The following is a 144,179-nucleotide window of genomic DNA, read 5'->3' as shown; positions in this document are numbered from 1 at the left end:
ATTGAAGAAACTTCTGCGGTTATCGAATCTACCAGCCGACTGATTGTAATTTCTATTTTCATCTATTCTTGGACCAAATTGAGAAGATTTTATCTGTGGCTGGTTCACCCTTAAGATGGATTGCCCTTGATAGTTTCTGTTTGTAATTCGTCCCTGCTTTACCTGATGATCTTCATTGTTCTTTTGCTCATTTCTTCTTGCTGCATCAAGATAACTCTTTGAGGTGGATGCTTGAGAGGTTTCTCCATTGTAGCCCAGACCTGTCTTGTTTAGAGGAGACCGCTGCACATTGATAATCTTATCCAAGGTTTCGGATCCTTTGACAAACTTAAGATTAATAGCTTTTGTTTTCTCAATCTCTTTTCTAAGACCAACAATTTCACCTTCTAATTTTTCAAGATGTTTTTCCTTTTCATCAATTTGAAATTGTAGAGTATCAATGATCATGTTCTTTTCTTCTATACATCTCTTGAGTCTAGTAATTTCATCATAAAGGTTATCCACATCTACAACATCCATATAATCATCATCTTCAAATGCCATTAACAACTTATATTCATTACCTTGTTCATCTTCATCACTGTTTGATAGACCATCACTATCTTCATGAGTGTAGTAGCTTTTCTTATTTGCGTTCTGTTTCTTGTTCCATCTAGCAGGTTCCTTTCCTTTATCCTTATAAGGGCATTTTGCAGCATAATGACCTACTCTTCCACAAGCAAAGCATTTAAAAGGTAACTTACCTCTGAACCTTCCAGAACCCCTTTGAAGATTTCTGACAAAATTTGATTCTTCTTCCTCTTCTTCTGGGACGTGGCTTGCTTCATAATAGTCTCCTTTGCCTGATGCCTTGAAAGCAGCTTCTCTTCTGTCTGAAGGACCTCCCTTTCTCATTTCATAAGCAGTTAGAATTCCATGTAGCTGAGACATAGTAAGAATTCGTAGATTTTCCTTTTCTTCTATAGCAGATACTTTAGATTCAAACTTGGGAGACAAAGATCTTAGAACCTTTTCAACCACTATAGCCTCTCTTATTTCTTCACCCAAATTTTTCATACAATTATCAATCTCATCTACCCGAAGAAAATAGTTAGCCACACTTTCATCATTATACATCTTGAGAGTCTCATACTGAATCCTGAGAGTTTGAAGTTTAGCACGCTTTACCTGTTCATCTCCTTCATAGCTTGCGACAATTTTGTCCCATATCTCTTTTGCGGATTTGTAGTGCATTACCTTCATGAATTCCGTTTGGGATATACATCCTAACAGAGTACTGACTGCTTTTGCATTTGTTTCATACTTCTTTTTCTCTGCTGGATCTGTAGGAGTAGCTGAAGGAAAAGCGTAGCCTGTTTCTACAATGTCCCAAACTTCTGTACCAAGAGATTGAAGATATGCAGTAACTCTTACCTTCCAATAATTGAAGTTTGTCCCATCAAAAACCGGTGGCCTGATTGATGCTTCTCTCTCATAGTTGCTCATGATGAACGATCTACCTTCAAGCGATCAAGCTTCTCTGAAGGACCTGCTCTGATACCAATTGTTGGAAATAATACTGAGAGGGGGGGTGAATCAGTATTATCTAGCAATTTAATAAATCTTCCTTATTTGATCTTTGAATTATTTTTGCATGTCAGTACCATAAAATAATGAGCATGAACAAAGAAAACAGATAGTCACACCAAAGAACACAAGATGTAAGGTGGAAACCCAATGTGGGTGAAAACCACCTGCTGCAATATGTCTCTATCTTCTTTCAAATTAGAAACTCCTTTTACAATGATTTTGTACTGGTGCAGTCCTTTACCAGTACGCAGGCTGCAACCTGCAGAGAGCTACAACTCTCTCTCTCGTTTTCCAGTCTTCTCCTGAAAGGGAGCTACAACCCCCTACTTCTTTTCATAAAGCATAAAATGATCATCAAGTACATAACAGTTACAGTCCACTACAATTATCAGATCAGTAATAACAGAACTAACCCAGAACACCTTATCAACAGAGAAATTCAATCAACAGAACATCTTAAGATAGAGACACAGTTTTCCCTTCTGTGGCCTGCGACCAGACGCAGCTAACCTTCTGCTCCCCTGCGACCACACGCAGAGATCCTTCTGCTGAGCTGCGTGCCCACGCACTGTTCCTTGAACTGCACTGCGTCCTGTTGTTGCAGGGACGCACCCAGAAACACTATCGCGCCGCGTACTTTGCTGCAGAGACGCACCCAGAAATGCTATCGCGCTGCGTCCTTTTGCTCCAGGGACGCACCTGAACCTTAGTCGCTCTGCGTCCCCAAGCAGATCTCCTGTTACTGCACTGCGTCCCGGACGCACCTGAAACCTTTCTGCGCCTGCGTCCCGGCGCACCTGAACCTTTCTGCGCCTGCGTCCCGGCGCACTTGCACCCTTACTGCACCTGCGTACCTCCGGGCATAGATGATTTCAAGACTTCAAGAGTAACCGAAACAGTTAGATCTACAGATCTGATCATGCGCCAAAGAGATCTCAGTCTTTCAGAAGATTCGCCTTTTTAGATCTAGACCAGATCTAGCCTCATAAGATATTCAACCAAAGACATGCTCAAACCAAATGATCTCCTTTGCTTTATATAGGCAAGCTCCTCCTCAAATCATGGAACAATACCACGAGCCGACACCATAGTAACACAATACCGTCGGCTAGATACCAAGAGTAAAACACAAGAAACCCCCACGTGTGCTTTTATCTGCCTTAAAATGTGTGCACTGGGTGGACGCACCTCCTGAACGGCTGGCCTGCGTCTCCGGACGCGGCTTCTGCATGGTGTACCTGCGGGTACGCATCTTTTGAATCTGATTTCCTACGTCCTTCTTTATTTTCAATAAAAAGAGAGCCTTGCCATGGGAGTTTCCATCAAGTACAACATTTGTAACATATATAGCCATTCCTGAAACATAATGCCAACACTTGCTCGAAATGCTCATTCACTACTGGAGTATCGAGGATGATTCATTCATGATTGATCAGATACCACGAAGGATAGAGATTGAGGATATCTATTTTATCACAGGCCTTTCACGGAGGGGAGAGGTAGTACATTCTACAGGCCGTTCACGAGGTAGCCTTTCTATAGAGGACTACGGGCATATATACTGCCCGAGTCATCCAGAGAAGATTGGAAGCCAAAATGAAATCAAGCACATAGAGAGTTTGTCATTGAGGATCATCCGGTTCACTATAGCCAGAGTGAATGGGTCAGCCTCCTTACACTAGGCTTCACGACTTGCCATGAGCTTGGCTATAGACTGTCTCACCACAGTATTTGATTGGTGTACACCTATCCTCACTAACTTGAAGAGCCAGCTATCATCTATCAAAAAGGGCCAGACCAAAAAATTTTGGTATGGGACTATTCTTTGCTCCTTCTATTTTGAGAAGGTCCCAGTGCTACGGCATAGAGTACCAGTTCCGATTAGCAGCCCGCGAGATCCACGGATGGGCAGGTGGGCCAATCTGATGAAACATCTAGGAGGTGGGGATGTACCGCAGACAGCTTTTGACGATGATTTCTTCTCCTGGTGGGAGCAACAAATCATCGCAGTGGATGATTACCCCTATGCCGACTTGGACTTCCGGGGAGATCCTGATCTAGAATTACCACCAGGTGCGACATGGGGAGATATAGGTAACAAATATTTTATTGATTTTATGATTTTTATGATTTTTCAAATATAAAAATGAACTTAAAAATATTTTTGATGGGATTCAAATGACTAATGTAATGATCATATTCCAGATATTGGACCAGTATGACCAGATGGTTTCCCACGGCATGGACGCCGCAGCTGAGGTGCCGAAGAGGCAGCTATCGATACAGAGCAGGTCCTATACACAGTTCAACGAAACTTGGTGAGATTAACTCACAGAGTACCGATGGATGCAGTAGAGGATCTCCCTATAGACATGCAGCATCGCATGGTTGGAATGCCACGGGACTGAGTTCGGACTCTTAGGCATGTGGCTAATGCTGTAGTCACATACGTGGCCGCTCATCCTGAGCCGGGTCATAGATAGTCTGGACATGATTATGGGCATTTTAGTCCCAATTTTTGTATATTATTTTGGACACACTTATGTACACACGAGTGATTTTATGATATATATATATATATATATATATATATACAGTTCTGACTTTTTGATGTTTGATTTTATCTTGATGAATGAATGATGTGCCAATCTAAAGCTTGATTAGTGATAGAATCTGCTAATGAATTATTAGATCATGGAATGTGCAAATAAGTAATATAAACAAATAATATTTGCAACACCCTCACTCTCAAATATTGGCGATATAAAGCAGGATCCCTAACCCAATAGATGTTCTGCAATTGTGACACTACCAGTTGTGACTCAAGATAGACTACCAACGAATCGATTTCATAAGAAATAGCTTCGGATAGTAAATTAATGATGGAAGTATACTCGGTCATATTATTTGACGCTGGACCAATACATACTCCCCTTGATGCCATCAACTAACCAGTTGGATAATAGATCACCCAAGCTGTGGAAGTGATGTTCCAAGTGTGTCGACTAGCACCATCGGTGAATCCAAAATAGACCAAATCATCCATCAACACCTGCCAAAGCAGATAAAAAAATGTTGATATCATGAAAACTCCCGATAAGATATGTACAATAATACAAAATATACAAAGAAGCCATTGCTCAACCGAAACCGAAGCAAAGTACTTCTCGAGGTAGAGCCCATCAGGGGGCTCCGGCAGCTTGCTCCTAGAGATGTTTATAGGTATAGTCATTGAGCCAATCAATATATTACCTTCAGTAGAAAACTGTGTTGGAGCCAAAGGAACTGTACAAACATCGCTAGTAGGCAGATTGGAGGACCTAGACTCGAATTCATGCAAAGGAGGACGGAAATATGAACAATGATGTAAATCTTCCAATGGTCGATCTACAGCTATCATTGCTTCGAATATCACTTCATTGGATGGAAAAACAATATCCAAGCAATCCAAAGAAGAAGTGGAATCAAGGGTCCAAGTATGAGCCACATCACCATCTAACTCTTTTTTTGAAGAAGGAGTAGGATGATCGTTTGCAGAGTTATTGATAGATTCATATCTAAGCTCTGTTGCAGACATAGGAGATTCTATTCCACCCACCTTCCCTTCATCTGATGTGGTCGCAGATGAAGGTAAGGTCCCAAGATCCAAAAAATAGTGAGTTCGAACAAACTCTTTCCATACAGGCTCCTTGGAGGATGAAATTGTATCTATTCTAGCTATAGGAAGGGGAAGATCAAATACACCCATCAAAGAAGAGTACATCCCGACTCCTAAATTCTTGATAGGTTGATGAGGATTATCTACCAAGAGAATAGTAGAATCTAACACTGCCCGGGGATCACCTGGAGAATAATCCAATTGATCGACTTTAACAATTCTCCCCTCGTGAGGAAAACAAAGGACACGAAACAGAGTCGAAACTACAGCTTCCATTTCATAAATCTAGTTCCGCCCTAAAAGGAGATTGTAATCAAGGTTGGCATCAATGATTTCTACTTCGACATTAATGACCTTTCCTCCAACACATATAGGAAAGGCCAGGATAATCCCGTGTGGCCTATGAGAATGACTGTCAAATGCTGTCAGGAGGGTGGGTGAAGGAACAGCCGAAGGCGATCCAATTGCCTTCCAACATGACATAGACATGACACACGTGGAAGCTCCCTCATCTATAACCATCCGAAAAATATTGGTTTTTCGGTAAGTAGACTTTATCTGAAAAGCCATATGATGAGGAAGTCTCTTTTTGAAATTATGCATATCAAAAGTGAGAGCTAAATAATTATTTGGATCCACTGCCCCCATTGCTGAAAGTAAGGCACTGCTTTGAGCAGGACATGATTGGAGTACCTCTAAAGCAGACATCGTGCATGGACTCTGAGCCAGATCTTCTACAATGGAGTAGTTCTAGGCTACCCTAGCATTAGGGTTGACATTTGTGTGTTTGGCAGAACCTTTCGGTATCCGAGGTATAGACTCGATAGAGGGTCGCTCAATATGAAGTGGGTCCATAGTTCCGAGAATAGATTTATCCTTGGATGTTTCAACTTCACCATAATCATGTGACTATGTGGCCACATTGATGTGAGAACTCATCATGAAAAAATTTGAGGAATTGTCTCCCTCCTGGTTGCCCCTTGCAGAGGTACTAGGATTTGAGTTTGTTCCAGCAAGCAACTGCTGCCCTTAGGGAAAAGGGTTGGTTAACATAGCTTGAGAGCTAGAAGACCCTTGTTGCACTAACAAGTGCTAAGCATCTTGAATTTTGGGGCAGAGATGAGTCAAATGGTCTCCATTGCATAACTTGCATGGAAACTTAACTTTCTTTTTGGACTGCTTTCCACCCTCACCAGCACTATTGCCGGGTTTGTTTGTGTCAACCTTCCCATCTTGATTCTTCTTCTTACCTTGTCCTTTCTTCTTCCCATTGGAATTTTGATTTTCTTTGGGGTTAGAAGATTGGACGATGTTAATGGAAGAGGGTTGGGCAGGCGAAGGGTTAGACGATGTGACCTGATTGGTAGGAGCAATTTGTAAAGACAACTGCTGCAATTGGCTCAACAGGTTCACTGCATTGGTGTCTATTGATCCAACAATACCATCCACATGGGGACCTAGCTTTGATTTGGCTATATCAACCTTAGTCCTAGGAGCATCAGGCAAGATTTTCTGAAGAATCCCAGACTGAGAGTAAATCAATTCTAACTGTTGGGCCCGAAAAATAGCTTGCTCTTCAGAATAGACTCCAGACAAAGAGACATCCTTGGAGATCTCAGGTTGTAACAATTTCAAAAACTATTTGAGATGGTATTCAGGAGGAATTTAGGCTTTAATGAGCCTCTTTCTTCATCTCCATTCTTGAATATGATCAAAGATGTGAGTTGCCGTATCGTAACGGAAATTGGCCAGAAGTTTAGCTCTGGCATCATAACAGACGGGCAACTAGAAATGGTTTAGGAAAATGTTAGTCAAATCGGTGAAAGATGTAAAGCTTCCCCCTGGCAATTCTATATACCACTTAGCTACATTTCCAGTTAAGGTGCGTTGAAAAAGTTTCAACCTAATCAAGTCATCAATGAGGGAGTTTGATGAGCACCACAAATGGAATGTGGTTACATGGTCGCCTGGGTCTTCACCGCCCTTCCCCTCAAACTTTGGAATATCCGATGGGAGTTTGGTTGGGACCAGAGGCCAAGTTGGGTTGTATTTGAATGGATCATTTGTCAATTTTGTGAGATCTGACAAATTCAACATTGCTAGAAAAGGAAGCCTGGGAGGACCTTGGGGATTCCACCCAGATTGGGCGGAGTTCCCAAATTTCTGAAAAGATTGGCCTGGATTTCGAAAGGCACCAGGCTACCCAAAGTAACTAGCAGAACCCGTTGAACCAAAAGGTGATCCTTGTGGTCCAACAAAACTTGGAGTTTGACCAACTCCAGCCAAAAAACCTCCATAACTAGCGAAGTTCCCTCCTACAGAATTATAAGGAGTCGACAACCCCTCATAAGGATTCCAAGTGGTAGCTAAGGGAGGAATACTTCAAAACGAACTAACTATGGAGTACAACCTATTCCCTTGTTGGCCGAAAAATGGATTCCCAGTTCCTATGCCACTAACTGTAGGGTTAGTCCAACCTTGAAAGGGATTACTGCCTTGACCTGTAGAAGAGAAAGGCATAGATCCTATTGTCAGGTTGGAATGTGGTATATAACCACTTCCAAAATGAAAACCCTAAAATGAAGCCGATCCACTCATCATGGATGTGGAGACACTAACCGACACTGATGGAATACCCTGAGAATGGGTGCCAAATGGGAAAAATCCAAAACTAGATGCATTGGCTTGGGAATTTCCACTCATAGATGGAATGGAGGTAGACCTAAGTAAGGCGGTGCTAGCAACAGACCCAAATAAGGATGCAGAGGGGATGGAAATAGTTCCTCCCCCTTGTACTGATGTTGGAGTCTGCATGGTTGTAGCACTCGTGGTAGATGCCATGCTTCCAGCTGTGGTCATCGAAGGTAAGTGCGTGAAATAACCTGGACTTGACGGTCTATGTGTCGAAGTCCCAACGTATAATAATACGTTTGGATGATCAGAAGGTAGAGGAGAATTCGGAGCCACTAACAACTCTGAGAGTTCTTCTACCTCAATGTTATCTTCCAACTGGAAGAGAACTCGAGAAAGAACTGGGGTGTTCCTCTCTAGCTCTATGGAAGTACCAGGCCTATCTTGAACACTAATGCCCCCGAGCGGAGGATCAATCTCCGATACGTCAGCTGCCATGGGGTGAAAACTACTAGCAGTATTGCCTCTACACATTCTGGGAGAAGACTCTGAACTTGGTGGTGAAAGACCACAAAGTCTTCGAGACCGTCTAGGCAATCGGTTAGCCACTTTGAATTTTTATTAATATCTAATTAAAGACTCAAGAAAAATGAAAGCTAGGCCAACTAGGAGCACAGAGCACACACTAAAAATGTCCCTAAAAGATATCATCCAGTCAAACAACTTTCAAGTATTTCTACTTCGGGTGATGAGGATAGACACCAAAATACAAGAAAGTGAAGTAGGGGCCTTCTAAAGATAGTCTGGGATAATGATGGCCCAGGCCTACCAGGGAAGGTATAAGAGGAAGTTACGCTAACCTCCAAACAATAGCCTGTGCCTGTGCAAGCCCCTGAGATTCACAAGGGTGCCCTCCAGATGTACTGCTGAGAGTGATACAACATTGACCTCAGGTGCCACGGGATTCCCCACAGCAACCACCTGTGTAGATCCCCAGGATAAGTAACTAAGGTTACCAATTTGCATCAGAAGCCAGGTGGAACAGTCTTGAGGTAAGATCCGACAAGTAGGAGAGTGGGTATCTCTCTTCCTTATCTTCAAAAACCTTCATGCTTAACTCCTAGATCTGGAGCTTTCCTGGTCTCCCTAACACTATTGGATTTGCACTCTTTATTCAGACTTATATGTTTGACAGTTTAAAGTGGCCTTGGAGAGTTTTCTCTCCACTCACCTAATCCAAGGCCATAAATATCCTAAAACTTGTTGGTGTGTCTAAATTGACAATATAAAAAAGTTCTAGTATATTTTATTTAGCACTTGTTTTTAAATGGGTTGTTCTTAAGTCAAGGGATAAATGGAAGTGAAACTGGTGGTGTTTGTCGACGCAAAAGAAATTAATAAAAACCAAACTATATGCAAATGCACTTGTTTCATTCTTCGATGAAAAGAAATTTCTACCAGGTTCTAAGGAACTTCTAATAAAGCAATAAATTTCTTTTCTCTTTTCTTTCAACAAGCTTCACACTCACAAAAACTAACAAAAACTATTGGATGCCCTAAAAAAAGCACAAACTACCCTAATGCAATGAGTATATGCTGATGCAAAAACTTAATATTACTCTAAAGCAAAGAATGAAAGAAAATTGTTTATCGCTTTTAATTAGCCACCTTAGATGTTTAGATAGAATATAAGTTCCTAATGCTCATTTTCGTCCAAGCACTAAAAGAAAATCTTAAGACAAACCAAATGCACTCTCACTCGCAAAAAGAAACCAAATGAAAAGAAGGCAAAAGAAAGCAAAAACCAAGTTTTTAAGAAGTTTTCTTTTTCACAAAAGCAAAAGAACACAACTTTTCAAAAGCGCTCCAAATGCAATTGAAGACTTTGAGACCGAAAAATAGGCAACAAAAACACTTTACAAGTTGTCAACTCAAAACAGCCAAAAACTCAACAAAATAGGTGTTTCAACATGCCATGAACGACCAAAAAGTAGCAAAAAGAGCTTGGTGACAATGATCAAAAGACCAAGAAAGACAACTTTCAAAAAGCGAGAAAAGAAAATGGCCACAAGACAAAGTTTTGACACAAAACAAGAAGTTCACAAAGATAAAATTTGTCACAAAGATTGAAATCAATCTTTCTACTCTGGAAGGCCAGAATAGCCAAGATTCTCAGAAAGAAATCTTGTGTGCTCAAACACAAATGATGACACTTGCAACAAAACAAAACAAGACCAAAACTTTCCACAACAAGAGATAATTCGAAATCGTTAACTTGCTGCAAAACCAAAAACTGACAACAAAAAATCACTGCTCAGGAAATACTCAGACTAGCAAACAAATCTTTTGAAACAAAAAGACTTGAAAAGATCTTGGAAAATTAAGGTATACGCGATTCAGCTCGAAGAAACCTAGGTATACGCAGGTTCATATGGGGAAACTTGCATACATATGCCACTGTAACCTGACAAAACTATGTATATAATAGTTCACAAGAAAAAACAAAAGAGGTCTGAAGAAACTACTCAGACTTAAATTCTGAGTTCTTATGGAAACAAACAAATTAGTTGCAGTAAGAAAAACAATGGCTGAGCCCTGATTGGCTTAAATTAACCCAAACTAGGAACAACAGTACTGTTGTCCCCAGCAGAGTCACCAATTCTGTTGAGGGACAAAGTCCCCTAGGGTTTTGGGTCAACACCCTAGCAGAGCGAGGGGTTATCTACAATAAAAGGCAAGCATTCCACATAGACATGATACTTAAATAAGCAAACTACGTGAAGAGAGGTGCACCTGGGGGTCCTTCATTCGGGTAGATCTAGCCAGGGTCCAAACTCTCTTGGAGTTCCTCTCAACCCTTGAACCTACAAAACAACCAATTCAAAGATGCACAACAATGTATGGAAAAAGTATCATATAGAAATCAACTTCATAACTTATTGAAAGATGGTTAATTATACATTGAAACAATTATTCATATGTAAACCATAACAATAACAACATATGCATGAAGAAGATTGATTTCAGGAACAAGACAAATGTTTCTTTTATTGCAGATAACTAAAACAAAGCAAGGAATGATATCACCTAAATCTTCCTTTTGCTGGCAAAAAGCGGAACCATCCTCTAGGTCCGTCCAATCCCAAGTCTTCAAAAGGCTCCTTCCATGACTCACAAAAGGATATCTCAACTAGTGAAATGACATCAAAACTCAAGGAAACAAGGGTTTCCTGTGTTGGGGGAAGTGCTGGAAGCACAGAGATCTTCAGACTTGATCAGGGATAATCTCAGTAGAGTAATTCTCTCTCTTCTCTTCTCCTTAAGGCCTTCCCATTGAAGCCTTTTTATACTTCTCCCAAAGTAGTTTTTTAGTTGGGAATTTGTTGGAAACAATTGGGGCCATGGACACTAATAGGTAATCAATAGGTAAAACCTGTGATCTCCACCTGAAATTAAGGAGATTTAATTTTTTTAAGTGTTTTAAGACATATACGCATGTTGGGTATACACAGACTCACATACACACGTGTTTAGCTCAGGGAAATGTCACATACAAGGAGTAAAACACTGTTTTTTGAGTATTTGGACCAAGTCTAGAAGGAGGGGTTGCCCTAGGCCATCAATGCAACATCACAAATATCAAGGGTGAGATTTGGAGCTATAACACTAAGGTGACTAGCCAGAGCAAGAAGATCTCACAGGTCGTGGAGGAGGCATGCAGAATGGTCCCAAAGTTGGCCATTCCAGAGGAGGAGCCAGTGGAGGTCTGCATCTGCAAATTGGCCACAGGGGTGCGTGAAAGTCAGATAGTGATGGTGTGGGTTCAGTTGGATATAAACCTATAGATTACATAGCTTTCGTTGAGGGTCCAACCTTCAACACTGCCAAAGGTAAAGTGACAGAGGGCAACTTCTGTCACTGAAGCAGTCACGATGATGGAGAGTGCAGTACAGTTGTTCGAGCAATCGTTTGAGGTCCTTACTAGCTTGCAGGAGGACCCAAACATCCAGAGGCTAGAGACGGAAGTGTGCGAACCCCAATAGAACTATGACGAAGTTAAGGGCACAACGCAAACCATCGTGCTGACATAGAGGTTAGCTAAGCTGCAGGAAGCCAAGCAGCTGAAGGAACAAGTGGATGCATTGTTGCACAAGGAAGCAGTGCTAAAGGCGTGACTAAAACCCTAGTTGGAGGAAGATTACATAGTCATAGGAAACATTGAAGGCAAGCTTGCGACTCTGCAAGCAACGCAACAATATCTTCAAGTTGACAGTGCAGGAGCAGTAACCAAGAACACAGTTGAAGATGCGAAGTAGGCAGCAGCTTAGTGCACAGCCGAAGTTGTGGTCATCTGGGTTGAGCTGGATAGTCTTCACGCAAATATCTCTGCACCTACCGAGTGACTTGAGGGTGAGTCATGATGTTTGTGTTGGGGGCCTATTGGGAGCGGGATCCCCCAAGGTCAGTTTTGGGTCTAAAAGCCCGTATTAAGTCAATTTTTTTAATATAATTGTAAAGACTCCGCATTTTTTGGTCACAGAGCATGAAGGTGTATGTGTCAAAAAGGATAGCCCACCCTTATTTTTGTAAATTAAATTCGGTTGTAAGAGATCTACCCATGGTGCATGAACCATGGGATTGTATAAAAAGAGCTAAGCTCTAAGTAGTTTAGGCAAGAATAGAATGGTAGATCATGTAATAGAGTGATAGCTCTGAAGAATAAGTCTATGCCTTGGGTCGTAGCATAGGTAGAGGCTCTGTAGCTAAGTGCACAAAGGCCTAGGGTAGAAGTCCGCATTAGAGTGCGCCGATCCTTGCAACTAGTGGACAGAGTCTATAAACACTTGGAGGATATTAATAAAAGGATTTATTCTGCAATTTATGTGTCTTTCTTTTGTTGATGCATTTGGATATTTTATGTATGAATTTCCTTTATTATGCTTATATGATGTGTGAATGACTACAATTACATTGAATAATCGAACGCAATTATGAATATCTACTTACACGGTGTTAACTTTAAGTATTTGACGAGATAAGATAATCACTTAGGATAATTGGGGAATCTGCACAGCATGCTGCCATAGCAGCGTGAAAGTACCTGAGCCACAGGTTAGGGCTGCGCGAAGGTTGATCGTATACTTTCGCGAAGGTATTGAAGGCTGGAATAGAGGGTTTGTCTTGCAATCCCTAGAGTGAAGCCACTTGTGCAAAGGCAGAGATAGAGGGAATCAAATGACATCACAACCATCTTAGGGTGTGGAAACTTGGTTCCATCATCCCCCAATACTGCTTCAGGTGAGACTTTGGTCTGCACTCCATGGGCTAATGCTGAAAGGTCTAGTAGTGTAGGCATTTTTTTGGCTAATTAATGCTGAACCTGGGTCAGGCCCCCCAAGCCAACAATGTGGTTGGGTTTCATATGGAAGTTTGTTCACAGTCTCTCGCTCACTCCACTGTCTTTGACCCGGACCCAACACTAGACACCATGCTTGACTCTCTGCAACAAACATTTGGAGCTTGTCGTCATCGTTCCCTAGTAGGATTCTTCATCCTGCCATCCATACCTGCAACTATGTTTTTCAACACATCTATTTTCTCAGTATTCACACCATTCATCTTCTTTGTGTTAATATTTGGCTTTTTGTGACATATATGGAGTATCTGTGTGATGAGTGCCAGTATTGCAGCAAGGATGTTGCAACTCCTGGGCTGCCAGCTTTACTTATCAACACGAGGTTCGTACAAACTTGGAGGTGACAGTGCTATATGCATAAGTAAAAGTGAAGGTCCTGCCTTTTGTCATTGTTCATCTGGTGAGAGACCCCAGGGGTTCCAAACCAGACTTCTATGGAGTCAGAAGAAGCTTGATTATTTGATGGAAGAAGAGCAAATCTATTCTAAAAGAGCTACTCTACTACAGTAATGAAGAAAACAACATGTAATGCTAAATCACACCATATCCTAATTAACCATTTAAACAGCTATACTAAGAAAAATGGTTAAATAAACACTAACCTAATGCTGCTATCTAAGTTATAGAAGTAAAGAGCATCAAACCATACTAATGTGTAAGCAAGGAAACTAAACTAAATCTGTTTTCACTTTTTTGGTTTTTTTGGTAAAATCAAGCATGCAATTTAATTGTTCTTGTGGATGTGACAGGTGGATGGGAGGTGGTTGAGGATGGCTAAAAGGTCTATGGAGTGTTTGGATGGCGTGGAAGGGTCCTAAGAGGCCTTTTGTGAAAGGAAAGGCCACTGATATAGAAGATCAGGCCGAGAACGAACTCATTGTGTAAATATTTATTTATTAATACAAAAGTGTGATTTCTGAGTTTGTGTGGTGTGTATTAAGTAATTGAATTATGAACTATGTGTGGATTAGAGTAATTTTGCATAACATAAGTGTGTATGGAATTTAAAAATAATTTGAGAGAGAGGACAATTCTTAGAGGAGTATTGCGATGATCGGATAGTGTTGGAGTATGATTGAATAACCAAATCAAATCTCAGGAGTGGCAACGTTTAAATAATACGCAGAACAAAGTTTAGGAAGGAGTCAAGCAGAAGAGAAATCGAAGATCGAAATCAGTGAAAGGAAGAAGTAATGAAGTAGTAGTGCACAGGAACCGTTGGATCAGTTGGATCAATGAACAAGATTAATGAAAGATGAGCAACAGAGATCTTATTGCAAGAGATTAAGTTAATAAATGGATGGATCACATCAAGTCACGTGTCCACAGAAGGGTGGAAAATGTGCAGAATGATGGAGCGGTCTTCGTAGGTGGTAAGCAGTATCTCGCATGCCCTAAGAGCTGTAAGAGGTATTCCTAAATTTCACGTGATTATCCTAAGTGGGTGACACGTAGCAGGGGAAAACAACTTTTCTCGCACGCTCTCGATCGGATATCGGTTGTGCAAGAATCCATGCGAGATTGCACGATAGCCATTGGATCATGTGGGATTGATCAATGGTCGAGATCAACCAAGCTAGTTGGCGAGCACGTGACATGATAGCCATTGGATCAAGCAAGACAGATCGACAGTGGAGATCATCCAAGGTAGTTGATGAGCAGGTGACATGATAGTCATTGGATCAAGCGAGAGAGATAAATGGTGGATATTTGGAGCGCCTGATCCAAATTTAAATAGGAATGCAACAAATTACAAAGATAACCATAAATACAGAGATGCAGTGGAAATAATACTTCATTTCATTATTATAAAATACTGAAATATGCTTACAAACAGAAATGGAAATAAACCAACTAGGGCGATGGTAGCTTATCTCTGAGAAGAGATGTGGTAGCTACATGCCTTTGAACTGTGTTACAATGAGGCTCGAAGGCCTATTTATTTTTGAGAAGCAATGGAAAACCCTTAACATCCCAAAACCTAACCCTAGAAGATGAAATGCCAAATTGTGGGCCCCGTTTTGGGTATGTTGGTACATCAACTTCTCGGGGTCATAACTTGGCACCAGATCTTCATTTGACACGTACGATAGCTCGTTAGAAAGATCTATCCAAGAACTAAAACTTTGGGAAGAGAAACATTAGTCCATGTACCCATGTTGCTCCCAGATTTCCCAAAAAATGTCATTTAGGGCCTCAAAACGGCTCTAGAAGTTCAGTACCTGAAAAACTGCTAAAAATAGTAAATTATGCTACAATTACAGAAACTGAAAAACTGAAAGAGACAACTGTGGGGGTCCAAGTGGGATAGGTGGGTGGCCACCAACATCCACCTGGATCATTCCTCCCCCCTTAGGAAGCAATGGTCCCCATTGCATTGAGTTCCTCCATCTGCTGAACTTGGTCCTTGGTGAGCTGTTCTGCTATCTCGGATGTGTCCAGTAATGGTGGGAAGCATGGTCGAGGGTGGTACACATTGAACACCTGGTGTAGGTGAAGGAATGGAGGAATGTTGTACTCCAAAGCATTATTTCCCACAGCCTTGGTAATGGTGTAAGGATCATTTCGACGTGGTCAGAGCTTCTAATGGGCTCTTGTAAAGCGTTCTTTTTGCAGATGCAACCAGACTTTGTTGCCCACCTTAAGCTTGTGTGGTACCCCTGTGGGTGAGGAGAAGTTGTTCCTGTTTTTTGTCATGACAGTATCCCTTTGCTATTGCTGCTGCATGGAGGAACCCTTCACGGGGGTTATGGATGTGGTGACAATCTTCCCCTTACGTTGGGAGTGAACCAGACAGAAAATGAATTTCCTAGTCTGGGAGATGAGCTTGCTGCCTTTCTTGGTAGCGATCAAAGAGGTGGTTGTAGGTGGCGCTACCTCCAGTATCCTATATAACGAATTACAAAAAGAAATAATGAAAACACGAGGCCTTGACTCATACATAGCATGTCACCTCCACAAGTATGGCTAGCCTAATAGTACATCACAAACATCCAAAGGCGTAACATCACACAATACCTCATCTATGAAGGGTTTTATGCTGTAAGGAAGGCGACACTGCTGGCGAACTCGAAGATCTCGACCTTGGTGAAGCCACCCGATACTATATAGCTGTGAGTGTGGTGTAGTTGGTAGGCCCAACTGCTTCATGACCTCTACTGAAATGAGGTTCTTTTGGCTCCCACTGTCAACAATGAATTGTAGCAGAAAACCCTTCACCCACATCTGTGAGTGGAAAAGACACTCCCCCTCCTCTGGATCTTCAGGCTCATTCTTCTGGATCTTGGCGGTGGCAATAGTGGCACTAGGCTCCACATCAATGATCTGCTTCCCTTTGCCATTCCCCTTGTCGGGTTCTGACTCAGGGTCAGAACATGCATTTGATTCTAAAGCCTTCAACTTGGCCACCAACGACTGCTTGGTCTGACACTCACTTGTGTTGTGAGTGGGGCTCTTGTGGAACTCACACCACTTTCCTATGTCCTTCTTCGACTTCGTGGTGTTGTTATTTTCTTGCGGCTTCGACGGGTTGTCTTGGGTCACCTCGCCTTGGCTTTGTCCTTTGGTCATTGGATTTGTAGATCCAAAGTCTTGCTTCTTCTGTCTGAACTTTTGCTCGATTTTGACAACGTATCGATACGTCGTGCTGAGTGAGGAGAGGTTCATGAACTCCATCTCTTCTTGGATGTACCTGTGTAGGAAGCTGTAGTATTTGAGTACCAAATGTAGCTCAGAATCCTTGATACCCAACTGTTTGTGAAGGGTATGAAAAATGTTTGTGAACTCTGGCACATCTTGGTCCCTTCCCTGCCGCAATGTGGTCCACTTTATGTATTTGTCCTCGTAGCTTTTGACAGGGTAGTACTGCTCCTTGATGGCATCCTGGAATGAATCCCAAGTGGATGTGGCTAAAAATAGTGAGCATGTGATTTCATCCTTCTACTCGCAGTAGGTTTCCCTCTAGTCCTTGATGTGGGGGGCTGCTTTGAGAAGAGCGAAAATAATCTTTTCCCGACTCGAAAATTCATTAACAGAAAAATACCCTTCTACCAGATTTAATCATTTATCTACGACATCTGTGTCTGTTTGACCCTCGAAGATGGGGATTCCAAAGTTAACTTGTACCTTAAAGGGCGTGGCATTTCTAGAGTAGCTACTAGAAGCTGATGCGTCGCCTTTGGGTAGCCGCTGAAGGATCTGCGCAAAGCTATCCATCATCACATTCCTTTTCCCCTCGAGGGCTTCTTCGAGCAAGATTTTAATAGGATCTCCTGCTCCCTCGTCTTTCTTTTCATCCGCCATGGGAGGTCGTCAAGATTTTCGTGGTTGGTCTTGCAAAGGTTCGACTAGTTCAAGCCCTAACTCTTTATATCCCGACCTAGTTGGGGACATGGAAAGAAAAACAGAGAAAAAGCAGATTGTTCTGATACCACTGATCTAGATTTAAATAGGAACACAACAAATTACAGAGATAACCATTAATACAGAGATGAGATAACCATAAATACAGAGATGCAATGGAAATAATACTTCATTTCATTACTGTAAAATACTAAAATATGCTTACAAACAGGAATGGAAATAAACTAGCTAGGGCAATGGTAGCTTATCTCTGAGAAGAGATGTGGTGGCTACATGCCTCTGAACTGTGTTACAATGAGGCTCTAAGGTCTATTTATTGTTGAGAAATAATTGAAAACCCTTAACATCCCAAAACTTAACCCTAGAAGATGAAACGCCAAATTGTGGGCCCCGTTTTGGGTATGTTGGTACATCAACTTCCCAGGGTCATAACTTTTGCACCCAATCTTCATTTGATGTGTACAATAGCTCGTTAGAAAGATATATTCGAGAACTACAACTTTGGGAAGAGAAAAATTAGTCCATGGACCCATGTTTCTCCCATATTTCCCAAAAAAACGTCATTTAGGGCCTCAAAACGGCTCCGGAAGTTCAAGACCCAAAAAACTGCTAAAAATAGTAAATTTTGCTATAAGTACAGAAACTGAAAAACTGAATGAGACAGTTGTGGGGGTCCAAGTGGGATATGTGGGTGACCACCAACATCCACCTGGATCAGTGCCTAAAGTCAAACATTGAAATGAATACATTAGCTATGCGACATGCAGTTGACAGCTATTGGTCAAGTTTGTCGTGGATTGGATAGTAAGGAAATCCAAAGCTATAATCTGATTAAGATGTGATTTATTAGCTTTCGCTTAAGCATTTCAATGTGTCTAGGGGAATTTCAATGAAAAAGGACAAAAAAACTAGTGAGGGTGAGGGTAAACCAAGAGATGGTTGAGGTGGATGAGGTGAAAGATGGATGCTGGTGATGAAGTCTAGACCTCCTCCTGAAGTACCTACAATGATTAAAACATGTGTGTGTTCCAAGAACTATGCAACAAGATACATTCTCATAAACTAGAAAAGCATGAATCTGTTGCCCATATTATGCATGAAGAAAGTGCTGAAGGAAATGAGAATATGAGTGAGATCTTCTTACAGACAGAGAGTAATGGAAAAATATGACAATGAAATGAACCAAGTACTAAATTAAGACAAAAAACTCCAAAGCTCATGCAAGAACTAGAAATCTGTGTATTTGGGGTTGTTGAAGGGTCTCTTCCTCAAGTCATGGTCCTAGAGGGAGGAGGTGAGGCTTAGACACCTGCTGACAACCTTATGGTGATGTTTTTATCCTTGCTAACCTAGTAATTAAAAGAAGGCACAAATGGAAGCAAACTAAAACACAACCAATCTACTCTACACTACTGTAATGGAAATGCAACTACTTAATAAAATGAACAATTAAACCATGAATCTATTCTAGCATACATGTACAATAAAGAGGAGCCTTGGTTACTAGGGTTGGGCCCTAACCCAAGAGCTTTAGCCTTCTGAGTTGACTCAATGTTGGCTCAAAACAAAACTCATTCTTATTATCAAAACCATGGATTACATCAAAAACTTCCACAAGTCTTGCAGATCAAAAATAGAGTAGAGTTTTACAATAAAAAAAACCCCAATCCTACTAAGGTCCTAGGCCTCTCTACTTATACATCTGAAGTTTCCAATGACTTCCTTAAAATTAGGGAGGCTCAGCTCCCAAACTCAAGATAAACTGGTGCTTTGACTTTCACTTGCTCGGCTGCCTTCTAGTCCTCATGATTTGGCTGTTTGCACTCTGAGCTGATGGAGGAATATTTGAATGTGGGGGTAGTAAATGAGGAGGATTTACCTCTTATAATTCCTTTCCCTTGTCCCATTCGAGTTTTTACCAAGGTCTTTGCCAAAATTCCTTGCTTTTATCCTTTAACCTTACATTAAATGCACATTAGAACACAAAGAAAAATATCCAACTCTAACTTATCTCATAAACAAAATATAATCAAAAGTATGCAATAAGTTGTGAGAATAGTTGGTTTGACTAAGCTAGGAGGTGAATTAAGGCCCATATAATTACCCAATGATGAGGCTCATCATCACCCCCTACTGAAAGTGTTGCTCATCCTCTGAGAAACTTAGTAAATGTCCATGTCCTTCATGGCTTTGGTAGCCTCTCTGACATCCCATACCTCTACTGTGGTCTCTTCTTCTTGTTCATAGAAGCCTGCTTTCCTTTCTACTTCTTCCCTCTACCTCTTATCCTCTTCTTCTTTTCTCCCTTCTAGCATCGCTATGAGTAGCTGTGGACTGATTTTTAGGCCTATACAATTGACCTTCAACCTTTGCATTGATTGCTTATACATAGGTGTCCTATTGAGTGCCTCTCTCAACCTTTGAGGTGAGTGATATTCTCTGATCTTCAAGCTATGTTGCAGTGTGTTCCATCTCCTTAAGCAAGCATGTATACTATCATCTCCTAGTAGCCTAAACATATCCTCAAAATGTGAAATTGCTTGCTCTTGGGCAGCAAGATATCTTGGTACCAGCCGAGGATAATTTGCAATCAGATTATGGGTGCTGATTAGGGCCATGGGATTTGATTGTTCAACTCTGATGAAAAGAGGTTCATTTTGCTCTCTGACCAATATTATTTTCATCTCTTCAACCCTTGAATCCTCATGGTTCATCCATGATGCCAAAGCCATTAATTGTAGATCTCCTAGATCAACATTAGGATCCCAAACATTTATGTCAGTGAGGGCCATGTTGTGCAAGTAAAACTCATCCATTTTGGCCCTATCCTCTAGTGTACTTTGATCACAAAGATCGATAAACTTCCTGTAGTCCTAAAATGGCATGGTTCCCCTTTGCGCTAGTGTTTTAATCTAAAATTGCAGCCATTGTTCTTTGAGGTAAAGAGCATAGGATTTAGCTGGCATCCTACACTGGATGACCTCCAAGGAGAGGCTGGCCATACATGCTAGTTTGTTTTCTCTTCCCTGCAGTTGTCCTCTCAACCATGCATTTTCCCTCTCAAGTTGATCTCTCATTATTGCTTCTTTGTCCCTTAAGCCACTTAGCTCTTTTCCCATTTCCTTGAACTTCTCTTCCATGTGCCCAATGTCTTCCACCCATTTTGACTTGGTGATTTGCATCCATCTGTGGGTTTTGGCCCTCTCCTTCTCAAGTTTGAAAAACAATGGGATGGAAAATTTTTGAGGTATCACCCTGCCTCCTTCAATAAACTGGTAGTAGGAGTCTAGGTTAGGTTGGGGACTTGGTTCCTTTATTTCAGGGTCTTCCTCTTTTGTTTCTTGCTTCTCCCCTACCTTGCTTTCCAATTTTTGTGCTTCCTATAGTTTTTGTTGTGGATCCTGTAGGATGGCCTTACCCTTTAAGGAAGTTGATATGGTACTAGGCCTCCTTACATAGGCGATTGGTGACTTAGGGGAAGGCGTTTTGTCTCTTGGTGTAGGTGAATCTTCAATCTCAATAGGGATTTTTGTTGATATTTGTGACTTCCCTTGTTTGATTCTTGTGCTCTTTCTTGTTCTGAAATATAGAGGGGTTTGCCTCCTTCTTTTCCCTTTTTGCTTGACTGGGGTGCTGAGAGTAGTGAGGGCAGCTGCTACCTCCCTCTTAGGGGCCTTTGGAGACACTGTAGATGACTCCTCCTTGTGTTTTTCCCCTTCTATTTCAATTCCTTCTTCCTCTCTGTTTTTCTTATCTTCTTCCTCTTGTTATTCTTTCTCATCTCCATTAGTTTCTTCCTCCGTTTCCTCCTCTGTTTTAGCATCATCCTCCTTCTCTTCTCCCCCTTCTTCTTCTACTTCATCATGTTCCTTCGTATTAGTTTCTTCTTCATCCATTTCATCCCCATATAGCTATGTATCTTCTTCTTGTCTTGCCTCCTCCTCACTGGCAGAAGGACTAACATCATAGGTGAGGGTTTTGATGTCATCCTCTGCTGGTAAGTCTCTGAAGACTGACCATGTTATAGGGATCCTGAGGTTTTGGAGGGCATCCTCAATGAGGATCCTAATCAACCCATGGTGAGCCAATTGTTGGGAATTCCCTTTACTTTGTTGCTGGAGTCTATGAGTGATTGCATCAAGAAATAGGATATGTTGGGTCTTTGGTGAACTGGTGTTTCTACCCCAAATCTTAATTCTTCAAGCATCCTAAAATGGTAGCCATAAGAAACACTGTATCTACCCTCACATGAGATATATTTGATGAGTTTGTAACCTACTCACTCCATGGGTATGGAATACTGTCCCTCCTTACTCCACTCTTATCCTCTGTGGGTTCTTCACCTTCTAAAAAGAATTTCCTTTTTGCCACCTAATTGTCTGCTTTGCCTTATTTTCTCCATGGAATTCCTAGGGGAAGTGTGGTGACCCTTCTGATGAGATCTGGGGTGAGATCTATAGTGAGCCCTCTAACTATAACAGTGGCATGGATTCTGTTATGTGGAGTGAGGGAATGAGAAAATTCTTGAGCCACCTCATCATCATACCTTGTGAATTTTTTGAAAAACCTCATCTGTTGGTGTCTTATAAAGACTTCAAGCCCTTGGGGGTGTTGTTGTATCCTCACAGTGTTTGTGGGTTCTCTCCTATTAAACCATCCTATCATCTTTCTTGTGAGTCTTGTGGAGGAAATGAGAGGTTTGACACAAGAATTTTAAATTCAGGAGAAAACAGAGTTTCCTGTGTATGTAATTCACCTCCCACAGTTGTTATATCCACTAGCTTTTAGAGCATTTCTACTTCATTTGCTTGTAAATGGGGATGGAGTTTTAGATCCTAACTCTTTAGAATGGTGGCAGTGGACAATTCTCGTGATATTCCCTCTTGAACCCCTCTCTGTCTATCCTATAGACTGCCTCTGTGTATCCTGTAGATTGCTCATGTAGATTGTTCTTGTAAGAATTCCTATGCCTGCTCCTGTAGAAATTCTCTTGCAGAATGATGGATCCTTGTTTCCAGTGGGTGGCTAGAGTTATGGGAGTGACTTCAGTGAGGGAGTTTCGAGGAGGTGGAATGCATGAATGCATGAAAACAATGTTTTGTTTCCCTTTATGACTTTTCAGGGTGAGGTGGTGTGCTGGTAGCAAAGGTGCGTTGCCATTTTTGGACCATTGGTCCCCACTACCACCTCATCATTCCCACTCCTCATAATCAGCTCCCACCTTGTAGATCCATAGTTAACCACTTCCTGTCTTACTCTTCCTCTGTCTGTGAGTTGACTATAGCCACGTGTGAGAGGACACCCGATTTTGTATGTGATGAATGAACGAAGGTGGTCAAGTTAACTGGCCACCTTTTCACTTATAAACCAACTACCTCATAACCCTTAAAACTTTTGATAAAATGTTGCATATGAGGGAGTGAGCAGGATACTTACTTGTGGTCTTGATGCCATGCTGCAATTGTCAAAGATTAGAGGTGTTGTGTTGTTTATTTGATGCATGGTCATTCTTCTTCCTCATCTGTTATCTGTTGATGGTTTCTTGGCTTTTTTAGGTGTCTGTGACTAAAGATTTGATGTTGTTGTTGCTTTGGAGCTCCTGGATCATCCTAGTGAAGACCTGTAGCTGATGATTGATATTCTGTGGGATAGGTTGCTACAAGATTTCTTATAGGATGTCCTGTAGCTACTTCTCCCTTATAATTTCTTAATCATGTTGCTGGCTGGGGCTGTGAGGATGTTGCAATGAATGGAAAGAGGGAGTAGGAGTGTGTTTAGAGCAAGGGACATTTAGGTAATGCTCTTACTCTCCTCTGTTTCCCCTTTTTTTCATAATTGATAGAAACTGATCTCTTTTTGTTTTGAATGGTGAGTGTAGGGATGATGGTAATGGATGAGGTGAGGGGTTAGATCATGTCTAGAATGAATTTTTGGGACCTAACCAACCTACCATTCACCCTCAGATTGATTCCTGTAGGTTTTTCAGGCCACTGTAATTCCTACAAGATCATCCTATAGATTTTCAGGGGATCTTGTAGGAATATAGGGGATACTTTAGAAAACAAAGTCTTTGCCTAAATTGAAGTAATGAAGTTAAAAGAAGAATGGAATTGATGGAGGGATGCATGCTAAGGAGTGGAGGAGATGAATATATGTGAGGCAGGGTTCCCTTTGGATCTTCTCTTTGCTCCTTGATTGTCTTTCTCGCCCACCTGCAAATAACAATTATGTCTTTTTTCACTTCTTCCTTCTTGAAAAACACCTAGGCTACCTCAGAGAGGTTTTCACCCTAGATGTTTGTCGTGGGTGCCTCAAGGAAGGTTTTCACCCAGGGATCTTCTTATTCTTTTTTTTTCCAATTTCTTTTTTCATCATTGGGTCACCTCACGAGGTTTTCAACACAAAGACGGGACTCAGGTGCCTCATGGAGGTTTTCACCTAGATCCTTATTCTTTTTTCTCTTTTTTAGTGACCTAATGAGGGAGGAGCTGGAACTTGCTCCACCATCATCACTGTCTTATTGATATTGTCAATGAACTCTTGTTTTGATAAAGGCCTCTTATACATTTTTAATCAGTGTCCATTAGCAAGCAATGGAATGGCTTCTTCATCTATAGTTTTGATTTGCACTGAACCAATATCATGGCATCTTTCCACCACATAAGGTCTGAGCCATCTTGTCCTTAGCTTGCCCTTGAAGTCTTTATACCTAGAATCATATAACAATACCCAATCACCCTCTTGAAATTGCTTCTCCTTAATATGTCTATCATGCCAGATCTTCCTCTCAAGCTGAATTATCTCTGTATGTAGGAGGGCCTGCATTCTGAATTCATCCAAGCCATTCAAATGGAACAATATTTTTTTCTGTGCATGACTGAGATCCAAATCTAGTTGGGTTTCCATCCTCAATTTGTTATATTCAAACTCAATGGACATCAAAGCCTTTTTCCCATAGACTAGCTCATACGGTGTAAATCCAGTGGTGGTCTTCCATGTTGTTTTATAGGCCTAGGTGGCCTCAACTAGTCTCTCTACCCAATCCTTTCTGCTGCTGCTCACTACCATGACTAAGATGCTCTCAAGTGCCCCGTTGGTCACCTCCACTTGCCCACTAGCTTGTGGATGATAAGGAGTGGAGGTCTTATGCTTGATTTTGTGATGACTGAGCAGTTCTTCAATCATGTTGGAGGCAAACATGCTACCTTGGTCTGTGGCTAGCTCTCTAGGGTACCCAAATTTGTAGAATACATTCTCCCTTAGGAACTCAGCCAACTTCTCTTATGTTGCTGCTTTAATCACCTTGGTTTCAACCCACTTAGTCAAATAATCAGTGCACACAATAATGTACTATTTTTTCTTTGAAGGAGGGTTGATAGACCCAATGAAGTCCATGCCCCACTTGTCAAATGGCTCGAAATTCACTTGAGGTTGTAGGGGAATTTCATCTATTGAAGTAGGCTTTCCCATCCTCTGGCACCAATCACACTGACTAATGTACTTTTTCACATCCTAATGAAGAGTGGGCCAATAATAGCCCGCTTGTAACACTTTGAATTTTGTCCTCTTTGCTGCAAAGTGACCTCCACAAGGCCCATCATGACAGGTCAGAAGGATGTCAAAAACTTCCTCTTCCCTTACACACCTTCTCAAGATTTGATTTGGGCCAAGTTTGAAAAGATTGTCCCCAATCCAGGTGAAGGGGACACTTTTGCTGACTATCTTGCTCTTTTCTTTGGAGGGCAAGTTTGGTGGGAACTGTGCTGATACCAAATAGTTTACTATATCAGCAAACCATGGGGAGAGAACTGAAATAGAAAAAAAATGCTCATCTGCTAACTAGTTATCCACCATTCCTTCTTCACCTATAGGTAGATTCATCCTAGATAGAAAGTTTACAACAATATTTTCCTTACCAGGCTTATTAACAATAGTTATATCAAACTGTTGTAATAAAAGAAACCATCTTATAATTCTAGCATTCACATTTGGTTTGTTCATTAAATATTTGATTGCAGCGTGGCCAGTATGCACAAATGTTTGGTAGCCTGTAATGTAATGCCTAAATTTGTTTAATGAATACACAAAAACTAGGAGTTCCTTTTCGGTCATAGTATAATTTAGCTCAGCCTTTGACAGGTTCTTACTGATGAAATAGATGGCATACGGAAATTTCTCCTCTACCTAACCTAAGGCTGCTCCTATGGCTTTGTGTGAGGCATCAACATGAATATGAAAAGGGAGGGCCTAGTTTGGGCCTCGAAGAACTGGTGCAGTGGTTAACTTACCCTTTAAAATGTCTAAGGCCTCTTGAAACCTTTTTTACCATATAAACTCAGAATCTTTGGCTGAAAACCCAAATAAAGGAGAGGCCAACTTGCTGAAGCCTTTATGAACCTTCAATAGTATCCAGCTAACCCTAAGAAACTCCTGACATCCCTCAGCTTTTGCGGAGGTGGGACCCTTTGGATGATTGCTATTTTTTCAGGTCCACCTGCAGTCCTTGCTGAGATATTGAATGACTTAGCACGGTCCCTTTAGTCATTAATAATTCACATTTTTCCAGATTGAGAGACAGGTTCATTTCAATGCATTTATGCAATACTTTTCTTAGGTTAGTTGAGGCTTCTCGAAAATCACAACCATAAGGTGTAAAATCATCCATATAAATTTCCACCGCATCATGTACTAATTTGGCGAAAATAATCAAGACTGCTCTCTCAAAAGTGGAGGGAGCATTATATAGGCCAAAAGGAAGGACCCTATAGGAAAAAGTACCCCAAGGATAGGTGAATGTGGTCTTATACTGGTCTTCTCGACAGATTTGGATTTGGTTGTACCCACTGAATCCATCTAGGAAAGGAAAAAACTTCTTCCCTACCAGGCCATCTAACACTTGGTCAATGAAGGGTAGGGGAAAATGAACCTTCTTTGTGGCTTTGTTCAACTCCCTGTAATCGACACAAATCCTCCACTTACCATTTTTCTTGGGAACTAAGGCTAAAGGAGAGACCCACTCACTGTCGGAGATAGGGTAAATGAATCCTGCATCTAGCAATTTTTGCAGTTCTTCTTTGACTTTATCTTTAATAGCTGGATTCATCCTCCTTTGTGGTTGCCGGATTGGCTTGAAACCTTCCTTGATGTATATGTGGTGAGTACACACTAAGGGGTGTACTCCCTTCATTTCCTTGTAACTCTAAGAGAAGGCATCTAGGTTTTCTCTCAACATGTTGCATAGCTTTTCCTATTTGAGAGCAGAAAGAGATGGATTAATTTTCAAAGTTTTCTCTAGGTCGAATTATATGGTTTTGACACAGAGTGGGTTGGAACCGGCCAAGCATAAGTCAATTGGATGTTTTTTCTAGGTTTCCCTTACTTATTCTTCTAATGGTAACGAACTAGGAGTTGGAATTTGGAGCAGGTGTTCAATTAAGTCCTCCTCATCTTGCTATCCTCCTCCTATGGTTGCTTCCAAGGAATAAACTTGGATGGAATAAACCTCATCTTCTTCCTCCTCCTCCAACCACAAAGGTAAATCATGCTCTAGAGAAGGTTGAGCAAGAGGGTATAGGACTAACTGTTTGGACATATGCCCATTCTTGATGGTCATATTCCCAACTCTGTAGCTAATGTATGAATCAGTTGTGGCCAACCATGGTCTCCAAGGATGAGAGGGTAACTAGTAAGCTTAACCTTAGGCTAGAGAACTATAAAATATGCAGGGTACTCCCAGTATTCAATGGAGACCATCACATCCTCCACAATTCCCTCGGGGGTGACTGTGGAATGGTCTGCAAGTTGTAGAACTGTTGTGGTCTTGCTCAATTACCCTTGGAGGTTGAGCTTAAGCATGGTGTCCTTGGTCATCACATTAATTGCAACCCTAAGATTGATCAGAGTGTGTGGGATGATGGTGCCATTGATGTGCACATCTACTATAGGGCTTCCAAGGTCCAAATATTTCAGACATATTACCTACCCCAACGTTAAGTCGGACAGCTGCCCAATGACATTAATGGTAGTGGAATCCCTTTTTCTTCTTCCTAGATTCTTGAAGAATTTCTCCTTAATCAACTTATTGTTAATGGGAACACCTTTTATTTCCTGGAGAAGGGGGATCTTTACACATAAATTTTTCAATTCTCCCAGAAGTTTAGTTTCTTCTAGGGTAGGATAGAGTGGTTGGGCTAGTCTCTTAGGAAAGGGTGGATTTACTTTAAGGTTTCTTTCCCCTCTTTCTTCCTCAATCTCCCTATGTGGAGAGGGAGGTTGGTTATCCAGGACAATTCTCCCAGATCTTAGGTTGATCTCCTGGATTTCTATAGCATAAGCTGGGTATGATGTCTCTCTATTGTATGTTGAGCCTACCTATTTTTTGGGTTCGGATTTGGCTGGGCAGACATCTGGGGTTGCTTGGGTGTAGTAGAGTGTAGGAGTTGTGGTTGGGTAGGTGGTGGAGGCAATAGAGCTAGAGCATTGTTGTATTGGGGCCCCCACCCCTGGAGTGGGGTATTCCATTGAGGTTGTGGCAGAACATAAGGTTGAAATGACTGGATGGCTGGTTGGGAATGATAATGAGATGCATAGGACCAAGAAGGGGGTGTAGACTAGGAAGGATGAGCAGGGGGTCCCCAAGAAGGTATAGCTGTGGTTTGGCTAGGGTTGTAATATGCAAGGGATGACCCTTGCATACCCTGCTGGTATGGTCTAGGCCCAGGAGGTCTCCTTTAGTTGATGTAGCAAAGCTGCTCAGTGACCCCTTTAGATCCTTGATATATAGCTTTGAGTCTGGGTAAAGAAGGGTACTTGTTTGTGGAGTGGTTTTCTTGACAGACCAAGCAAATCTCAATGCAATTCAATGGACATTCGTTCCTAGGATGCCTCCTAGTGCATCTAGGGAAAAATATGGCCAAGGATCTCTCTACTTCCTCTTGCTTCCTTTTGATGTTCATGGTGTCCAATTGCAAGTCAAGGGTTTGCAACATCTCACTTTTGAAATCTTCCAACATATTTCCAATTTCACCCTTGAGGGATGAGTTGGAAGATGATGTACTGGCCATAGGTTGACTACTCGTACCCTTTTTCCTGGCTGCCCTAGAATGGTTTCTAAAGACAGTATTGATATCCTCATAGGGTAATTGGTAGATATCGCCTCCTGCCAACAAATTTAAGGTATCCAGAAGATCTTCCCTTACTCCTCTGAGCAGGGCCAACTTTAGTGACTTGAGGTCAAGTGTGCACCTGGCCCTTTTGTAACTGAGCTGGAATATTTCTTCATAGTCTTCTAAGGATTCATCCTGGTCCATGGTCATCCTGAAAATCTCTTCTTTAGTATCTCTTCTTTGTTGTTAAAATCATGTTGCATCTAAGCCCAAGTTGTGATGCTATCTCCAAGCAAACCCATGAACCAGCGCAATGTTGCATCCTTGAGGGTAGATGGAAATGGTTTTAACTTTTTCTCATCATCTGTATAGTCGTAGGTTCAACATATAATGAAAAACTAAAATACGAAAGTGTCGGGGTCCTCTATGATCAAGCCATGGAAATGAGTTAGAGTAGAGGGCTTATATTCTTCATCTTAGTGTCCCCGTTGGTTTCCCTGATGGGGAAGGCACCCTCAACTCTCTCTCTATTCCCTCAGTCATTTCAATTTTCAGCCATTGGTTCAGTAGGAATGGGTTCTTCTTCTTCTTCTTCCCCTGTACACTCTTCAAATATGTCAGGTTTCTCACCTAAAGGTTCCTCCAATTCACAGCCACCGAAGAAGAGAGGAGGTTGGCGGTTGGATGCAGTGGGGGTATTTGGCAAGAATTTCCCTAAATTGTCCCTATTCGTACGAGGCATGAAAGGAAATGTTTTTGGGTTGGTTTTTGTAAGATTTTTTTGCTGGAAAGTACTTTGCATAAATGAAATTTCTGATTGAATGAAAACTACTGACAAAAAGAAAAGTTACTTGCTGAATTGAAATTATACTTGTAGAATGGAAAGGAAAGCAATTAATGACAATTGAAAGAAAGGAAGCTACTAGATTAATTTTGTAGAAATAAACTAATGGCAGAAAATTGAAGACTAGAAATAGAAGAAAAGAAAGCAGTAATCAAATTCTACTTAGACACCTCCCCGACAACAATGCCAAAAAGTGATGAGCGTCAGTATTACAGCAAGGATGCTACAACTCCTGGGCTACCATCTTTACTTATCAATCTGAGGTTCATACAAACTTGGATGTGACAGTGCTATATGCACAAGTAAAAGTGAAGGTCCTACCTATTGTCATTGTTCATCTAGCGAGAGACCCCAGGGGTTCCAAGCCAGACTTCTATGGAGTCAAAAGAAGCTTGATTCTTTGATGGAAGAAGAGAAAATCTATTCTAAGAGAGCTACTCTACTATAGTAATGAAGAAAACAACATGTAATTCTAAATCACACCATATCCTAATTAACCATTTAAACAGTGATGATAATCAGAATTGCTAAATCAACACTAACCTAATGTTGCTATCTAAGTTACAGAAGTAAAGAGCATCAAACCATACTAATGTGTAAGCAAGGAAACTAAACTAAATCTGTTTTCACTTTTTTGGTTTTTTTGGTAAAATCAAGCATGCAATTTAATTGTTCTTGTGGATGTGACAGGTGGATGGGAGGTGGTTGAGGATGGCTAGAAGGTATATGGAGTGTTTGGATGGTGTGGAAGGGTTATAGGAGGCCTTTTATGAAAGGAAAGGCCACTGATATAGAAGATCAGTTCGAGAATGAACTCATTGTGTAAATATTTATTCATTATTATAGAAGTGTGATTTCTAAGTTTGTGTGGTGTGTATTGAGTAATTGAATTATGAACTGTGTGTGGATTAGAGTAATTCTGCATAAAATAAGTGTGCAGGGAATTCAAAAAGAATCTGAGAGAGAGGATAGTGCTCAGAGGAGTATTGCGATGATCGGATAGTGTTGAAGTTTGATTGAATAACCAAATCAAAGCTCAAGAGTGGCAGCATTTAAATAATACGCAGAACAAAGCTTGGGAAGGAGTCAAGTGGAAGAGAAATTGAAGATTGGAATCAGTGAAAGGAAGAAGTAATGAAGCAGCAGTGCATAGGAACCGTTGGACTAGTGGAATTGTGACAGTTTTTGATGTAATCCATGGTTTTGATAATAAGAATGAGCTTTTTTTTTTAGACAACACTGAGTTAACTCAGAAGGTTGAAGCTCTTGGATTTTTTGGCTTGATTAGGAATTTATTTGACTTGGTTTGAATTTATGTGGCTATCATGGCTACCTTCATCTCTCTTTACACATTGAGTATTTCTTATTTAGTCGGAACACCAGGGTATTATGTGGATACTTGAGTTGCAACATTGTATTCTACAACTACAACTCTCATAATTGTAGTTTCTTTTGGGGTTTTTGTAGCTTCTAGAGTTGTAATTTCGTTGTATCATGGTGGAGTCATAGAAACTGTGGCTTCTCCAAATTGGGTTGTAACACATTCTAGTTTATATGACTCCATCAACCATGGTATTTCTGTGTGGTGGATAATTCCAATCATGGTGTTTCTAAGTGGTGGATAATGTTTTCTATCACTATATTTCCCCTCGTATCACTGCATTTTCCCCTAGGATCATTAAGATTAAAATTCGAGTGACAAAATAGATGTCGAAATTGAATTGGAGTACTTAAAGCCATCTCAAGTTCTCAGAAAGGATTGGATATGAAGTCCTTTGTTAAACCACATTCCATTTTTACAGTTTATTCAAAATATTCAAGTTCAGTTAGATATTTCCCGTAGGATCATTGATATTAGAATTCAAGTGACAAAAGAGATCTTGGAATTTATTTGGAGTACTTAAAGCCATCTCAAGTTTTGACAAAAGGATTGGATATGAATTCCTTTGTTAAATCGCATTGAATTTTTACATTTTATTCAATATATTCACGTTAAGTTGGATATTTCAGAGGTTTGATTTACATCACATTTTATCTATGATATGATACATTGACATAAGGATCACAACATTTTGGGCGTTATGTGGTACCTTCAATTAGAGTGCTACCTTTGATTAGTCTTAGTTTTATATGGAATTTATTTTGGAGACTAAGACTAGAGGAATGATTCCGTGTACTTTTGTCCACATGTAAGACATTCAAAAATATACCGAAAGATGCAACACATGGTGATCTGAATCTCTTGAATATTTTTTTTAGCTTTTGCATGTTTTCGATTTTATGAATGGTTATGCTTCATCTAAGATCATTGTTTTATACTTGAATGTTTATTTTCCATGTTTCCCTCGAGATCATGGATATTTGAATTTGATTGATGAAAGAGATATTTGAATTGATTTGGGTACATTAGGTAATCTCAACGTTTGTAGAAAAGATTGGATTTTAGGTCTTTTGTTGAGCCACTTTGAATAAAACTATTTTTTTCAATATTTTCATGTTAAGTTGATGTTTTTGAAATTTGATATCATATCACATTTAATGTATGATATAATATATTGGCACAAAGATAATGGTATCTTAGGAACCATATGTTGCTTCTAATTAGTCTTAATTCATAAGAAGAATGAATTTGTGCACTTTATTCACTCTTAAGACATTCTCAAAGATACCAAAAAATAGATTTGGTTACTTCTAATCTCTTGAACAAAGTTTTGGTTTTTGCTTATTTTGGGTTTCAATGAATTTCATAGTTATCCAAATACACATTGGAACTTACATTGCAATAGAACAAAAAGGGATGTTAACTTCATCCACATTGAAATTTGGTTACAAACAAAAAAGTCATGCCATCCCTATGCTTGATGGCCTCCATTTTTTGAATTTCACAAACTTGTTGAAGTGCTTTCTTGAGCCAAGCTTCTACCATATGCTTGAGTCTAGTTTACTCCCTGTAAACATGGATGGATTGAATAGCCAAACTTTCCACTTGTGATACTAACCCCAACACTAACTGGAGGTGGCCTATACTAAATAGGATTTACCCCTCCATTGGTAGGTGTATAGGGGGTGGGTACAACCCCTGGTTGATAGTGGGGGACTTGGATGTTAATCAGGTCTTGATATGATGGTGTATGATCTTCAGTGTGGTCCAAAGTGTTGGATATCATCCTTCTTGCCTCCAATTGACTTACACCATACTCTTGCATGTCTGTGACCCCTTCTTTTTCTAGCACTCGTTGAGCCTTTCTTGCCTCCCTCTCTTGTTTTGCCAACTTTTTTTGATGTTCCTTCTCTTCCCTTGTTTTTAGCCTTTGAAGCCTTTCCTTTGCCCAAGTTGTTGTTGCTACAATCCTTGAATATCTCTTTTCCTTGGCAAACTCCTTTCTCTATTTAGATTCCTAAATTAAATTTTTTCTACGCTCAGACTTGAACATTAGGCTCATAAATTATTCATAGGTGAGTAATTGTGAATTCCTCTCTAACCAAAGATAGTCTATTCTTGAATACATTGATGAGGCCTTCACTCTCTCTGCTGGTAGCTTTAGGAACCTAACAAGTATTGTTTGCTTCATTGTCACATTCTCCTAATGACTTGAAACTTGCCTTTCAACCTCAGGGGAACCTAATTGAACCCCATTGTTTTCCTCATTTGGTACTTCATTCTAAATAGACTTTTATTCCAGTGGTCCATTGTCCAAAAAATAATTAACAAGTTCAGTGCTCAACTTTGGTGGTTGAGGAGGCATTTCCATGCTTTCATCATTGGTGGATGACACATTATGTTTGTTGTTATTCATGATGGACTCTACCAAGCATGATGGTGGGGTTACTTGGGTTGGCATGCTCAATTGGTCATTATTGATTCTTGTTAAATTCTCATTTGAAACCACATTTACATTGTCATTTTCATGATCAACTACCTCATTTTGAATATCACATGCAAAATTAGTAGGTGATTTAATGGGTGTGGCAGCCTCCATGTCATTGAAAATTGGTTCATTATTTAGTTGTGTCTCACATACATGTTCATCATCATAGAGGTTCCCTTGAGAAAGGGATATCATACCTTCAGCAACAATAGCATCTTCCTTCAAATCCACATATTCTTGGGCATCAACCTAGCCATGTAAGTCCTTTGCTTTTGACCCTCCACAAAAAATGCCTGGCTGCAACTAGTATCATTAATAAGAGCATCAATATTCAGTGGCCAAATTCCAGTCCTCCTAAATCCAGCCTTGATATTAGAAGGTGTTAGAGCCCTTTTAAATTCTTTAATTGCAAGCTTAGCTAGTTCAAATATTTTTACCTCCACCCCTGGATTCTTTTCCATCCATGAAACTCACTCTTCCCTGAAATAGTTCTTGAAAGGCCCAAACATGCTGACATCAAGGGGTTGCAATCTGTGAGTGGTATGAGATGGAAGTGTTAATAGGCCAATGCCCAAATGGTTGGCCTCCTCAATTTTATGCACAACCATGTGGATTCCATGGCCATTTAAGATTAGTGGGTGTTTATTTTTAGGTGAGACACCACCTGGCATAGATGCAGCGAAGTGAAAATCCAATTCAGGAAGAGTTCCTTTGTCATCCATGCATGGGGATGTGCAACCATGCATGCACCTGGTTCACAATTTTGTATATAGTTTTTAAGTTGTGTTTTTCCTTTGAATAAATAAAAACCCGGGATTGAAGAACCAGTTGCATTGACACAACAAAGTATAGTGATCCAATCCTTGCTCATAGGAAAATTTTCTTGGCACATTTATGCTCCCTCTCTTGGAAATTACCCACATGCCATAATTCCTTCCATCTTGTAAGCCTATTTCATCACAATTCGATATATGGTTTAGGGCATAAGAGTTTTTCGCATATGCATGGGAAAGGCTGTCATATAACTTAGACACAAATGTAAGGTGTAAATTTAAAGCCTTGTCTTTGTCAAGACCCTCCATTTTTTGTAAGACAACGTCTGGATCCCTTTTCTTAAACCCACTCCACCAAGATTTTCCAGGAAACTGATATTTGAAAGGGTTTGGCCTCCCCTAATAGATTTGAGCTACTGTGGATTTGAGTTGTATAAACTCTAATCCATGTCCCATTTGGGTCATCTCCTTATACCACACAACCACCTTAACCTCCTCCTCTTCAGTAATAATAGTAACAAACCCTCTACATTTTGTATTACTGAGCCCATTAATCCAATAATGTATGCTTGAGGATGAAATTCCATGTTTTTTTGTAGATGCATGTACTAAATATCCCCTGAAAAATATTTCATCAATTTCACCTAGCATGTCTTCCTTTGTCCACCCTCTTATGGTAGTGATATTCTTAGTTGAGCTTGCACCTTGTATTATGGTTGAGGGTGGCTCTATGGTAGATGACTGGACAGTAGGATTTGCCACCACATGGGCATTCTCAACATGATTACATGGAGAATTAGCAGCATTGACATCATCGGCCGTTTCCTCTTCCAATTAAGTGCATCGCAATTGGACACCCTTGGTCCCTCACCTCCTCCTAAACTCTAATCCATGTCCCATTTGGGTCATATCCTTATACCACACAATCACCTCAACCTCCTCCTCTTCAGTCATAATAGTAACAGACCCTCTACATTTTGTATTACTGAGCCCATTAATCCAATAATGTATGCTTGAGGATGAAATTCCATGTTTTTTTGCAGATGCATGTACTAAATATCCCCTGAACAATATTTCATCAATTTCACCTAGCATGTCTTCCTTTGTCCACCCTCTTATGGTGGTGATATTCTTAGTTGAGCTTGCACCTTGTATTATGGTTGAGGGTGGCTCTATGGTAGATGATTGGACAGTAGGATCTGCCACCACATGGGCATTCTTGACATCATTACATGGAGAATTAGCAGCATTGACATCATCGGCCGTTTCCTCTTCCAATTAAGTGCATCACAATTGGACACCCTTGGTCCCTCACCTCCTCCTATTCCTTATACAGCCTACAACTGAAACTCGTGACATGGCTGCAACAACATGCATATTGTTAAAATTTATTTATGTCAGTGGAATTTGTTTCAACAATAGAAACTGAGTCTTATTTGAATAAGAAATTTAAATATGAAAAGGGTAATCAATAATTGTAACCTGCATAATAGAAACTCAGCCTTATTTATTTCCTGAAATTTAAATATGAACATGTTAATCAATACTTGCAACCTACATATATTTCAATAAGAAATTTATGTGTTTGCATCGACTTGAATCCCCATCCATAGATATCAGGACTTAGTTTGATAGAAATAGCAATCCTATGTGTTTGATAGAAATATCAGGCCTAAACTTAGCTTGAACATAATCATGTATCTTGAGAATGGAATCAAATCCATAATATCCCAATCAACCTCAGAAAAAAGGGAAGGGTACTGAAAATTGTCTCCTTACAAATGCTAGGAGTAGGTGTTGGTTAATTGAAATAAGTTTTAAATTCATTTGTTGTTAAGGTCACTGAAAAGGGTGACTAAAAGTTGCAATGTTTAACCGTATCTTAAAACACTCTAGTTATCTACATTGTTAGCTAGAATTGCTTCCAATTCTGCCATTCTTAGAGGCATGACAGTTATTGCATACAAGCTCCCAAATTGTTGTGATTAAGGAATGATCAAGACTATGTGTTTTGACTAAGTTGTTGGTATTAAGGAATGATCAGGCCTATGTGTTTTAACTCAGATGCTCTATTATTTTTCTCTTTGTTGTCTTTGTTTGGAATGATTAATTTTTTGTCATTGTTGACTCAGCTATATGCAAGTAGAAATTTCATATCTAGACAATGGTGACCAAAGCATACAGTTTCTTTAGGTACCTCATAATCCATCTACATTAACTTATTCCCTAGCCCAATAGAAAAATTATTTGTATGAAACTAGTAAATATTCACGATGATCTCTTTGTTTGCAATGTTCAGGTTAGAGAGCCTGAATCTATCAAATCTTTCAATTTAAAACTTTGGCCCTTGATCTTTATTTTTTATGAGGATGTGATACTTTTGACGTTGTATGGCAAGTATCCTCATTGCATTAAGTCCTTATATATGTTGAGTATCAAATATATTAATATTTGGATTTCCATTTTCATCAAAATCTTCCAATGGAGGTTGCATTTGTCCAAGTTGCCCGATTTGTTCTTTTAATTCATTTATCTCTTGTCTAGCCTAGAGATCTATCTAATTCTTTTGTTCTATCGTGCTAATTTTCACTCTTAGTACTACGACTTTTTTCTTTAGAATATTTATTTATTTGCCTAAATCACTCACTGTAAGGGTCTGTGTTCTCTCATTTCTCTTATGTCTTATGAATGATTCAATATTTCTTTCAAAGAGTGTATCAACAAAATTAGGCTTTCTACCAGTGAGGCTAGGAATTTCTGAGAACTTACAAGATTTCATCATTGTTTTAAGGAAGGAATACAAAAGAGTTGTATTCATATCTCCTTCAAGCAAAGGTTTTATTTGAGACATCATTTGTGCATCTCCATCTCCTCTTCCTTAAGCCATACAAACCTTTAATTTTTTTCCAACAACATTTGGTTATTCATGGTGAGCCTTGGTATTACAATAAGAATGTTGCAACTCCCAAGGCTACCAAATTTAAATATCAACCTAGGGTTCGTACAAACTTAAGAGGTATCGGCACTATATGTGCAGCGTACAATGTGTCCTTGCTTTATTGTCATGATGTAATGGAGTGCATGTACTGAAGTCAAATCCTAAACTAATTACATAAGATGAAATGCTTGAAATGGAACCTTAACCTATTGCAAGAAAGAAAGTACAAGGGAAGAGAATGAAAGCAAATGCTAAAACACACCATTTTCTAACTAACTCCTAAGAGGTTTTGCCGCAAAAGAATGCTAAGTTAACATGTATGCAATCCTACTGTCCTAAGCATGCAGATTCAAAACATCAAACCTTCTACTATTGTGCATGTAAATGAATGAAATAACTTTGTTTTTCTTTTTGTCGTTTTGTCTTAACGAAAATGAGGCGGTAGGCTATAATTTGACTATGATTTAGCTTTGTAACCAATCACTGCACACAAACAAACTTTGTACGTGAATTTTCACCTAGAGGGTCTCGCTTATCTGACTTTATCAAGTGCTTCAGTCCTCGTTGTTGATCTCATTTCACCAGATCCAACGGATATCACGTTTCTCAACTCTTTGACGTTATGACTGAATCCCAAATAAATTTAATCCTATTCAAAACTTTATCGTGTCTGAAATATAGATTAAATCGTTTGCATCTTCTGACGAGATGACTGTCAGATCTGACCCATTCGATCCAACGTCTATCGTGCAACCCGCTCACCAACTAGCAAGGCCGATCTCCACTGTCAATATGACCCGTCCAATCAAACGACTGTCATGCAATATCGCACGAAATATTGCACAACCATTAATACTCCGAAAGCACGCGAGAAAAGTTGTTTTCTTATGCTACATGTCGCCTGCTAAGGGCAATCGCGTGAAATTTCTGAATACTGCTTCCCACCTTTAGGGTGCGTGAGATACCACTTACCATCCTTGGAACACCGCCCACGTGCTCAATACAGAACTTAAGGAAAAGATGTTTAACTAAGGGTTTAGCACTTAATATCAGGGTTAACTCTTAACACTAATCGATGCGAAACTTAAAGGAAGATTCTTAACCAAGGGTTTAACACTAACTCTCAGTGTTAACTCTTAACGCTAATCAATATGGAACCTAAGGAAAGACGTTTAACCAAGGGTTTAGTGCTAAATTGTTGGAAATAATACTGAGAGGGGGGGTGAATCAGTATTATCAGATTAATCAAACTTTTCAAATGCCCAAAACATATACGCTACTTCAGTTAAGTGAACCAGCGTGTACACGCTACTGTGACGAAGTAAAACAGCGTATAAGCAGAAAACTCACAATTTAGTTGGCTTATTCTTCAATTAAGTGCATCAGGACATTATTCATCATATTAACAGTAAACATGTGCAGTATAACAGAACAGATAAAAAGCCACACACATGAACACCAAGATATAAGGTGGAAACCCAATGTGGGTGAAAACCACCTGCTGCAAGTTGTCTCTATCTTTCTTAATATGAAACTTCAGTTTACAATCTTTTGTACTGGTGCAGCCTTATACCAGTACGCAGGCTACAACCTGTAGAAGGCTTCAACCTTCTCTCGTTCTCCAAACTTCCTTGGAAGGGAGCTCCAACCCCCTTTTTCTTTTGTACTAGCCAAAATACTAGTACGTAGGTGCTGACCTACAATCTTCCTTCTTCCAGGTATCACTTTTCATACATTTTCAGACTTGGATATTCCTGAAGCACAACATTACAATCTGAAGACCACAATTCATTCAATTTTCACAACAGATCATTGAAGCATAAAACAACCAATTTTGAATTACTGAACCACTGAACCCTGTCAATCACCAGTTACCAGAACACAGAGCAGACTACAGAACTCTGTAATAACAGTCAGATCCCACTGTAAACCCAAATCAAGCTTCAAAAGATATACGCTACTTTAATGAGCAGAAACCGCGTATACACGCGCTTTTACCAAAGCCAACCTGCGTACAGATCTAAAAATAAACTTTCTCAACTTGCAGCTGTACCAGATATTAGTTAGACTCAGAACGTAACATTGCGACAATATGCAGATCTAGAAATACGCATAATCAACCATAACATGATAGTGCATTTCAAACCATTTGATCCCGATCTCTCCTTAGATCTAGTTCTCCATCAACCGATGAGATCTCTCCTTAGCTCAGATCAACCAACTCAGAACCTGCATATCAGATCTCTTTCTCTCTTAGATATTCATGCCTTGTCGAAAAGATGATCTTTGCCTAATGATCTTCTTCTCCTTATATAGCCTTAGGCCTTTCTCAATACCAAGAGCCAAAACCATAGTAACACAATACCATCAACTTTAAAACTAGGGATCGACACGCCCGTCGAGACATAATGGTCCGAAATCATAGGCACAACTTCCAAGGTCTAACCACCATGAACCAAAGGAACCTTTCCACATACACGCGCTTTTTCTGAATCTAACTTGCGTGTACACGCGACTTGGGCTTAACGAAAGAGCGTGTATGAGCTTTCTTGCCATGCTGTACTGAGATCTGTCTTCTGATTGAGTTGCCATCACCTGTACTAACCTTTGAGCACCTGTACCATCCACTGAGTGAGTTGCCATCAAGGACAACACTTGAACCATAATGCCAACAATCTCCCCCTTTGGACTTGATGGCAACCACCACACCAAGTCACTCTCCCCCTTTGACATCAAGGGCAAAGGGAGGACCAAGATATTCTCTTCCTTGGTAATCCATCTGCTGTCCATACTGCTGTCCATACTCCCCCTGAGTACATGCTGAAATCTCCAAGTGTGCTCCCCCTTTGTGAATGCCAAAGAGTACCAATCTATCCATCCTGCTCACCAAGTGCTGTTCATGCTCCCCTTGACTGTAGGCAAGATCTGCAAAAGATGTTCTTCAAGAAGAACATGACTCTATACATCATAAAAGACCTTCCTATCACCAAAGACTCATACATACATCCATTTCTCAACTAAGTGAGGATATAAAAAAAAATGACTCATCCACCCAACCAAGTGGGGATACATCAATATTGACTCATCCACCTAACCATGATAATACATGAACATTTCATCATTCATCCCAGGCATAGTGGGGAAACCAACAAAGGCCGTTACATGACCTTGACACCATAAAAGAGACAAGAGAGATACATGACATAGAGACAACAGATCTAGACCAAGACTTAGGAAAGACATCAGCAGCATCTGATAAACATCTTGTTAGATCAGCAACTAGAATTTCTTTCTGAGCTCCTTCTCCTGAAACCAACAACCAAAAACATCTGAATGCCAACAATGCTTTATGAGACTTTTGAGCTGCTCCCCCTGAACCTGTGCCTGTTGCACTCCCTGAAACTATGCCTGAATAATTCTGACATTCCTATTGCTGTTCAGAACTTCAGAGTTTTCCCTTGCTGTTCAGAACTTCATATACGCGTTTTCTCCTGTATAAAACAACGTATGTACGCGGATATTCTTTCTGCAACAAGCGTCCAGCATACACGCGACTTTCCCACCATGAATCCGCGTGTATACGCTCCTATTACTTCCGTAACCTGCGTATACCAACTTTTCTGTAGAACAAACAAATTTCAACAACAGGATGAAGCATTAACTACTCCCAGCTTTTGTCTGAGATATTCAAAAGTTTCCCTGGGCAGTGGTTTTGTGAGAATATCAGCAACTTGCTCCTTAGAAGGAACATACTCCAACTTGACCTTCTGTTCAAGCACTTGTTCCCGAAGAAAATGGTACTTGATTGGTATGTGCTTGGTCTTTGAGTGCATGACTGGATTCTTTGAAATGCTGATTGCACTTGTATTATCACATAAGATAGAGACAGGTGGAGTGCAAGTGATTTGAAAGTCCTGCAAGGTCTGCATCATCCAAAGAAGTTGTGTACAACAAGATGCTGCAGCTACATATTCTGCTTCAGCTGTAGATAAGGCAATCGAACTTTGTTTCTTGCTGAACCAAGATACTAATCTGGAACCCATGAAGAAAGCACCTCCACTTGTGCTTTTCCTATCATCCACACTTCCAGCCCAATCTGCATCTGTGTAAGCATGAAGAGTGAGATCAGTATTTCTAGGATACCATAAGCCATAGTTTTGGGTCCCTTGAAGATATTTGAAGATTCTTTTGACTGCCTGAAGATGAGTTTCCTTTGGGTTGGCTTGAAATCTTCCAACCATTCCTACTGCATGTGTAATATCTGGTCGAGTACCTGTCAAATAAAGCAAACTCCCAATCATGGATCTATAAGTGGGTTGGTGGACTGCTGCTGATTCATCATTTGCACTGAGGCTGCATCCTGTAACCATGGGTGTACATACTGGTTTTGACTCTTCCATGCCATACTTCTTCAAGATCTGCTTGAGGTATTTGGTTTGAGACAAGAAGATACCTCCTTCATTTTGTTGGATTTGCAATCCAAGAAAATATGTCAATTCTCCAAGAAGTGACATTTCGAATTCTTTCTGCATAACCAAGGCAAAGTTTTGACTCATAGTCTCTTCATTGCTGCCAAAAATAATATCATCTACATAAACAACAAGAATTAGCAATTTGTTATTTTCAACTTTTATATAGAGATTGCTATCTGCTGATCCTTTTGAAAAGCCTTGTTGGTGAAGATATTTGTCCAACCGATAGTACCAAGCCCTTGGGGCTTGTTTGAGCCCATAGAGAGCCTTTTTCAATCTGCATACAAGGTTTGGATCATTCCCAAGAATGAACCCATCTGGCTGCTCAATATATACTTCTTCTTCTAAGTCTCCATTCAGGAAGGCTGATTTCACGTCCATTTGAAATACCTTGAAGTTTTGAAAGCTTGAGAGAGCAAGGAACATTCGGATGGCCTCTAGTCTTGCCACAGGAGCAAAGGTCTCTTCAAAATCTATTCCTTCTTGCTGTGCATACCCTTTACAAACAAGTCTGGCCTTGTTTCTAATTACTTCTCCATTTTCATTTAACTTATTCTTGAAGACCCATTTTGTTCCTATTACATTCTTATCTTTTGGTCTAGGAACCAATTCCCAAGTGTTGTTCCTTTCGATTTGCTCAAGTTCTTCATCCATTGCTTTGACCCAACATTCATCTTTGCATGCTTCTTTCACATTTTGTGGTTCAATGGAGGAGAGTAGAGCCAAGTAGCTTGAAGCTTCTGCAAGTGTCCTTCTTGTTTGTACTCCTGCTTCTTTCTGCCCCACAATCTGAGTTTCTGGATGATTCTTTTGGACATATCTGGATGGAGTCTTCTCTTCTATTCTTGTCTGCTCCTCTGGTTCTTCTTGAGATTCTTCTTCTTCTTGAGGTTCTTCTTCTTCATCATTTCGCCTTTGAGAGTAACCTTCATCTTCTTCATGATGAACTTGCCTAGGAATATATCCCTTCTCATCAACCACTATATCAATACTGTCAACAATTCTGCCAAGTCTTTTATTGTAGCACTTGTATGCTTTGCTATGTGGAGAATAACCAAGAAGAATGCCCTCATCTGCTCTAGGTTCAAGTTTGCCAAGTTGCTCATCAGTGTTCTTAATATAACATTTGCTCCCAAAGATTTTGAAATGCTTCACGGAAGGAGTTTTACCACTCCAAAGCTCATGAGGTGTTTGAGTGCTGTTTACTCGGACATTTGTTTTGTTAAGAATGATAACAGCAGCATGTGCGGCTTCTCCCCAGAAGGTTGCAGGAGTACCTGATTCATCGAGCATAGCACGAGCCATTTGTTGGATAGTTCTGTTCATTCTTTCCACAACCCCATTTTGCTGAGGAGTTCTAGCTGTAGAGAATTCTCTTCTTATCCCATGTTCATCGCAGAAATCAAAAAATTCATTTGATGTGAACTCCCCACCTCTGTCAGATCTGAGGCACTTGATTTTGTGTCCTGATTCATTTTCGGCCAATGCTTTGAAGGATTTGAATTTTTCGAATGCTTCATCTTTGTGCTTCATAAGCCCTAACCAAACAAACCTTGAGAAATCATCAATGAATAATATCAGATATTCTTCTCCTCGAGGTGACCTTTTCCTAAATGGACCACATACATCTGTATGGACTAGCTCAAGAGGCAAGCTAGCTGACCCTTCCTTCTCTGGAAAGTTAGTTCTGGTCTGCTTTCCAAACTGACAAGATTTGCATATGGTGTTGTCTGGAATTTTGATATCTGGAAGATCGCGAACTGCCTGATATTTGCATGCTTTCCTTATTTGTGAGAAGCTTAGATGTCCCAACCTTCGATGCCATAACCAGTGCTCTTCATCCTTGCTAAGATAGCATTGTTGTTGTTCTTCTTCAAATATGTACAGATTATTTGGAGTTCTTTTGCCTTTGAGAACTGTTTTACCTGTATCAAGATCACGAACAAGACATCCATTCGATCTGAAAATAACCTCTGTTTTTTGATCACACATCTGGCTGACACTTAGAAGATTATGTTTCAATCCATCAACATACAAAACATTTCCAGCCTTGACCTTTTCTTTTAAAGGAGCAATACCTTTTCCTTTTATAGTAGCAGGAGTATCATTTCCAAAAGAGACTTTCTTTCCCTTTTCTAAAGTAGAATAAGATTCAAGTTTTTCTTTATCACCTGTCATATGTTTCGAACATCCACTGTCAATGTACCATAGATTTTCCTGTCCTTCTGCATAAAATGCTATCCCACATCTTTCTGTTTGAGGTTCCTTTATTCTCCATGTTTTGGTGCTTGTGGCTTGTTCCTTTTTCTCCTGAAACCTGCTCCTGCATTCAGAGTCTTTATGACCAAAATTATTGCAAATAGAACATTCAACTTCATTTTCAAGCACCGAAAAGTTGTTATAGGTCCTTTTTGTAATCCCTGTCATACTTCTTTGTTTTTGAGCTTCCCTAGTCATGATTGTTTTATATGCAACACATTGAGCTGCTCTGTGACCAAAGTTGTGGCAAGAAAAGCATTGTCCATTGAAGAAGCTTCTGCGGTTATTGAATCTACCAGCCAACTGATTGTAATTTCTATTTTCATCTATTCTTGAGCCAAACTGAGAAGATTTTACCTGTGGTTGGTTGTAGCTTTTGTTCATCCTTAAGGAGGATTGTCCCTGATAGTTTCTGTTTGTAACTCGTCCCTGCTTTACCTGATTATCTTCATTGTTCTTCCGCTCATTTCCTCTTGCTGCATCAAGATAACTTTTTGAGGTGGATGCTTGAGAGGTTTCTCCATTATAGCCCAAACCTGTTTTGTTTAGAGGAGACCGCTGCACACTAATAATCTCATCCAAGGTTTCAGATCCTTTGACAAATTTAAGATTAATAGTTTTTGTTTTCTCAATTTCTTTTCTGAGACCAACAATTTCACCTTCTAGTTTTTCAAGATGTTTTTCCTTTTCATCAATTTGAAATTGCAAAGTATCAATAATCACATTCCTTTCTTCTATGCTTCTCTTGAGTCTAGTGATTTCATTATAGAGATTATCCACATCTATAGCATCCTCATAATCATCATCTTCAAATGCCATTAACAGCTTATATTTATTACCTTGTTCATCTTCATCACTGTTTGATAAGCCATCACTATCTTCATGGGTGTAGTAGCTTTTCCTATTTGCACTTTGTTTCTTGTTCCATCTAGCAGGTTCTTTTCCTTTATCCTTATAAGGACATTTTGCAGCATAATGACCTACTTTCCCACAAGCAAAACATTTGAAAGGTAGCTTACCTCTGAACCTTCCAGAACCCCTTTGAAGATTTCTGACAAAATTTGATTCTTCTTCCTCTTCTTCTGGAACATGGCTTGCTTCATAGTAATCTTCTTTTCCTGATGCCTTAAAAGCAGCTTCCCTTCTGTCAGATGGACCTCCCTTTCTCATTTCATAAGCGGTTAGAATTCCATGTAGCTGAGACATAGTGAGAACACGGAGATTTTCTTTTTCTTCTATTGCAGATACTTTAGATTCAAACTTGGGGGATAAAGATCTTAGAACCTTTTGAACTACTATAGTTTCTCTTATTTCTTCACCCAAGTTTTTCATACAATTAACAATCTCATCTACCCGGAGAAAATAATTAGCCACACTTTCATCATTATACATCCTGAGAGTCTCATATTGAATCCTGAGTGTTTGAAGTTTAGCTTCCTTTACCTGTTCATCTCCTTCATAGCTAGTGATCATTTTGTCCCATATTTCTTTTGCTGATTTGAAGTGCATGACCTTCATGAATTCTGTTTGAGATATACTTCCTAATAGGGTAGCAACTGCTTTTGCATTTGTTTCATATGCCTTTTTTCCATCTGGATCTGTAGGAGTAACTGAAGGAAAAGCATAGCCTTTTTCTACAATGTCCCAAACTTCTGTACCAAGAGATTGAAGATATGCAGTAACTCTTACCTTCCAATAATTGAAATTTGTTCCATCAAAAACCGGTGGCTTGATTGATGCTTCTTTCTCGTAGTTGCTCATGATGAATGATCTTCCTTCAAGCGATCAAGCTTCTCTGAAGGACCTGCTCTGATACCAATTGTTGGAAATAATACTGAGAGGGGGGGTGAATCAGTATTATCAGATTAATCAAACTTTTCAAATGCCCAAAACATATACGCTACTTCAGTTAAGTGAACCAGCGTGTACACGCTACTGTGACGAAGTAAAACAGCGTATAAGCAGAAAACTCACAATTTAGTTGGCTTATTCTTCAATTAAGTGCATCAGGACATTATTCATCATATTAACAGTAAACATGTGCAGTATAACAGAACAGATAAAAAGCCACACACATGAACACCAAGATATAAGGTGGAAACCCAATGTGGGTGAAAACCACCTGCTGCAAGTTGTCTCTATCTTTCTTAATATGAAACTTCAGTTTACAATCTTTTGTACTGGTGCAGCCTTATACCAGTACGCAGGCTACAACCTGCAGAAGGCTTCAACCTTCTCTCGTTCTCCAAACTTCCTTGGAAGGGAGCTCCAACCCCCTTTTTCTTTTGTACTAGCCAAAATACTAGTACGTAGGTGCTGACCTACAATCTTCCTTCTTCCAGGTATCACTTTTCATACATTTTCAGACTTGGATATTCCTGAAGCACAACATTACAATCTGAAGACCACAATTCATTCAATTTTCACAACAGATCATTGAAGCATAAAACAACCAATTTTGAATTACTGAACCACTGAACCCTGTCAATCACCAGTTACCAGAACACAGAGCAGACTACAGAACTCTGTAATAACAGTCAGATCCCACTGTAAACCCAAATCAAGCTTCAAAAGATATACGCTACTTTAATGAGCAGAAACCGCGTATACACGCGCTTTTACCGAAGCCAACCTGCGTACAGATCTAAAAATAAACTTTCTCAACTTGTAGCTGTACCAGATATTAGTTAGACTCAGAACGTAACATTGCGACAATATGCAGATCTAGAAATACGCATAATCAACCATAACATGATAGTGCATTTCAAACCATTTGATCCCGATCTCTCCTTAGATCTAGTTCTCCATCAACCGATGAGATCTCTCCTTAGCTCAGATCAACCAACTCAGAACCTGCATATCAGATCTCTTTCTCTCTTAGATATTCATGCCTTGTCGAAAAGATGATCTTTGCCTAATGATCTTCTTCTCCTTATATAGCCTTAGGCCTTTCTCAATACCAAGAGCCAAAACCATAGTAACACAATACCATCAACTTTAAAACTAGGGATCGACACGCCCGTCGAGACATAATGGTCCGAAATCATAGGCACAACTTCCAAGGTCTAACCACCATGAACCAAAGGAACCTTTCCACATACACGCGCTTTTTCTGAATCTAACTTGCGTGTACACGCGACTTGGGCTTAACGAAAGAGCGTGTATGAGCTTTCTTGCCATGCTGTACTGAGATCTGTCTTCTGATTGAGTTGCCATCACCTGTACTAACCTTTGAGCACCTGTACCATCCACTGAGTGAGTTGCCATCAAGGACAACACTTGAACCATAATGCCAACATAAATCTCAATGTTAATTCTTAACGTTAATTGACTGTGATTTTACCAATAAAACATATAAATAGAGAAAAACACCCGATTAAGGTTCAGAATGTCGATACACAGAGACAAATGAATCCCTACACCAGAATAGTGTGTCCACACCACACTTCAATCAATTATTCAACAAAATGGAAATTACAGAGTCTTGGCCCTCTTGGCTCAATTACAATAGTTTGTCTGACCTCTATTTCAATCTCAAACCCTATCTCTGTCACACCTCTCGCTTACTCACTCTATTCTCGATCATCTAAGCTCTTTGTCATTACATTCTTTCCTCTTTTATGAATCAAATCCTATCCTAACTGCATTGACAACTCAATCTCTATTTTTATCACTTAACCATTAAATCAATCCTACAACAAGAAACTAAATGCAGAAATAGAAAGACATAAGAACTAGAGATGCATGTGAATAAGCAATAAAAAGAAGGAAAGACAATGATACAAAAAGGGCTCTGAGGTTCTTGGGATGGCCAAGCCCAAGGAAAATCAGAGACCTATGGAGGAGAACAAGATCTAGAAGCTGAACATGACACCAATATTCATTATTTTCATAAAAAAGAATTACATCTCTTCCAGAAAATACAATGGAGCTACAAAACTACAAGCTCTCTACATCATAACACTAATCAAAATCTAAGAGTCTGAAGATCCAAAAAAAGTTCCCTAGAGGAAAATTCGACTTGGTACTTATACAAAATGATTACGACTCATTCCCCATGAATGGAGGAATCTTTCCCCATCAAAATCCCTTGATTAGTGGATCTAGTCCCTTTGATTGGTGGATCTGCTCCCTTGTTTAGTGGAACACATTCCTAGATTTGCTCAATCATTAAAGTTCCACCATTTGTGCCATAATTCCATAATATCTTGTTGACTTATTGTTTATTATTGATCCTCCAGTAGTAGGGAACGAGTCCCTAGATGATCTCCTCCTCCAACTCTTCATCATCTACCCAATATTCTCATAATATTCCACAAAAAGAAGTAATACTAGGCACAAATATCGAATTATTCATAAACCTTCCTAATGAATATATTAAAGTTAAAAATAAATTATCTAATGCAAAAAGAGAGGTTTAATGTGCTGAAGGATGGTCATAGGCCTTAAGTTATTATTTAATTTAGAGACATGGGCCTTAATTTATGCCTAATTTAGAGTCCCATCACTTCATCTTAGATTTCTTCTTCACTACTGTAATTAATGCTTTCAATATTGCATTTACAAACATCAGGATATTTACAAGAACAATGATTAGTAATCAACATGGCTTCTTGTTGAATCATTTAGATATATCTTCGGAATCTATTTCAAAGTTTGAAGTTTATGTACTTGAAGAACAACATCCTTCATCTAGAACATGGAATTCTTCTCTTTTAATATGAAAAGGATGATGCAGACATTGATTTGTATTGTGTCTGTCTGAGCCACACCTATTACAGTGAGAAGAGAAGATCTGTTGTGAACTTTCTACCTTTTCATTGATCATTTTAAGTCTTTCTTGTGATGCTTTTCCTTTACCTCTTTTGGAGGCTTCTCCTTGTGGGCATCTATTTCTTAGATGCCTAATTTCCCACAAAACAAACAAGTAATACTTTGTCTAGAATTACTTTTTAGATTACATTTCATGGAGCAATGAGAAAAATCCACAGGGTCCTTGAATTTGTGTTTTTTGGGAAATAAAGTGCATAGGGCAACATCAAGAGCTTTCATGATGGTTTTCAATTTACTTGATTCATACATTCCTTGCTAGATATCATATTCGATTGTTGAATAGTAGGCCTGAAAAAACTAAGTAGTGAAAATGTTTTGTCTAGAAGGCTTGTTCTGGGGCATAGATTTACTATCTCTTCCACTTATTTGATAGAGATCCCTCTTCATAAAGCCTCGTTTTTCTCTTAGGTAACAAAAGATGAAATGTGATGGATTATTTTTTGTATAACATTTGAATGACACAGAAGTTGAATTTCATACACATAAGCTAAATTACATGTTGTGAATTATTAATTTGTTCTCCGTTGACTCAGATGCTATGGATTTTTGTCTGCGATTTCACACATAGAAGTTAAATTGCACACACAATTTTTGCATATGGTAAATTAATTGAATTTTTAGAAGATTAAAATAACATAAAGAAATAAAGGAAAAAATTGAAGTTTATACTATAAATTAATGGAAGACTTAAAAAAATAGAAAGAAAATACTAGAATTGTTCAAACTTAATTACAATTTGCACATTATCTGATGGAGTGAATCCAACTACGGATGAGTAGAATGAAAGTTTATGAAGCAATTTTAAGGTGGTTTTATAGATTTATATTGTTGAATTTGATTGGAAGGGAGGATTGACAAGGATTTCTTTTTTCCAAATTCAAATGTTCATTGTGGATTGATTTGGATGTCATCAAATGGTTGATAAACTATTATAATGTTTGATCCTTGTGCTGTCCTTTGCGTTTTCTTGTGTTTAATTCATGAATCTTGTGTGTTGGTTTCATTTATTGCTTTGAGCAGGTTGCATCGATGAACATATATGTAGTTATGGCTGACACATACATTCTCTATGCTTGTGTAGGTACCAATGAACTTTGGGCATAACTAATGTAGTTTATATTTGTTGGGGTTGGTCTGATGTGATATATGTCATGTTGGATGGTATGGGATGGAAGTTTTTCTTGATAATTTTGTCTTGTTTTCTAAATCAGATCTGGAGGTACTTGGGATAGGATGTCTTGTCAAATTGTGATAGTAAAGGCTAGTGTTGGACAATTGTAAGCCCAATCAATATATGGGCCCATTTTGGACATATTTGAATAACTTATATAACTTAATATTATCTATTTATGTTTTAATTATGAATTTTTTTTTGTCATGTTTTGATGGTTGTGTGGGACCAGTACTATAACAACTACTGGTCCCTGCACAACAATAGAAGTCTCTCCCCTACAAAAAATGGAACAATGTGAAGAAAATAATGGAGTTTATCAAATATTAATATTAATAGAGATTTAAGATATATATATATATATATATATATATATATATATATATATATATCTATATATATATATATATATATATATATATATATATATATATATATATTTCAGGAAAAAAATTCCTAATTTTATTCAACCTTAAAATAAAGAACAAAATTATATTCTGGAGATGTTGGCAAGCATTTCCCATATCAACCTTAGCTGATACATCAAATTTCTTTCCTTTTTTTTTACAAAATCTTACATGATTAAGTGTGATAGTAATCACTTAAGTTTCTTTTTTTCCTTTTTTTTTTCTCCACCTTTTTCCATACTCCATGATTTGGAACAAATGTTACTATTGTTAATTGATTATTGTTTCTCTGTGTGAAGGTATCTTTGTCTAAGTCTGAACACTTAGATACATGAGATCTCATCTGAACTTTTAGATACATGAGTTCTCTTAATGCCACCTGAGTCATTTTCCATTGGCATCACCATTTTCTGTTGTTTTGGTACCATGATTTTTGATGATTTTGTAACCTTATGAGTTGTGATCATTGATATGGAATTATCCCCTTCTTTAACATTTGATTTTTTGTGAGGAGGTTCTGGTTCATAGTTTGGTTGATTTTAGTTGTCCTCTTCTTTCTCATCTTTTGATCTATCATGGAATTGCCATCCCCTTGGCTTAGGGGCTTTCCTCCTCTTCTTTTTTGATGCATTCCTTGCTAGTGGGCATGAATTTTGTATATTACCTATTTGAAAGCAAGTTCGGCACAAGAATGTCATATTCTCATAGTATAACACTTGTGTCCACTGAAAATTCACATGGTTTAACAAAATAAGTTAGGGAGACCTTTGCTTAAGTCGATCTAAAATACCTTTCGAGGTTCTATCTATATCTATTTTTTTGAACTTCCCCATTGCATTTCCAAATAGTGCAAGAAATGGAAGGGAATATTTGGTAGCCTTACCCACACTGACATCAAACCATGGAAACTATGGGGTAACAAAGGGCCCAGCCTTGCCCTGCCTAGGTCGTCTTTTAGAACATTTTCCATATCTTGCTTGTTCTCAAATTTTATGATGAAAAGCCTTTTGGAATACAAAAAAATATCACATTTTGTAGTCCATGAAGAGTGTACCCACTCAAACAAATCTTTTGTTTTTGGCCAAAAACCACTAAAACTACATATTATTGTTGATGATTGTAGACAATCATGATTTGCTTTTACCTCAAGGGTTTTGATTCCCATTTTTGGAACTTTGTCCATTTTATCTACAATGTATACCCTAACATATTTTGAGATTGTTCTACTTGTGTGGCAACCTTCTCTTTGAGCGCTTCTTTGAATGGCGTGGCTCATTTTTTATTTGGGATTTTAGAACATCCTCGCATCCTTAGATTTAAAATGATTTTTGAATCTTTGTTAACACTGTAAAACTCCAACTGTTGATTGTCTTGGAATAATTTCCCTACATATTCCAAGACCTGGAATAAAACTAGTATACCCAAATTTTTCTAGATCACCTGCTTTAGATTTCTAACTAGATCCAAACCATGGATCCAAAAAACACACATTTGGATACTAAGATTTTTAATAAAAATATGAAATTGGTTATTTTTTCATGTGATCTCGCTTGATTTGGTGTAGATCCATCCATATTTCCTAGTCCATCTAGATCTAGAGTAGATTCGTCGATATATATTGTAGATTAGACCAAATCATAAAGTTTAGGCTGGCCTTTATTCCAAGCCCCTTCCATCACTACACATGCCAAAGAAAACCACCCCCCATCCTTATCTATGAGAGTAGGAGCAAGAAAGTACTGATGCATAAGTAAAAAAGCCCATGAGGAAATATCTACATAGAAAAAAACCTGATTGATACAAAAATCCTTGAAAGAGGATTGAAAACTCCAAATTTGGCTAGTGGAAAGGCATATCTATGTTTGGTAATTTCTCTGTCAACAACTTAACTTTCCCTCCAACTAGATCTACATTGCATGGGCACAGAGAAAACTCATTTTGGTTGCCATATTATGTGAGAGCTTACTGATGTTCAACAATGGTGATCTGGAACTCTTTATGGTCACAAACACCAAGTTCCTTCCTCTGTTATGTAATCACAACAACACAACTTACTCCTAGACTACGGTGCAACAACCAAACCTCGTGCAAAAAAACTTTAGAGACTCCAAAATCCTCCTTAGTCACACATTGGATACATTGATCTCTAGGGAGTAGACTCCACGTGCAACAAGATCGAGTTGAAACTTGACAATGATGACTCAACGAAGTTCCTAGAAGGAAACCCTAACCATCTTCCTCATCAGTTTTTTCAAGATTTAACATTAGTATTAATTATTAACCATAATATTATATTATATTATATTATATTATATTATATTGTAATAATAACATTAATATTAATATTATGATAATTATTAATCATATTAATACAAACCATAAAGGATGGTTCGAAACGTCGATTCCAAAAATATGAATGTGATGACACCGGAAGATAAAACCACACAAAACACAAATCACAAAAGCCTCAAATCAATAGTAATAATATTATGCTATAGTTTTATATTATTATCAAGGTCACATTAAAATTTTCAGTGTCATTTTAGTCTTCACTTGAGGAGGAAACATGTATTATAAGATTTCCACTGCATAACAATCTACTCATTGAACTACTAATTAAGCATAGTGGAAGATGAAGTAACACTTTTTCACAAGGTAAAAAAACGTAAATAATATTATATTATATTATATAAAATAAAGGTAAACAAATGTGTTTTATATTATATTAATAAATGTAAACAAAAGTCAAATAATTTTACCTAATAATGATATTTTCAAGTGATAATATAATATAATATTAATATAGATATTAACCATAATATAATATAATATAATGATATTAATATTAATACTATGATTAAATATTAATTATTAATCATATTAATATTAAATAATAATAATATTATGATATAGTTTCATATTATTATCAAGGGCACATTACAATTTTCACTGTCATTTTAGTCTTCACTTTAGGAAACATGTATGATAAGATTTCTACTACATAACAGTGTACTCATTAAGCCATTAATTAACCTCACTAAGCTATAAATTAACCATAGAAAAAGATGAAGTTTATTTTATATTATATAATATAAAATAAAAGTAAACAAAAGTATTTTATATTATATTAATAAATATAAAGAAACGTCAAACAATTTCACCTAATAATGTTGTTTTCACTTGATAATATAATATAATATTAATATTATGATTAAATATTAATTATTAATCATATTAATACTAAATAGTAATAATATTATGATATAGTTTCATATTGTTATCAATGTCACATTACTATTTTCACAGTCATTTTAGTCTTCAATTTAGGAAACAAGTATTATAGGATTTCTACTACTTAAAAGTCTACTCATTGAGCTACTAATTAACCATAGAGGAAGATAAAGTAAAGCTTTTGCACAAGGTAAACAAACGTAAATAATTTTATCAAGGTAAACAATGGTAAATATTTTTATATTACTTTTCACTGATAATATAATATAATATTAATATAATTATTACCATCATATAATATAATATAATATAATATAATATAATATAATATAATATTATATTATATTATATTAATATTAATACTCTGATCAAATATAAATTATTAATCATATTAATATTAAATAGTAATAATATTATGATATAGTTTCATAATGTTATGAAGGTCACATTACAATTTTCACTGTCATTTTAGTCTTCACTTTAGGAAACATGTATTATAGGATTTCTACTACATAACAATCTACTCATTGAGCTATTAATTAACCATAGAGGTAATTACAATTTTCACTCTCAGTTCAATCTTCATTTTTGGAAATAAATAAATAAACTTATATTATATTATATAAAATAAATCTACGGATTGGGATATTTAAACCTTGGATCTCTCAATTTTCACAAATTTCACCTTGGATCTCTAAATTTTCACAAATTTCACATTACTTCTATCACCAATTGAGCTACATTTCTTGGGAAATTATGCTATAGTTTCATATTGTTATCAAGATTACATTTCAATTTTCACTAACATTTTAGTCTTCACCTTAGGAAACATATATTATAGGATTTCCACTAGATAAAAATCTACTAATTGAACTACTAATCAACCATAGAGGAAGATGAAGTAAATCTTTTGCATGTAAGGTAAAAAAAATTAAATACTTTTATATTATATTATAAAGGTAAACAAAGATATTTTATATTATATTAATCAATATAAACAAAAGTCAAATAATTTGACCTAATAATGATATTTTCACCTTATAATGATGTATGTCGGCCATCATAGTTTATAAAACAAAATTTAACAAACAAAGTTTAATAAATTGGATAAACATAAAGTACAAAACCATGGGCTCTAACAAAATCATCGGAAAAAACTAATAAATTAAAAAGATATAAAGTACAAATCCATCCCCTATAACCAAACCATGGGTGATAACACTTTTCTAGAAAAGTACTTTAACACAATCAAATCCAACAACTAAAAATATAGACTCAAGTAATTTTTATATATAATATTTAATTTGATAGAAATTAAACTAGTATTTACACGAGATGTTGCAAAGGAAACATGATAAGTGGATAACATATGGAAGAAAAACATAGATGAATACAAATGTGATATGTTATTTGATATAACTATTGCCCACATGATAATCTGAAAATTGAACAAAATAAGAACCAAAATACTATGGATTGTCAACATTGCATATATTTTTATCAACCTTCGACAATTAGTTTCAAAATCCAAAAACCTACATATTCAACGATGAAAATGAATGATTAAAAGTACCTTAAATGATATGAGGTTGCGGGAATGGCATTAGACAAGTCATTAGATGTACATTCCTTTCACTCTACAAGGAAGGAGATATTATATCTATGAGGTTTTTACAATATATCCACAAAGGCTCATTAAATCTGAACCCCCTTCTCTTGCAAAGCTTGATGTGGTGAAAGTGGTTTGACCTTGTAGAACTGCTTCATTTCATGCTATTGACAAGGTGCCATTTGGAGATAGTCCATATGACAAGGCCAAGTAGATGCAAGAACAAATTATGATATTTTTTGGTAGTTTATTGTTTGTTTTTGCAATGAGTTTTGTTGGATATTGACTAACTAGAAATGGCTATGATTTGGGTTAGTTGAGAAAAGTAGTGTTGGAGGACCATATTAGTGTTTATTTAGATGATATTGCTCAGGAGAAAGAGAAATGGTATGTTTCTGATGCAATTTCCATGGATATTGTGAGGGATTGGACTTTAGCGAGAGAGCATAACATGTTTAATTTTCAAAATTTTAATGGCATGTCGATGATTAGAATTGGGAATTTTGGGAATTCTCTTCAAAGTTTCTATATGGTTAACCTTCTCTTGTTTTGAGTCAATTGACCTTGTTGGCCAAGTGCATTTGAAATGTGACTGGTAGAATGAATTGAAATATATTTTGGTGTTGTTATGTGTATTGTAGTTGATGAACAAGGATACATAAAGGGTAATTGCATTATTTTGGGTTGCAATCAATGTCATCGATAAAATAGATAGTGCTTTGAAAGATATGGCCAATGTCATGAAATAGTAAAACAAGGCCGAAGAAGCCATTGAAGCCATCATATAATTAAGGAATCGATGTTCCTTTCATGCTCAGGAAAGTCCTGAAAATATATAGTTGGATTTATACAAGGTAAATTGCATGGGCTAAATCTTTTAGACTAAAAATGTCAAGGTCAAGTTTCCCATTCATACTAATAAGGATTTGACACCTTTCTTAGGTCATTTGTATGACAAAATTTGGATTTTTATTTTTTATTTTAACATTGGTTAAGCTTGATTTCAAATGTAACATCCACATGATCATAATGCCTTGGAAATCTAGGCCAAACTCTTTACAATATAGATTGTATATACATATTTATTTTAAGGTGATTGTATGGAGCAATCCCTAGTTGAAACTTCTATGTCCACCTAAGTGGGTAAATGTGGTCTCCTTTGATCAAACTCTAGAGGAATATGGTTTCTTGGTTGTATTACAGGGTTGGCCATTTAATTTAAATATCTAACTTCAATTTTTGAATTATGCATGGTAGATTTGTTAGAAATAAATAATTTGTTTAATATAATCTTGTTTCATGTGCACACTACTCTAGTTAATGGAAATGGTGACTGACCTACTGACTTAATTCAAAGTTATGTGATTGTGTATTTATAGGTGAGATTTACAATGGATGAGGTTAGAAGGACAATGGAATTGAAGCATAATATTTGTAACATGTTTGTGATTTCCCATGCTAACCATAATATAATTCTTTGCTTCTCGAATAGTTTTATATTCTCTCCTATTCCATAACTCCCATATAAAATACTAGTGCATCATCACATTTGTGATGAAGAAATAAGGAAAGTACTGAAAATATTACAATTCCCAACCCCCAAAATCCTATATGCCAAATTATCATTACATCAAAATAGTCTTATCCCCTTATAAAGTATATGCTAAATCTTCATTGCCTCATATTATAGTTCTCCCTACTTACTTAATTCATCATTACATTTATCAATTTTGATAATTGTTATGGGTATTCGCAGGGAAGTCTAATTTGATAGATTCTTTGGTGGCAACAACTGGTATCATATCTCAAGAAGCTTCAGGGGATGTTAGGATGACTGATACTCAGGCATATGAAGATAAACATGGTATCACCATTAACACAACTGGGATGTACTTGTATTATCAGATGACAAAAGAATATCTGAAAAGCTTCAAGGGGAAAATAATGGGAAATGAGTATTTGATAAACTTTATTGATTCTCTGGGCACGTTGAATTCTCATTAGAAGTCACAACAACCCTCAGAATCATATATGGTGCATTAGTTGTGCTATATTTTATTGAGGGACTTTGTGTCTAGACTAAAATTATTTTGTGCCAAGCTCTTGGAGAAAGGATTAAACCCATTCTTACTTCAATAATATTTATTAGCTCTTCCTTGTGTTACAAGTTAATGGAGAGGAATCTTATCAGACCTTATGAAGGGTTATTGAGAATGTGAATGTGGTCATGTCTACTTAAGAGGATGCTATGCTTGGGGATGTTCACAATTATATAGAGAAAGGGACAATTGCATTCTTAGCCGGTCTTCATGGGTGGGATTTTACATTGACAAACTTCACCAAAATGTATGCTAAAAATTTTGGTTGCGATGAAATAAAGATGATGGAGAATCTCTGGGGAGAAAACTATTTTGACACTCATACAATAAGATGGTCATGCAGGAATTTAGGCTTACCTACCTACAAGAGAGGCTTTGTTCAGTTTTTATATAAACCCATAAGGCAGATCCTAAACATTTTCATGAAGGATGACAATGATCAACTATGGATTTTGTTGTAGAAGTTGGGCATTTATAAGAAGAATGAGGGAAAGGAGCTTGTTGGGAAGGCCTTGATGAAGTGTGGCATGCATAGTTGGATACCTGCAAGTAGTGCCCTACTTGAGATGATGATTTTCCATCTTCCTTCTCCTACCACTGCCCAGATATACCGTGTACATGATTTGCATGAAGGGTCTCTAAATGACATCTATGAAAAATCTATCGGGGATTGTGATCCATTTCCCATTTACTGTAATTCTAAAATTGTAGGAAATGTACTCCTTGTATGGGTTTGTAGCCTTTTCCAAGGTAAAACTATACAATAGGTTATAAACCCTGAGAGTATAATATTGTCAAATCCATGCAAGGTTTCTACAAACTATGAATAGGTTTTTATTATAAATAATAGAAGAGATGCATTCTCTCTTGTGGGTTTTGTTTTCTAGCTAGTTTTTTGTTATTAAACATGAGAGGAGGCAGTACTATGTAGGAAATTAGGTAACTGGCATTGTTTTAGTAGGAATCAAAATTAAATCAGGAGAAGGAGTGTCTATAAGAGGAATATTTAAATAAAAAATGAATGGGTTGGATAGGGGTCTTATAGGAGAAGCACCCCCCCACAGAAAGATTAATTGTAAACATATTGTCATTACAACATTTACTTCAAATAAATTTGGTATTATCTATAGTCCTTTCATTATGACATGTGTATGCCATTTTCAATCATAATGTTATCACAGAGGTGCAGTGAACTAGAGGACAAAATTAAGCGATTGAAACACAAGCTCAATATGATTCGTTCAGGCTTAGAATTCAATGGAAAGAGAAATAAAAAAGAAAAGGGTCTTAGGGAAAAAAATTCAAGTGACTCTAGAACATGAGGTCATGAGATTACTTAGAAACTTGATTTGGGATTACATGTTTGGTGTTTGAAATTTTTGATGGCCTGTAAGTGTTTATCTAGAGTATCTCTATTGTCAACCATCCTCTAGTTTGAGGCAATTGACCATGTCAAATAACTTGAAGTAGTTCTTGAGATTTTGAAATGGGTCTTATGGATTAAGATTTTTCTCTGTTTGAAATGTGATGTAGTGGTAGGACATTTGTGGGAAAAACGTCCATTTCCCATTCTAGTTCTCGGATTGCACTAGACAGGAAGGAATGGGTGAATAATTTGTTTTGGTTTGATTAGCTGGCCTTATCATTGAATAGTATTAGTTTGATAACAATGGAATTTAAAAAAAAAAATTGTTGCTTAAGAATAATTAGAATTTGTTTTGATTGAAATGAGCATAAGAAAAGAAATTATCCTATTTTCCATGCCAGTGTTTGCGCCTTCTATTTTATTGGAATATGGCCAGGAATTTGAGTTATTTGTGAACTATCAACTTCAATATTTTTTTTTCAATCTTTTTGTTTTAAACATAAAAGTGATTATGATCTAGTTGATAGCCTAATTAAAATAAATTTTATGAATAAAGAAGTTCTCTCTATTTGGATTTGGCATATTTGATTGGCTTTGCTATTCTCTTAGAATGAATTGAAATATATGTTGGTATTTTTATGTGTATTGAAATTGATGAACAAGGATCCATAAATGGAAATAACATTATTTTGGGTTGTAATCAATGCCAATGATAAAGTATACAATGCTTTGAAAGATATGGCCATTGTCATGAAGCAACAAAACAAGGCCGAAGAAGCCATTAAAGCCATCATATAATTGAGGAATCAATGTTCCTTTCATGGTTAGGAAAGTATGGAAAATATATTGCTAGATTTATACATGGTAAATTGCATGGCCTAAATTATTTTAGACTCAAAACTATCAAGTTCAAGTTTCCCATTCATACTAATAAGGATTTGATGTCTTTCTTAGGTCATTTGTATGGCAAAATTTGGATTTTTATTTCTTATTTTAACATTGGTTAAGCTTGATTTAAAATGTAACATCAAAATGTTTATAATGGTTTGGAAGTCTAGGAAAACCTCTTTACAATCTAGATTGTATATATATGTTTATTTTAAGGTGATTGTATGGAACAATCCCTAGTTAAAACTTTTTTGTCCCCCTCAGTGGGAAACTGTGGTCTCCTTTTATTAAAGTTGATTGGAATAGGGATACTTGGTTATATTACAACGTTGGTAATTTAATTTAACTATCTAACTTCAATTTTTTAATTATGGATGGTAGATTTGTCAAAAATAAATAATCTGCTTAATATAAGCTTGTTGCCTATGTGCACTGCTCTAATTAATGCAAATGATGGCTGGCCTATAATATGCCTAGGTTAAAGTTTTATGTAATAAAGTATAATAAAGGTAAAATAATACCAAGGTGATGAGACACTTATTCCAGGCTAAATGTTTTTCAAACACTACAGTGGGCTTCACTTTTAGTTTATTAATGGTTATGGAAATTGACAAAGGCATTGGCAAAGGCAAAGAGGCAATAACTGACATTTATTTATGAAAATAAAGGAAAATAGGAGAAAATAAAGGTGAAGGGACCCATATTTGCATGATATGGATTTTAGAGGAAAATGAAGAAAATAGAGACATCATTAATAGAAAGGAATCAGAGAACCAGTGCACAACTTTTTTCAATTTTTTCTTTGGAATTAGATTAAGAGAGAGAGAGAGATTCAATAGGAGAAATCAAGCAAACAAGAAGGAAAAGGAAGGAAAAGGAAAGAAAAGGAGAGAAAAGGAAAGTAAGGACAAGGTTGGATCAACAACTTTAACATGAGGATTTTGTAGGTGACAAGGTGAATGTGTGATTTCCTATATGAGGTGTGAATGCATGATACATGCATTTATTTATTTGGTTCATTTGTTGTCATTGGTATGGGTTTTTCCTGGTTCGATAGTGGTTTCAACCTTTCCTTTCCATTTCCTAGATAACCATGGTGTGATGGGATTCATTTCTTGGTTGAGCAATGGATTGATGGAAGGTTTTGAAACCAGGTGAGGTGGTCTCAGAAAAATTCCCAAGGGCTAGGGGTGGAGATGGTTTTATCTAGAAGCCCTTGATAGGTGCGCAGAGATAGGAAAATTTCTCAAGGTATGGTGAAAATATTCTAAGGCATCTAAGATTGGCTTGGTTTTGTGAGCTCAGGACCAGTTTAGGTGAAATCATGGTGGTTTGATGGTGGAGGCAGTTTAACCTCTGGATTCCCTTGATTGTTTATGTCTCCATTTATTCCATGAGATCCCAAATTTATGCTTGGAATATGGCATGGGGGTGATTGGATGAAAGAAATATTTGGTTCAACTTAATCTATGGTTGGGTGGTATGTGGAAGTCCCTGACTTGGCTGGCTTTTGCAGAAGTTAATAAGAGATATTTTCCTATTGTAATTTATGAGCACTTGTACTTGTTATTATGATGATTTGATGGTTGTTTTGTAATGGTTAATATTATGGTTATAAGCATGGTTTTATGGCGTTCTTTAGTTATGTCTCTTGTTATGCTTTGATAAGTTATTGAATGGTTAATGAATGCATGGAATAGCTAGTGTAGTTGCAACTAATTGAGAGGGCATTAGACCTTCTTGGTGATTTTCAGATGAAGTTCAGATATTTATACTCAGATATGCATTCATGATCTGTAGCTTACATGTTTACCATATGTTTAGTGAAATTCCTAGTGTTTTCTAGGCAATCTAGGTCAAGTTCTCATTGTAAGTTTGAACATTTGGATTTTTTGTCATGTAAATTATGATTTTGGAAAGTTACAGGAAATTATGGGTAGTGTTCTGAAGGCCAACCTAAAAAGGTGGCATAGATCTTGGAATCATATGCTTAGAAATAAAGATTTTAGGCAATAACTGCATGGAACTAGGCTTATGCATGTGGTTGGAGGCCTATAACCACACTCTTTCCTTGTCATGCATGTAGTTGGGGTGTTAAGTCAGTGAAAATGGTGTACAACGCAAGGATTGACAACTTGGTGTGGTTTGCATCCTTCTTAGTGGTTTGTAGTCTTTGAGGGATGTTAGTAAAGTTGTCGATTTATCGACCCCACTTCCATAACTGGAACTTGGAGCTCAGGTTATGTCATAGTAGCACTCCACTTCACATTTACCTGGAGGGCTCGTAAAAGTGGGTAAATGTGGGGAGGGGCATGCTACAGATTGCTATTAGAGATTCCAGGTTCAAACACTTGGACTAGATGGGAGGGATGTGATTGTTATGCATGCATGTCAGTCATGTGCATGCATTGGAGTGGCTATAATTGTAATTTATATAGTCGGTGTTATAGTTTGGCATCATGCCTGATGATTGAGATGATGTTGATATGTTAATATGTTGGTGTAATTATATATATATACATGTATATCATTCTAATATGGACTTATTTGTGTAGACGAGATAACCTCCGCTGAACTTCACTAAGATATGTTTTATTATGTTTATATTTAGTTATCTTACATGGTATGTTTGTAGGATGAAGAAGATCAGATATGATAAGTAGAATGGTGGATTATAGTTCACATGACTCTCCTTATAGATCAGCTAAGAAACAAGGAGAAGAGTACTCTCCTAACATAGTAGATACACTGAGAAGAATGAAGGAAGAAATCAAAAGTTGCAAGGAAGATATTGACAAGATAATTCAGTCACATGAAAGGCTTTCCAGAGCTCAGGGAAAGTAAGCCAAGGCTAATGTGGTCATCCTTCAAAGTTTATCAAATTTGCAGAGATAGGGACAACTGTGGATCAATTATGGATAGGAGGAAAGGACTAATGGGGAATATGGTAGCAGATCTCAATCAGGGAACAAGTTGGATGGGGATGAAGCTGTCAGAGGTGGCAGGTGTGTTATCACCAAAAAATTGATCATATAGCCCAATTTATTAGATGGATCGAAGTACACATGTAATTCCAATTTTACCATAGTAAAATTGCTTTCACTATGAGAAATTACCTAATAAACCACTTTTATTAAGTAATTTATAGTTAAACACATGAAGAATAATTAAATAAATCACTATTTATTTGATTTTATTCTAGGAATAATTAATTAAAGCATTCTTTTATTATTATTCCTTGTTAAATTTGACCCAATCATGAAAAATAAACAGATAAATCATTATTTATCTTATTTTTCTCTAAGAATAACTAATTAATCATTAATTAATTACTATTCTTTGTTAAGTTTGACTAAATCCCTTAGGAATAATTAAATAAATCATTATTTGTTTATTATTCCTTAACTAATTCCTTGAGATAATAAATAAATCATTTATTTAATTATTATTTATAAATAAAAGTTTAAATACTTTTTACCACCTAAACAAATATAATAAAATATTCCAAGTGGTAATTCCAAGAATGGGATCAATAATATTTTATTATTGCTCATTATTCGAGGATAACTCAATATTTTTTTTATAAATAGGAGGGTTTTCCATTCATTATTCACTTTTTATTATTTTCATTGTTGCACTCATTATTGTAACTCTGATTATTTTCTTTGTCGCACACCATATTTTTGTTGGGTTTGTGCATTATAGAGGAGAGAGACTCCACAGAAGCTAAAAGTGTTTGAGGATTGCCAAGAACCCATCCCATAGAGGGGCACTAGTAACATATATTTGTTCCCTTCACAGGTGTTATAATAAAATTATTCTTTAGAAATCTAGTTTCCATTGGATGTTTTGGGGTTATTACTCTTCATTTTACTGTTTAACTATGATTGCAACATAGATTAGAATTTTGGCAGGTTTTGTTTCTATCAATAGTTGCAGATCTACAATGTTTAGCAGTCATTTCTATTATTGAAGTCGTTTGTCATCCACAATATTAAGTGGGTTATTTTTGTACATCATTGAGAAGAAAACACTACAACACTATGTCTCATCCCGCTCAGGCCTTGATCAATTATGTTTTACTCGTTGAAGTTGAATTTAGCCTCCCTTAGGGCTTCTAGTACACTTCCACCTTTCTAAGGGGAGTTTAGCTGAGTGAGAAGTTTGAGTTTCTGCAGCACTTTCAGCCACATTTTCCAGATCTGTAATCTTTTATTTCAAATCTAATAAGATAGGTTGATACCATCCATAGTTTCACATTCAAACTTGTTTGGTCATTCCCGTAGGGTCGCCTTGGTTTCCCTAAGTGTTTCACCCATCTACCTATCCTCTTGCAGTGATCTTCCCCTCTGGTTTTTTGTTGTTGCTGAGCCACTTTCCAGCAGCTTAGAGTCACTTGATCCCAATCACATTGACATTTAGATCTCTTGACCGTTTTAGTGTATTTTCCATCGGTTTAGCCACCTAGCAGTACAGTGTTTGCAAACCCAATTTGGGTGGGGTTTAGTTAATTTCTTTGTTGCTTATTTTATGTTATTTATTTCAGTTTATTTGCAACAAGTTTTATTTTTATTTTTTTACAAACATGATCTGGGCTTAATCAATTAATACACTTGCACACACAAGCACACCTTAAGCGAAGGGCACCTGGTTTACACTACCAAGCCAAGACTTAACATAATAAATTTATCTCATTACATCAGAGACTGAAGATATATTGTTGATCTCCCTTTACCCTTTCCATGTTCCGTGTGTCCTTCCATCATTGTGCCACCAAGGCATCAGCCACAAAGACTATTAGGCCTTCACCCCCAGTTTTGGCTAGGGCCTATTACTCCTCCCCATCGGGTTCAAGTTCATAGCCCTCTGAGTCCCCATTCTAACTATGCTCTTGGTCCTTCAAATTCCTCATCTGATTTTGAAACTCCTTCAACACACCATTTCTGGACTCACAGCAGGTGTAGGACACCAATATGGTGGTGCCTCCAGTGCTATACCGATGGTCACATCAGGTGAAACAATATCAAGAACCATTTCGGTAGCCCCCATTCTCCCCTTTATGGTTGGGTTAAGTCTACCAGATCTTAACAAGTTGATAAACGATCCCATACACCATGGTGTTGATTGGCCCTCTATGCCGACTACGCTTCCCTTAGACATCCCAAAGTTTGAGGGTATTGCTGGAGAGGATCCTACTAACCATGTTCAATCCTTCCACATGTAGTGTTCGTCCAACTCCATAACCGATGACTCCATTTGTCTTCAACTCTTCCAATGCACGCTCACTGGAGATGCTGCAAAATTGTATGTAGACTAGCCTGCCGCCTCTCATTCCACTTTCATGATGCTTGCTAAAGTGTTATTGTCCTATTTCCATTTACCTCTTCGGTACGACACTGATAGTGAGCTTTTGACCACATTCTGTCAATCCTCTGCTACTCGCCTTTCTGACCATGTTCAAGGATGGCGTCGAAGGAGGAGCACATGGCATGCCCTTCCTTTCGAAGACCATGTTTATCTATATTGGTTTCTTAAGAACCTTTTATCCCCCATTGGGAAACATGTCATGTCTCATTTTCCTCAGATCGAGGAAGAAACTCTCTAGACTGCTGTTACCGGGAATAGTGTCTATGCAGAACTGCTAATCCCACTAAGGCTAGTGGCTACCTTAGAAACAAACAAAGTAAATACTACTTTTGTTTTCCTTTATGAGAGATAGATGAGAGAAGAATAAAGGAGACCAACCTCTGTCTTGCGCTTGGTTCCTTGCTCGATTCCTCTCTCTTCTAATAGTCCTTTGCTACTTGCTTCCTTGTATACCCAGCTTCACAGAGTACCTGTAGAATCAAAGCAACACAATACTATACGAGAACATAGATCTATTATCATAAACAATCTAGGATCATATGTAAATTGACCATACAAATGCATAAAACATAAATCACAAAAGAGTATGGAGGAAAACTTGAATAGCTTTATTGATAATCAAGAAAGAGCCAAGAGAGTTACAACCAAATGTTCTGACCCAGCATCGTCCTCTCAACAAGAAGAAGCCCTTCTTCACCTCATGACAAGCTTAGATCACCCAACACTATGATGTTGCACCAAGAAACCAGCAGCGCTTCCTCACAAGATACAAAATTCCAGCCTCCAAATCTCTGCGATGAGGGATCCATATAGAGATATCTGCAAGGGAGGTGAGTCAGCTTTTGAGAGTTGATTAGTGTCCTCTCTCTGATAGTTCTTGATTCCACTTGGAGATTGATGATCTCTTACTCATCCCTGGTCGAATTCAGAGAGGCAAGTGTCACAGGAGAAGTTTCTGGAAGATTCCATGCTCCTCCACCTTGCGGATTGACCCTGCCATTTGTCCCTTCTCGCCCATCGCACCCCATAGAAGGGCTTTTTGAAATGCATCGAACTCACTATGTGTAATTAGGTGGGATGTAGCGCACTTTGCCTATGGAGCAGGTGAAATGGTCCAGTTTTGACTAGTTCTGAGTAGTTTTTCATGGAGAACTTCTGGGAGAAGATGTAATCAGTTGACCTTGTTCCTTTAGGGGTCGGAACAACACTTTTAGGGACTTAAGAGCCCTTGGTTTATTGACATTTATGATTGGGGTTGTAGTGCCCAAAAATGTCTATAACAGTTGCCCCCTAAAGCATGAGGTCATAAATTTGTTGATGTCGGGTGAAATGCTTTATCATGAGGATCTAAAGTTCTTTCAAGTTGGAAGGAGACCTGTAATAAGATACAGTACAATACATTATCTTCATAATATTTTCATGATCTAGCTGAGGCGGGCATTCCCATGCTCAACTTTATAAATTCATTTTCATGTACATGAGACAGACAATCGTCTGAGTGTAGACTGATGATTCTGGTAGAGTCATCATCCCCTAGATTGGATGATTATCTGTGCAGCAATGATGTACATTTGATGTCTTTATTTTCCTGAATATATATCGCAGCCCGGATGGATGAAACTAGATCTGGGGTCTTCAATCTCGTTCGATCTTCACTCAAGTACAAGTCAATCCATGCGAGAGATGTTCTGGAGTCGAACATGGAAAGACATCACCTGATTACCAGCCAATGATGTAAGTTGTTAACAGGCGCAAGAGGAATCACCGATAATGATGATGACCCTCAAGGTACTATAGTACAATTCATGTGGCGTGAATAGAGGACTTGGTGTCGAACACCACGCAAAATCTTTCGGTCGAAGGCCATTGATGTAAACCTGTCACCGGAAGTGAGAAACTTGCCATTGAGGCATGCAAGTTTCAAAGTAGTGAAAGGGTTGTTCCTAGATCGACTTCTCGGATAATGAGCTGATGTCGACAAGAAGCGATCCGTCATAGGAGGGCCTTAGTGAATCCCACATCAATAACATGGAACGGAGCAAATTATTTTAATGGAGGTGAAAACGATCTGGTGATATATGGTTCAGGGTGGCGGTCATGAAAGAATGGAGCGAAGATGTATTATAGTGGGTGAGACACGGGTGAATTCTCTAAGTGACTTCTCTTGAACATATCGGCGACACTGACATGATGGATTGGTAGAATTAACCCCAAATGTGGATGGTGTGATGGAACCATGGTGATGTGACCAGTGAATGGAACAACCCAAGCCGACTTGGATGCGGAGTGAAAGTGTCATGTTCAAGAGCGACTTGCTACCAATAAAGTTTCTTCAAGTTTTCTTCCCAATTTTTCCCCAGTCATTGCTGACCAGTACCTCTTTATTTTTGTCAAGCTTGAGGAGGATAACACATGCTTGTTCTATAATTTTCCCTTCGAGCAAACCCATCGCTATGTTTTAACGAGCCTAGCGATAGTGAAACTCGTTCTTGTCTGCTATGGACAAGTTTGTTGCTATTAGGTTTTAACGAGTTTAACGACAAAGATAACTCAGTCCTTTTCAATTTTAGAGAGTTTGAAAAGGGACGTAAAGGAGACTCCAAAGATCCTTTTTCATCATCTAATCCCTTAAGTCCGAAAAAGTATAAAACAATACAGAAGGGATGAATTTTCGGTACTTTTAACGAGCCAAACAAAACAAGCACTCGATATTTTTGTGTAATAATCCCTTAGGTCCAAAAAGATTAAAATCTAAAGGAGGTATAACATTTTCGGTCACTTTAACGAGCTGGAGAGGCCAATGGCTCGGCAATCTTTTCATATTTTACGAGTCAGTTGAAAAGAGCTTAAAGGAGACTCGTCTTTGAGGAACGAGTGATCAATTCGGGTAGCAATTGATTCCAGGTAAGGTTTGGAATTTCCCAATCACGACAGTGTTACAAGGATGGCTAACAGGATCACTCTTCGCAGCTATTCCTCAAAAGGGGTAAACAATGAAGTGGAGGTGAATGATCGGCCAATACAGAGTGGAGGTGATGATGAGAACACGACCAAGGCTTTAAAGGCTGAAGTACTACATTCACGACGGTTATTTACCAGAAATTGGTTCATTTTTTAATGAGCTTAAACGCTGGGGGAAACATTTGCTCATGACTTATGTTTATTTTTTAACAAGCTTGAACTATGTGCTAAAACTGCTCGATATATCCAGTCGCATAATAAGGATGTCTCATAAAAATGGCATTGTTTCAAAGCTTTGCCCCACATCCTTTCTTTATGCAAGTTAGGAAACGACCAATCCTACGAGTTTAAGGGTTAGAGGACCTACAAATTTTAAAAAATAAATGGTCGCTCTTCGCTTGCATGCCAAAAGGTTTGCATGCCCCCAGGTATAGAGAAAAATTTCCAGGTTACCAAGAAAGTTTCATCCGCACCGCGGATAAAATTCTTTCTCGGCGATGCCTATCGAAATAGGCAAAGGGGAGTGGTGTCACCCGGCATAACATTTACGAAAGTATCTTATTCCAGTCTGTTCCCATTTTCCTGTCAGGACGGGTTCACCAGATTCATCATATATCCTTCGTGGAAATCAACCCTATACCCAAGGTTCTCCTGCCGAAGCAGACCAGGGTGCATGCCCCCTGGGTTTCAGTCATGTCCCCCGAATCACTCGTGCTCATCAGGCGAACAGACTGGGGATTGATGAGACATTCCTTGTGTGAAAAGACCATTTAGGGATGGTATATGACTATTTGCTATGTGTGAACCGGGGAATGAAAGCTGGTCTACGAGCTTGACCACTCTTCCTTCGTGCGGAAAACACATTACTCTAAAGAGTGAGGAGACAATTGCTCCCATGCAATAAATATAGTCTCATCCAAGGAGTAGATTATAATCCAGGGGTCCTTGGACTACCATTACGTTTATGTGAATGGTTTTCCCTCTTAATGTTATGGGCACATTGGGAAGGATCCCTAACGGTCGACTGGTTCCTTTGTCGAAGCCTGTTAGATTTCTCATCTCAGGCAAAAGCGATGGCGAACCAAGCGCTTTCCAAGCAGTTGAGGAAAGGATACTCACAGAAGCCCCTTCATCTATGATGGTACCGGCCATGACCATTCTATATACTTGAGCAATGATTCAGAATGGTACACTAGCCGGTAAGCGGGGTCTACCTAGTAGATTCCAGTCAAAGGAAACGACTAGGTTGCTTGGAGGTGGGACCGAATAGACGGCCGGGTATGACTCTGATGAACTTCCTTCCTGCGGTAAAGGAATGGGTAGACTACCCCCATGTTCATCGGAGTCTGTGCTTACGAAAAGAATTTGGACGGTGTCATCCTTATTCTCTTCGATGACTATATGATCTGAAGATGGAACCTCTGAAGGCAAGACCGAGTCAACTACCGCATCAACCTTTTGACTTTCGTCTAGTGTGGATTCAGATGGTTCATCTTCAATGATAGATGCTTCGGCCGACCACAAGGGCGTGTCAGCCGGATTCTCAACTAGTGACGAACTCGGCAAGAGTTTCTTATATCCAGGAGGAAGCCGTAACGGTGAAACCAAACGGTCATCCAAAACTCTTTTAGCCTCATCTAAGAAGGGACAACGGTGGACGGCATGATTGCCTTCACATAGTTTACAAGGAAATTTACATTTTCCCTTTTGTCCAGGGGCTTCACTTTCACTAGTTGGCGGTGTACTTTCAACATGATCACCAGAGGTTGACGACACCGGGTTGTGCAAACGAGGAGACCAGTCCTTTAAGATCCGAGGGATGCAAGGACAATCTCGATGATAGTGGTCTCCTTTGCAAATGACACATGGCGATTTAGGCCTGGTCAGTGCAGTGTGTGGATTTTCACTAGACGATACTTGGTTGCCCCTTTTCGCCTTTGGCTCCTTCTTCTTCTTCTCTTTCTTCTTCTTTTCCCTCTTCTTCTTAGGTACTTGATTTTAGGCTTTACCAGCTTCATCAAGCAAAGAGGAAGGAGGAGAGGAAGAATTGGACGAAGTAGAGGGTTGGGGGGTAACTCTGGAATCGTTTAGTTGCTGACTTGATTGTTCAGGAATCGCGGAGTTCTGAACAACAGAGGTTGAGAAGAGCCATACGGGCAAGCCGATTGTCAATCCTGGAAGCGACAATGTGGCCATATGGGATGCACCAACATCTCCCCAAGAGGAGAAGGGACTAGAATTTCCTCCAAGGGGAACTCCTTGGTTGGTGGACTCCATTTTCCTCAACCTAAGACCAATGTAGGAAAGGTGATAATTATTCCATCTAAAATAAATTTTAGACACTTTGACACAACTCTTTCTTTTCAATTTTTAAGAGTCGAGAAAAAACAAAAGATGACTCTAGTCGCCTTCGATTTTTAATGAGCCTGAAGTGACAAGTGCTCAGATGGACCTTTTCCGTTAAGGAGTCTGAAAAGGAACGAAAGGGACTACTTTGGAAATCTAGACAGAGGGATTACCAAACCAATCGCAAAACTGCAGAATACTTTTTACGGTACGGCAGTCAATCTTCTCGAATGCTGTGTTTAGTGCATTGCGATCGATAGGGTGGCAGACACGGCTTCCTATGGATAAAGGATTAAGCCTATTGTGGTCTCCCAAAATATACTCGACGGTACGTGGGAGCACAAGTCCATACTAGTGCTTATTGTCTCAAAGTGGAGGAATCACCCAACCAACAGTGAAAGCAACAGTTACCAGGCTTTACGACGCTGGAATACGTCTCTAGCCTAGACTTCTAGATGTTGTGCATTAGGTTCCAAAGCGTTTTTAGATTCATTAAATTTATTTTATAGTTGATCTTGCTTAAGAAATTTGCCTTTCAGGTTCACCGCGTGATGTAAATGTACAATTCCTAAAATGCAATCTAAGATGATAAACAGTCGTTTAATCTTCTTTTTTGGCAAATGAAAATCCTAGCTACTAAGGAAAGAGAGATGGCGTTCTTTCAGCAAAGAGCAAAGAGCACACACTATATGCACTGTCCTAAATCAAACCAACAAACAGTCTAAATGCAAATGCACATGCATGTATTTGTTTTCAGCCTTCTTAATATGTGAATGATAAAAAGAAAGCTAATGCGCAAATCTAAATTATTTTCAAAGCGACAATTACTAACAAGTTTCTTTTCAAAACAAAATGAGGACAATGACAACACTTTGCGATTTGGAATTGAAAACTTGCTTTCGACACTTAGAAAAACTACTAATTCAGACCAAATACAATAGTAACAAGATAATCGACTATCAAGAACAATCAGATTCTCTTCTATGACTGAAAACGACACTTGCGACACTTTCAAATCAAGAAACGATAGTACAATTATGCTACTTCTTTGTAAAGGAGAACTGAAAATGACTCAAAAAATACATAAAAACATTTACAGTTCTTTGCACAATGGAGGCAGAATAACAGCAAGGAAAGGGGTTTTAAACAGAGGTGTACTGACTACAGGCAGCAAAACTCCTAAATAGATCTGAAAAGAATGAGCACAGAAACCAAAATTTAGGAACAAGGCCTTGTCTGATCAGCGCACCTGTAACACAGTGAAACTGAAATGCAGTGCACCTACTACACTCGGGAAGTGCGCTGCATTTGAAGTTCATAGAACAGACAGTGCGTTGGACAAGGGATGAGACTTTAGTTGGGTTCCGGGTCACAGTTTGCAGTTCAGTTCAGGGATTTTGGCCGAGCAAGTGGTAATCAGTAAATCAATCATAGGGGTAGATCTAAGGAGGTTACTAGAGCCACCACAAGGGCAATTAGAGAGTTTGTAAATCAATTGTTTAATTCATAAACAAAACCCGTAGATTGACTGAAGCGGCATTTATCTACTTTGGATTTGCATAGCAAATGCAGTTCAAAGGCTACCTGGCTCAACTTCATGCTCCGTCTGTAAGTTTATAAAGTAAACAAATGTAGATAAACAAACAATCTACTTGCTCCCCAGTGGAGTCGCCATTTTGTTACCGGGAATAGTGTCTATGCAGAACTGCTAATCCCACTAAGGCTAGTGGCTACCTTAGAAACAAACAAAGTAAAGACTACTTTCATTTTCCTTTATGAGAGATAGATGAGAGAAGAATAAAGGAGACCAACCTCTGTCTTGCGCTTGGTTCCTTGCTCGATTCCTCTCTCTTCTGATAGTCCTTTGCTACTTGCTTCCTTGTATACCCAGCTTCACAGAGTACCTGTAGAATCAAAGCAGCACAATACTATACGAGAACATAGATCTATTATCATAAACAATCTAGGATCAGATGTAAATTGACCATACAAATGCATAAAACATAAATCATACAAGAGTATGGAGGAAAACTTGAATAGCTTTATTGATAATCAAGAAAGAGCCAAGAGAGTTACAACCAAATGTTCTGACCCAGCATCATCCTCTCAGCAAGAAGAAGCCCTTCTTCACCTCATGACAAGCTTAGATCACCCAACACTATGATGTTGCACCAAGAAACCAGCAGCACTTCCTCACAAGATACAAAATTCCAGCCTCTGGATCTCTGGGATGAGGGATCCATATATAGATATCTGCAAGGGAGGTGAGTCAGCTTTTGAGAGTTGATTAGTGTCCTCTCTCTGATAGTTCTTGATTCCACTTGGAGATTGATGATCTCTTACTCATTCCTGGTTGAATTCAAAGAGGCAAGTGTCACAGGAGAAGTTTCTGGAAGATTCCATGCTCCTCCACCTTGTGGATTGACCCTGCCATTTGTCCCTTCTCGCCCATCGCACCCCATAGAAGGGATTTTTGAAATGCATCGCACCCACTATGTGTATTTAGGTGGGATGCAGTGCACTTTGCCTATGGAGCAGGTGAAATGGTCTAGTTTTGACCAGTTCTGAGTAGTTTTTCATGGAGAACTTCTGGGAGAAGACATAATCAGTTGACCTTGTTCCTTTAGGGGTCGGAACAACACTTTTAGGGACTTAAGAGCACTTGGTTTATTGACATTTATGATTGGGGTTGCAGTGCCCAAAAATGTCTATAACAACTGCTTTGAGATATGATCTGATTATGCTCATTCAAGTTATGTCTATACTGTTATTCTAGACCTCCCTCATCTTGGCAGTGCTAATGCACCGAGGGAATCTCACACCATCGATGATATTGTTGGATCCATTTCACACTCTTTGCCATATTCTTAGTAGAGTTATGGCTACCCGCAGGGGGGCACTAGTTCCTCCAACATTCATGCCCCTCCTGATAGCAACATGTTTCCAGGGCCTCTACCCATTTAACAAATTGTTGCTCCTTCTTATGCATATCCTAACACTCCATCCCCTTAAGCATTAGCACTATAGCCTCCCATGGATCCTCATCCCCAGCAGCCACCACCCCCTCAGGGTCATGTGTTTTCACAACAGAGTGATACCAATCCCTAGAATTCAAAGAAAAAGAATAAGGGGAAGGGTAACAAGGGTAACCAGGGTAACCAAGATAACCAACCTAACACTAACAACCAACAATAGGGTGGCCAACCCAAGAAAAATAAGGTTATTCGTATGAATAATCCTTGTGCATAATTTGGTGTACATGGCCACTATACACATGAGTGTCCTCACTTAACCTAGATGAGTCAAATGTGGGAATCTCAAGTAGCTTTGCGAGGTCAACAATAGCCTCAAAATCCTATGCCACCTCAATCGGTCATGCTCACAAATCCTTTCCCTCAGCAAGGATTCGTTTCTGCTCAACCTCAACTTGATCAAGTAGCCCATTCCCCCCAACCTTCTGGTCCCTGTGACTACCAGATCCTCATGATGGATTCTGATGAGGTCAATACCTCTGATCAATAGCCAACTCCTCAGCACTCTATTGTTACCATCTCAACTGAGTCATCCGGATCCACCCACCCAGGACCTCCTTTGTTTGTGGGTGCCTCTCCTATGTTCCCACCAAGAACCACTCCTCTAGGTCTTAACCATCTAGGAGTTGTTCCACCGGGACATTATCCTATAGGATAGATACCTATTTTATTCCCCCCTCCGGGAGTATTTTATGTCCCCGTCATGGCTTCGCTGGTCCTTCCTAATGTGACTTTAAGGATCTAAGTATGGTAGATTGATCCCCCAGTAATCACTCTACCTAGTCATCTATAACCATATCATGCTTTGACCCTGGTTCAACTGGTCCCCATGACCCCTGCCACTGCTTCAGTTCCATCACAACCTCAACAGGAACCATCTCCTATTGCGAAAGCATCTAGTCAGGGGGGTAAAGATAAAAGGAAAGATTTGAAGGACAAGGCTCCCCAACCTCCTCCAGCCCCTAAGGCCCCAAAGTTGACACCCCCATGTGCTTTGTGTGACGTTGTTGGGCATGACGCCAACAATTGTCCTGAACTCCCTCAACTCAAACCTTTGGTTCAGGAAGCATTCCTTGAGTCGAATATTCTGGAATTCCATGTTGACATACTAGTCCCACCTAAGAAACTCAAAACGCTCCACACAAACCATCCTTGTGCCCTTTGTTATCCTCATGGTAACTATTCCCATTGTTGCCCTCGTCTCGATGAGTTTCGCGATTACATTGGGGAAATTCATGAATATGAGGCCACTCGTAATTGAGCTGCTACTCCTCTACCTGTGGATTCTATTACCACTAGTCAACCAGAACAAGGAAACTCTGGCTCCTCTATTGTGATCGTCTCCCCTGATGTCGAGATGACGTACAACATAGGCCCCATTCTTTACCTATCGTCATCCTTGATTTCCTCACAGGAAAACCTTCTTGAGGTTTCTGCGCGCATTTCTATTGCACCCTTTTCGATAGAATCTGAGGTCTCAACATCAGTAGACCCTCTATCTACCAGCCTGTTGTCTGCCATCCATGAGATGCGTATGCGAATCTTATTCCTCAGGTTGATGCTCCAAGTAATGCTACCGCATCATGTAGTCAGACTTCCTCCCGTCCACCCATCTCCTAGCCTGATGAGGACACCATGGAAGCTATTTCTACCCCTGGTTACCCCTACACTTGAGTAATAGGGCATTCCTTCATGAGTATTTCGAAGGCCATCTCCTTCCTAGTTCTCCCAATGCACTCTACCTCCAAAAATGTTGCTCACAACACATCCCTTTTATTTATGTGTCTTTGTTTTTGCCATGTAGTTAGGTAGATTGCAGCATCTCATCTGTTATCTTTTACACATTTTAGATGGATCCATCATGCACACCGTATATTGGCCATGCTGATGGTGTGAGTCGCTTCTCCTAGAATCTAGCCTTGGCAACCTGGTCTAGTTTTACCCCCTTGCATATGCTAGTCGTTTCAAATGTCATGTGCATTGGATCTGCCACCAATATTCAGGTTGAATATGATGCAGTGATAGGTTTGTTAGTCGATGCCCTCACTCATTGCATCTTTCATCTTCATGTTCATTTAGATTCCTTGCTACTTGTCATGCAATTGAATGGTGTGTATCATGTGCATAACCAAGTCCTATTTAGAAAATATCTACGAGTGAATCTATTAGTACGTGAATTTGAAACCATTACATTCAGTCATGTACCTAGAGACCAAAATCACTATGTAGACATGTAGATACCATTGCAAACAACATTCTAGATTGGCATTAATGGCAAGCCATCATCATCATATAAAATGCATAATCATATTATGTGTCATATAAGTATTTGAAGCCCTTAGCTCTAAATACATTTGGTACTCCTATAGCATACTAGGGGGCACATAGGCCCCTACATCTCCTTTGGATGATCTCATGCCAAGTTGGGATAAAATGCTTGAATCCCTTTTTCGAGCACTTGGAACACAATGGCACTCCACAAACTCCTCCTACTAGGGGGGCATCATTCCCACCTTTGCATACTAGATCAGCATCCCATGCTTGGGGGCATGATGGTTTCCCCTGGCCATCTTCTCAGTCGATTAACATAAGTCTCGACCTAGATCCCACTCGATCTAGTTATGGTTGATTATCCTCCCATTCCTTGGATAGTTTGTCCTACCAACCTCTCCGACATGCCATATGCACATCCCATATTGTAGACGTTTGATACCATATCTTCAAATATTCTACTCTATACCACCTAGTCCCCATGTTTAACTTAGTGGACGAGGATGATTCTAGACCACCTCTAGTAGTTCATTCTCATTTTCCTCTTCCCTTAATTCTTCACTAGGAACCATTGTTCCAAGAAGCATTAAGGCCATCCTTAGACAAGTAAGGCCACTTGCCTGAAAATCCTCGATCCCAATTCTAATGGTCAGTTTTTCTACTATACCATAGCTCAGTTTGACTAACCATCAGAACCATTGGAAATCTCTCATTAAGCTCTAAAATGGGTCTTCTTCAGTTTCATATGATTTGACACTTGACCCCGAAACTATTTTTCCAAGATGGTCACTTCATCACCCCTCAAAATAGACTTTCGTCATAAAGCGACACTTGTACTTTAAGTTCCACCTCATCTAAATATTTGTCTTACCATATGTTGATTTCCATCATGAGCAACCATCATTTACTCATATTTTCATGGTCCCCACTGGGCCTAGTCTGTGTGGCAGCGTCATTGAGTCACCCTTGATCAGAGCATCTGTGATGAGTCACCCTTGCATTCTTGGAGTCTATTTCATGTCCCATCATATCATGTCACAATTTTCCATCCATATTTACATATCGTTCTTCCTGTGTCACCCATTTTGGCCTCTAGACTTACTATCCCCATCCCCTCTGGAGTTGAATTAGTTATTGCCAGGTCAACCATGCACTTTATGCTCTAACAAGGGTAGTCGTCAGTTTGTCCCTCAGTCTCCGTTTCCCCATTATCCCTGGTGTCATTCCATGAATCACATTACTATTTTCCCTCATGCTTTATTTGAGGTTCCTCATTGCCTCATCTATCGCAGACCCTATTCTATCAACATCAGCTCATTTATTCCAAAAGAACAGCCTAGAGGGTAGTGTATTTTGGTTCCAGCTTCCACTCTTGTGTGGCACCTTAGATCGAGTAGAGAGTCTCATTATTTCCCTTTAAATTGGTCATTTCATTTTCGTGATCCATACACTTGATGGTCCAATGATACAACAGATTGTACTAGTGATTCTCGAGCATGTGTGAGATGTTTTATACCTCATGAGGGGGTGGCCCTTCAGGTAGCCCCCCACATGCCCGAATGCATACCTACTATGCTACAGCCTCAGATGCAGTTCCTCAGAGTTGATGGGTTCGATTCCTACTGATCACATTATTCATAGCATTCACATCTCCTCCAGATGATCCATTCAATTTTGCAGAGCCCCTCCTTGTTCAACAATGCTTCTTTGGTTGTTCTACCCTCCCTCCCACCCATTTTTTGAGGGAAGGGACTTTGTATCTCATGTACACATATATTATTGTATTCAGTCCTTGCTCATGTTTTTACTAGGTGCATTATGTATATGGGACACATTGTATTATTTTCTGGCTATGTTATGCCAGCCTATCATGTACCATTCAGCACGTACTTTATTGCTCAGTTTCATATTTCTGGGCTAACCATTATTTTTGTACTAAGTTATCTCAGCGGGTATGGGTATGCCTCCCCTGCCTCATTGAGGTCCATTACCACAACAAAAAAGGAGACTTGCATTAGTCTCACCCCCTATGTCATTATCCTCTCTTAGCTTCAGCTTCATTGGTCTCTCTCTCTCTCTCTCTCTCTCTCTCTCCTTGACTCCCTTGTGTTGTCTAAGTGATTGTGTCTTTAAAAAGTACTTCGGTCATACATTTTTCTCCTAACACTCATACGTTGGGGGGCAATCTATTATCACCAAAAATTGATCATCTAGCCTAATTTACTAGATGGATCGAAGTACACCATGTAAAGCCAATTTTACCATAGTAAAATTGTTTTCACTATGAGAAATTACCTAATAAACCACCTTTATTAAGTGATTTATAGTTAAACCCATGAAGAATAATTAAATAAATCACTATTTATTTGATTTTCTTCTAGAAATAATTAATTAAACCATTGTTTTATTATTATTCCTTGTTAAATTTTACCCAATCATGAAGAATAAACAGATAAATAATTATTTTTCTTATTTTTCTCTAAGAATAACTGATTTTTTACTATTCTTTGTCAAGTTTGACTAAATCCCTTAGGAATAATTAAATAAATCATTATTTGTTTATTATTCCTTAACTAATTCCTTGAGATAATAAATAAATCATTTATTTATTTATTATTTCTAAATAAAAGTTTAAATACTTTTTCCCTCCTAAACAAATATAATAAAATATTCCAAGTGGTAATTCTTGGAATGGGATCAATAATATTTTATTATTGCTCATTATTCAAGGATAACTCAATATTTTGTTATAAATTGGAGGGTTTTCGATTCATTATTCACTTTTGATTATTTTCATTGTTGCACTCACAGTTGTAACTCTGATTATTTTCATTGTCGCACACCATATTTTTGCTGGGTTTATGCATTATGGAGGAGAGAGACTCCATAAAAGCTAAAAGAATTTGAGGATTGCCAAGAACCCATCCCATAGAGGGGGACTGGTAACATATATTTGTTCCCTTCACAAGTGTTATAATAAAATTATTCTTTACAAATCTGGTTTCCATTGGATGTTTTGGGGTTATTATTCTTCATTTTACTTTTTAACTACGATTGCAACATAGTTCAAAATTTTGGTAGGTTTTGTTTCTATCAATAGCTGCATATCTACAATGTTTAGCAGTCATTTATATTATTAAGGTCATTTGTCATCCACGATCTTAAGTGGGTTCTTTTCGTACATCATTGAGAAGAAAACACTACAACAAGGTGGATGGATACACCTAACAGGAGAGGTAGTGGTTATGGGTTCTATTTTAGTTCTGCTCTAGATAGACATCATGGTCATCATCGCTATCATCCTTATAGGAGGAGCAAGAGGGTGTAATTTCCATATTAGTTCAAGAAAGTCAAGCCTCTTACCTTTGATAGAGAGTTGAAGAAACTGGAAAATGCAGAAGCATGACTATTGGAATGAAGAAGTTTTTTGAGCTACATAATCATACATACAATATGAAAGATTAGATAGCTATTTGCAGCCTCAAAGGAAAATCATATATCTGGTGGGAAGATGTAAAGCGTGTCAAAGGAATCATGACAAAGGAGTTGAGTTGGCATGAGTTTAAGAGACTCTTTAGGAAGAAGTACTTGTTTGAGATATATTATGATGGAAAGGCTAAGGAGTCTATGAGCTAAAGATGGGTTCTATAAAAAATGAAGAGTACACAACTAAGTTTATGGATTTGTTGAGGTATGTGCATTACCTCAAGGGTGAGAAGACGTAGGTTCAAATATTCATCAGTGGAATACCATTAGCATTCAAGGATCAGATTGAGTATGATGAGCCTCAGTCATTAGATGAGGTGATCAATAATTTGAAGCACTGTTATGAGTAGTCAAAGTGAAATACTGAGCCTAAGCATGATTGGAAAGGTAATGAAAATACCAAAGGAAAATGGCCTTCGAAGCGGGAAAGACCTCAAGATGTAGGTGAGAAAGAAAATGTGCCCCCTTACAAGAAGTTCAGTATAACAGAGAAGGGACATGGGAATCAACCTAGAGAGAAGTATAATAAGAGTAGTGGTAGAAAACCATTGCATTGTTGGATATGTGGAAAGGATCACCATAAGAAGGATTGTTCATTGTACTAGGGTGGAAGACCTTGGATCTACTATGCTAAGGAGGTGAAAATAGTTGGGGACATTGGGTAGAGCATTCCTTGGATCTATGAAACATTTGATAACAAGCATGCAGATCACTGGGAATCCATTATTGAGATGGAAGGGAAGCACTATTATAGAGTTATTTCAATTTTGATTGATCCTGGATCTACTTATAGTTATGTTAATTCTAACTAGTGGATAAGTTTGGCTTGAGTAAATAAGTGTATGTAGAGCCTTGGTTGGTGCAGTTGACTACAGAGACCAAGAAAAAGGTTTTTCATTGGGTGAGATCTTATGAAATTGAATTGAATGGTATGCCTACATCAACACATCTAAATGTTCTTCCATTTGGTTCATACAACATGTTTTTGGGCATGTATTAGTTGTACCTTCATAGGAATAAGGTATATTATTATGAGAAGGATATTGAGTGCCGGGATGATGATGGAGAAAAGAGAATCTTGTAGGGGAAGAAGAAGCCTACATCAATGAGAATGATTACAACTATGCAGGCTAAGAGTAGTTGTAGGAAAGGATTTATATTATTTGCAGTGCATGTTTCTAGTGACAAGAGAAAGGATGTTGGGGATGATGAAGCCTTGAAGAGGTATCATTCTTTGCAACAATTTCAGGATGTATTTACATAATATATTTTAGATTTATTGCCTCATAGGGAATTGGACATTTCTGTTGAGTTGGTAGTAGGAGTAGCACCATCGTCAAGGCACCTTATAAGATGATCACTCCATAGTTGGTCGAATTGAAGTTGCAGCTTAAGGAAATGCTAGATAAAATATACATAAGGCCTAGTGTGTTTCCTTGGGGTGCACCAACATTGTTTGTGAAGAAGAAGGATGGTAATCTTAGATTGTGGATTGACTACATGCAGTTGAATAAGGTGATGATCAAGAACATGTATCCTTTACCGTGGATTGATGATTTGTTTGATCAGTTGAAGGGAACAATAGTGATATCAAATATTGACTTGAGATCAAGATATCATCAGGTACACATCAAAGAAGAGGACATGTACAAGACTGCATTTTGTACCAAGTAAGGGCATTATGAGCTTGTAGTGGTTCTGTTTGGTCTTACTAATGCACTAATTATTTTCGTGTGTTTGATGAAAAGTGTGTTGCTTCCTTATCTGGACAAGTTTATGACAGTGTTCATTGATGATATATTGATATACTCTAAGAATGAGTAAGAACATGCAGAGCAGCTAGAAACCATGTTATGACTGCTGAGAGAGAATTAGTTGTATATGAATTTTAGCAAGTGTAGTTTCTTTCAGACTGAAGTTCATTACTTGGGACATGTTGTTTCCCAGGAAGGTATAGCAATGGACCAAGAAAAAATCAGAGCTATCATGGAGTTGCCAACACCTAGGAATGTGGATGAGGGAAGATCATTCATGGGACTAGCAGGTTACTACAGCAGGGTTCATCGGGAACTTCTCCTGAATTTCCTATGCTATTACATCTTTGTAGAGAAAAGGGAATAATTTTGAATGGACTAAGGAATGTGTAGCTATTTTTGAGGAGTTGAAGCATTTGCTTCCAAATCCTCTAGTATTGAAGATTGGAAATCCTCATAAGGAGTTCGTAGTATGTAAATATGATTGTAATAGAGGACTTGGTGATGTCTTGAGGTAGGAAGGAAAGGTGTTATGCTATGCGTCAAGGAAGGTGAATGAGCAGAAGAAAAAATATGTGACTCGTGATCTCAAGTTGGAAGCTATCATTCATGCCTTGAAGATTTGGAGGCAGTATCTTCTTGGCAAGAGTTTTATTATGATAAGTGATCATAGTGGAATGAGGTATTTGTTTGACCAACCCAATTTGAATGCTAGGCAAGCTAGATGGTTGGCTACCTATTGTAGCAGCTACAACCCCCTCCAAAATTTTGGCTTGCATCCAAATTTCAGAACCTTCCTTGATTTCTCCTTTGATGGTTGCAAACACTCGAGCTCACCCCATGAGTTCTTGTGAAGTATTTCCATGCTTGCGATCTAATTCTGGTGAGTTTGAAGGTCTATATTTGTGTGTTTGGGTTGTCTTTGCTATGTAAACATCCATCGTACTCACACAAAAAATTTTAAGCACTGTTGCAAAAGTGTTGTAATGGTCGTTTGAAGGTCCATCACAAGTCTCACATTTGTTACTCTCAACTCCAAGACAGTCTCACCAAGGGCATGTTTTGTCTTGTTGTCTCGATGGTCTATGTTGTCTTGTCATCAAGTATGCTAAGTGTATGTTCAAAATGTCAGTCTGCACAAGTTTGCATACTTTCGACACTTAGTCATTTTCCTGAAAATCTACCCAATCAGACAACCCTCTTTCACCAGACCTCGATTGAGATGCACTACATAGTCTCAACCCTTAGTGACCCTACTCTATTTCCCATAACTGTGTATTGCTTGAGGATATTCTACAGGCCAGCTACATTGTGCAATCTTGGCGGTGAGCAACCTGGCTGCCTCCCAGAATTGCGCATAAAATGCCTCCCTATCCAACTGAACTACAGATTCCTCAAGCACAGTCATCAAACCTCCTCCTTACCCGTCGGGAGACTCCACTTCTCTAAGAATTGGGTATGCACTATTCCCCAAAATTGTGCATACATGCTCAGCTGGTCATCTACTGCATTGCTCTGCATTGTTCCTCAAAATTGTGTAGAGCTGCCTAGATGACCCTTGATGCCTTGCTCTACCCTGCCTCCAGAAATTGCGCAGACATGTTTGGAAATTCCCCTGCTGACTATCCTGCATTGTTCCCAGAGATTGTGAAGTCATGTCCAGCAGGTCTCCCTGCATCCCTACTCTGTCTTCCCTCTGAAGATTATGCAGAACTGACTAGCAGTCCCCTTGTAGCCCGCTTTGTCTTCCCTCTGAAAAATGTGCAGAAGTTGCCTCCCTTAGGATCCCACCTTGAAGCTAACACTGGTGACTCTTACTCTACAATCCTAACTCCCAATGATCACTATGCATTTTTTTCTGATAGTGTAGGTTTTCCTCCTAGAATGCCTCATTCTAGCCTGAGCTGTGCTCTACAATGTCTCAATGAGTTGTCCTCCCTCCTTGTCACCCAGAACATGAGAAAAATGCATCATGCTAGACTAGGATATTTTTTATTTGATTTCGTCCTGTCATGAGTGAATTGCAGGAACAGGTACACTCATAGATCATGGCGAGATGATGAATGGGATGAAGAAGGATTGCACATGGTAGAAGACTTGCTTGCAGCTAGACAAATGTACCAAGCATATAAAAAAACAAGAAAAAGGAACACATGCATTGAACCATCAAGCAAGACTAAAACCATTGAAGGCCTTGTGGCATTATGCCATGTGGAGGAGAAGACAAAGAACACCAAGAGTACTTCCATCACTTAGCAGTGCAACAACTTGACATGCAAACCATAGTTAGCCAATACATTTCAGCAGTGTCATGTCAAGTTGTGTCATGAGCTATCTCGGCCACATCACCATTATGGGACATATCTGTTGTAATTGAATGTAATGTAAAGTGAAGTACAATGGATGCACACAAAAGTTGAAGAGTCATTTTAGTTGAAAATTCATGGGAAGTTGAACAATCATGAGCGTAGTCTAAGAGTCTATTGCAGTGGCTACAACTACCCTCCAAAATTTTTCCTTAGTTTAGTTTTGGAGCCTCCCTACCAACCTTCCTCAACAGCATGTATTACCTTGTTAAGTACACAAGTTTTAGTGATATTCTAGTAGATTTCAAGCCCATGCATCATGGCTTGTTGCACCCCCCTCACAAGTTGTTTCTCTAGACTTGCTCCAGCTGTAGGATGAACAACTCCCTCAATAAATTCCACAATTCTGGAGGGGAACCATGCTTCCCTCCAAAAATTGTATAATTCTATCTGGAAACCTGTTGGGCTCCAGAATTGTGCAAATCTGCCTAACACCCTTCACTAAGAAAATTGTGTAATTCCTCCCATCAAGGCTTCTCAGCCCAGAAATTGCATAATTATGGGCAGCGGTCAGCTGCTTAGACTAGAAATTGCACAATCCTTCTGGAAAGCCATCCCAGCTACCTCCTGGAAATGTGCAAATTTTCCCCTCAGCTGAGTAGGCTATTGCATGTGGCATTGAGTTGACGATTCCATCCGAGACTGAGAAAACTTGACTTGCATGCATGGGATTCCTTTTCCCAGAATAGCAAAAAGAAACATGCAAAAAACATCCATAAATTTTAGGGAGTTGTTTTTAGCAATTAGAGGTTACATGAAAAGATAATTTTAGAATCTTTCCTCCAAGTGTCGCTTTTTCCTAGATTTGTGGCATGCGCATCATGAGCCTCAAACTTATTTATTCGATGCTTCAGAGCTCACTTATTCACATTGATCTCGGAGCTCTGACGTCCCACAGTACATCTAGGAGTCTTCAACACATCCAACTCATCTATTCACAGGTAAGTCCTCTTAACTTGTCTTTTGGAACATTTCTATCGCTTTTTGTGTTTTCACTTGTGTGAGTGTTTTTTTCTTGATTTTTGTGAATGCTTGTTGTCATTTACATGCATGCTAGCTTGTACTAGCACCATTTTAGTGTTCATTAGCATCTCACTACTGTTGCATGCGTGAAACTATTTTGCATGAACAGTTGTCAATACGGTGACTCACTTCACCCACATGCATGTTGTTCCATTTTCTGAATCTTTCATTCATTGTTTCCATGCACGATCATTCACTCCTACTTACACTCAGTATCAATAATCACTCACATTCACATTTGATTTCAGTTTCTCGTCGGCGTGTCTGGACAACCTTGGCCGGGACTCTGCCTCACCAAGACAACATTGTGCAATCCTGAAAGGGAAGGCTCTGTCTTCCTCTCAGGAAATGTGCATTTCTTCCCAGTGACTATCCTCCAATATTGCATTGTGAAATTTTGAGGGACAATGATTGTTGGCCCAGAAAATTGCGCAATGCAGTCACTGGGACTGCAACCATTGCTAGCTAAAATTACACATTACGCAACTCGAGTAAACAACAAGCTAGCCTAGAGTGCCATTGCGCAGTTCTAGCAGCTAACAGGCTAGCCTCGATTGCACATTACACACTTCTAGTAGCCATATAGCCTCCCAAATAGCCCAGACTATCTTTTGCACAGTTCTGGCAGCTAGTCTCCCATCCTCCCAAGAAAAATTGCGCAATCCTTGTCATTCAATCCTCGGGTATGTTGCATGTCATTCCTCAGTTTGCTTTGGTTTTAGCTGATAGATTCCTTACCATGAATGTTTCCTTTTCTACAAATCTAGCAGGTGTTCGCCCACCTCTTAGCAGTTCAAGATCAATGGCCTCCAAGTGAGGAGGATCAAAGGACACTAACAGAAGTGCAACTGGAACAACAGTTGAGCGAGTGTCTACAAGTTTGTCGATCTATGAAGACACCAAGCTGATTGTAGACAAGGACATCAAGTTTAAATGGCAAGAGGTCAATGATGCATTTGCAGGCACATTTGGGGAATACCTCGAAGACCACCAAGTCTATGTGAACATCCACAAATCTGGTTTGTACCGGATTGCATGCAGGCATCCCGTGCTCCCATGCACATACTTGATATATTGGATCATCTTACACATTGATCCTAAGATGATGACATTGAGAAGTTTTAGTGGGAAGAAGATTGTTACCTCTAGGGCACAGGATTATGATGAGATGTATCAGATGTTGAAGCTTGTGATCACCATGGAGACATCCTTTAATTTACCCAACAACAATTCCAACTCTAGAGGTATCTTGAAGAACTGGGTGAAGGAGCTGGCTAAATTCAGGATGACACCCAACCAGGTCTACAAGATGAAGATACTGTAGAAGGCATATCAATACTTGGTCATCTTTGCATGTCATCTATATGGCTAAGAAAGCACAGAAACCTTCCCACAGAGTTGGGTGATCACATTGGACCAACTGGCTAGAGAAGGAAAAGTATGCAACTGGTCTGACATGTTGGCTCACCAGCCACCCAAAGGTATGCAAGCAGGAATCTACATGTCTGCCTACATCTTGGATGCAATATGTGCCCGTCAGGAGTTCCTGGGCTTGAAGTGGGCATGGACACCAACGGAGACCTTTGTGAACACTTATTGTAAGATGTTGTCTGAATGTAGCTTCAAAGGAGTTATCACATAGCTGTCCGATCATTTTTTCACCCCGGTTTACAAGATGATATTCGAATAGGATCCACCCTACATGTCGAAGGCAGCAATGGAGGCACTATGATCCAGATCTTGGGGCGAGGCCCACGAGATCTAAAATATTGAAATGGATTTTAGGGGAGAGGCCCCCAAGATATAAAAAAATAAAATGCTAGAAGAAAAAGAGGAGAATGCCCAATAAACAAAACCACAAAGAAAATTTTTATTAAAACAGATAATAACTGTAAAGACTACATTGTGGTGGACAATTTGTCATTTTACAAAATGTGACTTGTTACTTATAGTATTTTTCAATCACAATACCACACGTCAATTCTATGGGTGAATTAATACCATGGGTGGATGTCAAAATACCATGGGAAAATACCATGGATGAATGAATACCATGGGTGGATGTCACTTACAATACCATGGGTGGATGTCACTTACAATACCATGGGTAAATTCCATGGGTGGATGAATACCATGGGTTGATGCCATTTTCCATTCGAATCAATGTACCATTCATCTTTTCCTTCAAATTAAAATAGAGAAAGGAAATTGTTAACTTGCTCTTCTTCCTTTTGTTTAACATGAGAAGTGTTGGTGGATCCATTTTTCTCAAGTATTTTGGTAATAATATTCTTGTCTTGTTGCTTGCCTTGGAGAAAATAAAATTATTGTTTGTGTGAATCCATTGACGCTTTCCTGTATTCTTTTGCTACATTCCCAAACTTACCAGTATAACATATTACATGACCAGAAAAGGGAGCAGAGGAATCATAATATTTTCTTTCATATTCCTCCTATTGAAATTAATGCCTTTGTGACCAAACAAGATGCAAGAAAAACAATATCCCTTAAAGAAACCTAAGTACCAGGGAGCTTATGATATTCTTATGAATATGCTTCTACAATTGGATGCAAAGTGTCCAAAGTTATGATAGATAAAGCATTCAATACCATTATCTAGAGGAAAGAATCGAGTGATACTTCTATAGTTAGGAGCAAATGATTTCCTTTGCAAAATTTCTTTCTTTTGTTGTTGGTTTGGTTGAATTCTTATTTCTTTACCAGGTCTTTTAGAGTTTTCTTTGTTAATATCATAGTTGTTTGCATAAGCTTGTGAGCTAGATTCTCCTTTTATAGTTTCATGAAAACCAAGACCATATTTAATGGAGGGATACCTTTGACTACTAATAATGTTATCCAAAATATTATCTTGAAATTTCAAATGTTTATCCTTTTCTTATAATTTATCTTTTAGAATGTTTACCTCAATCTCTAGTATTTGACACTGTTCTTCCTTTTCCATATACTACTTATTCATTCCTTCTTCAACCTTTATTCCTTATTTCAATTTATCTTTTAATTTGATAATCTCTTCCTTTAGCCCATTCTCTTGTTCTTCAAATACTTGAAGTATCTCTTCATTTCGTTTGTTTGAATTTTTAAGATCTTATTTTAGAGAGATGGTCTCATCTTCAAGTCCTTCACAATATTGTTTAGATTTCATTGCAGTATTTACCAATTTATCATAATACCTATTCTTATATGCCTGCAACTTATTCTTAAGATTGTTAATCCTTTTCAAACCAAAAAAAAATTCTTCTAATATTAATTTATTTTTCTAACATGTCTTCCTCTAAATTAGTAACTCCATTTGACATATCATACTCATCTTTTGACACGTTATTATTTCCTTTAGAAGCAACATTACTTGTTGGTTCTCCTGATGAACAATCTTCCTCTGTTTTTCTTTCATGGATTTCCTGTATATTATCCCATACTTCCTTTGCAATTGCATAATCCATAACCTTTCCTTATGCTGAATCAGGTATGCTACGAATTATTTCATTTAATGCCACAATATTCTTTTGTAATTCTTCACTCGAGAGAGAATTTTTAGTGAAACCATTACTTACTAAATTTTAAACATCATATCCAAGGTTCATTAACTTATACTTCATATTTTATTTCCTTTCCTGATAATTAGTATCACTCAACATAAGAATACTTGTATTGTTCATTTCTATTTTCTCTTTAGAATAATTACTTTCACTTCTACCCATGAGACAAATTTTAGTTGATTCATTGTCATCTTTATTATCATCATTATTACATAGATAGGGAAATGGACCATAATTAGAATAATAATCAATACCTGATAATTATTTGTTACTGTCTTCTTCACTCTTGATCAACAGAAAACGAGGTGCTCCTGAATATGAATATTTGTTGACATCTATCACTATCATTATATCGCTTTCACTGCCTCAATTTTCTTGACCTGATTTCTTCCTTAGAGTTATCTTCTTCTTTAGCTTCTTTCCCATTATCCTTGATCCACTCTCAAGCGGTTAAGATTTTGTTGGAGTGACCTGTTCTGATACTAATTTTTAGGAAAAATACTGGGGGGAGGGTGAGTTAGTACTTTTAATTCTCATAAAATTTCAATTTCACGTTAGGAATTATATATTCTATTTTCATTTATTCAACTCGCGTGTGTACGTGACTTGAATGAAATAAATCCATGTATATCCAATTTATATAATTTGTCATAAATTCCATTAGTGAGTTAACTTAAACCATTGCATTATTAATTCATTAACCATATACTATATAGTAAAGAATAGATAAATTACAACACATAAGAAACATGCATAGAACACCAGGATTTTAGGTGGAAACAAAATGTGGGAGAAAACCACCATTACCATCGTCTTTGTCTTCTTCTTTTATTATAAAGAAAAAATTCATCACATATTGTACTGGTGTAGACTCGTACCAACACGCAAGCACCCACTTGTAGGAGGCTACAACCTTCACTAATTCTCCAACACCCACTAGAAGGGAACTATAACCACTTGACCTCGTTTACTAGCTCCTAATGGAAGGGAGCACCTACCCCCTGAACAAGTTTACTAGCTACCACTGGAAGGAAGCTTTGACTCCCTTACTAAAGGCTCCAACCCTCAACACCTCTTCTGGACCACGTTTCATAATATTTAACACTAGATCCACTTGTCAAATAATCATCAAACAACCTGTAGGACACCTTTCATCATATTTTCACACTGGACCCATATCAACAATAAGCCCAAACTAAATCTCAAATTCTAAATCACTGAAGCACTGTAAACCAACTGAATCACTAAAACATCAAGTTATTGAATACTGAATCAACCACTGTAACCAAATCAAATCAATGCACATCCAAACTACTACAGATAAAAACCATCGAAATCAAGAAAACATTAACAAACAATAGAAAATACAATAGAACTCATCAACTGTCATCATCAAGCAGCATTGGAAACCATGAACATATATAACTCAGAATATATACGCGACTATTTTTAAGAAGACCTGCATGTATACACACTTCATGTGCAACACCTACACACATGTTTCAATATACTAAAAAAATATCTCATAATATATATGTGACTAACCAGAAATAGATCCGCATATGTACGTGACTATCTAGAAGAAAACTAGTGTACAAATATTAAATTACTGAAAAATACTATCACTGCAAACATAACTCACATTTCGCAACCTTCACTATAAAAAATACAGACTTTTGAAAACACATCCAAATCATAACATCACTATAACCACAAAGCTATCATTGTTATCTACTTAAACATTTGCAACAAGAGAATCAATCAAGCATACATATCAACATATCTTTAGATCTTTGAGATCTGAGTCTTCTCCTTGCTTCCTGGTGCACACCTATTCCAAATCATATCACACATAAATAATCCATTACTTTCATTGCTAACACCTTGAACTCTATCTCCTTATAAATATTTTTCCTTAGCCAATACCTTAGGTAAATCCCTTTGTAATGTTGTAAGTATTTTTTGAGAGGATCAAATAAACATTTCCGCCCCAATAACTATGGTAAAATACCATGGTAATGACCCCTGGTATCCAGATTTCCATGGTTCAGATTATGTACATGACTTTTTCTCACAAGACCTACATACATACGTGACCCTTCTTCATAGGAAACACGTATAGTTTTCAATCTTTACATTTTTCATCCATCTATAATTGAACTACCATTTCTCTATCCATATCCACTGTAACATCTGTACCAATATTCCTAATAGTTGCATTAGTTCCATGACCATCATATTATTACCATGTTGACATCAAGTACATCTTTGTCAAGCATGTTTCCATCAAGGAACACATTAGCCATAATGCCAACAAACCTTGTTAGTTGGGTGAGGTTAGGAGAAGGAGCATGATACTCTCTATATCTATTAGTGACCACTCTTCTAGTATCCATTTTACTTTCAACTTTCATTTCCATGTTGAAAGCATGCTCTTATGATTTAGGTTCAAAGAGATACAATTCATGTTGGATGACTTCCTTTAAAATTTCCATAAAGAGGTCTAAAAATACATCCTTTGGAATGTACTTTACCTTAAGAATTAGTTTTTCGCATTGTTAAATTTTCTCTACAATTGAACCTATTTGCAAGATATTTCTCAATTAACTAAAGAATTTATTTCTCTTAATATACCCATATTATTCTATGAATTCATCTTTAAAAATGGACGAAGAGACAATAGAATCTTGTTTCATTCACAAATCTATTAATACTATACAAATTGATCATTTTCTAAATACAAGGATGTAACCGTTACGTTTTTGGAAGGTTAATTATAATAAAATGGGATCATGAAGGGTTTTAGCCTACATAACAACATAACAATAGAAATGTGATCATTCAATATCTAGGGATTAATAAGGGTTTTTAGGGTTAACATGGGGTTTATATAGGGTTTAACATGCCCCTACCCTTCAAAGAAGTGTTGTCTCCAACACTTGACTCTCCATGGATGTTTCTACATGAACAAATCTTATTTTCATATCACCTTTTCCACTGATAGGTTCTTTCATTTGATCAAGTACTCGATAATTACTAAATTTCTTAGTTTCTTAGTCCTTATTTCCAAGATTGTTTCTAGTTGTAGTATTATTTTCCCTACTTCATTAATCTCTGGTAGAAAATTTTGGATTGTGATCTTGTCATCAATTACCTTCTTTAAGCAAGAAACATGGAAGAGTGGATTTATACGTGAATATGGAGGCAAATCTAATTGGTAAGCCATACTTATAACCATCTACAAAACCTTACAAGGGACATAATAACTCAATTCTGATTCAATGTCCTCTTTTTTTGGCATGAAGGACATTTGTTTATATGGTTGTAGTATCACAAATACCCAATCCCCCACTTCAAACTCCCTTTCAATGCGAATTTTCTCTACCTGTTGTTTCATCCTATTTTATTCCATAACAAAGTTGTTATTCAAGAGTTTGATAAACTCTTTTTGGTACCATATGTAGTCCTCTACTGCTTGAGATTTTATAGTCCCTTTCATGGGTGATGTGATGGATGGAGGATGATGTCCATAAAGTGCCATATATGGTGATATTTTTTATGAGGTATGGCTTCCAAGGGAACCATTTGACCCATTGCATCTATTTATCACAAGAAAAGAAATGCAAATATATTTATAAAAAAATATTCGCATTCTCAGTTTGGCCGTCAAATTGAGGATGGTCATACGAGATGTGAGCTAACTGAGTATCCAAAAAAGAAAATAATTCAATCCAAAAAAAATTAGTGTAAATTGGATCACTATCACTTAAAATAATATTTGGTATTCCATATAGCTTTTGGACTATTTCCATGAATTCTTTTGTCATATTACTTTCTTTAAAATGATGAGAAAGAGAGAAAAATGGGGATAATTTGTCATTCAATTTGCCACTACCATATTGAAATTCTCTCCTTCATATTTGGGTAAACCTATATTAAAAGCCATTGAAACTTCTTCCCAATGTTGGCTTGGTATGCCTAATTGCTAAAGGAGCTAGAGTGTTGATTGCCTCTCCCTTATTTTGGCATACCAAACATTCTTTCATAAAATTTTGCAGATTTCCTTTAAGAAAATTTCAAAAGAAAATATTTCTTCATCTTATGGCATGTCTTCAAGAATCTTGAATGTTCTCCTATAGGAGAAGTGTGTAATTCCTAATAGACATTCTGTTTGAGTTGAGAATTATTACATAAACATAAGTGATCTCAATATCATAACCAATCCTTTTTCCCCATATATTTTCCTACCGCATTGGATTCCTCTTGTAGTTTTTGAATGATCTTGCATATATTCTTATCTTTCTACCATTATATCCTTTCTTCTTCCACCCTATCAGATTGTGGAATGGAAATAATGCATATAAATCCATTTGTGTCTTCCTCTTTCCTTAAGAGTGCATCTACCAAAATATTTTGTTTTTCCTTTCTGTAGTTAATTTCAAATTCATACCCCAATATTTTTGTGATCCATTTTTGTTTCACTTTTGAAGATAATATTTTCTCCAAGAAGTAATTTAGACTATCATGATGTATTTTTAATTCAAAGTGTCTTCCTATTGGGCATGGATTCCACTTCTTAACTACATGTAGTATGGATAACAATTCTTTTTCATAGATGGGTTTGAGTAAGATCTTTCCTTTAAGTTCACTACTTAGAGGAAAGGTGCCTTCCTTCATGCACAAAACTACATCAATACCATGTCTTGAGGCACAAAACTCCACAACAAATGATTTTGTGAAATTAGGCGCTAAGAAGGGACTTATACACATAGCCTCGTTAAGTTCTTCAAAAGATTTGGTTGCTTCTTTAGCCTAAGAAAATGCTTCCTTTAATATTTTTGTCATAGGTATTGTTATTCGATCATACTTCCTACAAAACCTACATTAATATCTCGTCAATCCTTAGAATCTTTTGAGTTTCTTAAAGGTATTTGGTATTTTTCATTCCATCATAGCATTTATTTTGTTAGGATCCTCCTTGACACCGACATGTAATACATTATCACACAAATATTCTACTTCTTGAACCCCAAAGGCACACTAGGGAGGTTTTTCATATAGTTGTTTCTCTTCCAATAGTGCAAATACCCCCATCAACATGCTCTTCCGAATATTTTTTGTAGATTATGTCATTAGAAATCACTAACACAAATTTCCAAAGGAAGGGATCCAAAATAGAATTCGTCAAGCTTTTAAATGTTGAAGATGCATTTGTAAGTTCAAATGGCATAACCAAAAACTCATAGTGACCTTCTTGTATTATAAATGTTGGGTAAGTGTTATAGTATTTGCATGACTTATCACCTCAAACAAAGTAGTGGGGTGGGGGAGGGGGTTTTTCAACCCCCCTAGTTGAAGGGTGTGTAAGGGGGAGGGATCCCCCCTACATATGGTTTGGGGAAATGCTCCAAATTTTTGCTAATTAATAATTGATGAAGCTATGTGTATTACTTGAATCAATCAATACCTATTACTTTTTAATTTTTAATATATCATTTTATATTTAGGGTTTGTGGAGTAACAATGTTGGCCAATGCATCAAAAAAGATTGTTGGAGTAGTCCCTTTTAGCTCTAGATCTTGTAAAGTTTCCACTTCTTAATCTTCTTCATGTTCACAGTCTATGTAGAATAATTTCTGCTCAATACATTTATGCCCCTTACTATACTTGTTGTCACATTTGAACATAATCCCTTTCTCTTCTTTCATCTATTTGTTGAGGAGTCAATCTTATTATTTTAGGAGAGGGAGCATGATTTTCTCTATAGTTATTAGTGACCAATTTTCCAGTGGCCATAGTTTTACTTTCAACTTTCCTTCCAAACCAAAAGCATTCTCTAGATATTTAGTTTCAAAGAGACACATCTCATGTTGGATTATTTTCTTTATAGTTCCCATAAATAGGTCTAAAAACTTATCTTCTAAAATATTTTTTACTCCAAGTCTCAACTTTTGGAATTTTTTATTGTGCCATGTAACTAGACCCTTTTGTTGAATATCTACCAATTGATTGAATAATGTATCACTATTAATATCCCCATAATTTTCTATTATTTCCTCTATATAAATGGACCAAGATATAATATAATCCTTTTTCCTTTCATAAATCCATTGATACCATACATGTCAATCTTGTTCTGAAAAAGTGGATGAAATATCTACCTCGTGTAAGGATGCCACATGGTGCATATCAAAATATTAATCTATCTAAAATATCCATGTCACAAGATAATTACCATATGACTTCCTTATACTGATCTTCAAAACATAATAGTTCCTTGGTGCTAACTTGGAGCCATGATGATGTGTATCATGGATTGAAAATTTTACGATTCAATATTTATGCTTTGCAATTGTGATAACATACTGCCCATATGAGATTGATTCTAAACACCATGCCTTTCCTTATCTTCATGCTTTCCTTGGATCTCCACATCCCTTTTAGGGATTTATTTTAATAGAAATTTTTGTGATTCTTTTATTTCTTCCTTGATGGATTTTTGTAAATATTCCTTGACATTTTGAATTTCTTCCTTATTTTCATTCATCTTGTTTTCTATTTCTTCCTTATTTTCATTCATCATTTTTTCTATTCCTTCGTTATTTTTATTCGTATTATTTTCCATTTCTCTCGTAATCTTTTCTTGATAACTTGATAAATCCACATTTTTCATCATACTATCATCCATTTCACTAAATTTCTCCTCTAATTCGGATAACCTAAATTCTAAGTTTTCACTTCAATCATGAGTTAAGGATGATCCTTCAGTAGGCTTAATTGTTGTATTAGTTTTCTTTAGAGGCATGTTGGAAAATAATAATAGTATCCCACTTTATGACAACTTTTTGTCACAAAAAAATGGATATTCTAATCAATAGTTAGGTCACTTGCAAGTTACATACCTTTAAAACCTTAATTTGGAGAATATTTGAATGGTTACAGTTTTTAATAACATATATATGAGATTAGATTCTTTCTATATATGAAAGTTTTGTCTATAATACTTTGATGTATCTTTTCTACAATTCCATAAGTGTGACCAAAATTTTTTGTTCTACATGAAAGTTATGGTAACTTTCCCAAAACTTGTTGACTTTTTTGTCTTTTCCATCAGAAAATTTATATAACATGGTACATATCCAATTATTCAATTATAATTCTGAAATTTGTATCTAAGGTACTTCTATATATCTATAGAGATCCCTAAATATTTCACAGTATGAAAATTCCTAGAAAATAAGATATAGAAAAAATAATAACATGACTATTTAAAATTTATTTCGAGATTGTTTACAAACCCTAACTTGCATAGGGTATAGATATGAAAGTATAGAAAAATACTTTTTTAAAATTGAACTAAATGTTACTTGAGGTTTTCCATCAATATGGTCCAAGTTTCACCCTTTGAAACCTCCAAAAAAATAAATTATTGCGATAATTCCAAGATTACCTGATTGAAACTGATTTCAAGAGCATTTAGGAACCCTAACTTACTTACAATATATATCCAAAATTATAGAGAACAAATATATGAAATTTGAACCATATTTTTTCCAAGATTTATCCTCAATGTGGTTCAACTTTCATGTTCTAAAACCTGCCAAAAAATATTAGAGTGAAAAATTCAAACTAACTTGTTTCAAACTAATTTCAAGAGCATTTAGGAACCTTAAATTCATTAGAGCATATCTTTGAAAATAAGGTGAACCAAGATCTGAAATTTGAATCAGAGATGACCCAATATTTATCCTCAATTTTATCTAAGTTTCATTGTCTAAAACTCCTAAAAAAATGAAAATTCCACAATGACCTATTTTAAGCGACAAAACCCTAGGGTCATGAGCTCTAATACTAAATGTGATGAACCTTGTGCCTTAAAATGATAAGAAATCCATAATTACAATCTTGTCTCAGGGGAAATCTCATTTTACAATGAATACAATTTACAATACAATATTTGATGATCCTAATACTAGGTATCCTTAGAATATATATAGGAGACAAAGGATATAATTATAATAAAAATGATCATAAAGGGTTCTAGCCTACATAACAATATAAAAATAGAGATGTAAAAACTTAATATCTATGACTTAATAAGGGGTTTTGGGGTTAACATGAGGCTTATATAGTTCTTAACATAAACTTGGTTTAAATCTAATGTCCAATATATGATATCCATATTATATGATCTCCACCATCAAACTTCCTTATAGTAATATTTGGCCTGAATGAAGTAGTTCCTTGGTTCTACTCGAAGCCTTGATGATGTGGGTTTTGAAGTGATAAATTATCATGCTTATGATATTTAATATTTGTTCTTTATAAATGTGATAAAATACTCCCCATATGTGATTGAGTCTCAAAACAATTGATCTACTTATTTTGATGATTTCCTTGGATCTTTGTATCCCTTTTAGGGATCCTTTTTAAGATAATGTTTCTATGGAATTAACGTATTTTTGTACTTCTTCCTTTATATAATTTTGTATTTCTTATTTATTTTCATCCATATTTTTTTCCATTTGATCCATCATTTCCAATTTAAGTCATTACTAAGAATGTAATAAATTCACTTGTTTCACCATATTACTACTCATTTCATCAACTTTATTCTTTAATTTGGTTAGCTATGTTTTCTAAGTCTTCAGGGACACCATGTTGGAGTTTTCATGACAAGCACCAATGTTATAAACATAATAAACATAATAATAATATGAATAATAATAATTTAGTTTGTAATGATGTCAGTTTGGATAATATCAAGTGGTTGGTAGGAATGATTGTTATCCTCCCCACCCATGTTCAATTCCCACAAGTGACATCATGAGATTTGTTGTAATGGATTTGAGCTTTGTTATTGATTCTGAATAGTACCTCGATCATTGAAACATGTATATTATTCATATGGAGTGTAATGATATTTATCATGGGAAAAAAATTAATTAGAAATGGAAATTCAAAGGGCACAGACCCCTTCTCCTTGTGACCAATCAACATTATAACTATACCATCATCAGCCTCATTGTAACACCATCATAATTTTGCATCAATCATTTATCAATCAATATATTTATATATCTACAAAAATATATGCTTTTAATTATAAAGAGGAAACTATTTACGCTACACTATTGTTAGAAATGCATTCTAGCCTCAATCCAATCATCTGTACATTGTTCTATTATCATTTGTACATAGTTTTACCATCTCTATCATATGTTTCATTCCCAGCACCATACAAATTTATTTTACCAATGCCACTTCCCATTATATTATCTGTATCGATTCCATACAACTATATTTTCCTCAACCACCATTTGTCATAATGTCATCATCGACATTATACAACTATGTATGTCATTGCCACCGTCTATCATACTAGCCTAGCTCTCTATCACATTCTATCCACATATTAATCGACTAGGAACCCACATATTGTGTAGACATGAAGGTATACTTATTTGTATGTATTGGATTTAATTTTTTAGGTAATCAGTTATTTGTTATAAGTAATAAAAATATCACTTAATAGATAATTATTTGTTTATTATATATTCACTTTATAACAATAAATAATTAAAAAAATGGAATCAAGTAGGAAAAAGAATGAAAAAGTACTGGCAGAAGTTAATGATATCGAGATGATGTGAATAACATAAGGAATTGTCATCGTAATGTTAATAAGACACTTAGACATATAAATATCTAGGAAAAGGAAAAATGGAGTTGGGAGAAGGACTAGACATAGTTCAAAGTTTGGGAGTAGTTTCCATGGAATTAGTTAACTTAGGTTGTTCATTTAATTGCCACCATTTTTTATGACTGGGTTTAATGGCCTACATGGTAGGGAGGGAGGAGTATGGGCTACCTGAATGGAGGACAAGCCTATACCTCCTATGTTTCCTCATGGCCTACGTTGCGTGGTCAACACGAAAGAGGAACCGAGGGGGCAGTGAAGAAAGAGGAGCTAACGAGAAACATAATTTGAATTGCCATTGTGACAACACTTAGTAATACACAGGAGAGCCCACTTAGAAGAGGCATGGTTTCTATTGACAACAGATCACAAACACATACTTGTGTGTTATGGGTACGTGTATACCAAGTTATGCATATGGGATTAGTGAGAGAACTCACGAGGGAAAGGAAGAACACTGGAAATAAACATTGGTGCTCGAATAGGAGCATGCTAAGGAGTGTGGTTGAAGAGAAATAAGTGGCTGGAGACACTTTACATTTTGGAATCTTGCGAGCTGGAGCAAGTGGAAGACAATGGGATCTAAATTCTTGAATGGTAGAGGGAAAACTCCATGTGTTTCTCATATCTACAAGTTTAATAGATGAAGGCTAAGTGTGCCCAAGATTCTTGGATGAACATGTGGAGACACTATGGGATATAATCTTGTACTAAGCAATTGGAGACATTGTGCATTTTAGAATCTTGTGAGGTGGAGTAGGTGGAACATAGTGTGCCTTGGATTCCTAGTTAGTAGAGGGAAAATCTTTATGGTTTTAATATTTGAAGGGTTAGAAGATGAATATTTATTGTACTCTAGATTCCTAGTTGAATAAGCGAAGACACTGTGGGAGCATATAATCTTGTACTAGGAAGGTATTGACAAGGTGGTCTCTGGATTCCTATGTGATCAAGTTGATTGGAATTGATATAAATTCCCTTGAGAACTTACTCCTCAAACTCTGAATCTGACTTAGGGGTGGTCAACTAAAAGAAATATTGGAGTGCAACTGGCTCACATTTGGGTGGAGAGTGTAAGTCTCTCCCTCAGTTTCCAGTCATTCAACTATACAGATAAGTGTGTTCACTTGTATTTATATTGCATTGTGAATGTTGAATGAAGTTGTTATGGGCTATAAAAATGGTTGTATCAACACTATCAATGTAGGAATTATGTTATTCCTAGTTGTTGATGAGTGCCAATATTGCAGCAAGGATGCTGCAACTCCTAGGCTGCCAACTTTACTTATCAACTCGGGGTTCATACAAACTTGGAGGTGACAGTGTTGTATGCACAAGTAAAAGTGATGGTTCTACCTGTTGTCATTGTTCAGCTGGCGAGAGACCACTGAGGTTCCAAGCCAGACTTCTATAGAGTCAGAAGAAGCTTGATTCTTTGATGGAAGAAGGGAAAATCTACTCTAAGCAAGTTTCTCTACTGCAGTAATGGAAAAAGCCAACATGTAATGCTAAGCCACACCATACACTAATTAACCATTTAAGAAGCTATGCTAAGCAGAATTGCTAAATCAACAATTAAAAAATACTACTATCTAAGTTGTAGAGGTAAAAAGCATCAAATCATACTAATGTGAAAGCAAAGAAACTAAACTAAATCCGTTTTCACTTTTTTGGTTTTTTAGGCAAAATCAAGTATGCAAACTAATTGTTCTTGTGGATGTGACAAGTGGATGGAAGGTGTTTGAGGATGGCTAGAAGGTTTATGAAGTGGTTGGATGGTATGGAGGGCCCTAGAAGGATTTTTGTTACTTCCTAGAGGTTTCCCATCAATTTGGCCTTAAAACAGGTCGTTTCAGGAAAACCTACAGGATGTACTAGAAACCTACAGGATGATCCTGTAGGAATTACAGGAAACCTATAAGATACAACTGAGAGATAATTGTGAGGTGTTGGAGGTGTTTGGAATCTTAGGAAAGTTGTGTGATGGGTGGGATGGAGCGTTAGAAATTCTAGGAGCACTCAAGAGTCAATATCCAAGATAAGAGATGGCTAGATTCGCTCATTGTGTTTAGGAGAATTTCAATGAAAAATGATGAATAACTAGTGAGGGTGACGGTGAAACAAGTGATGGATAAGTTGGATGAAGTGGAAGGTGGTTGTTGGTTATGAAGTCTTGATCTCTTCTTGAAGTACCTGCTCTACATAAAACATGTGTGTCTTCCAAAAATAACTATGCAACAAGATACATGTTCATAAACTAGAAAAGCATGAATCAACTGCCTATATTATGCATGAAGAAAGTTGCTGAAGGGAATGAATGCATGAGTAAGATCTTATTACAGAAATGGAGATGGAAAAAGATGACAATGAAATATGCCTTGCAACATTAACCAACTATTGAATTAAAGACATCAAACTCCAAAGCTCATAAAAGAACTAGAAATCTGTGTTGTTGGGGCTGCTAAAGGGTCCCTTCCTCAAGTCATGGTCCCAGAGGGAGGAAGTGAGGTCGAGACACTGCTAACGACCTTCTAGTGATCCTTTTTCTCTTTTCTAACCTGCTACTTGAAAGAAGGCACAAATGGAAGCAAACTATCACACAACCAATCTAATCTAGACTACTTGTAATGGGAATGCATCTACTAAGAAAATTAACAATTAAGCTATGAATCTACACTAAGAATACATGTACAATAAAGAAGAGCCTTGCCTGATTGGTTTGGGCCCTAACCCAAGAGCTTCATCCCTCTGATTTAACTCAGTGCTGGCTAAAAACAAAACTCATTCTTATTACCAAAACAACAGATTACATCAAAAGAACTGTCACAAGTCTTCCAGCTCAAAAATGGAGTAGAGTTTTACAATGAAAATATGAATCATATTGAGATCCTAGGCCTCTCTAAATATACATCTAAAGTCTCCAATGACTTCCTTAAAATTAGGGAGGCTCGGCTCCCAAAATAGAGATAAATTGGTGCTTTGTATTTCACTTGCTCTAGTCCTCATGATTTGGATGTATGCGCTCTGAGCTAATGGAGGAATATTCGAAGGGAGGGTTAGTAAATGATGAGGATTTACCTCCTATAATCCCTCTCCCTTGTCCCATTCGAGTTTTGACCTTGGTCTTTGCCAAAATTCCTTGCTTTTCTCCTTTAATCCTGCATTAAATGCAAATTAGACCACAAAGCAAAATATCCAACTCTAACTCATCTCATAAAGAAAATATAATCAAAAGTATGCAATAAGTTATTAGAATAGTTGGTTTGACTAAGGTAGGAGGTGAATTAAGGCCCATATAATTACCCAATGATGAGGCTCATCATCACCCCCTACTGAAAGTGTTGCTCATCCTCTAAGTAACTTAGTCAATATCCATATCCTTCATGGCTTTGGTAGCCTCTCTGACATCCCATGCCTCTGTTGTGGTCTCCTCTTATTGTTCATAGAAGCTTGCTTTATTTTCTACCTCTTCCCACTACCTCTTTGCACAGATTGCTTATACATAGGTGTCCTGTTGATTTCCTCTCTCAACCTTTGAGGGGAGTGATATTCTCTTATATTTAAGCTGTATGGAAGTGTCTTCCATCTTCTTATGTAAGCATGTATATTATCATCTCCTAGCAGCCTAAACATGTCCTCAAAATGTGAAATTTCTTGCTCTTGGGCAGCAAGATATCTAGGTGGTAGCTGAGGATCATTTGTAATCAAATTATGGGTACTGATGAGGGCCATGGGATTTGATTGTTCAGCTCTGATCAAAAGAGGTTTAGTTTTCTCTCTTGCCAATATCCATTTCATCTCTGCAGCCCTTAACTCCTCATGGTTCATCCATGATGCCAAAGACATTAATTGTAGATCTCTTAGCTTGGCATTAGGGTCCCATACATTCATGTCTATGAGGGCTATGTTGTGCAAATAAAACTCAATCATTTTGGCCCTATCTTCTAGTTTACTTTGATCACAAAGATCAATAAATTGCCTATAGTCCTAAAATGGCATGGTTTCCTTATGTGCTAGTGTCCTAATCTGAAACTGCAACCATTGTTCTTTGAGGTAGAGAGCATAGGATTTAGCTAGCATCCTACATTGGATTGCCTCCAAGGAGAGGTTGGCCATACATGATAATTGGTTCTCTCTTTCCTACAATTGTCCCCTCAGCCATGCATTTTCTGTCTCTAGTTGATTTCTCATTATATCTTCTCTATCGCTTAAGCCACATAGATCTCTTCCCATTTCTTTGAGTTTCTCCTCCATGTGCCCAATGTCTTCCACCCCCTTTGATTTGGTGATATTCATCCATTGGTGAGTTCTAGCCCTCTCCTTCTCAAGCTCAAAGAATTGTGGGATGGAAAAATTTTGAGGTATGACCCTACCTCCTTCAATAAACTAGTAATAGGAGTCCAGGTTAGGTTGGGGGTTGGGTTCTTTTGTCTATGGGTCATCCTCTTTAGCTTCTTACTGCTCCCCTACCTTTCTTTCCAATTTCTGTGCCTCTTATACATTCAGCAGAGTATCCTGTAGGATTGGTTTTGCTTCCTATAGATTTTGTTGTGGATCCTGTAGGATTGCCTTACCCTTTGAGGAAGTTGATCCAGTAGTAGGCCTCCTTACATAGTTGATAAGGGACTTAGGGGAAGGAATTTTGTCTTTTTTTGTAGGGGAATCTTCAATCTCAAAAGGAATTTTGGTTGATGTTTGTGCCTTCCCCTGTCTTATTCTTGTGCTCTTTCTTGTCGTGAAATATAGTGGGGTTTGCCTCTGCCCTTTTCCTTTTTGCTTGATTGGGGTGTTGAAAGCAGTGAGGGAAGTTGATGCCTCTCTCTCAGTGGCCTCTGGAGACACCCTAGGTGACTCCTCCTTGTGTTTTGTCCCCTATGTTCTATTTCCTTCTTCCTCTCTGTCTTTCCTGCCTACTTCTTCTTATAGATCTTCATCATCTATATCAATTTCCTCCTTAATTTCCTCCTCTGTTTCTTCATCATCCTCCTTCTCTTCTCCCTCTTCTTTTTCATATTCATCATGTTCCTCTGTGTTAGTTCCTTCTTCATTCATCCCATCCTCATCTTCTTTTGTATCTTCCTCTTCCTGTTTTACTTCCTCTTCACTAATAATAGGACTAACATCATAAGTGAGAGCTTTGATGTCATCCTCTGCTGGCATGTCTCTGAAAAATAACCATTTTATAGGGGTTCTAAGGTTTTGGAAGGAATCTTCAATGAGTATCCTAATCAACCCATGGTGAGCTAATTGTTGGGAATTCCCCTCCTTCACTTTGATGCTTGAGTCTATGAGTGATTGAAGCAAGAAATATGGTATGATGAGCCTTTGGTGAGGGTGTGTTTCTACTCCAAATCTTAATTCTTCAAGGATCTTGAAATGATAGCCATAGACAATGTTGTATCTGCCCTCACATGAGATGTATTTGATTAGTTGGTACCCTACCTCACTCCATGGATATGGCAAAATTTCCCTCCTTACTCCATTTTTGTCCTCAGTGGGTTCCTCACCTTCTAAAAATAATTTTCTTTTGGCAACCTGACTATCTCCTTTGTCTTATTTTCTCCATGGGATTCCTAGGGGAGTTGTGGTGACCCTGTTGATGAGCTCAGGGGTGAGATATATAGTGAGGCCCCTTATTACAATAGCGGCATGGATTCTGGTGGGTGGAGTGAGGGAGAGAGCAAATTATTGAGCCACCTCATCATCATACCCTCTAAATTTTTCAAAAAACCTCTTCCAATTATGTCTTGTGAAGATTTCAAGTAGTTGGGGGTGTTGTTGGATTCTCATAGTGTTTGTGGGCTATCTCTTATTAAACCCTCCTGTCATCTTGCTGGTGAAGCTTGACGAGAAAATGAGAGGGTTGAAACAATTTTTCAAATGTAGGAGCAAAATAGAGATGACTGTGTACTTAATTCCCTTCACACAGTTGCTAAAATCACTCAAATTTAGAGTATCCTTGATTCATTTGCTTGCAACTGGGAATGTAATTTTAGAGCCTACCTCTTTAGACTGGTTGCGATGGCCAACTCCCATGATATCCTTTCTGAACTCTTCTCTGCCAATCCTATAGATAGTCTCTGTGTATCTTGTAGACAATGTTTGTATCCTATAGGAATTCCTGTGCATGCTCCTGTAGGAATTCCTATGTAGTGAACAATGGATCTTTGCTTCCGGTGGGTGGTCTAGGTTATGAGAGCAACTTTGAGTGAGGGAGTTTCGAGGAGGTGAAATGCATGAATGCATGGGAACGATGTTTTATTTCCTCTTATGGTGATTCGAGGTGAGGTGGTGTGTTGGCAGCAAATGTACGTTGCCATTTTTGGACCGTTGGTCCCCACTACCACCTCATCATTTCCCATTCCTTGGAATCAGCTCCCACCTCATAGATCCGTAGTTTAACTGCTTTTTTTCTACTCATTCTCTGTCTTTGAGCGGACTACAACCACATGTGAGAGGACACCTAATTGTGCATGTGCTGACTGAACGAAGGTGGCCAAGTTAATTGGACACCTTTTCACTTATAAACCAACTATCTCGTAACCCTTACAATTTTTTACTACATGATGCATATGAGAGAGCGAGCGGGATACTTACCTGTGGTTTCGATGCTATGCTGTAGTTGTCAAAGACCAGAGGTGTTGTTGTTTGCTGCATGCCATTCTTCTTCCTCCTCTTGTTGTCTGCTAATGGCTTCTCTATTTTTGTAGGTATCTGTGGTTGAAGATCTGATGCTGCTGCTTTGGAACTCTTGGATCATCATGGTGAAGACTTGTTGCTAGTGTGATTGGTATTCTGTGGGATAGGCTGCTATAGGATGTCCTGTAGCTACTTCTCCCTCAAAATTCTTTAATCATTTTGCTTGCTAGGGCTGTGAGGATGGTGACATGGATGGGAGTTTGGAGAGAAAAGGATACTCAAGTGATGCTCTTTACTCCTCTCTATTTCCTTTTTTTTCTTTGAAGACTGGAAAAACTATTGAAATTGATCTTTTTTGAATGGCAAGTGCAAGGATGATGATGGTGGATGAGGTGAGGTGCTAGATCATGAAGAGGGTGAATTTTAGGGACCTAACAATTCCATAATTTGGCTTTGGATTCCTTCCTGTAGGACTTCTATTTCAGTGTAATTCCTACAGGATAATCCTGTAGGTTTAAAGGGGATCCTGTAGGAAAATAGGGGATCCTGTAGAAAACATAGTCATTGTATAAATCAAAGCAATGGAGTGGAAAAATGAAAAAAATGATGGAGGGATGCATGGTAAGGAGTGGAAAAATGAATATGTGAGTGGCAGGGGTCTCCTTGGGATCCTCTTTTGCTCCTTAACTATCCTTCTTGCCCACCTGAAAATGGAAATTTCATGATAATTTTTTTTTTTTGAAGAAGAAGAACAATTAGGCTACCTCAAAGAGGTTTTCACCCTAGCTATTTTCCCTGGGTGCCTCAAGAAAGGTTTTCACCCAGGGATCTTCTTATTCTCTTTTTATTTTTTATTTTTTTCTTGCTTTTTTTTTGTCATCACTGGGCCACCTCAAGAGGTTTTCAACCCAAAGATGGGACTCAAGCACCTCATGGAGGTTTTCACCTGAGTCCTTATTCTTTTTTCTTTTTTCTCAGTGATTTGATGAGGGAGGAGCTGGAACTTGCTCCACTATCATCACTATTTTATTGATATCATCAATGAACTCTTGTTTTGATAAAGGTCTTTTGTATATTTTCAATCAGTGTTCATTAACAAGCAAAGGAATGCCTTCTTCATCTATGGTTCTGATTTGCACTAAACCACTATCATGGCATCTTTTCACAACATAAGGACTGAGCCATATTGTCCTTAACTTTCCCTTGAAGTCTTTAGACCTAGAATCATATAACAATGCCTAATCACCTTCCTAAAATTACTTCTCCTTAATATTTTTATCATGCTAGATCTTCCTCTAAAGTTGAACTACCTCTGTCTGTAGGAGGGCCTGCATTCTAAATTCATCCAAACCATTCAATTGGAACAATCTCTCTTTCTATGCATTGTTGAGATCCAAGTATAGTTGGGCTACCATACTTAATGTGTTATATTCAAATTCAGTGGACAACAAGGCCTTTTTCCCATAGACCAGCTCATAGGGTGTGAATCCAGTGGTGGTCTTCCATGTGGTATTATAGGCCCAGGTGGCCTCAACTAGCCTTTCTACCCAATCCTTCCTATTGCTTCTCACCACCTTGGTTAAGATGCTCTTCATTGCTTTGTTGGTCACCTCCACTTGCCCATTAGCTTGTGGATGATAGGGAGTGGAGGTCCTATGCTTGATCTTGTGATGGCTGAGTAGGTATTCAATCATGTTGGAGGTAAACTCGCTACCTTGGTTTGTGACCAGCTCTCTAGGGTATCCAAATTTGTAGAATACATTCTCCCTTAGGAACTGAGCCGCCTTCTCTTCTGTTGTTGCCTTAATTGCCTTGGTTTCTGCCCACTTAGTCAAATAACTAGTGCACACAATAATGTACTATTTTTGCTTTCAAGGAGGGTCAATAGGCCCAATGAAGTCCATGCCCCACTTGTCAAATGGCTCGCAATTCACTTGAGGCTGCAGAGGCATTTCATCTCTTAGAGTAGGCCTTCCCATCCTCTGGCACTGATCATGCTGACTAGTGTATTTTTTCGGATCCTAATGAAGAGTGGTCCAATAATAGCTTGCTTGTAACACTTTGAATGTTGTCATCTTTGCTGCAAAGTGACCTCCACAAGGCCCATCATGACAGGTCAAAAGGATGTCAAAGACTTTCTCTTCCCTAACACACCTTCTCAAGATTTGATCTAGGCCAAGTTTGAAAAGATTTGCCCCAATCCCGGTGAAGGGGGCTCTTTTCCTAACTATCTTGCTCTTTTCTTTGGAGGACAAGTTTGGTGGGAACTATGTTAATACCAAATAGTTTGCTATATTAGCAAACCATGGAGAGAGAATTGAAATAGAAAATAATTGCTCATCCGGTAAGTGGTCATCCACCATTCCTTCTTCACCCGTAGGTAAATTTATCCTAGATAAAAAGTGTGCAACAACATTTTCCTTATTAGGCTTATCAACAATGGTTAGATCAAACTGATGTAATAAAAGTAACCATCTTATAATTTGAGCATTGACATCTGGTTTGTTCATTAATATTTGATTGTAGCATGTTCAGTATGCATAAATGTTTGATAGCCTCTAATGTAATGCCTGAATTTGTTTAATGAATGCACAACATCCAGGAGTTCCTTTTCGGTCACTGTATAATTTAGTTTAGGCTTTGATAAGTTCTTACTGATAAAATAGATAGCATAAGGTATTTTTTCATCTATCTGACCAAGGGCTGCTCCTATGGATTTGTGTGAGGCATCGACATGAATATGAAAGGGGAGGGCCCAATTTGGGCCTCGAAGAATTGGTGTAGTGGTTAACTTATCCTTTAGGATGTCCAAGGTCTCTTGACAACTTTTTGACCATATAAACTCAAAATCTTTGGCCAAAAAACCAAATAAAGGAGAGGCCAACTTGTTGAAGTCCTTTATGAACCTTCAGTAGTATCCAACTAACCATAGGAAACTTCTGACATCTCTCTGCTTTTGAGGAGGTGGTACCCTTTGGATGATAGCTATTTTGTTTGGTTCCACCTACAGTCCTTGCTGAGATATTGAATGACCTAGCACGGTCCCTACAGTGATTAAGAATTCACATTTTTTAGGACTGAGAGATAGGTTCATTTCAATGCATTTGTGCAGTACTTTGCCTAGGTTAGACAGGGCTTCTTGAAAATCACAACCATAAGGTGTAAAATCATCCATATAAATCTCCACCGCATCATGGACTAATTCGGCAAAAATACTCAAGACTGCTTTCTAAAAAGTGGCAGGAGCATTTCATAGGCCAAAAGGAAGGAGCCTATAGGCAAAATTACCCCAAGGATAGCTAAATGTGGTCTAATATTGGTCTTCTGGGCAAATCTAGATTTGGTTGTACCCACTGAATCCATCTAGGAAAGAGAAAAACCTTTTCCCTTATAGGCCATCTAGCACTTGTTCAATGGAGGGTAGAGGAAAATGATCGTTCTTTGTGGCTTTTTTCAACTCCCTGTAATCAACACAAATCCTCCACTTACCATTTTTCTTGGGAACTAACACCAAAGGAGAAACCCACTCACTGTCAGAGATAGGGTAAATGAATCTTGCATCTAGCAATTTTTGTAGTTCTTCTTTGAATATATCTTTAAGAGTTGGATTCATCCTCCTTTGTGGTTGTCGGACCAACTTGTAACCTTCTTTGATGTATATGTGTTGATTACACACTAAGGGGTGTACTCCCTTCATTTCCTTGTAACTCCAAGTAAAGGCTTCTAGATTTTCCTTTAGCATGTTGCATAGCTTCTCCTCTTCGAGAGCAGAAAGGGATGGATTGATTTTCAAGGTTCTCTTTGGGCCGAATTCTATGGTTTTGACATGGAGTGGGTTTGAATTGGCCAAGCATAAGTCAATTGGATCATTTTTCTGGGTTTCCTTTACTGCTTCTTCTAAAGGTAATGAACTGGGAGTTGGACTTTGGAGCAGGTGTTCAATTAAGTCATCCTCATCTTGTTTTCCTCCTCCCATGGTTGCTTCCAAAGCATAAAGTTGGGCGGAATAAACTTCATCTTCTTCCTCCTCCTCCAACCATAAAGGTAAATCATGCTCTAGAGAAGGTTGGGTAGGAGGGTATAGGACTAACTGCTCGGACATATGCCCATTCTTGATGGTCATATTCCTAGCTCTACAGCTAATGTAAGCATCGATAGTGGCCAACCATGACCTCCCAAGGATGAGAGGATAACTAGTAAGCTTAGACTTGGGCTGAAGAACTAGGAAATTGGTAGGGTACTCCCAGGAGTCAATGGAGACCATCAAATCCTCCACAATTCCCTATGGGGTTACTGTGGAATTGTCTGCAAGTTGCAGAACTATTGTGGTCTTCCCCAATGACCCTAGGAGGTTGAGCTTGAGCATGGTGTCCTTGTTCATCACATTAATGTCTGCCCCAAGATCAATCAGAGTGTGTGGGACAATGGTGCCATTGATGTGCACATCTACTACAGGGCTTCCAAGGTTCAAATATTTTGGATAGATTACTTTCCCAAGCATTAAGTCGGACAACTTCCCAATGACATTAATGATAGGGGAATCCCTTTTTCACCTCCTTGGATGCTTGAAGCATTTCTCCTTCTCAACTTATTGTAAATGTGAACATCTTTGATTTCTTGGAGAAGGGGGATATTTATACTGTTTTTTCAATTCTCCTAGAAGTTCAGTCTCTTCTGGGGTAGCCTGGAATGGTTGGGCTAATCTCTCAAGAAAGGGTGGATTTACTTTAAGGTTGCTTTCCTCTATTTCTTCCTCAACCTTCCTAGGTGGATGGGGAGGTTGGTATTCTAGGAGAACTCTCCCAGAGCTCAGGTTAATCTCCTGGATTTCCACAACATAAGTTGGATATGATGTCTTTGCATTGTATACTTGCTGAGCCTACCTATTATTTGGGTTTGGATTTGGCTGGGCAGGCATATGGGGTTTCTTGGGTGGAGCAGAGCGTAGGAGCTGTGGTTGGGCAGTAGACCTAGAGCATTTTTGTACTGGGGCCTCCACCCCTAGGGTGGTGTATTCCACTAAGGTTGTGGTGGAGCATAAGGGTGAAATGACTGGTTGGCTAGCTGGGAATCATACTGAGATGCATAGGACCAAGGAGGGGGTGTAGACCAGGAAGGATGAGCAGGGGTCCCCAAGAAGGTATAGTTGTGGTTTGGTTGGGGTTGTAATATGCATGGGATGACCTTTGAATGACCTGCTGGTATGGTCTAGGCCCATGAGGTCTCCTTTGGTTAATGTAGTAGAGCTAATCAATGACTCCTTCATCTCCTTGATATACAGCTTTGAGTCCAGGTAAAGAAGGGCACTTTTTTGTGGAGTGGTTTTCTTCATAGACCGAGCAAATTTCAATAGAGTTCAATGGACATTCATTCCTAGGATGCCTCCTAGTGCATCTAGGACAAAAGATGGCCAAGGCTCTCTCTACTTCTTCCTACCTCCTTTTAATGTTCATGGTGTCCATTTGCAAGGCAAGGGTTTGCAGCATCTCACTTTTGAAATCTTCCAGCATGTTTCCAATTTCACCCTTGATGGATGAGTTGGAAGATGATGTACTGGCTATAGGTTAACTACCCCTACCTTTTTTCTTGGTTGCCCTAGAATGGTTTCTAAAGATAGTCTTGATATCCTCATAGGGTAATTGAAGTGTAAGGTATCCAGAAGATCTTCTCTTACTCCCCTAAGCAAGACCAGCTTTAGTGACTCAAGGTCAAGTGTGCACCTGGCCTTTTTGTAACTAAGGTGGAATCTTTCTTTGTAGTCTTCAAAGGATTCATCATGGCCTATGGTTATCCTAAAAATTTCTTCTTTAGTATCCTTTGATCAACAATAGTCCCGATATTGGTTGTTAAAGGCCTGCTGCATCTGAGCCCAATTTGTAATGCTATCTCCAGGTAAACCCATGAACCAGCACAATGCTTCATCCTTGAGGGTAGATGGAAAAAGTTTTGACTTTTTCTCATCATTTGTGTAGTCATAGGTTTGGCATATGTTGGGCATGGGATCCCTCATAGCAGGTTTTTGGGGCTCAAAGCCCAAGTTTTGGTCAATTATATTGTAAGACTCCACGAATTGCGGGCATGGAGCGCAAAGTCTAGGATGAGTCATAGGGCTATCCGCCCTAAAATATTGTAATTCAATGTAAAGTTGTGTCAGCCTACCCATGGTCACAGACCATGGGATTGTATAAATAGAACGAGGCTCTAAGTGTAAAGAGAGGGACTAATAGATAGAATAGTGAAGGCATGGTTCAAGGTTAGAGTTGAATCTGAAGTAAACTAGGTCATAGTAGTAGGAAGAGGCTTTGCAGCTGAGTGCGCAAAGGCCTAGTAGAGTCCGCAGCTGAGTGCGCGGACCCCTGCAACTAAGTGCACAGGGTGGAGTCGGGTCTGTACTTGGGCTTGAAAGTTAATAAAGAGAAGTTTACTCTATGCATCTATTCTTGAATCCATATTTTGATGTTATGCATTACTTTTACTCTATTTATTTACTGCGCACAATTGATAAATACTTGTATGAATGCTTATATATGAAAATAATCTAAGTAATCAGCCAACAGAGCCTAATTAAGGAAGACTTGAGTAAATAACGTGCGTCGTGTGGCAGCTAGAACTACGCGAAGACAATATCACAGGGTGCGGGGTGCCCACTGATGCGCGTAGCACAGTAAGTACGAAGGTTGGACCGCGTACCAATCACCTCCTATCAGGCATCCCCAGGTGTAGAAACCTGGTTTTAGCACCCTCCCATACTGCTTTGGGTGAGATCTCAGTTCACACTCCACAGACTGTTGCCGAAAGGACCAGTAGTACCGGGATTTGCTTGGCTAAATTAGTTCTAAACCTGGGTCAGGCCCCACTAAGCCAACAAATGGTTCCATTGCCGGGATGGGGATCTGCATAAGGGATATCTAATGTCGTGCCACTGAAACCCAACAAAGAAGGAAATTGAAGAGTGGTTGGACAAGAAGATTCACGAGTTTGCGACACAGGAAAACAGAACTTTGCAAGTATCTAAAGAAAAGTGGTTGGAGCGTTACGTGTATACAAAAATCCATAAGATTTTCTTTGCATCCTTTCCTTTTGAGTTGTATGAGTGGATTGCAAAGTTAGCCGACAGCCAGGGAAGGTGTAGGGTCGACAAACCAATAGTGTGGACTCTGGAATTAGTGCGCAGACTAGAAGCATCAGAAGATAAGATCGCGCGAGTTGTGGACCATTGGCTTGACAGGATAATTGGGGGATTTATCACTAAGTTTGTGGTAGACACGACCATGAGCTACAATGAGACAGAGTGACGCTTTCTCAAAGGACCACGAGGTAAGTATATTAAATCTTTGAATACTTGGATTAAGATGTTATTGTGTGAAAAAAGGGTCATGCGAATACATTAATGTTTGGAACTACGTGGAGCGGAAAGATCTACAAAAGTAGTGAAGAATTAGAAAACAGTCCCATAATTTCACCCTCATGAGAGAGCAAGGAAGAGTTCGCTAAGGTCTCTTCAAGAAGTGCGGTCAGCTTGATAAGGCAGCACATTCCATGGTTACCACCTCCACCCACACTGCCACCTGCTTCACCTCCCTCACCTCCATCTCCACCGACTCCACCTCCACCACCTCCATAGTTCAGTATGGCGAGCGCGATCAAACTACCAATATTTAAAGGAGTAGGGAATGAAGATCCGGACCGATTCTGGTTCGTGGTAAAAGCAGTATGGGAAGCACAAGGTGTCACGAATGACAATATTAAGAAGGCTACATTGGTGAGTGTGTTGCAGGATTGTGCATTAACATGGTATATCAAGCACTCTAATGACCACCCAAACACAAGGATAGCAGAGATATAGATCGCGTTGAACAGGGAATTTAGAAGGCCAAAGTCAGAAACACAATCAATCATCGGGTTTAAAGAAATTGCGATGCTCCCGGGCGAGACTCCCTGGGATCTGGATCAATGGTTGAAGAGTATGATTTGCGAAGCCAATATGATTTTGACAGATGGACAACATCGCACATGGTTTGTACCATCTCTGACACTGCGCTTGAGGACAGCGCTATCACAACAGAAACTTTCCACCCAAGCTAAAGCATTGGAAATGGTAATGAGATTACATGAGACCCCGATACAAGACCCTAGGTTGGGATTTCAACAAATCCATGTGCAACTACAGAATCTGTTGGCTTGTTGGGGCCTGACCCAGGTTCAGAAGTGATTTAGCCAAACAAATCCCGAAACTACCGGCCCTTTCGGCAATAGTCTGCAGTACGCAGACTGATGTCTCACCTAAGGTAGATAGGAGGGTGCTAGAACCAGGTTTCCGTAGCCTAGGGATGTCTTGATGAAATCTAGGAAGTTCATGAACCAAATCTGCGCGCTTACACTGCTCCACGTAGCTGTCTGTCCTTCACAACTCGTGCAACTGCTTTCACAACTCTATAGAGAGTGCGATGAGGTGTTGTCTAGATCTTTTATCCTTACTGCGCTATTATTATAGATCTTAACTTAATTGTGTGGGCCCAATATTCTCACTAATCATTCAACATTCATAACAAGTGCGTGCAATCATAAGACTGTAAATAGATGCATGAATATAACAGAAGCATAGACACACAATATTTCAGAATCAACTTATCTTTTATTAATTCTCTGTCCAAGTACAAACCCAACTCTGCCCAACACACTCAGCTGTAGGGGTCCATGCACACAGTTGTAAACTCTACTAGGCCTCTGCGCACTCAGATGCAGAGCCTCTACTTATCATTATGACCCAATACCTTCAAATCTACTTCTAACTTCTAACCATGTCTTCACATCTATATGATACTTATCAAAACTAAGACTGAATTTACACTTAGAGCCTCGCTCTATTTATACAATCCCATGGTCCGTGGACCATGGGTAGGCCAACACAGTTTACATTAAATTACATTATCTTAGGGCAGACAACCCTAGACTCTTGCGCTCCGCGCATGCATTCTGCCGGGTCTTTACATTACATTTGACCAAAATTCGGGCTTCAAGCCCCAAAAACATGCTATGGGGGGATCCGCTGCCCAACAGGCCCCCAACACAATCATCGTGACTCATCCCGAGTCACTCTGCTGGTGTGGTGATCTTTGCACGAAGTCCATGTAACAGGTCTCGCGTAGCTTGGGTGTCCGCAACACACTATTCTGCTGCCTGTTGTACTTGTTGCATGCATATCTATGAACTTTCGTGAGCACGGTCACATTCCTATCCAACGGTATATAGTTCCTACATCTGTGCCAACTTTCCTTCAATGCTAGCTATGATTGTGAATGCTTCATTGATCCATGGTTGGATGTGTGCTTTAAGCAGGGCTTCCTTTTGGTGCGCGGTGTCTAATCAGTCCTTCAGTGCCCTTGCCTACTGTAGTATGGCGAGTCATTGAGTAAGTGAAACTTTCTGCATGGTGCTCTGGACACTTTCATACTCCTGCTGCAACTCGCACGCCTCTACCTCTAGGCACTATAGGTGCAGGTCTTCCTATAGGTGTGTAAGTATGGTTAGTGCTTGTTCCAACATCCCGATGCACCCCTATGTCGTATGGCCAATTTGTTCCAACCCTAGCTGGATAGCATCGGCACGCTGCTCTTTGACTTCTGGGGGTGTGGAGGGCTGTGCCTTCAATCTCAGTTTGGCGATTCACAGGTTTAGCTCCAACTGAACCTTTGTCGTTTCCTCCCGGGCCTCGTGGACTTTGGCTGCCAATCTATGAACCCGCTTTGCTGCTGGTAGCTATGCTAGCACGGCCAACTCTGGAATGCTCCTATATGCATCCTTTATGGCCTACTCCAATCTGCTAGCCTATGAAACCAACGCATCCCTCTAGATGCTGAGCTAGTCCATGTTGATTTTCTACTCAAGCAGGACCTAGATCGCTCGGCCTTCCCAGGCACAGAGTTTGGCGATGACCCCATCCTGCAGTTGGTATAGTATTTCACGCAGTAGGGAAGCCAAGTTCAAGCTGACGCCTCTCATGCTGCTCATCGCAGCCCGATCATCCTCGCTTGCTGCTACTAACCTGCTAACATGCCTTTAGGCAAGATGAAGGTGTTACCCATATGGGTGCACAGCGGTTGTTCAGCCTCAGCGATTCCTGCTACGACATACTGGGCCATTATGCCTGTTTGGGGGTGTTGTACCTATAAACCTTGTAGTTGTGCACTGAGCGCCCCCAACACAATGTTCTACTCCATCCACAATCCCTGGAGCACACCCTTCGCAACTTCCCGAATCGTTTTGCTGATATCCAATAGATCACCTTCTGTGAGCATGATCCAGTTGTCGAACATCTTCGTGGCTTTCCCTTTCTTCCTGGGGATAGTTTTCTCCGGGTTGCGTGGCCGCTTAAGTTGTGTTAATGTTGTACTAGGGTCCACGCAGTCCTCCTCCTTGTCCCCTTCCCCGGTGTGCTGCCTTGAGGACATCTCCTAGCCTTCCTTAGCCTTGGTGGTTGGCACAGTTGTGGTCTCTGCCATCTGTGCTACTGTTGCTGCATCGGCCACCTTCTGCCGTGTGGTTGCTTCTTGTTCCTGACGCTTCCTCTCAGCCAGTTGTGCAAGGCACAACTTGGTGTCCATTTTTCATTGCCAAGCTACAACCTTCTCCATTTCCACCAAGTCCGGGGCACGCCACTCTAGAGGCTATGACTCCATCACTATGAAGATCGCATCATCCATTGTAATGAATGGAAGCTTCACCCATTTTCGTGTTGGATCCTTGCGTGCCCGGATATACAGGCTATGCATATCCGCCTTGAATTTTGTCATTCTTTGCAAGCTGTTATGAACTATAGGGGACAAGTGCACCTGCGTTTGATCCATGTTTGGATGCTCACCTCCACGAACACCCAGAGCATCTTTATCTCACGAATCCTGTTCACGTATTTTATAGCCCAAAGCGAGGTGTACCTCGTGGCTTTGGGCAGGTCACCCTCAGTAGTGGGAAACTGGCTATCCGCCAGTAGCTCCCCTGCAACCAATAGGATGGATAAGAGAAACCATGCATAGTGGAAGGTCTTACCCTGCTCTTGGGCCTCCCTACAGTTTGTCAAGAACTCGTCATAGAGGAACTGCGCCCAGTTGAATTGGACCCTCTCTGCGCATTGTGTTGAGCATTAGAAAAGGTATGTGATTGCCACTTATTTCGTTATCTTTTCTTTAATTCATAACTTATTTACATTATGAAATGGACATATGATGAAGGATTATGACAAAGTTTAAGAGATTTGTGAGTAACATGGAATAAATAATTATTACCTTTCTCTATGCAGAAAATGAAGAAAATGGAAGATCACCATTTCAAAGGAAAAGACAAGGTGAAACCAACTACTATCCCTTTGACAGGGAATTGCATCCAGACGAGGCAATCCAAATCGAAGCACATAAGCCAAGAAAAGGAAGGAGAAATACCAAATCAGCACAAGAGGACGAAGAGATAACTGAAGGATAATGATATGGCAAATCCCTCAGGATCCTTTGATCTTGAGGGATTGCTACCTTAAGAATATCTGTATCTTTGATATTTCCGCCTAGCTGCTATAAAAATGGACAGCATTGCTAGCCCAAGGGGCGGACTATTGTTGTTTTATAGAATCTACTATTGTAGACTAAACTTTGATCATTGACTCTCTTTAAAGAGTGATTACTATAACTTTGTTTTCATGATCAATATATAAACTTTGTTGCTGTTCCGTCTTTGATTCTGGAGTAACCGCAGTAGTGCGTCCTTGGAGGCTAAGGGCCCGGCCCTAATGGATCACTTGCTTCCTGTACTATTATTTCCAATTCCAAGTCATGTGTGGTTTGATTTCTTTTACTTGCTTCATTCAGTAATCTGTTGTTCCTTATCATTTCGTGTACTGGCTCTGTTATATTTCATTCATATTTGAATAGTAAGGTTATCTTCTGTAACTGAAATGTTATGCTGTCCATTCTGAAATCGTATCACATTGTTGTTCCATTACAGATTGGCATTATTGTGTAACACTACTGTTCCTTTACATATTAACATTACTGTTTGTTTACAGAGTAACGGTGTTGTACATTTACAGATCAGTATTGTTGTTTATTTAGCTACGGTTTACCTCTGAGTGTGATTGCTGTTCATTTGGACTGCTGTTCCATTGTAACCGCAATTGTTGTTTCTTTATCACAATGGTTAATATTTATTATGCTAAAGACTCAGATTACTGATTCCATCATTATAACTTCGTTGTGTGTTAACATTTGATTTAGTTTGTTATGCATTTACCTTCGATTCAGTTGTTGTTCAATATTTCGTAGACTTACTTTAGTTTGCTGTTCCATTCTTGGTTTGTTGTTCCAACCATTTCTGAGTTAAAGATTGCTACTTAATTCCTTTAGATTATGATTACTATTTAATTCATTTCTGTAAGTTAAAGCTTGCTGTTCAATCTTTTCAAATAGATTAGTTGTTGTTCCCTTTTTTGTTAATTGAATTATCATTTCAAGTAATTGCTTTGGTGTGAACAGAACGGTCTGCAACTGTAGTGAACATTGACTATTGTTGTCTGGTTCCCAGATTGGAGATCTTCTCTTTGATTGCTTTTCATTTGCATCAGTTTACAAAGGGAAGAGTTATCGTTACTGCACCCTTGACTGATGAAGTGTTGTAGTTTCTTAAATGAATGATTTAGTTACAAAGCATTTCCATTTCTTGCCATTACATTTAGAGTTTGTTTCCAGCATTTATTTACTCTTGTAAAAGCACTATACTACTAGCATTACTCTTGACAAGTGACCACCTCAGACTGAGTACACTCTTTGAGATAACAAATCGTACCTGGATTGACAATTAATGTAGGGTAAATAGAGGTGAAAAAGACCCTTTTTACTACCCAACATTTTGGCACCATTGTCGGGGAAGAGTGTAGCCATTTGTTTCTTTTGAGAGTAGTGTAAGTACATGCTAGGAGATAGTTGGGTTTTAAAAACGGAAGGTAAGAACCTGCGTACGGAGCTTGTAATAGCCCTGCTCCCCTGCTCGCTTTCCTGCATATTTGTCGTTGTTTGGGGTTGAAATCAGCATTTGATTTGTGTATGACTAAGCAGAAAAAACCTAAAAAGAATCCTAAACCACTACCCAAGCCTGATAAAGCTAAGGGGCGAGTGACCCTTGGCTGATTGACCTTTATAGATGAAATCCTTAAAAAGGAAGAATCTCAGCCTTCAGTAGGACCTAGAAAAGTTGCTTCTAGACAACCTACTAGTTCCCTTCAGGCCACAGGATCACCATCTGTAGTCTTTGCTGAGGTGCACAACCAAACAGAGGAGCAATATTTTCAAGAAATTGAGAATTCTAGCCCAAAATCATTGCAAGAAGCGAACCTTAGTAATCTCTGCGAGGGAAGAGGAGAAACAGGGGAAACTGAAGAGCCAAAATATCCTCGTGGAATAGTTTAGCCATTAAGTAGCCCAGATAAGGGAAGTGTTGTACAAATCATCCAGAATGAATCCGAAAAACCTGAAGAGCTAGAATCCCCCCAAACATTAATTCATCAAGGAACTCTCATCATCCCAAACCAAGGAAGTGCTGTTAAGGCCATTCCTGCTCCTTCTAGCTAGCTAAGAATACCCTCCTAGAAATCTCGGAAGGTCATTGGCACATATTTGACCAAATGGCCTAGAACCAACAAACCCCCCAAACCTCCACACTGCAATATCCCATTGTAGATACTGTAGTCAATGCAACTATGAAGGCAATTCCTCTCCAGCATATCCCTACATTTCATGGCCTAACATCGGAAGACCTAGATGCGTTTTTGTTTGAATTCGATGTGCTGTGCAGAGAATACGACTATACCATCGATCCCCAAAAGTTGAAATTATTTCCCTCTACATTGAAAGGGGCTTCTTTACGATGGTTTATGGGATTAGGTGGAGGTGTCATAAATGACTGGGATCAGATGAAAGGTGCTTTCTTAGAAAAATATTAGGATTATTATAGGTATAGAGAGTTAAAAGATGAAATATTTCAGATGGTAGCTAGCCCTAATGAGACACTAGAAGAACATGTTGAATGTTTTCAATATAATCTTCAAAGATCTCCTTATGCATCATTACCCTTACCTGACAGTGTATTAAAAACAACATTAATTAAAGGTATGAAGGAACAATGGATTGAAACACTAAATATTATGGGAAAAGGAGACATCTATCAAGAAGATTTTACTAACATCATTGATTTATGTATTAGGAGCTCATGAGGCAGCACAAGTCTAAAACCAACAGAACATGACAGGTTTACAAGGGACACCAAGATCTCTAGAGAAGGAGTAACTCACGCAGAAATTGGAAATTTACTAGAAATTTTCAAAACTGATATATTGGGGACTCTAACAACGCAGCTCGATATTATGCAAGTGAAACAGAAACAAGCAAAAGTAGAGCAAAATCTAGCAATATTCTGTCCCAGAGGTAGAAAGAAACACAGCCACAAAGAGTGCCCATTAAGTGTAGTTCAAGTTTGTGCTATTTGTACAAAAGACCACTCTACAGAGAGCTTCCCCTCACTTCCTGGTTTGAAAGAAGTATACAAAGAAGCAGAAGAAGAGCTAGAACCAGTGTACCTACTTAATCAACACTGTCAATGGCAGCCGCGAAAATCAAGTATGTTCCCCGATCTAGCTTCTTCTTTCCAACCTCCACAATATCATGCTCAGCAATATAATACAATGTGGCAAAATCAACCTCCCTTCTCAAATTGGTCACAACAACCATTTCCTTCATCATCACCATTGCCGAATCAAGCAAGACAATCTAATTGGCCAAATTTTCCCTACGCTCCACCATATTGGCAAAACAATGCATATCCAACATAATGGTCCCCTCCCACTTCGCAGAGTCAAGCCTGGAAGACAAACTGGCAAAGACCAATGAATCAGCTAGTAGGATTCATTCCACTCCCTCAACCTACACTGCCAGAACTACAACAAAAGCGCCAATCCAACTTAAGACCGCAACTCCTAGCCCAAGCCAACCCGAACCCAAATAATAGACTAGTGCAATCTGTTCAAATAATTGAAACACCAAAACTAGAAACCGATCTAAGGGAGTGCAATGACCTTCAATTAAGGTCTGGGTGCATTATAGAAACTGAGGGAGATAAAAATGTTCAAGCTAAAAATTAGTTACTCGCAAAACAACCATTACAATAAGAAGATGTGGTCAGAAAATAGACTCATGACCAAGCAACCACATCTTCTCCCCCATTCTCGGAACGATTAATCATACCGTACCCTATAGAACATCCTGACTTTGGTATTCTGGGAGAACTAAAAAAATTGTACATAAAAATCCCACTCCTCCAAGCTATCCAAGATATCTCGATATATGCAAAGACCATCAAAGAGCTATGTATAAAAAAACTGAGGAGAATAACAAATAAGCCAATAGTCCAAGTAGTTGGTACTTTATCTAACCTGCTATCAGGAAGAGAAGCACTCATCAAATATGAAGACCCAAGAAATCCAATAGTGACAGTGCAAATCAATGGACAAACCTTTTCAAATGCCTTAGTTGATTTAGGGGCTGCAATTAATATTTTAACAACCACCACTTGTCAAAAACTAGGCATTACATCAGTAGAACCAACCTCCACCTTATTAGAACTGGCTGACCGATCAGTGGTTAGGCCAGAAGGTACACTACATGATGTCATGGTATCTATTGATTCCTGGGAATATCCTGCCAACTTTCTGATAATAAACCCCAAAAACCGACTTGATGGACACCCATTGATTTTAGGCAGACCTTGGCTTGTGACCGCTGATGCTTACATTGGCTGTCGACAAGGCAGTATGACCATAACTAGAGGGAGTAACATCAAGAACCTAGCCTTATACCCTCCAGCCCAGCTAAGTGTAACAATAATAAAAACTAACAAACATCCTATATCATACCTCACTGAAAACATTAGATCCCCATTAACCATAGAAGATGCCCTCGATTTTAAAGATCAAACAGAGGATGATGTCATTAACAAATTCATTAACCAAGCTAAATCTAGATCTTGCATACAATGTCACATGATAGAGGTAGCATTTGACAACGAACTAGAAGAAGATCCTCTCAAAGACACCCATGATCAAACAATACCCACTACCTCTGTTTCAAACAACAAAACTATAGAGATTGAGCCATGGAAAACCTTAAACATCAATCATAACCTGACTCCTGAACAAGAAGAGAAGATGGTCCAACTATTGAGAAAATATAAGGAAGCTTTTGCATGGGATTATCCGGACATGAAAGGAATCGACCCCTAGCTTTGTACACACCACATTTATACAGAAAAAGATGCGAGACCTGTTCGCCAACCCCAACGGAGACTTAACCCTCACCTGAAAGACATTGTGAAAGCTGAATTACAAAAAATTTTGGATGTAAACTTTATTTATTTGATCTCTGATAGCAAGTGGGTCTCTCCGCTAGTTGTGGTACCAAAGAAAAATGGAAAGTGGAGGATTTGTGTAGATTATAGAGAATTAAACAAAGCCATCCAGAAAGATCACTTTCCCCTTCCATTTATCGACTAGGTATTAGATACATTAGCAGGAAAGAAATTCTTTTCTTTCCTGGATGGCTTCAATGGATACAATCAGATTCAGATTGCCCCTGAAGACCAGGAAAAAACCATTTTTACCTGCCCTTGGGGAACATTTTCCTACAGAGTCCTACCCTTTTCCCTATGCAATGCTCCTGCCACATTTCAAAGGGCTATCCTCAACATCTTTTCAGATTTAATAAATGAAGGGCTCAAAGTATATATGGATGACTTCATACCATACGGAGATGATTTCAACCCAGCATTAGACACAATGGAAAAGGTGCTGCAACAATGTATCGCGACCAGGCTCTGCTTGAGTCATGAAAAGTGTTATATGATGATGATTGAAGGACTCATCCTAGGTCATTATATCTCAGCAGCTGGAATATAGGTAGACTTGGCCAAAATTCAAATAATTTAGTTAATAACTACTCCTACCACATAGACAGTGGTATGTAGTGTTCTTGGATTTTCTAGTTATTATAGGAGATTTATAGAACATTTTTCTCAAATAGCTGCACCTCTATACACACTAACAGGGAATGTTGATTTTGTTTGGATAGATAAATATGACCGTGCTTTTGAGGATCTGAAAAATATTGTGTCAACAACCCTAGTGCTCAAAGGTCCAAATTGGGACCTACCATTTCAAATTTCATCAGATGCTTCAGACACAGCTATTGGAGCAGTCCTTGGGCAGGAAGAAGACAAAAAACCATATGCAATTTATTATATTAGCAAGAATTTATCTCCTACTGAGCTAAACTATACTGTTACTGAAAAAGAATTTTTAGCTGTAATTCATGATATAAATAAATTTAGGCATTATATCACTGGATATCCTATTGTTTTATATATAGATCACTCTGCCATAAAATATTTGGCAAATAAACCAATTACAAATGGTAGAGTAATAAGATGGTTGATATTATTACATGAATTAGACATCACAATAAAAGATCGACCTGGGAAAGAGAATCATGTAGCTGACTTTCTCTCACAAATGCCAAAGCCAGTGGATGCAACAGCAGTCGAAGATCAATTTCTAGATGAACATTTATTCGTTGTTACTATCAAAACACCCTGGTATGCTGATGTTGCGAATTATTTAGCAGTAGGCAAATTACTAGAGAATCGGACCCCTAATGAACGAAAATAGATTGTGCAGCGTAGTACCCGATTTTCTTGGATTGGGGGCTACCTATTCCATACAGGGGCAGATATGCACATCAAAAGATGCGTTCGTGAAGATGAAATATTTGACATTCTGAAAGCCTGTCACGATAGACCATGTGGCAGACATTTCGCAAATCGAAGCACTGGTCACAAAGTTCTACAAACAGGGTATTACTAGTCCACAATCTTCAAAGATGCAAAGAAATTTGTTCAAGCTTGTGACAGTTGCCAAAGAGCAAGACACCCTGGACAATCCAACGAAATGCCTTTGAACCCACAGCTAGTCATTGAACCATTTGAGTGTTGGGCACTTGAGTTTGTTCGTCCGATCAACCCATCATCAAACCAGAAAACATTTATTTTGGTAGCAATAGAATATGTGACCAAATGGGTTGAAGCAGAGGCACTTCCAAGAGCTACAGAGGATTTCGTCATTCATTTCTAGTTCCAAATATCTGTGTGATATGGCCTCCCACGAGACATAATCATGGACGGAGGACCACAATTTGCTGGTAATAAAATTTCTACAACATTAAAAACCTATCATATTCAACACAAGATTACCACTCCATACCACCCACAGGCAAATGCCCTAGTAGAGAGCACGAATAAAATAATAGAAGCAATATTAACAAAAACCATTGCGTCACACAGACGCGATTGGGATACATGATTGCCGAAAGCTTTGTGGGCATACTGAATGACCTGGAGAAACACTACCAATTATTCACCATATCAGCTAGTATTTGGAAAGGAACCCATCGTTCAAATAGAGTTCGAAATACAAACGTTGAGAACAGCACAAGAAGTCAGTCTAGATTTAAATGAGGCCCAAATTAATAGACTATAGCAAATCAACTAGCTAGATGAAATCAAGCTTTCTGCTCTTCAACATACTGCATTAATCCAACAATAGAGAGCAAAATGGCATGACACCCTTATCAAAAAGAAAGTCTTTCATGAAGGAGATTGGGCACTCCTATACGATTCTAGGTTTCAGGATTTTCCAGGGAAAGTTCAAACTCACTGGCTAGGACCATATGAAATCCAGAAAATGCATGATAATGGCACCATTACTTTAACTAACATTGACAGACCTGGACATACCTTTAAAGCAAATGGCCACATAGTTCAACTGTACTGCAAACCGCTTACTCGGGAATCCTTCTACCAACAAATTCAGAAAGACTCTGACATGTAGATTCTGGCTGAGGAAGAAGACTCTTCCTCGCCTTTGGTTCACTAAGTAATTTGATTGCTTTCAAAATTTTGTACATAACTTTTGCTGTTCTGTTTGTGTAAATTATTTTTTGTACAAATTTCTGCATTTCTGCACTTTTTTACATTTTGTTGTTCCTTTTCGAAGGAACATCATTTTCACCGCTTTACTATTCCTTTTTGAAGGAACAACAAAATGGTGAGAATGTTTTTCCTTTCGTAAGGAACAGTAGTTCACCGCTTTGCTATTCCTTTCTGAAGGAACAACACTTCTACCTTTTTGTTGTTCCTTTCCGAAGGAACAACATTTTCACCATTTTGCTATTCCTTTCCGAAGGAACAAAACTTTCATATTTTACTGTTCCTTTCCGAGGGAACAACATTTTTGCCTTTTTGCTATTCCTTTCCGAAGGAACAACACTTTCACATTTTGCTATTCCTTTCCGAAGGAACAACACTTCCACATTTTTGTTGTTCCTTTCCAAAGGAACAACACTTTCATTTTTCTACTGTTCCTTTCTGAAGGAACAACACTTTTGTTTTTCCGCTGTTCCTTTTTGAAGGAACAACACTTTTGTTTTTCTGTTGTTCCTTTCCGAAGGAACAACACTTTTGCTTTTGTTGTTCCTTTCTGAAGGAACAACATTTCCGCATCTTTTGTTTGCGCTTGCTTTATTTGCTGTTCCGATTAAGGAACAGCTACTGTTCCTCTCAAGGAACAACAGCTTCAAGCATGTTTTTTTCCTTTTTGCTTGCGGTTTTTGTATGCAAATATTCTTTTGTTGTCCCTCTAAAGAAACAATAGCTGTTCCATCTTGAGAACAACACTTTTGGAGTGCATTTTTTTTTCTTTTTGTGTGTATGTGTGAGGATTTTTGTGAGCGATGGTCATTTAAGGCACAACTATACATTTATGCAAGAATACAAAAACTAGAGGATACTGAAATCAGCAAATCAAAGAAAAATCATCATCTTTAGAAGAAATTGCTTTGAATTGATAAGAGAAAAGAGGAAAGGACACAACTATTTATATCACCTTGCTATCATTATTTCCACTAATACCAATATGATTGATTATTTTTTTTCTCATGATGGTTCTTTCTAAATCCCCATAATTCTCTTTGATCATTATTATTGAATAAGAATAAGGGCATATTTTTCTCTATTGAGATGTTCAGACTTCTTCCACCATCCCTACTCTTAAGGAGTGTTGAGCCACCCTTTGTATATAAATAGGAAAAGTGCTATATAAAAGAAAAAAAGAAAAAATGTTTATCTATATGATTACTAACATGATTTGTCAGATGAAGGATAGGGGGTTTCATTAAGAGCCAACCTACCATGATCATAAGGAAGAAAGTGAAGTGGCATTCCCACTATAGCCACCACACTAGAGATATGATCCAAGAGGCACATCAGAAAAATAAAAAAGTCCTTGGAATAGGAGGTCTCATCACAAGCCGGCCTGACCACCTTTCACTCCTTCCTAGTGAATGGCATTGTGATTCATCTGGTTATCAAGCCACCAAAATGGCCTCCATTCTAACATTGCACAACAATTTCCTAGGCATAGACAAAGAATTATGGTTCCAAGGGTGAAATAAACAACTCTGTCAAGGTTATGGACACCTGTGGGCAACAGAGCTCTGTTGATGGTATTGAAATCATATTTCTTATACACCAATAGTCATTATAAAACCCTTCTTCTTATATCTTTATAAATGGTTTCAAATGAGATTATGTATATAACCCTTCTGAACCTGTGATACATGAAAATCATTTACAAATCAATCATGATGGTAAAATTCGGTAATGACCGCATAAGAACTTTTATTCACATCAGTTGTCCTATCCTCCATTTTTCGCATCATGTCACAACATTTCCATATTTATTAGTGATTCTATAATATGCCTCAATTTCAGTAATCCCCTTATTTTTGTAAACATGTCATAAATCTATATGTTGTTCCTTTATTCCAAAGTATGATGGCAGTTCAGCATGCTGCTCCTTTATTTGACGGCCGAGGATGGCCTATCACATTTCAGGGGGTGCAGGTGACCTCCATAATTCACTGGCATACGTGTCAACTCATTATTCGGAGATATTATGACTTCACCAAAACTCAGGAATATCAAGCCTAACGGTATTTTGTTTCCCAATATGCATGGCTTGTTGTTCCAACGCCATTTCCGTATTTTTCTCTGCAAAAATTAGCAGCAAGTTAAAAATTTGAACAACTTGTTGTTCCATTATCTTCTCTGCGTTTTCTTAACAGTGAGCTAAAAATTTGAACAGCCTGTTGTTCCATTGCCATCTTTGTGTTTTTACAGTGTGCTAAGCATGGGAGGAAGATCAATTCATAGTGAACCACAGGTGTTAATGGTATCTGATGCTACACGAGAAATCCTAGCAAGGGCAGGATGGATAGCTTACCTTAACCGTCTATAGCAATCCAACGAGACGGTGGCAATCGAGTTTCTGCATAACTTGCAAGAAAATTTTTCCATAGTGAGAGGGAGACAGATAGTAGCCACAGATGATATAATTGCTGAAGTTTCAGGACTACCAGCCGCTACACCTGTGTGGACTCTGAAAAAGGTGAGACTGCGAGACACCATAACCATCTTCAAGGATGAAGGGTAGAACCTTATTGTCAAAGGGAAAGTAGTCCTGCCAACAACCCTGGGTGATCCATGGGTAGAATTGGTGAGAATTATCCAAAGCTACATCACTTGCGATGGTAGAAAAGATGTGGTAAGACCACGCCATCTCAAAATTTTAGCCGTGTTAAAGCAAAAATGTGCTGTGAATTTGCCTGCGTTCTTAAATTTTTTATTACATGATGTTGCCCGAAGCATGAGGAAATCTCGCCATGTAGAGTCAGTAGTAAGCCACCATGGGTTAATTCGACTGATAGTCAGTTACAGTCTTGCCCAATAGCAGAGTAGTTGGGAAGAATTGATTTTCTCGATAGATGGGGGACTGGCTTTGCTAGCCCCAAAACGAAAACATATCGCCAGCACATCGAGTAGACCACTGAAATGAAGACAATCTGTTAGATTGGCGAGGAGTAGAGGAATGCTGGGAAATTCCCAGGGAAACATTAGCCAGCCTGTGGAAATACATGATTCAGAAGATGAACAACCCCCACAATTGGAAGGTGGGGAGAATGAAGAATTGGAGGAAAATGATGAAGAAGAACCAGAGGAGGAGACTGAACAATCTGGTCAGGAAGAAGGGGAGGAAACAGGGCAGCATAGTGAAAGTCCACTGCAAAACCCTCTGCAAGAAGATGAATTGGCCCAAATTTTGGCCAATATGGGTGAGTATGTCCAACCTCACAGCCCACTCAACCCCCATACTGAAGAAGAATCGCAGGAGCACTCTACTCATGATAAAAGTGCATCCGAGGAAATGTGTGATGAGGAGGAAGAAGAAGAGGATCACTCTACTCATGATAAGAGTGTATCTGGGGAGAAGAGTGATGAGGATGAGGAAGAGGAACAATCTGTTCCTAGTCAGAATACACCCGAATAATTGCATGATGAAGAAGAGGTAGAAGAAGAATCTGCCCAGGAGACAGCATAACAAACTAGGGTTTCTACCCCTGAAAAACCCAATCAGTAGAACACTAAAGAAGTGTTCCAAGAAGGAAACATAGAAATTGGCCAAGACGAAGGTACAATGCCTGAGGTACAAAGCCCAGGCCTAAGAAAACAAATGGTTGTTCCTTCTAAGAAAATGGAAGAAATTAAAAGATTGCAAAAGGAACAATAGAGATTGCTTAATTTAATTAAGCAACTTTGAGAACAAATACGAGTCTTAAAAGTGGGGAAGAACTCAAAAGGAACCTCTGGGGTAAAACGTGCAACCACCTAGGAAAAACCCCATAAGAAAAAGACCAAGAGGGCTCAAGTCCAACCTATTATTCAGAATCACAAGGAACAACATTTGGTTGTTGCAAATGTAGAAGTAGAAACGGAAAACACACCAGCCTGTGATAAGGAAATCCAGACAGAGGCATTGTCCTCTAGTGAGAAGGAAACTCAAACCATAAAGACTAGATGTTGCAATAAGGAGATCCAAGTAGATCTCCAACCCAAAATTATCATGATGGATAATGACCTGAGGATAGTAACTCTGCGAAAAGATTTGGCACAAGCCCAACAAACAATAGAGAAACTCACAAATGAAACTCTTCCTCAAGAAAAATACCAGAAGTTACAACAGCAGCTGAAGAACATCAATGCATTGGAAAGCTAGGCCTTTGAAGGATGGTGAAAGGTAGAGGAAAGAGTCAAAAAGGTAACCCATAGACTAGACACAGTCATAAATGAAATGGATACCTTATGTTCTCTGTATACTGATGTTCTAGCATGTAGGGCACCTGCCAGAAACTATGCTTTTTTTTTATGGAAAGATATTTACAATTGAAAATTAAGGCTATCAAGGCAGGAGTACCTATAGAGATAAAAACCATTGATGATTTCATAAACTGTTGTAAGCATTACGAGGTAAAATTTCAACGATTGTTATGTGAATTTTATTTGCACAATATTGTGTTATATGGAGAAACAGAATAGAACCCTAGCCCTTTTGTGGGTGATGTCCAACTTCAGGCATTTATTTCTTTTGGTGTTAATCAGATAAAGTGGCTTAAAGCCTACAATGTCTTTCAAAGACAGGAGAATGGATTAGATCTATGGGTGAGGGGTGAACCTAGAGACCCATTGCAATTATGGAATAAACATAGGAGCCTAATGAGAACTCAGGGTGTGATCCAGACATTGGGACCTATTCACACAGCAGTCATCCGGCAAGGGGTAGAATACTTCTTTACCATCAAAGACCTTGCCATAACAGCAGCCAAATTTCGATACCAGACTTCTAATCAGAATATCCAAAATAGAGAACCATTCAATTATGAGAATTTTAAGCTAGCTGCTGATCGCTTAGGTATCTATGGTGACCTCATTTTGAGAGAAGGCCCATTAGGTTGTAGGTTCGAAAGTCCAGTCATTTGGTATCTTGCATCAAGATATAGAGCCTTATATGAATTGCTTGAAGGTCAGACAGGGCGTATTTTTGAATTCTTAGCTAGGAATCATGGTTGTAGACCACTAATTGAGAACCCTTCTCCAGCCTATTCCCTAACTGCCTTGCATGTCAATTACAATGTTTTCATGAGGGCATGAAAAAGGGTAAGCAGGGGGGTGTGTTGAGCATTAGAAAAGGTATGTGATTGCCACTTATTTCATTATCTTTTCCTTTAATTCATAACTTCTTTACATTATGAAACGAACATATGATGAAGGATTATGATAAAGTTTAAGAGATTTGTGAGTAATGTGGAATAACTAATTATTACCCTTTTTTATGCAGAAAATGAAGAAAACGGAAGATCACCATTTCAAAGGAAAAGACAACGTGAAACCAATTGTTGTCCCTTTGACAAGGAACCGCATCTAGACGAGGCAATCTAGATTGGAGTGCATAATCCAGGAAAAGGAAGGAGAAATAGCAAATCAGCACAAGAGGATGAAGAGATAACTGAAGGATAACGATATGGAAAATCCCTCAGGATCTTTTGATCCTAAGGGAACGTTACTGTAAGAATATCTGTATCTTTGATATGTCCACCCGGCTGCTATAAAAAGGGACAACGTTGCTAGCCCAAGGGGCAGACTATTGTTGTTTTATAGAATCTATTGTTGTAAACTAAACTTTGATCATCAACTCTCTTTAAAGAGTGATTACTATAACTCTGTTTTCATGATCAATATATAAACTTTGTTGTTGTTCCGTCTTTGATTCTGGAGTAACCGCAGTAGTGCATCCCTGGAGGCTAAGGGCCCAGCCCTAGTGGATCACTTGCTTCCTGTACTATTATTTCCAATTCCAAGTCGTGTGTGGTTTGATTTATTTTACTTGCTTCATTTAGTAATCTGTTGTTCCTTATTATTTCATGTACTGGCTCTGTCATATTTCATTCATATTTAAATAGTAAGGTTATCTTCTATAACTGAAATGTTATGCTGTCCATTTTGAAATCGTATCGCATTGTTGTTCCCTTACAGATTGGCATTACTGTGTAATATTGTTGTTCCTTTACAAATTAACATTACTGTTAGTTTACAGAGTAACCGTGCTATGCATTTATAGATTGGTATTGTTGTTTATTTAGCTACGGTTTACCTCTGAGTGTGATTGTTGTTCATTTGGACTACCATTCCATTGTAACCACAATTGTTGTTTCTTTATCACAGTGGTTAATATTTATTATGCTAAAGACTCAGATTACTGATTCCATCATTATAACTTCACTGTGTGTTAACATTTGATTTAGTTTGTTGTGCATTTACCTTCGATTAAGTTGCTGTTCAATATTTCATAGACTTACTTTAGTTTGTTGTTCCATTCTTGGTTTGCTGTTCCAACCATTTCTGAGTTAAAGATTGCTGCTTAATTCCTTTAGATTACGATTGTTGTTTAATTCATTTCTGTAAGTTAAAGCTTGTTGTTCAATCTTTTCAAATAGATTAGTTGCTATTCCCTTTTCTGTTAATTGAATTATCATTTTAAGTAATTGCTTTGGTGTGAACAAAACAATCTGCAACTGTAGTGAACATCGACTATTGTTGTCTGGTTCCCAAATTAGAGATCTTCTCTTTGATTGCTTTTCATTTGCATCAGTTTACAAAGGGAAGAGTTATTGTTACTGCACCCTTGACTGATGAAGTGTTATAGTTTCTTAAATGAATGATTTAGTTACAAAGCATTTCCATTTCTTGCCATTACATTTAGAGTTTGTTTCTAGCATTTATTTACTCTTGTAAAAGCACTATACTACTAGCATTACTCTTAACAAGTGACCGCTTTAGACTGAGTACACTCTTTGAGATAGAAAATCGTACCTGGATTGACAATTAATGTAGGGTAAATAGAGGTGAAAAAGACCCTTTTTACTGCCCAACACATTGCTCTGCCAATGTACACAGATGCTAGAACTTTGTCAGCACGACAGTTCCTCATTAGCTTGCATACCACTGCTTTCTCTTTTCTAGATTATACTTGGCCTTCATAGCTTCGGCGAGGGCCAAGTCACTGCTTTTTCTTGCTATCACCGTGAGGTTGTTTCATTTGACTGGCAGTCGAGAAATTCAGTGAATTAGATCGTCCATGATGGGAATCGACTCCTCCAACCAAAGATACCCATCATGCACCAGGCACAGTAGCTGCCTGATGACAAAAATAGTGATGGGCACGTGGTGGTAGTGGGGTATCCAACGCAGATGGAGTAACCCAGCCTTCTCCACATCGCACAGCCATTTCTACTTGATTAACTTCTCCGCGGCCAACTGTGGGAACTTCCCGCTATCCACGAGGTCCCAATCTTCGAACTTCATAGTAAGTATTCATCCCAATGACAGACCTTCAAACCTTATATCATCGGGGAGGAGCGAGGTTTGGAATGCACCCTTCGTGGCCTCCAAGTCCTTTGGTACCTTGGCTTTCCCCTTCCATGAGGGGATGTAGGGGGGTAACTTTGTCATGGAATGATTTTGGGAGTCATCCTCCGCCTCATTGTCTTGTGCCTCAATTTGGGCGATCAGGGCCTACAAGTCTTCCTCCTCCGTTGTTTCAATGGTGACGGCTTTTCCCTTCTCTGCCATTGACAATTTTCCAAATCGTGGGTTTCTTGGGGATACACGGACTCGCCCCATCATTTGCTTATCTTTTTGTGGCCACGATGTGCATGGTGATTTTGGAACTTTGGGCACAGTTGCTGCCACTCCAAGCTCCACGGTAACTTCGGCAAATCACACTCTTGTTCTAGTAGCTGTCATTGTGTCTACACTTGAGGATGGTAAGAGTACGCGATGCTCACTGCTTTGTACTTGCTCAATTCTCAAACAACCAAGTGTTGCCTTGGAGTTGGCCCCAGGGGTTTTATAACATCCTTTGAATTTGAATTTGACCCTTTCCCCCACTTTTGCATCATTAATTCCTTCTTGGTGGCAGATTTTCCCAAATCTTGTTCTTAATTCGTGTCTTAATTGCCCGCAACCCACTCCTTTTCACCTTAAATTGAACCTCTTATCATGAACAGTGACACCAACGGTCACCTTCCAGCCTACCCGCGTAGCAGCGCAGCTCCCTATACGCGGCCGCAACCCCTGTGACATACCAATCCTGCGCGCAACCTCCTTTTCGCGTAGCCCCCATACAGACTCGTTTAAAGTCCCACGCTCTCTTTCAACTACTTGGAGTGCTGAGACTGTGCTTCCTACAAATAGTCAGGTGATTGCACCACCGATGCGAGGCTTCAAGCCACCTTCCAACCTGGTCCATGGGCCTTCCTTATTTACCCTCGCACCAGTCAGCACCTCACATTCATCCTTATGTGATGTGCTTCCCTAGTTACTTTGTCTGATAAGGTGCGGTCGCATCCATGCTAACAGAGCCAGTAATTCTCGGCAACAATCTTCTGATGTGGTGGTATGGCTACCCATATCCTGTCCTGTCCTTCTATCGATGCGACATGTTTGTGCGATTTCGGTTTCCAATTTTCTAATTTCCACATCCATTAAAATGATTTTCTGCTTCAGTTGTACCCAATCTTCTTCGATTTCACGAAGTTTCAAGTTCCCTCACCGAATGGCTTCCTATAACTGCATAATTCCTTTACCCGAGTCCTCATGTACTGTCCCAACTATGGGAGTTGTTTTAGGGTCTTGCTTCTCTGCTCTTATGGTTTCGTCTCTTCTTGTCAGTGTTGGGATCACTTCCGCGATCCAGTTTTTTCTTATGGCCCTATGGGCCCATCGAACCGCTGGTACGCGCAGGTCCCAGTAAGTTCATCTCGCCTGGTGAACATTTTCATGATTTCGCATAGCTCTTTGAATGCTTCGACATGGAATATTTGTCACTTTTCATGCTGCTGCGTTTGGTTCTAATTTTTGATCCTTAGTCTGGGATGTGCGTGCATAGCACTCATCTGCACCCATTGGCATAGGTGGGCGCGCAAGCTACTTCATTCTAGCTGCCCAGCTCTCGTTCAACACTACGGGCTTCAAAATCGTAAGTGCATCCACCTCCTACATTCACACCAGTTTATAATGGTCTTCTAATGTGTACTCTACCATCGTGCAGGTATTGCACGCAACGCCCATTCCAGTGCACCGCACTGCTACTATTCCGGACTCACTTTCAAATTTGTCCAGGAAATCATCCACTGCTATTACTCCATCATAAGTTGGCAGTTCCCTTGCCTCTGTCGTCACACAATGCAGTGATCTAATCATCATGTTGCAATTCAGCGTTGTCACTTTGTGCAACCAGTTTTGCTAGTGTTCTACTTCTTCATCTGAATCCAAGGTACAGGAACTGTCGTGCTCCCATGAGATTCTCCCATCTGCAATTGGGTTCACCCGATCCTGGTCTTGCACCATTATCTGGTAAATACAATCTAGCTCATCGTCACTTTCATCATCGTGCACTGGTTTAGTGTAACGCACTCCCTCAGCTGGGTCTAGCGGAACTACTACGCATAGGGACTTCTTCTCGAATATCATCTTCCGCTTCTTTAGGTTAATGACTCCATTCATATTAGTGGCCCAGTCTATTCCTAGAAATGTGGGATAAGGATTTTTGTCATCAACAATATCTATTACTTCAAATTCCATCTATGTGCTCATGCCTTCGATATTGACTATTACCCCTTGCAACCTTCCCATGGGAAAAATCTTTTGTTGGTTTGCCATTTGTAATTGAATAGGGGACCACTGCAACGCGGGCATGCCCATACATTCCCATGTCTACTTCGGTAATACATTCATGTTCAAACCTAGGTCTAGGATTACTTGATCCATTTCATATTCGCCAATCTGCGTTGTCAATCTCATTTCCCTCCCGGTGCGCAATGTATGCTTCCCCAATTTCTGGACTACGTGCGGCTCCCCTGACCCTGCGCACCTGGTGATCAACTCTCGTAGTCCCTTAACTGCCTTATTGTCATGCAACAGTTTCATGCATGTTTTTAAAAAGGTAGTAAGCATAGAAGGATCCATCCCTGGCTCTAGTTGATCCATACCACCTGAAGGAGAGGCCTCTGTGAAGCTCTTCTTAGCTTCCATGAACATCTCCTTTATGCCTTCTAAGTCAAACTTAGGTTCCTTTGTAGGAGCCTTGCGAACCCATGTATCTTTCTCAGGCTGCTTCCCCTTATCCTCCCCTATGGTCACACCGCTTCTGAGAATCATGTTCACATTTGGGTCTTCTTTGTGTGGTTCAGACCTCATCATTTGGATATTCTGAGTCTAAGGAGGCTGGAGTACCCCTTTCTCATGCATCTGTGCGATCAACATAGGACAATCTACTTCTTCATGATCGAATTGGGCACAGTATGAATAGGATATTCTCATTAGGTTGGTGCAATCATGGACGTAGTGCCCTGGTCCTCCGCAATTGTAACAAATTAACTGTCTACAGCCCCTTCTTGGCCCCATTCCTCCTCGTCCTCAACTTCGCCCCTGAAATCTAGCACGTGCCATCCCCACAGCTAGGTCGAGGCCTTTCATTTATGTCTACATCAGATATTCTAGGGTCCTATCCATCATTAACTCATAGTTGTGACAAGTACACTCATCGTGGCCCACCAACCTACAGAAATTACAAAACAACTGCTAGGGAGTCTGTGTATACTTCTGCAACAAATGACAATTATCCATCGTGTGTTTTCCTCCTATATGACAGATTATGCATGATAACATGGGTGTCGCACTTGGCCCTACCTATGCCTCCGGTCTCAATGGCATTGGTCCACCTCTTGCTAAGTAGTTCACGAATACTAGACAGTGGTCTTTGTCATGACCCTGGCCTTTGAATTTTACGCACCATACTTCCTCACGCGCCTCTGGCTGCAGTGCCCTATCCTGCTTTAAGCTCTTCATTTCTAGGCAAAGATTCTATAGTTGCACATGGATCTATTGAACTTCCAGCCCTAGATCTTGTATTAGTGTTCCATGCAACCTCATCGCCATTTCCAACTCTTCGGCCTCGGTTGAAAGCTTTTGTTGTGATAGCATCATCCTCGGGTGTGGTGTCAAAGATGCCACAAACCATGTGCGGTGTTGCACATCCATTAGTGTCATATTAGCCTCACGGATCGTACTCTTCAGCCGTTGATCCAGATCCCAGGGGGTCTCGCCTGGAAGCATCACAATCTCTTTAAACCCAATGATCGACTATGTCTCTGATTTCGGCCAGCTAAATTCTTTTTTGAATGCATTCTGGATCTCTACTATCCCTACATTTGGGTGGTCATTAGAGTGCTTGATATACCATGTCAACGCGCAATCCTGCAACATTCTCACCAATGTAGCCTTCTCAATGTTGTCATCTATGACTCCTTGTGCTTCCCACACTGCTCTTACCACGAACCAGAACTGGTTCGGATCCTCATTCCCTACTCCTCTGAATATGGGTAGCTTGATTGCACTCGCCATGCTAAATTGTGGGGTTGGTGGAGGTGGAGTGGGTGGAGATGGAGGTGAAGGAGGTGAAGCGGGTGGTGGCGTGGGTGGAGGTGGTAACTGCGGAATGCACTACCTTATCAAACTGACTGCACTTCTTGGAGAGACCCGAGCGAGCTCTTCCTCACTCTCTCACGAAGGTGAAATTAAGGGACTATTTCCTACTTCCCCGCTACCTTTGTAGATCTTTCCACTCCACGTCATTCCAAACATTAATGTATTCGCATAACCCGCTTTTCACATAACAACATCTTAATCCAGGTATTCAAAGATTTAATGTACTTACCTCGCGGTCCCTTAAGAAAATGTTGTTCTATTTCGCTGAAGCTCATGGTCGTGTCTATCACAAACTTAGTGATAAATCCCCCTATTATCTAGTCGATCCAATGGTCCACAGCTCGCGTGATCTTATCTTCTGATGCCTCTAGTCTGCACACTAATTCTGGAGTCCACACTATCGGTTGGTTGAGCTTACACCTTCCTTAGTTGTCGGCTAACCTTGCGATCCACTCATACAATTCAGAAGGAAAGGACGTGAAGAAGATCTCGTGGATTTCCGTATATACATAGCGATCCAGCCACCTTTTCTCGGATACCTGTGGAACTCTATTTTCCTGTGTCACAAACTCGTGAATCTTCTTGTCCAATCACTCTTCAATTTCCTTATTTGTTGGGTTGTAGTGGCACGACATCAGACATCCCTTAGGTAGATCACGATCCCCGCAACAGAACCATTTGTTGGCTTGTTGGGGCCTGACCCAGGTTCAGAAGTGATTTAGCTAAAAAAAACCCGAAACTACCAGCCCTTTCGGCAACAATCCGTTGTACGCGGACTGAGGTTTCACTCGAGGTAGTATGGGAGGGTGCTGGAACCAATTTTCCGCACCCTAGGGATGTCTTGATGAAATCTAGGAAGTTTGCGAACTGAATTTGCACACTTGCACTGCTCCGCGCAGCTGTCTGTCCTTCGCAACTCATGCAACTGCTTCCGTGCAGCTCTGTAAAGAGCATGAAGAGGTGTTGTCTAGATTTTTTATCCTTACTGCCCTATTACTATAGATCTTAACTTAATTGTATGGGCCCTGTTAGCCTCCTATTGCAATAGGTTTTCATATTTCATGATTGACTGTTTAAATGCCAAATATGTCATCTTTTTCATGCTGCAAAGGTTCCATATTTCCAAGAAAACTCAGAAAAATTAAAAAATGTAAAGAGGGTATGCCCTAAAAGAATAATCAAAGGGCAAGAAAAAGAAGAATTGGCCAAAGAGAAAAATAAATAAAATGAACCCCAAACAAAGGCCAGGAAAGTGTGCAAGCTCAAATGCCACTACTATGTTCCATTTTTGAGGAATTATTCCATTTTTGAAGGATTTTATGGTTAAGGGAAGGCCAAACAGCTTAATCTTGGCTTCTCTAGGTTTAAATTGCTTGTTTTAGAAGATAGAGAATAAAGATCTGACCAAACTGTTTAATCTTGGCAGATTGTTAGATAGGTAGAGAATCAAGGGTGCTCAACAGCTTAACATGAGCCCCTGGAATATATAAGGGTAGATTTAGATAGGAGGATAGCCAAAAGAAAAGATGAAAAGCTGGGTTTGCTAGTTCAAATGCACCCAAACAAAAAGAAGACAAAATGCTAGGTAAGTAGGCTGGGTAGGTAGTTTTGAGGTTGCAGAATCAAGGATTATGATCAGCTTTTGTGTTTTAAAGTGTTAATCTACTTCAGATCACAAGTGCAAGGCAATTTTCCCTTGGAGCAGCGCAAGCGAGGCATGACTAACTTCCCCTCCTTCTTTTTCCCAAAATCATTCACTAATTCCCCCTAAAAGATGTTAAGATCTGCTTGATATATTTAAAAATCATCATATTCCATAACATTTGCCTAAGTAAAGATCTTCTTTACTTTGGAGTGCTCATATTTCTTCTATAATTCCTATTTCCCCTTTGTAGCCTAAGATTTCTATACTTAGTGCTTGCTTCACAAAATCCATATTAATTTATAACTCTATTATGTAAATCCCTAGCTATTTCCCCTTCCCCTATTAAAAATATGTTAAATATCCCCCTTATATACATATCCCCTCCTTTGGTTGAAATATAACCATAAATATTCCCTTGGGAATTACTAAGTTTACTTGAAACTTAGTAATAACCCTCATTTTCCTCCTTAACCATCTTCCAAATGCATTTGGACTTCTTCCATTGCATAAAATCCCTCCTCCGATGTATAAAAACCCTCCATTAACATTGTTTTTACCTTTTTAAGGCACAAAACCCTCTTTTCCATGCTTCGGACCCCTTCCGATGCATTAACAACCCTTCCGATGCTTTAAAACCCCTTTTAAAGGCATAAAACCCTCCTCCGATTGAAATTCCCCCCCTCCGACGCGATATCGCTGTCGGAGGTAGCAGCAGTGTTGGCCCCTTTATATTGTTGTCTCCCCGATTTAACATTCCCCTTCCTCCGATGCGATATCGCTATCGCATCCGAAGCGATATCGCTATCGGGAGCCCTTCCTATCGCATATTCCATATATCCCGCATATATCCATTTTATCGTTAATCCCCTTTTTATCGTTTAAACCTAAGTTTTCCATAAAACATAGGTTTTATCGTTAAAACCCGCAATTCCCTGTTTTATCACAAACACATGTTTTATCGCATCGCTATCGCAATTATATAAAAGGCCCTCACCCCTTGACCTCCGCCGACGCGATATTGCGATTGCACGGCAGCCGTCCGATCTGCTCTTAGATCAACGGTCCAGATCATATCGCATCGCCCATCACTATAATATAAAGCCTCCGCCCCCAATAGCCGATCGTCGTTGCGATATCGGCGATCGCTGTATCGCAAGTCGCATATATATAAAATTCCCCGGCCCCCGTTCCCTGCCGATAGCAATATTGCGATTCAATCGCAACCATTGGATCTGCCTTCGTGCGATCCAACAGCCCAGATTAATTCTCCGCTACAGTGTCACTCCCGCCTATGTTTTTTGTGAATTTCACGTATAATATGGTCTTTTTCCTTATAAAGGAAAAAAGGCTATTTTTCATATTATTCATATCTGCGCTTGTGCGCTCCAGTTCAAAGGAAGCATGCATTCTTCATCCATTTTTGATCGCTCCAAGCCCAGATCTGCTCCAGACAATGATCACGGCCCCAGCACAAGCCATCAGTGAGCATTCCTCCGCCATTTTTGCAGGATTTCTTCATTTTTGTTGATATTTTGATCGGCCAAGTGCCGAAACAGTTCTAAAGACCACGGAAAGCATAGCAGCAGTCAAATCTGGCCATAAAGTGGCAGGCAAGGGCAATTTTGCAGTTAAAGTGTATCAGCAGTGGAGAAAAGGCCCAGATTTAGTATTAAAGTGTATCAGAGTTGCGGCAAAGAGTATCAGATCTAAGAATATCAGTAGAAGACTTAAAGCCGAGGCAGATAAGCAATAAAGGGCCTCCATCCAAGTCAAAGAAGTAGTAAAGCCCATTTAAGGCTCACCAGATCAAAGTTTAAGGCGCATAAGGCCACTTAAGGGTAGGGCTACAGAAACCAAAGCACAATTATTGCAGAATGAACAGCACGGAGCTCAAAGGATGCCATATTTACTCATTTTTGATGCAGCTGCCTCCAGCGCAACATTAGATAGATATTTGTTACATTTATTTCAGGATAAGTTAGGTTAATCAGAGTTATTTCCCCAGATCTTCCCTCAGATCTGTTTTGTAGATATTTTTCCTATAAATACCACCCTGAGCAATGTATTAAGGGTTGGTTAGTTGATTGTTAGTTGAAAAACTCATTCTAGACTTGCACTGTAGATTTTTGAGAAATTTTATGAACAAAGATAGCTGGAATGCTTTGCTTTTGAACTGTCTGGTGTGGATTTGATGGCTGAAGAGATGATTGCAGAATTCTAGTGCTACTTCATGGAACAATAAGTCTTTCTTACCTGTTTTCAGTTTTTATGTTTGTAATATCATCTATGTGTCATGATCTAGGTTGCAGGAAGAAAGAATAGTTCAGAAGTTACTTAGTTGTATTCTGTTCTCAATTTCTGTGATTTATCTATGTTTTCCTCTGAATTAGTCCTGAATATGAATCCTTCTTTGCTCATATTTGCACTAGTTCCTTCATATATGAATGTTGTTTAGGAATCCTTGATTGCTCCTATGTAATGATTCACTCACCTTCCCTCTGTTAGCATAATGAGAGCTACTTAGTTGCCTTTCATTCCCTAACCACCATTTCACCCTTATTCCAGCTTGAAATTGTTCCTTGTTTAGCTATCTTGCTCTGTAATCCTTCTTTGCCGAAGAAGACACACCCAGCAGCCCACATTCATTGACTCCATGCCCAATGGTCTGAACTTCTCACTTTTCATGCCAACTCTGTTTGAAAAACATCACCCATCCCACCAAACTTAAAACAAAACCCATGTACACCATAACTAGCCTAAAATCATATCAAAACAAAGCTAAATTTTAAAGAGAGAGCCCTCTCTGATTGCAGGTAGGCTAGGAGATACAATCCAACGATTGGTTTGTGGTTACCTCGGCCGTATCCCTTAAGGAGCCAAGGGACAACCTGAGTGATAACATCATTGGCGACTCAACTGGGGAAAATCTCAGAAAATTCCAAAAAACAAGCTAGAAGCTGGCTCCAAAGAAGAAAACTTGCAATACCAGGTCAAATCCAAACCCAAATCCCCCAGCTATTTTTGATAATCCCAATTTAATCCCTAGAAACTTTAGGAAACAAGAAAAACAAGAAGAGTTTGCTGATTCAAGCTCTAAAACAGTTCATCAAAGCTATATTTCAACCCCTGCTAAAGTTTCATTCCATCCTCTCATTGTTCCTACTTCCCCTAGTTCATCATCCACTTCCCAAAACACCTCTTCTACACCTTCATCCACTACACCTACTCCTTCTATTATTTCCTCTTCCATCCCAGCTGTTCCAGCTGTTCCATTTCTTCTTGTTGTTCCATTTATCCCTGTAAATATGGCTAACAGATATGCACCTTTACAGTTACCTGCAAATCCAGGGGCTATGCCTCAGGATTATCAAACCAAAATCACATATTTTGATGGTAATGGTTCTGGCACAGCCCTGCAACATACCAAGAAAATGTAGGACTATTTTGAGAATTATGAAATAGATGATGATAGTGTAAGAATGAATATTTTTGTCCAAATTTTGATTGGAGATGTAAGGCCTTGGTTTAGAGCTCTTCCTGCAAATTCCATAGCTGACCCAGAGGCTCTTTACCAAACATTTCTTAACAGATGGGAGAAGAAGAAAGATCCACTACACATTCTATCTGAGTATGACACTATCAAAAGAGGCCCACAAGAAACTGTCTTAGACTATTGTGCTAGGTTCAACAATGTTTACAATGCTATTCCACAAAACCTTAGACCTCCACCTGATCTAGCTTTATACAAATTCCCTGATGGATTTGATTCAGACATGGCATATCAGTTGAGGGAAAGAGCCCCTCAAACCTTAGCAGAGATGCAGAATATAGCTGTTAGTGTGGAGGCAAATCTGATTGCCAAACGAAATAGAGCAAGAGCTGAGAGAAGAACTACTTTTAAAGATGAACCTTCAGTTTTTGAGCAAAAACTTGATGCAATAATGAAAGGTATGGACAGTATTGGAGATAGAGTGGGAACTATTGAAAGAAAATCCTCATGGGAAGGACAACCAAGCAATCCTATCAGAAACCCAAACTTTAGAAAAAACCAAAACCTAAATGTTGGAAGGGCTAGTCATGACATGATATATGACCTCCTTTTCATGAAAACTATGCTGAAGCATCAACATCTAGTGAGCCAACCGAGGACTCTCATATCAACTTAATGGGTTTGAAGAGTGAACAACAAGTTTTTCTAACCCAAAAATACCAAGATGATCATGATATCAATCAATTTCAAACTAAATCTGGAGAGTCATTTGACTTTAGAGAAGGCTATCATGTAGCAGTATATGAGGTTCACAAGCAATACAAATTGAGAACTAGAACCATAGATGTGCCTGAAACCATCAGACCAAAGGATACCAAACAGCCTAAGAAATTAAAAGATAAAGATGCTCACACAAAATTCTCTGAAAAAACGGTCTCAAATCCAATAGAAGTCACTGTAGAGGATGTAACAGATGTACAGGTCTTTAAAAGCCAGCCTTTTGTATTCCCTTCCTCGAAAGAGAATTCAAACAACACTCCTCAAAGCCTTTCCAAAATAGAAATACCTCAAAACAACAGTCAAAGTCAAGAGTGTTGGAAATAATACTGAGAGGGGGGGGTGAATCAGTATTATCAGATCATTAAAACTTTTTCAATGCTCAAAAACATATACGCTACTTCAGTTAAGCGAACCCGCGTGTACACGCTGCTGTGTCTAAAGCAACTAGCGTATATCCAGAAATCTTATGATTCAATTAGCTTATCTTCAGTAAATGCATCAGAACATTATTAACCATATTAACAGTAAACAGGTGCAGTATAACAGAACAGATCATCACACAAAAGCCACACACATGAACACAAAGATATAAGGTGGAAACCCAATGTGGGTGAAAACCACCTGCTGCAAGTCATCTCAATCTTCTTTTTAATAAGAAAATCCTTTTACAATATTTGTACTGGTGCAGACTTATACCAGTACGGGAGCTACAACCCCCTTTGCTCTTGTACTAGCCAATCCATTTACTAGTACACAGGCTGCTACCTGCTACATTGCTCCAAAGATCTCCCTTAGCTTTTGTACTAGCTTAGATACTAGTACGTAGGTGCTTGCCTACAATCTTCTCTCCTCCAGGTACCACGTTTCATCAATTTTTAGACTGGATACACTGAAGCACAACATATAATCTGAAAGGCCACTTTTCATCCAATTTTCATACTGGACCCATAACTATCATTGAAGCTCAAAACAATCATCAAACTCTGAATCACTGAAACCCTGTTAACAACACCGTCACCAGAACACAGAGCAGACACGGAACTCTGTAATAACCATCAGACCCATCTGCAACTTCAAATATCAAGCTTTACAATGTATACGCTACTTCGATGAATCAAACCCACGTGTATACGCGCTTTTGCCAAAGACAACCCGCGTACAGATCTAAAAATAATTTCTCATAACTTGCAGCTGTACCAGACATCAGTCATATTCATAACACTTATAGAACAATACATGCATCAGTATGTAGATCTAGAATAAGCATCATAAAGATAGTTCATTTCAAACCATTTGATCGCGATCTCTCCTTAGATCTTGTTCTCAATCAGCTGGTGAGATCCCTCCTTAGCTCAAATCAAGCAATGCATCCTCAACCCATAACCTGCATATTGGATCTCCTACTTCTTCAGATATTCAAGACATTACAGATACCCTTGCCTAATGATTTCCTTCTCCTTATATAGCCTTAGGCCTTGTTCAATACCAAGGGCCAAAACCATAGAAATCCAACACCATCAACTTCAAAACTAGGGATCAACACGTCCGTCGAGACACCAAGGTCCAAAGCCATAGGCACAACTTCCAAGGAATAACCGCCGTGGACCAAAGATAAGTTTTCCACATACACGCGCTTTTACTGAAGCCAACCAGTGTGTACACGCGACTTGGTATATAGCGAACCTGCGTATACGCGACTTGGTATATAGTGAACCTGCTTGTATACGCGACTTGGTATATAGTGAACCAGCGTGTATATATTTTTCTTCATACTTGTAGACTGATCATCAATTACTTGCTGCTATCCTTCTGCACTATGATTTGTCATCAGTGTGATTTTCCATCAAGGACAACACTTGTCTCATAATGCCAACAATCTCCCCCTTTGGACTTGATGGCAAAGCTAACTTGTCACACTTAGAACTTGGTCTTCTTGTTCCTTTGAGCTGTCCTACATCCCATGCATTTAGTCACATTTGTAGATTGATCTAGTTGTATGTAAGTGAGATGTTCTTCTATGAGTGGGCTGCCATCAAGTACAACATATGCATCATAATGCCAACAATCTCCCCCTTTGGACTTGATGGCAACAACACCAAATCACTCTCCCCCTTTGACATCAAGGGCAAAGGGTGGACCAAGATATTCTCTTCCTTTGCTGAATCATTCCACTGTCCATACTCCCCCTGAGTACCTGCTGAAATCTCTGAATAGTCTCCCCGTTGTATATGCCAAGGTGTACCAATCTGTCCATGCTCCCTCTGAGTACATGCTGAATCTCTGTACCGCTGAAGTGTGTTGTTCATGCTCTTCCTGACTGTAGGCAAGATCTGCAAAAGATGTTCTTCAAGAAGAACATGACTCTATACATCATAAAAGACCTTCCTATCATCAAAGACTCATACATACATCCATCTCTCAACTAAGTGAGGATATACAAAAATTGACTCATCCACCCAACCAAGTGGGGATACATCAAAAGTTTACATATGACAACCAATCATATTCCATCAATCATCCCAGGCATAGTGGGGAAACCAAAATAGGCCGTTACATGACCTTGACACCATGAAATAGATACCACAAAAGAGATATATGACATAGAGACGAAAGAACTAGACCAAGACTTATGAAAGTCACCAGCAGCATCTGATAATCACCATTCAGATCAGCAACCAAGAGATCCTTCTGTTCTCCTTTCGCCTTTGTTCCACTTGAAACCAACAACAAATGTGAACTAGAACCAAAAGCTTTAAGATAATGCCAACAATGCATCATTGGAAGATTATCTGCTCCCCCTGAACCTGTGCCAGACGATCTCTATCGGACCCATATCAGACTTTCTGCAACCAACATCTGTCCCTGCTGATTTCCTTCAAAACTCCATATACGCGTCTGCATCCACATAAACAAGCGTATATACGTGGATAGGCCTTATGAAACTCGCGTACAACCATTTTCATATCAGAAACCTGTAAATGTCCTGTAGCAAGGTATGTCTAAACATAGATGTCAACTCCTCCTTTTAAACATCATCATGAAATCATTCACATTACATGTGAAACCACCATAGCCATTACATCAACGTCAAGATCTACATGATCCAAGTATCATTACTTGGGAACATCTGCATCAATCAACATATGTAAGTATCAACCTATCATCATATAGATAAGAACTCATCACCATGTCTCCAACAAAGCAACTTTGAGTAGTCATCCATGTATCAGCACTATGTATCTTGAGCTCAAGCTCATTTGACAAAACTTCTTGATATCATCAACAACAACAATCCTTATCCACAAGAGTGCCTGCATCATAACTGTATGATCTTTATGCATATGACAACAGCAGTATATGAGTGACTCATCATCAAGTGAGGAAGATGTGTATTCAAGCTTTGTACTTCTCCTTGTCCTTATGAAGATCACCATGTAAGCACCATATATGCATCATCAAAGAATCAACCATAAATCTGATCTGATCATCAACTATGTAACCCCAAGAATCATATGAGATTTTATCATAGACAACTCACAACCACATCATAGCAAGATATATCATTTAGCCATATAAGAATCATCACCAAGGATTATTAACCATAATGCCAACAATGAATTACTAAAGGCATATGCTCCCCCTCAACCTGTGCCATCTGTTAGATCTGATCATGCATATATCAG

The 144,179-nt window shown here is 38.8% G+C and overlaps 1 pseudogene; it reads left to right on the top strand.

Moving 5' to 3' along the window:
• Nucleotides 1-56,520: 56,520 nt before the first annotated feature.
• Nucleotides 56,521-132,245, top strand: LOC149259556 (elongation factor 2 pseudogene; annotated as a pseudogene).
• Nucleotides 132,246-144,179: the final 11,934 nt, after the last annotated feature.

This window comes from Pinus tabuliformis, chromosome 6 (genome assembly GCF_031772625.1).
Source record: "Pinus tabuliformis cultivar Carrire ecotype Pingquan chromosome 6, CPIR1, whole genome shotgun sequence".
NCBI classification, from domain to species: Eukaryota; Viridiplantae; Streptophyta; class Pinopsida; order Pinales; family Pinaceae; genus Pinus; species Pinus tabuliformis.
This window is presented reverse-complemented; position numbering and strand designations above follow the sequence as displayed.